At 46.1% G+C, this 121,896-nt stretch overlaps 1 protein-coding gene across 2 annotated transcripts; it reads right to left on the bottom strand.

Moving 5' to 3' along the window:
* Window positions 1-847: 847 nt before the first annotated feature.
* LOC142578016 (excitatory amino acid transporter-like) lies at window positions 848-71,148 on the bottom strand. Of its 2 annotated transcripts, XM_075687442.1 has the most exons (11): window positions 71,075-71,148; window positions 67,829-68,024; window positions 65,411-65,572; window positions 63,762-64,044; window positions 52,874-52,916; window positions 43,331-43,382; window positions 39,290-39,525; window positions 34,169-34,338; window positions 30,857-31,051; window positions 13,114-13,242; window positions 848-1,044 (listed from the first exon to the last, which is right to left on the bottom strand). In XM_075687442.1, exons 2-11 carry the CDS (start codon window positions 68,022-68,024, stop codon window positions 891-893), a joined length of 1,620 nt encoding a protein of 539 aa, XP_075543557.1. In that variant the 5' UTR covers window positions 71,075-71,148; the 3' UTR covers window positions 848-890. The 2 variants fall into 2 exon arrangements, with proteins under 2 accessions (XP_075543557.1, XP_075543558.1); XM_075687443.1 differs by lacking the exon at window positions 30,857-31,051.
* Window positions 71,149-121,896: the final 50,748 nt, after the last annotated feature.

Here is a 121,896-nt window from a genome sequence, read left to right as displayed (position 1 = left end):
CCTATTCAAACACCTGTAAAACCCTCAAAAACTTTTCTGTAGTAACCACTGTGCCGACTTTACCGACATTTGTTGCACTTGAGAAAAAAAGAAGTTAAATTTTAGTGATTGGTGGGAACGTAAGGTTAATTTATTACTTGAATACTCTAACACAAATTTTCAAAAGTGAAAAGTCTAAGAAAATGAATCACGATGTTCAAAGATTTGTAGTTCTGCACCAAGAACAGAGATCGCAGCTCTGTAAATTGCACCCATTAGAATGCCCAAGTGGAGAAATTTGATATGTATATAGGAATTAATTTATTACGTAACATTCTTACACCGTTTACAAGAGTTTTGCTAAATTCCTACTATCATATTACTGGCGTATTTTATAGCTATGTATAAGCCATCTTGTTGTCCGCCCTAAATGTGCTATGAGGTGCCCTTCACAAAATTGTGATATACTTTTTATTACCGAGTTACAAGGTTAAATTTGCTCGCTTTGTTTTCTGAAAATAAGCGATTCTCCCCATTTATTTTCTTACAGAATTGACAGACTAAAGCTAAAATTTGCTACTAAAATTCACTAGATTTCATGTTTTTCTTTTAAACGGAGGAATCCTCATCACAGATGGCGAAATGTTTGCTGAAAGAAAAAAAAACTTGCTCATTTCCCGATAATTTTGATAGGATCGAGACCCACATATATAGCTTCCCCTTAACGTGGTCTCGTATATAAAGCAGTTATCTGATTGTACATTGGCGCGCCTCTTACACAGATGAAGCACAAACAAATAAGAAATGCGAAATGCTGTTTCTTGCTAAAGTGCATTGTGTAAAACAAATTATGAATTTCGGTCATACAAACCATCTTTATTTAGAAAAAAAACTGCAAACAACAATGGCGATTACTGGGGTTGACCATCAGCGTCATCGGGCCCTGCAATCTCTGAGACCACGTCCGGAGTTTTCACTGCATTGAGCGCAGCCCGGCACAGCGACTGAGTACCACTTGCGACAACAGTATCGGTTATAACGTTCAAAGCAAAGGACATCCGTCTCCTGCGTTAATCGAAGTAAATGACGTATCAGGGCACATCTGGTCTGAACGAAAGCATAAATAAGCACTCTTTAGAGAAACACTAAGGGCTCTAGCAGCCCCCTTATTCGGGAAATAGTCGATGCCACAGAGAAAACGCGCGAATAAATTTAAATGTATTACGATGTGTTTCCTTCGATAAAAATATGTGCCAGAGACTCAATGCACCTATTTTAGCACAGTGTTCCCTTGCTGTGTTTTTCTCAAATATTCCGCCTGACTTGCCAACGGGCTCTGCCACTCCTTGTTTTGGCCATTTGCTGAGACTGCAGTCGCTTCAATACCAGCCATCACTGGTATCGGGAAATTCTATGTGTCACTTTATTTTACAAACTCTATTAGTGGAGCGCTCCAGCTGGGACAATCAATTATGGTGGATTTGTCAACATCGTGCTTCTACTTAAATTTCGCCACGCAACAAACACGGTAAGCGGTAGGCATGTGCGCAAGGACACAGTGATACGACAGATACAAACGCAAGAGCCATTGCGTTGCGTTTGTTTGGTTCTCATCAACCCCCAGCTTCTGCTCAAAATGCTACGGTCATGAAATACCACCAAGTGGCCCAAACTATTGCTCCATTGTTTCAAGGAACGTACACTTGCTGGCTGAGAATATATAGAAGAAAGAGTATCTCATTTCTTGCAGTCTGTCTAACAGAAAACATCGCCAAAACACGGACCTCTTTCATATGAGGTGTATTATTTAGGAAGAGGAAGCGCTCGTACTGAGCGCACTGATTGCTTAACACGCCAATACACATAAAGCCACTTTCGTCGAAATAAAAGTGTACAATAATTTGAATCTACGGGGCAGCGTATGGTTATAAACTTCGATATTGGCAAAGAACCTGGACAACAAGTTACGGACCGCATGAAGAGTGACGGAACCAGAACTGTTATGCTCAACGTTAAAAGACAAGACCATGGCGGTGTCGATCAGAGAGCAAACGGGATAATCCATATTGTAGTTGACATTAAGAGGAAAAAATGTAGCTCGCTAGGCCATGTATGTGTAGTGCAGAAAACTGGCGTATACCATTAGAGTTGCAGAATGGGTGCGAAGGGAAGCAAAGTGCAGCCGAAGATCAGAGAAAACTAGATGGGGTGTTCAAATTAAGAAATGTGCAAGCAAAAGCTGGAATCAACTGGCGCAAAACAGGGCTGATTAGATACTGTTTTCGTCCTGCAATGGACACAATATGCTGATCACGATTATGACGATGAATGACGATGAAGCCTGCTGAGCTGGAATGAGAATACCTAAGAACTCAACAAGAACAAAATGCCAGAGACGCAGGAATGCTTGGGAGCCACTGCGAAGCACGAGAACGGAGCAAGGCTTCAGTAAGCACTTCAGTTCGCGTTTCAGCAGCGGTAGAACGGCCTGTCACTACATTGCTTCAATGCTATTCAAAATACCGCCAACATTCATCCGGCTTCTTTTGACAGAGCATCGCACATCAGAAGCAGCCGTGAATATTTGAACGACTGACTCATGCCATTCCGAACACATCCTTTCTTGAAAAGTGTTAGCTCATGCCAACATTTCGCCCTTTTCCGTCCCGCGCTTAATCCAAACTTGTGCTTAGTTTCTAGATTTCAAAAGTCCTCCGGAGAGAGGGGAGCAATAAGACTTAAATCTGATAGCTCCCAAGATGGACTACTTATGTACCGTACGTTGAACCGCTTGCCGTTCGCAAGACGACGGAACAGTCTCTGACCACTCCATTTCGACTATGGAGCAGCGAAGTCACCTGTCCAAGTTTAGTTTCAAGAACGTAGATAAAATTTTCCCACACTGCACGATCACATCGTCGCTGACGTGAATCTGTGGTGTAGATCAATTCAAGTGGTAGAGCGCTCCTCTGAGCATGTACGGGTATGCGCGTTTCCATCTCTGCCAAAGTTCCATGGTGAGAAGTTGCCTGCACTGAGCAAGGGCGATATAACGTAAAACTATTCCAAACTTTTCTATTCCAATTCTGCTATCAGCCCTGCACCATTGGTAAAAAAAATTTTTCTACCAACCCCACTTTGCCTGTCTGTTCCGTGACGTCACAAAAACCGCCATACGTCCCTATCTGATATTGTCACGTGGTGGTGAAGTGGCAGAACACAGTAGCAAATACTGTGAAAGACACAACTAACTTTTATAGGGTGAACCTGTGCCCACAAGAACAGGCTACACTTATAGCACAACGATAGCGGCGAACACGGTCGGCGATCGTCGAAAATCTGATCAGCGGGTCAAGCGCGTCCGCTTTTATACAGCAGTCGTCGAATGTTCCAGACTAATCGTTTGGACCCGCGTGCCTTCCACAAAGTTCTACACCATTCGCATCACGCGATGAAATTAGATAACAGAACGTTCGGCGACAACAGACAGCCGGATAGAAGCATCGATAACTTTCCAGAAACTTCGGATACATGCAGGCACGTCCCGCACTGTGCGATTACATTTGTTAAGCGGCGGAACGTGGTCGCCCGATAAAGTACACGTGTCAATACCCCCCTCTTAAATAGCATCGTCCCTATGCTAACAATATAGGAGAGCGAAACACAAAAGGACACTTATTAAACGTAAGTAACATAACAAAAAAGAAACAAAGTCCAAAAATCAGTTACGCGAAGTCCCAAAGTTCATCAACGCTGATAGTACGGTTTGAGTCGCACAACGTGGACAATTTGAGATCGTGAGCGGCGTCGCTGTGACAGCGACATGCCCTCTGCACGACCTCATAGTCCAGTGCGCCAATACGTGGGATGATCTTGTACGCTCCGAAATAGTGACGCAAAAGCTTGTCGCTCAGCCCTCTACGGCGTATAGGGGTCCAAACCCAAACACGGTCACCGGGCTGATACTCGACGAAGCGTCCTCGGAGGTTGTAGTGACGGCTGTCGGTACGCTGCTGGTTCTTGATCCGTAGGCGGGCGAGTTGTTGGGCTTCTTCGGCGTGCTGGAGAAAGGTCGCGACGTCAAGATTATCTTCGTCGGTGACGTGTGGCAGCATGGCGTCGAGCGTCGTCGTCGGGTTCGGGCCGTAAACCAGCTTAAACGGCGTGATCTGTGTTGTTTCTTGCACCGCCCTGTTGTAAGCAAAGGTTACGTACGGCTGGACCGCCTCCCATGTCTTGTGTTCGACGTCGACGTACATTGCAAGCATATCGGCGAGGGTCTTGTTCAGGCGCTCTGTGAGACCATTCGCCTGCGGGTGATAGGCAGTTGTCCTCCAGTGGCGTGTATGGCTGTACTGCAGGATGGCTTGGGTGAGCTCTGCTGTAAACGCTGTTCCTCTGTCGGTGATGAGGAATTCTGGGGCACCATGTCGCAGCAAAATGTTCTCGATGAAAAATTTCGCCACTTCGGCTGCACTGCTTTTCGGTAGAGCTTTAGTTTCAGCAAAGCGGGTGAGATAGTCCGTCGCCACGACGATCCACATATTTCCGGATGTTGACGCCGGAAACGGTCCCAACAAATCCATCCCGATCTGCTGAAATGCTCGGCAAGAAGGTTTGATCGACTGTAGTAATCCTGCTAGCCTTGTCGGTGGTGTCTTGCGTCGCTGACAGTCTCAGCATGTATTGACGTAACGAGCGACGTCGGCGGTCAGACGCGGCCAGCAATACCTCTCCTGTATCCTCGACAGCGTTCGGGAGAATCCGAGGTGCCCAGCGGTTGGATCGTCATGTAGGGCGTACAGTATTTCTGGACGCAGCGCTGACGGAACAGCAAGACGGTAGCTGGCGCGGACTGGTGAGAAGTTCTTCTTTACGAGCAGGTTGTTTTGTAATGTGAACGAAGACAATCCGCGCTTAAATGCCCCAGGTACTACGTCGTTAAGGTGGCTTCTCGATTCTCGAACCACGTCCTGGCCGCGTCTTCCAATGCGAAGAAGATATGTCGCAGTTTGTCGTCGCTGGTCCAGCTATTAAATGCAGCGACCCTCTCATGCGTCTCGTGCCAAGTTTCCGGGTCCTCGAATATTGATCCGCGGAACGTTGGAGGTTCCCTGGGCTGCTGCAGCACCATGGGGGACGCTGGGGCCGCCATTGGGTTTGCCTTGGCCACAAACTTCTTGGTCTTCTCAGGTAGAAGTCCGTGCTCCGGGGGCAGCTGTTGAAGACGGCGGCTTGCTCGAAGGTCCGAGAATACGTCGGTGTTCTCTTTGCGGTCCGGGCTTCGATAACGGCTTGTCGGGGGCGTCCAGTACCTGAACGAAAAGCACCTCCACCAGATGTCACGTGGCGGTGACGTTGAAGAACACAGTAGCAAATACTGTGAAAGACACAACTAACTTTTATTGGGCGAACCTGTGCCCATAAAAACAGGCTACACTTATAGCACAACGATAGCGGCGAACACGGTCGGCGATCGTTGAAAATCTGATCAGCGGGTCAAGCGCGTCCGCTTTGATACATCAGTCGTCGAATGTTCCAGACTAATCGTTCGGACCCGCGTGCCTTCCACAAAGTTCTACACCATTCGCGTCACGCGATGGAATTAGATAACACAACGTTCGGCGACAACAGACAGCCGGATATAAGCATCGATAACCTTCCAGAAATTTTGGATATATGCAGGCACTTCCCGCACTGTGCGATTACATTTGTTAAGCGGCGGAACGTGGTCGCCCGATAAAGTGCACATGTCAGTATGACTCCCTCGTCATTACGCGTGGGCAGGACATGTAATGAGGAAGGAAGATAACCGATGGTCATTAAGAGTTACCGAATGGATTCCAAGGGAAGGGAAGTGTAGCAGAGGGCGGCGGAAAGTGAGGTGGGCGGATGAGATTAAGAAGTTTGCAGGGACAACATGGCGACGATTAGTACATGACCGGGGTAGTTGGAGAAGTATGGGAGAGGCCTTTGCCCTGCAGTGTGCGTAACCAGGCTGATGATGATGATGATGATGATGATGTCATTATGATGTGTACACACTGATTATGCATGATTTGACGAAGAAAAGACAAACAGTTATTTCTGATTCGACGCCTTTTCGCCATTAGCCTCCGGCTATTGGTAAAAAGTTTTCGGGCTGCACCCACTTCACCTGCCTATCACGCGAGTCACAAAACCGCGAAAACTCACCGCGTCAAATTGACGTGTACGCATTAAAGATGCATTAATATGCCGAACAAAACAGAATTTTCTTCTGAATAGCCGCAGGCTACCCCGTTCTGAAACGAATAAAATACGGCTGCCACCGATCGCTCAGGAGTTGGCTACTCGCACCTGCCGGAGAGCATGGGTGTATTTGCGCATAATAAAACTTCTTGCGTGGCTGTGTAACGTTTTGGAGCGCTTTCGGCACGTTTACCACCTCATTCTGCAAACTCTTCTTTGCTGAGTGTCCCTTTTAGCGTCATTCTTAAGCTTCCGTTGCATGCCGTCGCAATTTTCTACCAGCCACCGCAAGGTAAGTAAGGGAAAACCGACCAACTGCAGACAGTGGCACCACCCTCTTCATCCGGTTATCGATTTTCAGTTCCTGGCTCTGCCCCATCGAATCCCTCTCCACTTGAGCGTTCTACTCGCCTCTTATCAGCCAATTACATACGACAAGCCACTCAGTGTGGGCAATGTTATTCGTTTTTCAGGGAAACAAGAGGGACGTCCTATCAACGAGGAAAGCGTTTTATTGGTGTGTTCATACAACCCTGCGGGTGACCGCCCGGAGCTTGCGTTGGTGGTGACGCAAATATGAAGTCAGGAGACTGGAATTGACACATATTGGAATAGTTTTTCGTTACAGGGCCCCAGCACTTCGTCATAGCATAGAACGGGTCGATGTTTCTGTTGCAGTATTTCTAGCCGGCATGGTAACTGATGTATTTTCCAGCAGAACCTGGAAAATAGAGCAATCACTGCAACCCGTTCAGGTGATCATAATTCGTGAGGAGTCTGCAATGGCTGACGGCTTCAACCTCCCATAATATCGCCACTGTGCTTTCTGTGTCGAAGGCTGATGCGCCCAAGGAATAATTTCAAATCGTCTTTGGTGGATCTAAAAGGCGCTGCCACAATGCGCCCTAGGAGGAAGCTCATTTTCCTACGAACTTTCACTGTATGCGCATTGTGGTGGCATAATCTCGTAGCGTTGAACCTCGGCGCCAAACAGCACTATGCATGGTAGTCCTAATACAACGTTGCCCGAGCACTTCAAGCGACCAACCCAAGACAGGCAAGAAATCTGATCATCACACTAAAATGTGATATCAGCTCGAGGTGGGTAGAGTGAGCCAGAGAGTATCAAGACATACAGGCTTTGTACGAGTAGCCAGCTAAACGAAAATAAAGGGGCCCACAGTAGTCGATGCGTACAACTGAAAATGCGGTCACCTCCTTTACCCGCTCCGGCGGTAATGGAGCCACGAGGCCATATTCAGCCGCTGTCTTCTGTAGAGGAAAGGTTGCGATAACGCGCTCCTTCGACTCTCCTTCCCATCTTGCTCGGATCTTAGTCAGCGTCAGCTTGTCGCCACCATGAAGAGTGCTAAAAGTGCGGGGAACTTATGGTAAGAAGACAAGGCAGCATGATACCCAATGTCAGGCTTTGAGTAGGTAATGCCACTCGCCGACACAAGCTAGCCAGTCTGCATTCATAAAAGGAGACAAGTGAAGGAAGGACAAGTGACGTCGACGGTAGCGGAAGTCTTTCCTTGAATGCTCGGACCTTTGCGTATCCCGTAACGTTCAGCCTCCTGCAACTGCCAAGTCATAGGCGCTCCTTTTTTTTGCAAGAGTGACTTCCCGACGCACTGTGAAAAAGCAGGTGTACCAGTGATATCAATCATAATAGCCGAACAGGCGAGCTGTATTCTTGCGCTCACGTAATGCTGTTCCACGAATACATGCTCAAGGAAATGCCGTATCACTGTTTCTGAATGAGCGGTTTTGATTTCCTTTAGCAGCTGAACGTTCTCAGAGCTGGAAATGCACCGTGCTATTAAAAAAATAGGAGAGCTGTGTCAACAGATGTCTTAAGCAAATAATACTAACAGAAAAGTCACATTATTTATCAATTCTCCACCCCTTCGCCTACTAAGTATCCATGCCTATTCCGCATCATTTCTCAAAGAACGGGCCACAAGCCTACGTGCCGGGCCTTTTCGAGTAAACGATAGAGAACGTGATCTTTTGTACATCCAGAGCACGACGAGTTATTTGCATTCGGAGAAGGTGAGCACTGGTAAGGCCGAAACCAAGGTGGCGACATACCCAGGCTTCGCGAACCTGGGCGCGTCTGCGGCTGTTGTTTTGTGCGTTGATAAATTACTTGCCAGTGAAAGTGACCGCTGGCAGAGTCTGAACCAGGATGGAAGCACGCCCAGCCTACTTGAAGCGGTCTTCATCCGCAGCTATTATTTTGCGTGTGATTAAATTGACTGCCGGTGAAAGTGACCGCCAGTGGAGTCTCAACTACGGCGAAAACCAGTGTGCGCGTGTATGATCTATGCTTGCGTCTAGACGGCAAGAAGTGAACGCCGACGGCTCGAGAGGCTTATAAAAAAGACCCCATCCGACACTTCACGAGTCTGCTTAGGGGACGATAAAGGAACGCTGAGCAACTACCGGGCCGACATCACCTTTCCACACGGAACACCGCAAGCCACCGTGGTGAGTCAACCGCTGCCGTCGAGGCGCTGACATCGAAAGGAAATTACGGGCCGCATCGGTGGGGACGGACTGCCGACGCGCCCGGTTTGCTGTATGTCACTTTTGATTCTTTGGACTGTGGACTCTAATACATATGCTTTCTCGATTGCTATTTAGAAATTTAGTTTGTACCGATAGACATATATAGTTCATTCTTGATATTGCGATTGCACATCGTAATTATCCTACATTGTTACACTGGTTCTTTGAAATCGTCACTTTCGTGCTTTTTCTGTATAACATATTCACATCCCCAACTTAATAGGGCCAGTTTGTTTTGTTGTTTAGAGATCGAATAAAATTACAGCAGTTTGCTGGATTTCATCAGGCGTTTGTCTCGTTCACGACCCGAAAGCCAAGCGCCAGACTCCATCGCTTTATCTCATACTCAGGGGGAGTTACGGCACCGACTCTGAGTCGGGATATTATCTGGGGCTCGCGACGGGACATCTGACGCAAGGTAGCTGCTTTCAATGGCTGGATAATCTTGGTGATTAATCTCCTTTATTCAGAGAAAAATTTCTTGGTGACCAAAAAATTCAACAAGAAATTTTTAACGTTTTTTTGCGCACATAATTTTTTTTTAACATGGAGTTAGGAATGTTATCTATCGGCACTCAGTTGAGTCTGCCAGGAGCGCAGCTGAAGAACTGAATAGAGGAGCGCCAGGTGAGACAACCGCAGGAAAGGGCATTGGCTTGAGAGGCAGCAGAAAGGGAACGAGAAGCTGCGGAGAGAGAACACGCCGCAGCGCTTGAGGCAAGTGTGCGTGAGGTGGAAGCGTTGCGTCTGAGACTGGAGCCTCAAATTCTGCAGAGGTAGAATCGGAGTAACGTTAGCAGCACTCAAGAGAGGGATGCCGACATCGGGTTGAGAGTAAATGTGAGCAAGCTTCTCATCCCAATCAACGAAAGAAAAGATGAATTTGATTTATAGATACGCCGTTTTGAGGCTATCGCCAGGAGCCAGAGGTGGCCTGAGGAGCAATGGTCTACAGTTTTGAGCACACGTCTGAGTGAGCAAGCGCTCAGCGTTTTTGTGAGATTGTCACCGGAAGACATGTCAAGCTATCTCAATGTCAAGGTCGCTCCCTTGAGGCGTTTTCGATTCGCCATTGAGGGCTTCAGAGAAAAATTTAGGAGCGCAAGATCAAAGGACGGCGAGACCGCTGCGCAATTTTCGGCAAGGCTGAGTCATTATTATTACCGATGGGTAGAGGTGGCCGACATAAAGGAGGTCTACACTTCCCCTTCACGAGATTTTGCTTAAAGAAAAAAAAATTTAGCAGCTGCCACCCAAACCTCTCACTTTACATTAAGGAGAAGAAAACTGAATCATTTGCTGAGTTGTTGGGACTGGCCGGTCAATTTCTCGAAGCACAATGATGCACTAACATCGGAAAGGTTAAAAAAGAAAACGGAGGAGAAGACGTGTTTAAACTGACGAAAGCAGAGTCAGTCAAATAGTACTAGCGAAATGTTATCTTTGTGGCAGGACATGGTCACCGTGCAGCACAGTGCGTGATCAACTATGGGCCGGTGTGGCCCCGTTTACGGTAAGTATGGTAGGAAAGGGCACAGGCAAGATACTTGTCAGGAGAGATGGAAGGAATGGACTCAGGTTTCATGTGTTTATGCATCTGGCAAGGCTGAGAAGGAGGAATCGATCCGCGACGGATACGTTGAGCAGAAGAGTGGCAGCAAAGTTCCCTTATTAAACGCTGTTATGATGACACGGTCACACTCCTTAGTTGAGGGAATGCCTGTTGTTACTGGCACTATGGCTCGGAAATATATCACTGTAATACGCGTTACGGGAAGCAACGCGGTAATAGTCAGAAGAAGGTGAGTCAACGACGACCAACTCACAGGCGAAAGCGGTCCAGTCTATTTAGTAGATGGCACCGTGAAGATGCTGCCTTAAGCTCGAATGCACGTCACGATATTCTATTTTTGTTGCCACACCACGGCTCTTTTTATGCAGGACTCTCTGTACGATATAATACTAGGAAGCATAAAGGCTGTAGGAGCACCGGAAGACCCGTCGAGCGAGGTGCAAAACAGACCGATGATTTACTGGCAGGGGACGACGTGACCGCTGCCGCAATAACTAGAGCCGAGGCGGAGGGCGCCGCAAAGAAACTTCAGAGGCTGAAAACGCTGGACAAAATTCATGACACCTTTGGAAGTACTCTTAGAAATATTGGAACATCGCATTAGGCCTATGCACGGAAACTTCAAATTAAAGGCGATGGGACACTTGAAGTTTAATCATTTTCTTTACACGCACTGTGTAATTTTTTACACGCAAGTGCACGAATAACATTGTTAATATTGCGAAAACGGCTAAATTGAAGCGATTCCAAACCCTATGGTTCATGATGTGTAACACATGCTCAATTGGATCCGATTTCAATAGGTGCGAAATGTATGCTTTGCTGTACCAGAACGTATTTGTTTCCAATACATTTGCGCTACTTGGCGCCCATAATTGGCAAAGAAATGTTCGTGCCTACCTCGCTTCACCTCTCTCTCCCGCGAGGTAAGGAAAACCGCAAGAACCCGCATGTGATGTGACGTGGGCACGTAAGCTTGATTTTACCGAACAAAATAAAAAATAATTATTTCTGATTTCGCACCTTTTTTCGTCATCACACATCCGCAATTTGTTAAAAGGTTTCAGGTTGTGACCACTTGAGCTTTCGGTTATGAGACATCACAAGGCCTGGCAAAACACACATTACACTGATATCTCTGCGTTCAACATGAATTAGTATGCCGAGCAAAACGACATTTTTTTTGGCGGGGGGGGGATGGGACTGCTGGAAGCTGCCCTGTTACGAAAGGAATAAAACATGGCAGCCCACTGATCACCCTGGCAGTGGCAGCTAGGCGCTGCGGAGAATAATGCATTTCTTTGCATAATATAAACATTTTTTGGAGGACAGTATACCTTGAAGTACCAGTGGCACCCACGACGATAATGGAAGAGAGAATAGCCGAGAGGAACTTGAAATACCGCAAGTAATGCTGGAAGAAGTAAAGAAAGTCTTGGAAGCTATGCAAAGGGGAGAAGGCAGCAGGGGAGAATCAGGAAACAGCAGATTTGCTGAATGATGGTGGGCAGATTGTTCTAGAAAAACTGGCCACCCTGTATACGGATTGCCTCATGACCTCGAGCGTACCAGAATCTTAGAAGAACGATAACATAATCCTAACCCATAAGAAAGGGGACGCTAAAGACTTGAAAAATTATAGACCGATCAGATTATTGTGCGTTGCGTACAAACTATTTACTAAGGTAATCGCAAATAGAATCAGCAACACCTTAGACTTCCGTCAAGCGAAGGACCAGGAAGGATACCGTAAAGGCTCTTCAACAATAGATCATATTAACGCTATCAATCAGGTGACAGAGAAATGTGTGGAATATTACAAACCCTTATATATAGCTTTCATTGATTACGAGGAAGCGTTTGATTCTGTCGAAACCTCAGCAGTCATAGAGGCATTACGGAATGAGGGTGTAGACGAACCGTATGTAAAAATACTGAAAGATATCTATAGCGGCTTCACAGCCACCGTAGTCCTCCAAAACGAGAGCAACAAAATCCCAATAAAGTAACGCGTGAGGCACGGAGATACGATCTCTCCAATGCTATTCACAGCGTATTTACAGGAGGTATTCAGAGACCTGGATTGCGAAGAATTGGGGATAAGGGTCAATGAAGAATACCTTAGTAACTGATGATGATGATCATCATGATAATGATGGTGATGACCTTGACGAGTCTCGTTTGGCCGACATACGACATCACTATGCCTACTGTTAGTAACTAAGGATGCGTTTTCGCGGTAGATTTAACCTTCAGAAGAGATGGGGGGGGGGGCGCTGTTGCAAGTGTGCGCAATTTCAGACCAGCCACTACAAGCTAAGCAAGAAGAGGCGGACAAATCGCGTACGCGTTTGATTGAGCTTCAAGCAATGCTTCTCATCACCGCATGATCCTTCCGTTGGCTGCTACTTAAAAGTGACGTCAGAAAAGTGCCCCTATATCGGAGTGCAATAGTTTCACTTTATATTGGCCGTGCACTCTGAAATATGGAAAGCTAAGGGTGAAACTCTGGCTAGACAATGTCTTCAGTAAGAAAAAAAATGCGAGATCGCATAAGCGATAGAGGAAAAAGGGGAAAACAACTTTGCTTGCGAGAAAATCGGCATGCTCAAAAAAAAAAGAACTTAGAGAAAAACCATGGCGGCATTTCTACTAGAAAAACTTCTACTTTTGTGAAATTGTGACTATTTTTAAACCTGTGTCGATTCGCGCACTTGTGAAAAATAATTTTCTGGTGAGAATTTAGAAGGACGCACGTGAACCAGTCGGTGTAGACGAGTATTTTAGTATTCTGAAATGGGACGTCGAAGGCCTGCAAAAGGTACAGCATGACCCCCTTCAAAGGTGAATAACCGATGCTTAAACTGGCCAGTCCGCTCGTTAGCCTGCAACAAACACGAAAATTGAAGTAATGAGTAAAGGTTAGCAGGTGTGCAAAAAAAAGGAAAGAAAAAGAGAAGTTAATACTAATTACATTCTTTTTAAATATGACACAAAAGCTGGCTTTCTTTCCGAAATGACATTTGCAGATTTCATTCTGATTGAATTATTGCACTACGAAACATCCCTTAGGTAAAGCCATAGATTGGTTATCGTGATCATCTGAGCTCCCTTCTTTCATGCCAGCTTCGGGTATAGCCAGCTTAGTTTGTAATTCTAGCCAATCAATCAATGAACCAAACAAGCAAAGAAGCAAGCAATCAATCATTTTAGTATTAAACGTTGACACATTTACAAAGTAAATGTAATACACAAGCGTCTATTAATCAAGCAATCAATCATTTTAGAATTAGACGTTACCACACTCACAAAGTATAATACACAAGAACGTCCAAAATTAAAACTGTCAGCGTTACCTCCTCTTAGAACATATATACATAAAGGTTGGACGCACGACTAGCAGCTAAAGCGATAAACCCGGCACAACACAATTGAATATCAGAGCGGTATATAAGCAAGACATCCTATCCCCTCAGGTTAACAATTGGGGAAATATAGAAAGCATATTAGAAGATATTATATATTCGCGATGTTAAATACTACGCAGAAATGAGCAAGAATTATCTTTCACAAATACACTTCTAAATATAAAAAGAAGAATATTTGTATAAGAGGAAATTGAATTTATCAGCGAATAATTATCTAGGAACACAAATTACGAAGAACAATGTAAGTTAGTTAAACAGTATAAACATGCACACACACACACACTCACACTATATATATATACAACTTTTTGGCAGAAAATTGAAAAATGAAATTGCTAAAAAAAGGCTGTCATTTTACTGTAGCTAGAGTTTACATTAGGAAACCAGAGGTTTTTATTTTCCGATAACCGCGCGTTATTAGTATCCTAATGTTGTATTTTGGAAAGTAGCTGACAGAGTGTCACTGTTTAAACTTTTATATAGTATAAGACCTAGCGTAAGTTGAAATGTGCAAGGTAATGCTAGAATTTCGATAGTGCGGAATATTCGGGCTGTTGATGCGGTGTGCGAACTACGAATAATCATTCGGACCACTCACGTCTGAACGTGAATGAGCGATGTAAGGTGCGGGGCGCATGTGTTGCCTCACAATGAAAACTAGTAAGTAACGTGACTGTTAGTGAAAGCCCAGGGAAGTGATTTTCGAACATTTTTAATGAAAACACTGCCTTTTGAGAACGAGTACACGGAAGCAAAAAGCAGTCTCTTTAAAGACCTAATTTACGTGAATGTTATTTTCAAAATGAGGGCGCACTGCGACAACTGGAAAAGTAATAAGATTGTATGGTATATTGACGCAGTTATCGATTAGTAGTTTAGCGTTAATATGGGCGTTTGTTGGGACGAGTGAAATAGCATAAAGCTTGTGTTAACAGTGTTGGATGTTAGCAAATAATGTTACACCAAAGAACATGATTAGTGAAATCGACGTTTTACTTTGTTAGTAGACCGTTAATGACTTGATCATTCTCGAATGTCGTTGTGTATTCGGCATAGAGGATGCAGTCAGAATCATTAACTGATGATGAAGTGTCATTAATGTAAAGAAATAACGGAGGGCCCACAATTGAACCTTGTGGAACGCCCTTGTTAATTTAGGATAAAGCACTTATGTAGCCAGCAACCTCAGTTCGTTTAGTTAGGTAAGGTTCCAAAGAGATAAAGCAGGTCCAGAAATTCTAAAGGACTCAAATTTAGCCTACAAAATAGAGTGATAATAGCGTCAAAAGCTTTTGTTAAATCACTAAATACCGCTATGAACATACCCCATTATCGATAAACGTTTATGATGTCATTAAGTTTGTCAGTGCTAATACGGTTGATTTAGCGGGTGTCACCAAGCTGCACTTTAATAACCACGAAGCCAACCTCCAGATGTGGGCTAGCTTCAAAATCAGTATCACCGAAGTTTTCCACCGCCCTGGCGTGCGCAAGCTTCGCGCGGAGCAACACCTACTAAGCCGATCCCAGCGAACTGGTGAAGCATTCACCAGATAAATAGAGGACGTGGTCAACCTTTGCCGGCGTGTCAACCCAACGATAGCGAAGGCGGACAAGGTGCGTCACGTCATGAAGGGTATTTCGGACGATGTCTTTCATACTCCGCTGCCAAAAAACCCTGGCACTCTTTCTCAAGTATTTGAGCTTGCACGAGTTTCGACGAGTTCCACCGAGCTCCGCAGACAGCATCTCCTGAGGCAGTGACCTCCTGTGTCCGATGAAACCCTGTCGAGCATGGCCACCGCTCCTGATATTGACTCACTGCTTTGCCAGGTAAAATAGTTTGCCCGTGCAGAGGTCACTCGCCAGCTTTCGCTGCTGTCCCGCTGCTGGGCAATCACCCGCTCCTTCGCCTGCCAACCTTCGCCAGGTCATACAGGAACAAGTTTGCGCAGCTCTAGCGAAGTGAACACCGCAGTCAACTATGCCGAGGCTCTGACGCGGTCACCACCTCAGACCATTGCGTTTATGCCATCAGCCGTGCCGCTGTATCGAACTCCTCGCTTCGTTCAGACGAGGTACCCACATAGAAGTAGACAAAGGTGTAATCCCGACAGCCGGCCAATCTGCTTTACGGGCTGCCTACCTGGCTGCGTCGCACGATATAGCCGTCGCCGCTCAACACTTCACCGCCGCCGTAGCTTCGATCCTGAACCCATAATACTTCCACTTACACTGTGTGCGTATGCGTGTGCGTGTAGAGAGAGAGAGAGAGAGAAAACAATAAATTTGACAGCAACAGATTTTAAGGCGGTATGGTAGGAGCCCCTCAGTGCAGGACCCGCTAGCCTTTCCTGCTTGCATGATCTGGCTATTTGAGGACTTTAACGCAATACCGTTAAGGACCCCGTGTGGAAAAAGATCCGATGCCGGCGTCGGACGCCACTTTGCGAAAAAATATTCCGACCCACAACCGCGCAGGCGCTCCGCGGGGCGCAGATACGTTGCTGATTTATTTATACTCCTCAAATAAAATACGTCAGAAAAGTCGTACAGTGCCACAGAAACGCAACCTACAGACTTTATTGCGTCGGAGTTTAATTTGATTATGCCAGAAAACATAATTCTGCTAGGCAGAAACTCAAACCTAAACCCCTTTTCCGAGCGGCGCGGCCATCTCAGTTCATTACAACACCATCGCACTCGCCTCGGTGCAACCACAAGGAAACTGCGCTCGTCCGGGAAGCGTGACAAGCAGTCAGCGATCTTTGAAATCGGTCGCGTTCCACTCCAATGGCGAAGCTTAAGCGTCCTCCAAATTTTCTTGAAGCAAGTCGGAACAGGAGAGCTGTGCCTCCAACTGCTCCACTCTGTACTTATTATTTGACCTATGACTTCGCCTAGTGCACTCGGTTAGGTAGGTTTTGCGTGAGGCGATTGGAATAAAGACATATTGGAAGAGCTTTACCATTAAAAGGCCCCCAGAAAAATTACCTATCTAATTATTCTTCTCAAAATAAATTGTTCTTTCTTCACCAAGAAATACGCGTATCCTCATCCCTTGTAAATTCATAACATTTTAATCGAACACTTCTGACGATTCTTACAAAAGTGGCATGCGCATTCTTTTAAGTTTTCGGGCGCAGGTATTAGGCGCCCGTTATTGCGGTGAGCTTCGACGTCAAGCTGACATCTGTCGGAGGTGCTGCTGTCTTAATTTTGCTAACATCTATGGTCATGAGCTAGCCTAAAGCATGAACGCAACGCTAGCGTCTATTCGTACCATCAAGCTATCGTCAGACTAGCAGCAATGCTACAATGATTTTCTCCGAAGCAGGAACCTGAACCTCAGAAGATCAATACGACCGAGACTACAGCTACAATCACAGAGCCAGGGTCTCCTGCATCCATCACATAAATCAGTCTAGAAAGGCACCTATTTTTCATGGGTCGTGATCGGGCGACCCCGAGATCTGTTTGGAGGCATTTGAAAGAGTCACCATTTTAACATGCCTGGTGAAATCCGGGGTCCGAGCACCCACGAAGATTTCATGCATAGTGCTGTGTGAGGTGATGGGAGAAAGAAAGGTCTTGAGCGAGGTTCAAGAAATGCAAAAGGGCACATATACAAATTTAAACGATCTTGATTTACAGGACTGGCTCCATGACCCAGGAAGGAAACTACGTGCTAAACTAGACTGCTAAACCACAGCAGTCGAGCTCCGCTTTTTATCTGGTTCCGTGCCAACTTTCACACGTGGAAGGAATTCCTTGTTCTTCTTTTCGGTTCATCCTAATCGTTGACCCGTGTGCAAAATCACTCTCATGACGTCACGCCATTACGCAGGATTCTGTCTCCAACCGCCGCCTCATACGATGTAACCCCGTGGCAAACTGACACTGATGTCGACGCTGTTCCCACGGGAGTCTTCAACAACAGACCCTTTCATCAATTAGAGCATCTCTGTGATGGTTCACTTGTCAGGAATAGAAGACTGGCCTTCGCGGTAGTTGGAGGGCGGTGGTTGCTGTGGTCTCGCAGTAAGCTGCCATTGTTTTCACGTCACAGGGGCGCTTGCGCGTCCAGTCATAAGCCGGGCGACCACTCGTCTCACCCGTCAGGTCTGACCAGTGAAAAAGCCGGAGATACGTAATGGAATTTGACCCTCTCAAACCTTTATTTGCCGAATTCTGTCGAGTGAGGCAAGCTTAGCAGGACTCTTTGAGGAACTATCAGACATTGTTTGGGATATCATCGGCCGTAGTGAGATTAGAAGAGCTGGTGAGGCTTATACATTGCTGAATAACAGACATGTCATCTGCTATTCTCCCAAATAAGAAGCAATGCGGGCTAGGATTCTTAATCATAAGGACATAGCGGGCAACATTGACGAATTCTACAGCAATAATGAGAGGGTAGCTGTAGTCGTAATTAAACTTAGTAGGAGGTATAGATTAAAGGCAGTGCAAGCCTACACCCCAACATCTAGTCACAATGATGACGAAGTAGATCAGTTTTATGAAGATATTGAATTAGCGATGAGCAAAGTGCAAACTCAGTATACTGTAGTAATGGGCGACCTCAATACAAAAAAAAGGGGGGGGGGGTAAGCAGGCTGCTAAACAAGCAATTGACAGCGGCATTCCAGGAATGCTAGAGGAGAGATGCTGGTATAAATCGCAGAAATGAATCAGCTTCGCATATTGAACACCTTTTCCAAGAAGCATAGCTACAGAAAGTGAACCTGCAAAAGTCCTAATGGTGAAACAAGAAATGAAAGTGAATTCATACTTTCTGCTCATCCCAGCAAAGTGCAGGATGTAGAACTGTTAGGTAGGGTAAAGTGCAGTGAACATAAGTTAGTGAGGGCTAGCATTCACCTCTATTTGAAGAGAGAAAGAGTAAAATTGGTCAAGAAGCAACAGGTCAACCTTGAGGCAGTAAGGGTAAAAACAGACAGACTGAGTCTGGTACTTGCAAACAAATATGCAGCCTAAGAAAAGAGGGGACGATGACATAGAGGTAAGGAATGAAACCGTAACTAGGCTGGCTTAAGAGGCAGGAATTGAAGTGGCAGGCAAGGCCCCAAGGCAACCAGAAGGCAAGCTCTCCCAAGTAACTAAGGATCTAATAAGGAAACGTCAATGATTGAAAGTGTCGAACTCAAGGGATAAGATAGAATTCGGGGAACTGTCAAAACTGAACAAGGCGAAAATAAGGAATATTCGCAACTACAACATGCGAAAGACTGCAGAAGCTGTAAAAATGAATGCAGCCTGAAATCAGTGAGAAGGGGACTTGGCAAAGAACAAACCAAGCTGTATGCACTGAAAGGTAAGCAGGGTAATATCGCCAGCAATCTCGAAGCTATAGTAAAAGCAGCGAAAAAATTCTATACTGACCGCTGCAGTACCCAGAGGAGTCAGGATACCTCATTTAGAAACAGTAATAAACAGTTTATAGAAACTCCTCTTATAACCAGCGATGAGGTCGGAAGGGCCTTGCAAGACATGAAACGAGAAAGAGCAACAGGAGAACATGGAATAACAGTTGATTTAACCCAATATAGAGAAGACCTAATGCTTGGAGAACTGGCGGCTCTTTATACGAAGTGTCTATTGCCTGCAAAGGTCCCAATAAACTGGAAGAACGCAAACATTATACTAATTCACAAAAAGGGAGACGTTAAAGATTTGAAAAATAATAGGCCCATTAGCTTACTCCCAGAATTATATTAAATATTTAGCAAAGTAATCTCCACTAGAATAAGGGCAAGACTGGACTTTAGTCACCCAAGGGAACATGCTGGCTTCAGGGAGGGATACCCTACATTGGATCACATCCATGTCATTAATCAGGTAATCGAGATATCCGCAGAGCACAATCAGCCACTCTATATGGCTTTCACAGATTACGAAAAGGCATTCGATTCAGTAGAGATACTAGCAGTCACAGAGCCATCATGTTATCAGGGAGTACAAAGCGCTTACGTAAATACCTTGGAAAATATCTACAGAGCTTTCATGCCTATCTTAACTCTACACAAGAAAAGTACTTTCAAGCATTGCGTGCTTCGAAGAATAATTGAAGCAATTGAATTGGGAAGGCTTAGGAGTAAGGATCGACGGCGAATACATCCGTGACCTTCAGTTTGCCGATGACATTGTTCTATTCAAGAACAATTGCAGAAGAATTACAAGAAATGGCTTAGGACCTGAACTGGGAGAGTGTGAGACTGGGGTTGAAGATTATATCCAGAAGACAAACATAATGATGAATAGCCGCGCAAGGGAACAGGAGCTTAAGATCGCCGGTCAGCCTCTAAAGTCTTTGAAGGAGTACGTTTAACTAGGTCAACTAATCACATGGAACCCTGATCACGAGAGTGAAATTCATAGAAGAATAAAAATGAGCTAGATAGCATACGGCACACATTGAAAGCTCCTGACTGGAAGGTTACTATTATCATTGCAAAGGAAAGTGCACAATCAGTGCATTTTACCAGTGTTGAAATATGGGGCAGAGACTTGCAGGCTGACAAAGACGGTTGAGAACAAGTTAAGGACCGCGCAAAGAGCGATGGAACGCAGATTGCTAGGCACAACCTTCAGGGACAGAAAAAGAGTGGTTTGGATCTGAGAGCAAACGGGTATAACCGATATTCTAATTGACATCAAGAGAAAAAAATCAAGCTGGGCTGGTCTGTAAGTCGCCGGTTAGATAACTGTTGGACCATTAGGGTTACATTAGGGTTACAGTCGAGGACGGTAGAAGACAAGGTGGAGCGATCAAATTAGGAAATTCGCGGGCACTAGTTGGAATCGGTTGGCACAGTACAGGGGTAATTGGCGATCGCAGAGAGAGGCCTTCATCCTGCGGTGTATATAAAACGGGCTGCTGCTACCGCTGCTGCTGCTGATGATGATGACGAGTTAATATGAATGCTTGTCGGTTAGTTTCAGGTAACACTGATCTGGTCTCCAGCTCACTGGCCTAGAAATAAAGACGAAGCGTGAATAGCACTCCATAGCTGCACGCCTTCCGGTTAAGGATACATTATTCCGAGGGATTGCCCGGCACAAAAAAAAGAGCGCAACTGGGCCACTTATACAACTCCTGGAAAGACGCCACTAGGACATGGTTGTAGAATCGGGAATCAACTCTAACAACTTGGCACATATTTCGCTTAAGCGTTCTAACAACGCTCACAAAAGTCATCCGAAAAGTAAGTCAAATTTCACTGAGTGCGGCTGCCTAACGCGGGTATCGCCATATCGGCGGAAGAGATGCCCCGTTTTTAACGCGACAGGGTTAAGGAGCTCGTGTCGCAGAAAAGCCGGTGTTGTCGGTGGCGTTGGACGTGAGCGATAAATACTGGGAGGCACTTCATAAATAAAAAAGCAACTTGCAAGATGTGCTGGCTCGGAATCGATACAGATTCTGCGGAGTGGGAGGCGGAGACGCTGCGACTCAGCCATGAGTTAGATGCTTCAAAGCGGTACAAAAGCGCCTCTAGTGAACGCGGTGTGGCCTTAGAAACGCGACGTAGTATGTTATACTGCGGTGTATATCGGAAATTATGAGCATGTAACTTACAAAAGTCGCATTTACACGAGTAGCGAAGTACGTTTCCGCTACATTTCTTCTGCGCTCTGCGCACACGCAGAGCCATCTTGCGGCAAACACAGAAGACCCTTTTCTCGTAATGTGCGGTACTGCCCCGACACGTGCCACGCCACTCGTCCGCTTCTCCCCTTCGGGCTGTGCGGGGACCGGTGCGAGGATGCCCCACTACCCTTGCTTTAATAAGTTTTCTCGCTCTCTCCCCTTCCAACTTTCAGCGTGCGTCACTCAAACCCTCATGTTTAGGCGACGCGACTCCTCTTTCCGCTCACAGCGTCCGATGCGGGGCGCCTCTGACGTGTTCGCTGCGCCATAGCGCACGTGGTGGGAAAGCGTCCCCGGCGATGTGTGCCGAGCTGCTTCCGAGGAGCCATGCGTCTGCGTGGTGCTCCCAAGCGAGATAGAGGAGAATCCCATAGAGGCATCAGCCCCATGATCGCGTCAGCCTTCATGGCGCGTCGCGGCCCGGCTGTCCTTGCCAATCACCACGTTTGGCTCGCGTAGATAGTGTCTCCCTCCGAGACACCGAGTTCTTTGGTTAGTTTCTCTTGCTTAGGCGCAAGTTCCGTTGTCGCGCCGAACGCTGCGTTGCTCGGCGCTCCCCCCGTGATTGGTGGGGGCAAAGTCCGATGCGGTGCGCCTCACAGGTGATTGCTGCGCCGTAGCGCATTGTCTTACACCCCTTGGCGGGTCGACGGGCACACTATCGTGCTCCACTCTTGAAGGCGAAGCTTAAGCGTCCTCCAATTTTTCTCCTCCACTCCTACCACTATATATCTTACTAGAAGAAAGTTTGGTTTTCCTGTGCAGCGGTGTAAAATAAGAACTCTTCGCCGGACTGATGCGCTTCACGCTATAGAGCATAGCAGAATTACTGTCGGAGGCCACGTCAAGTAGTAAGACCAAACAATAGCACTAGACGCAATAGAACGCCAAGTGCCGGGATTTGACCAACTTCGCGAGAGCATCAATATAACGTTGTGAGCAAACTGTGTAAAATGTTACATAGCTCAAGGGGCCTATACCTAAGATATAAGCGTCAAGTGGCGTAGATCTCTGACATCATCCGCCAAGGTATCCTGCAGTGAACTGAAAACAGTGAACAGCTGCATCCATAGACTCCTGCAGGAAGCGACACCTATGCTGCTGCCGCCAGCCAATCCTTGCTCATCCGCCCTTGCGTCAGGGAAACGTGTTACCCTCCATTTCCGTCTCCAGCCACCGCTACCACCTGGCCGCATGCCGGTATATGTGGTGTGCCTGACCACCACACGCACTGCTGTAACGGCGGGGAAGCAGCCCACCTTGCACCACTAGTGCAAGACTACGGCAGAGGAATAGGACGTAGCGAAATCATGCGGTTATCAACACGATGCTCTGAACGAAATATGACGCCACATAAATAATACCTGGTAAAGCGACGTGATAACAGCGGGACAATGCAATGTAGCCGTGATAATACGTTGCGACTTAAGTATAATCCTAGACCGAGAACCTCTGAGTTCGAAGCGATTCTCGACGAATACACAGTGACCGCTCTAACCAACACAAAAGCCGACTAATTTGTAACCAGTGAATCCTTGGTAAAGACTGCATGGGATGGCCGTCATATCCGGACAGTTGAATGACACCTAAAAACGGCAAAAAAGAGCTGCAGTTCATGACAGGAATTACCCTTCGACATTCGTTATCCTGCAACAATGCTGACACGACGTAATTTTTGGTATGAACTCGCAGTCAACACAGCGCTTTCGGGGGATAAATTCCAAGTCAATAACGTTGTTCACATATATTGTGATAAGCGTAGAAAGCGACCAACCCCTGCTGTTCGAACCTGCAATAGCCGTCGTAGGGAATTGCTCAGTTCCACAAAATGTGTTGATAACATCCACAAACTTCAGCCGATAACCTGAGTTAACAAATAACCAAGCGCATGAAGGTCGCATACATGAAGGAAGTTCAGGCATTGAACAATGCCTTTGTCATCTTGAATTCTTCCGAACCCAACCCGGCGGTGTGATTTCCTGAAGCTGTTTTTGATATTCAATTGCAAGTCTTACCGGGCCTCAACAGAAAGTGTTCGAAAGCTTCCTCACATGATGCAAGGAGCTGCTCTTCGTCATCATCAGAAATTCGACAAACAACAGTTTCCGAGCATTCCATATTAACCGAAAAATACAAGCGACGGCACCGTTAGAGTCGATGCCGATTTGCTACAAGAGGAAACAAAGACAAAGATGCAACTTGTGAATTCCTGCGCGACCAAACTCTCCATGTATCTAAGAGCTTGTGGGCCTCTCCTATACCCTTTGTCAAGAAGGAGCACTGAACTCGTTTTTGCAGAACGCTCTACCAGGTGCACTCCCTCCCACGGATAGGTGCTTCGTTGGACTGGCTGAGTATTGCAGAGTATTTTTCGTCGATATGTCTCAAGACACGCGACTGGCGAATTGAAGTCAGTGCGAGGCATCGGAAGAAGACAGGTTTTGTCACACCCGCCGGCTTTTTGGGTGCAATGCAATTTCATTCCTACTTGGCAGTTGAGGGTGATCTAGAAAATGCTTCACGGTACATTGTGTATGGATAAGATGTGGGGATGCGCGACTCACGCGCGTGCCCAGATATCTTGTTCTCCCCCCATCTCCTCCAATCCCGCTTCGCCGCGTGGCCTGCGTGACGCCCGCGGCGGTCGATGTGGTTGAAGCGCAACGCGAGAGATGGCGCGAGTGTTGCACTGCTACCGGCGGGGTTACTTGGGTGCGGAAGCGGAAGCCGCTGACTCCTGGATTCGGGACAAACGGGACGGACGTGCCGTGCCGCGTGTGCGCCGATCCATGCTTCTGCGAGACCGTCTCGCGTGGCCGCCTTGGAACGCGCCACCATTCGCGTGACCGTACACGCGAATGACCAGGCGTTGGGATCCAGCATGGGGCGAACATATTCGCTCGCTATCCGGTCGCGGTGAGTCGGACGTCTAGATTTGCCGCGCGCCCATCGGCATGTTTTGTGCATAGCAACTCGGCTAGCAGGCATTGATCTATGAAAGGTGCAATAAATGCCCTTGTGATTGTTTGCACGAATTCCACATCTGATCCCTACAAAGAAGACTGCAAGAATTTGACATCGCTGTGGTCTATAAGCCCTTGGTGGAAGCATTCTGATATTGACTATCGGTTCCACGCTCTATGATCAAACCACGGCAATATACAGGTAATCAAGACCACGACACCTTAGGGCAAACGATAAGCTCAAACAACTTCGCCGAGCAGCGACGAGAAGACCAGGAAGAAGCATTGTCGAGTACCTTGCAGACATGACCGACCTGATTCATAAGGTATTTAAATGCAAATTGTTTTAGCCTGTGCTATACAGCCCCTCGTAAACAAATTGTTCTAACCAGTCCATGCCAGGTCAAAGCTAGTTTTACTTTAAGCATGGTATCGACAGGTTCTACACGCACTACATTGGGAACACAGAACTACGCACTTCGGTGCAACTCGTACATGCGCGAGGATACAAGAAAAATGTTACTGGCAGATAAGGACCGCCGACGTCGCCTATTAGGCCAAGGCATGTTGAGACTGTCAGCAACGCAAGACACCACCAACAAGGCCATCGCAATTGCTACAGCTTATTCAATGCCATAGTCGACCGTTCCAGCAGAAGACAATGGGTCTACATGGACCTCTCCCGATGTGAATTCCTGGGAATCGGTGAGTCGTCGGGGCCACATACTAGTTTACCTGCTACGCCGACGCGAAAGCCCTGACCAAAGCTAGGGCCGCCGAGGTGACGAAACATTTAGCCGAGAACAAGCTGGTACGTGATGGTGGCACAGTAACCCGTATCACCAACATTGAAATGGCTTGCAATGCTAAGGCATTCATGCACCATGAAACGGGGAATCCGGCGTCCATTTTCGTCATCCGATGGTACCAAAACCCACGTGACCAAGTGATGACGTCAAGTTCCCGGCGCTGGACCTGCTGTCGTTTGCACTGCAAAATGACACAGTGTGCAGCCACGAAATTGCACCTGATCCCAAAATTGCTTTAAGGTGGATAAAAGTGAATTAAGGTGGATTTGGTTGCATTAAGTAAATAAGAGGGATTTAGGTTAGCACAAATCACAGAAAGGTGGAACAAGGGGAATTATAGTGCCTTAAAGTGGATTAGTAGGATTAAGGTGGACTAAAAGGGCATAAGGGTGGGACAAATTAGAGCAATGTTCACTAAGTTGGAAAAGGTCGCTTCAGGTGAAATAAAGTGGATTAAGGTGGGTTAGGGCTGGTACAAATTAGAACAAGGCGGATTAAGATTGATTTGTGAAGGACACGCTACAATGTATGACGTCACGAGAAGTCGTAATGCTTTCGCATCCAAATAACCTAACGATTCGCAAGTGATTGTCAATTTTTACAGTGGAGAATAGCGGAGCGATCCTTGAATACATCAGGGCAAGTTGACACAGGGCAATCTCCTACCACCCATAGATGAATGGCCTTGCAAATCAACTAAATGAAAAAACTGAGAGCCACATAAGCATGCAATAAAGAGGATGAGGGCCAAAGCCTGCGCGCTCACGAGAAATTCGTTATTTAACGTAATATTCTCATTCGAACGCGTCGTTACTTAGTATTACTTGTTTTCTCTGACCCAAGGCCGTAGGTTCGAGTGCTTCAATTAACTAGATTTTAATAACTCCGTTAATAAACTTCGCCTTAATTAACAGCAAAAGTAGTACGTTCGACTGCCTCAAATGGTCGTGGAGGAGGAGGAGGGCGGAGCTTTAGTATAGCAGAAACCGTGGTTTCACCATCAGTGGTGTGACCATCAATTTTCGTACCATTGGATTTTGGACCTACAAAGAGTCGAGAGTTCGACTCCCACCAAAGTGCATGTGTTCGAGTACCTTATTTAACTTTGCCTTAAACTCCAAAGGTCGCGGAATCGACTCTCACCAATGGACGGAGGTTACACCATCAGTGGTGGCACCATCGATTGTGGTGTCGTTTAATTTGTGTCAAACCAAAGGTCGAGATTTCGACTCCCACAAAATGTCAACGGTACTGCGCCTACCAAACCTCGTAGGTTCGAACGCCCTAATTACCTTTATTTAACTATAGCTTAACTAACTTCGCTTTAACACCACAGGTCGTGAGTTCGGCTCCCACCAAAGTTTGTGGGTTAGAGTACCCAAGATATCTCTATCTTAACTCTGCTTCACCTAACTTCGACTTAGCACCAGAGGCCGTGGGTTAAGGTCCCACCAAAGGTTGGGGGTTCAAGCGCCCTATCTAGCCTTGCCTTATTTACCACCAAAGGTTGTGGATTCGACTCCCACCAAACGTGATGGGCTTGAGTGCTCAAATTAACTCTGTCTTAAATAACGCTGTCTTAACTAACTTCGCCTTAACACCACAGGTTGTGGGTTCGAGTCCCACCAAAGCTCGTGGATTCGAGTGCCCTAACGAACCTTGCGTAATGTACCATCGAAAATCGCAGGTTTGACTCCCACCAAACGTCGACGGTTCTACTCCCACCAAACGTCGCGAGTTCAGTGCCCAAATTACCTTAATCTTAATTACCTCTTCATTAATTATCGGACATCTAGCATAAGATCTGTGATGGCTACTTTAAACCTCCCTCTTCTTTCATCGCGTATAAGGTTACCACGCTTATGACTGCGGCACTAAATTTATTACTACAATGCGAAATTAAAAAGTGCACTTTTCTCCGAACCTCCATACATACCATCTCGTACTGACCATCACCATAAAATGAGAGTTCCACATTGTCGCATGAACCTATCTTTTTATTCATTTATTCCTAAAACTACCAACGAATGGAATCATTTGCCGGCCTCAATTGTTAACATAACCGATACGTCGGCTTTTAGAACTACTATTAAGAAATGCTTTTGTTAATTTGCATTTTTTTATTTTTTAAATATTATAACCTGTCTTCTGTAAATGTTCTGTATTTCATTCCACTCCCTTCAGTAACCACTTCGGGCACTAAAGGTACAATAAATAAATAAATAAATAAATAAATAAATAAATAAATAAATAAATAAATAAATTCTGTCCTAAGTAACTACGCCTTAACACAAAATGCCACGGGTGGGGCTCGCACCACAGGTCATGAGTAGAGATCCTTAATTAGCTATATCCGATTCACATCATAGTTGGACTGCCCGATTTCCAATAAAGATCGTGCGTTCGAGTGCCATAACTAACTTTGCCTTATTTACTACAAAAGAACGTGGGTTTGGCTCCTTCGAAAGCTCGACCGTTCTACTCCTACCAAAAGTCGTGGGTTCGAGTGCCCAATTTAACTCTATTTTAGTTACCTGTAACTTAACCAACTTACCCTTAATACCAAAGGTTGTGGGTTCGGCTCCACGAAAAGTCGTGGGTTATTGCTCCTTAATTAACTCAATCTTAATTAACGGTGCCTTAATTACCGCCATTTCATTTAGACCAAAATTAGAGGGTTCGACTCTCAACAGAGGTTGTGGGTTCGAGTACCACCAATGGTCGTGGGTGGCACCATCAATTTTGCTGATAAAATGCCGGATGGTCAAAACTTTGATAACGCAGGACAATAAATTTTCTGACCCATGAGCAACTTAAGGTGTTCGCCCTAATAATCGCCGAGATGTGAGCAGTGTGTTGACACCAAACTCAATAGCTCTCATGCCGTTTTTCGTTACGAAACCTTTGCTTACGACCCGGTAGTTAAGGAAAAACCGCAGATGACGCCATTCATGTTGGTTCATAGGATTAATCCAGTAATGACGCATGATACCACGCTACTGAACGTCCGGGGCTAGGAGAATCTCGTTTTCGCCGCCTATCTTAAGGGCGTGGACGAAGAACATGTCGCCCGCCTGCGCATCAAGAACCTGCTAAGGTCCTATACCCTACACTAATATTCCTGATGACGGCACGTGAAATGGCGGGACGGCGACCATGCTCTGGTTTCGAAATGATACGCAGAAATGTATTTACTAAAAATCTAACGCGCTGTTACTTTGCATCATACTAGACGACTAGACCTGGGGTTCCGCACGAGACATTCCGCCTTTTTCTTAGAAGCGTGACTTAGGCGCGACGCTAACAAAATGGCACCTATGGCCTCGATTTGCTTTCGCAGCGTGACGCAATCTTTACGTTTTCCCTCAGGAACTGAAATGAAGGCACTGAACCTAAGGTTCTTGTTAAGCAGAACTGTTTTATTCACAGTAAAATAAAGCAGCTGGCTGAACGCGTTCTGTCGAAAACGCTTGTCGCTTCCGTCGTTTGCTGCGCACAAGCCATCGTCTCCATCAGTAGATAGGACGCTAGGTTGCGTGACCCCGAAAAATGGAATGAGCCATCGTATATTGGTGCCAACGCGCTTGTGTTCTACCTTGAGGCAACATACGCGACCATCAGGTGGTGATCAGGGGCCGAATCGTCTAACTCTTTGGAAGGGAACCCGTTCACTTGGCCTCATCTAACTGGTCAAAATTTTGCTTGCGTCACAAGCTGTCAGTGACAGTGGGGTGGTACCGCTAATTGCAGTCACGTCACGCATCTGTCGATCAATTCCAAAGCGAAACCGTCTTTGGCTAAGAGCGGAACCGGCGAAGGGGTAGGTCGCTTTGGATTCCGTTGCTGTGGCTTGGCTGTTGGCTCGCGATCCTGGCCACGCGCGCCGGTCGCGCAACCCCGGACACACGCGTGAGCCGCGCGCGCGTGCGACGCTTGCTTCGGAGGCTATTACTTGCCTTTGTCGTCTGCTTGGCGTTGCTCTTTCGGTGTCGACCACGGCTGAAAGTGCGATACGCGTTCGAAGAAATGACGGATAATGAGTTGCACCTCCCCTGCCGGCTTTCTAAGTAGACGCCATATGCAGTCTACGCTATCAATTGGAGGAGACTCGGGTGCAAGCGTACCAGTGGCCATTCCACGCAGAGGAAGGAATTGCACACTGCGGTTGATCGCCACCGGCCTGCAGCTCCTAGAGGTCGGTCGGAAGTGAAGCTTTCATCGGAATGGCCTAGCTCTCTGCTGCCGACACCGTCCACGAAGTTGCTCTCGCATTTACTGTGTTGCCCGGTAGAAGGGCTCGGTCAGCTTCCCGTGGCCTCCTCGTGAAAACCAATGCCAAGGAGATAATTGTATGGTGAGATCGAATTCCCAGTGCTATCGCCAGTGTGAATAGCTTGAAAATCGCCATTCAGTAATCAGAAGGGTTCAACCCAGGCTGGTACCGCGCTTCCTTCATTAGGCTGATAAATCTATACGGTCAGGACGGTAGTATATTGTGCATATCTCTTATTTGGCTGTCCTTTATTCCCTAGTCCGAGAGTGCCGCTGGAGTGCCGTCCTAAACGCAAATTACAGCACCAGCCGAGACCTTTGCAAATACCATGAGCACGCGCTAGGAACAAAACATTCTCATGGCCTCAAACGACGGGGAAAATGAGGCGATACGCTTGCTTCTCGGCCGCCATTGCATATGGCTGCTCATTAGCATGACTCGAACGGCTCCTCGCACCACAACTTATAGCGGAGAATCTCTGCAATGGCGGCCCTGCACAATGTCACGCAACATGAAACTGACGTTTACGAAACGGTCCTTCCCGTGACGCAGTATTACAGGGTATTCCTCCAGCTTATCAGCAAGCTGACATGGCGGCTATCATGCACCGCCACTACATGTTCGCGAAATTTCAGATGCATTTCACGGGCTTCTGCGCCGTACCGCCCACTTTTTTTGAAGCGCTAACGTTACAATATAGCTACCAACGACCAGAAAAATGTATTAGTCTGCCAAATTTGCAGCACCACGTCAAGTTTCATCATCTCGATGAAAATGCAAAATGGAATTTTGCGAAACATCCGTTTCCCGGCACACATTATAAGGCACGTGAGCTCTCGGCAGCCAATCAGAGAGTCAACATGGCGGATAATGGCGACCGTACAGCCGCCATGCGTGTCGACAATAGAGCCCCATCTGGCGACCTGGACTATGAGGATTGTGCTGGACAGCGCTAATCTATCGGAGCTACACATGGCGCAACCATTACGTCAGTGTAGTGTGCCTTAAGCCATTCCACTAGGGCGAACTAATTGTTGATTTTTTTCCTTAGAATACTTCATTCCACATGCATGGTTTGTGGAGACCCGGAGAGCAAATATTTTCGCACATTTATGGACACCTGTTTCTGAACAAATATCTAGGTGTCATAAAGTTAGGCAGTTCAACTCTCTGTAGTAACAAATCTATACTTTGACGATATACATCTTCCTAAAGTAACCTCGTAAATGCATGGAGCATATTTAAATTCAAGTTGGATGTAATAATGCACGAATGATGCTATCATCGGTTTTTCATACATTCATCAACAAAAAATCTTAGATATATAAGTGTATTTGCGTGAGACCAATAAACATACCCGATTAAGGTATACTGCAGAGGGCTCAGCGTCATACCTTCCTTCTGAGCAAAGAAAATGAGCGTAACGGTGAAGTAAATTGCCATCCCGTCCATGTTAACAGTAGAGCCGACAGGCACAAGGCATCTTGCCAGTCGGGGATCCATCTGCAGCCCTTCTTCTAGCGCAACGATCAGAGTGGGCACCGTCGCTGAGCTGCGAATGCCACAAAAACAGCACAGCCTCTGAGCTAAACGATTGAGATGGGTTGCCTTTATTTTAGGTTTGTCGTTCTTATCCTCATAAAACTACGCCCAAATCTTTATACTGTTGACACATATATTAAAGCGCAGCTCTTTCACGCGCGTCCCTGTGGCGAGCGTCGGCGTTGGCGTCCTATTTCGTAACCTTACGCCCGAGCAGAGCGAAGAATGAGAGCGAAGGCGGAGCACAAAAGGGAAAAAAAGCGGCGAGAGCGAATACAGCGCCAGGAGGAAAGCGGAGGAGGAGGGTGTGCGAAGGCGTGATAAGAATACCACTGTGCCGCGCACGAGGGGGCTTTCTGGCGACGACGGCTACGAGATGGCGCCAGAGTAGGGCACGTCGTCTGAATTAAATCACAGCGCTGCATGAGCGGATGTTCTCTTCGGCGGCGGCGGGTAATCGCGCTCATATGTCGCCCACGCGCTTCCTGTCGTGAACTCCTGATTTGCAAGGCAGCTGCGGCACACATAGCCCTCTTTGTAACGCGCCGCACGAGGCAGATTACCCGCGCCATCCAATGTATCCCGAAGTGAAAACAGGTATACAGCTGCGCTCAACTTTCGCATTAGGGAGTATAGTGCTCGTCGGTGATTTTTTTTTGCGCGTCTTTATGAACACCACACTTATTCTCATCCTACGGGTACTTGATGACAATATCTTCAGTAGGATGCGGCTTCAGATACTGACTACTGATTGCTTCCGAACGCAAATAACCAAGCACAGTCAAAAAACAAATGTAAGTTTGTCATAAAATAATAACTGTCTACAAAGGCCCACATGTGTCGCATGTGCAATTTTCCATAAGGTGAAAGCATGAAACGACTCATCTGTTTTACATACAGCGAGATGGTTAATATGCTGCGTCCTTGGATATGTGCACTTGGCAGGACAAACTTTTCGTAATCATATTTCGTTCGAAAAGGCGATAACCGCGTGAATATTGAACAAAGAACCTTAAAGGGTGATAAGTCATGTGGCTTTAGCGGTTGTTTATTGGGGAACAGAAAAATCCAAGCCACATTTTCTAGGTTGTCGAGCGTGAGTTCGGGCAAAATAAATCTTTGATAATGCTAGACAAGGTATGTGTCATTGTCAGTTAAAATGAACATATTACAGCACATATACCTCCTATTTATTGGGTTAGGAGATACGTATTAATATTATCCGCTATCTCTTATAGGTTAGTGCTCTATTAGACGTTTAATGAGGTTCCTTTTGATAATTTGGATGTATGAAAGTTTAGCTAACGTAATTATTGCATACAGTTAGAATATACATACTTTCGGGACCGAACAAATTTCTTCAACAGTCCCTACCGATTGGTAATGCGGAAAGACACTTCTATGGCAGCTGCTTTCTTATACGGTGAAATCGCAAAGTACTGAAGAAAGTAAAACAAGCAATAGCTGAAACAAGTAAAACAAACAAATACAGTAATAGGGAAAATTGCACACAAATGTTATAATTTTTCTAACAATTTTCTTTTTCAAATCATTGAAAACATCTGCACAGGCAAAAATTGAGAATGCACCGTGCTACGCATTGTCAAGTGATTGCTCTAACTTTTTTAGAGACGTGTGCAATGTTGTCAGAGTGGTTAGGTTACTATCAAGCCTATTCCAAACTGGGGTACCTGTGAACTACCATATAGGACGACCATAATTAGTATTTAACTTAGGAAATAAAAGCGACAGAGAGATGCGTTCCCAAGAGTGAGAAGTGAGGGGCTGAGCGAGACTGTTGTAAAGGTTAGTTTTTCATTAACTATTCGATGCATGATGGAGACCATGTTGCATGTAGTCAACTTACAAATCTTGAGGATATTCGGGGTTTTCATTACATATTCACCCCTAATACTCACATTGTGGCGTACAATAATGCCAAAATCTTTTGTGTGTGTTTGTGTGACACATGAGTTTTGTATGTGCAACGCCAGATCGCGACGCAGTAATCAACGGGAGAGTGAACGAATGTGTGATAAAAATTCATAAGTATGTCTGGAGGGAAATAGTTTCGACATTTCGACACCACATGAAAGCTTTACGAAGCCTTATGAACTACTGAGCGCACATAAAGGCGGAGTTCATAACATGACTGGTATTTGGAGAAACTTATGTGCTTCAATGTTTTGGTTCTACATGTTCATTTCAAAAGGCTTACGACACATTGGTAAAATGTGGTAAACAGTCCCTCAACAATTCTATCTCACCACTACTAATATTTGGTATTTTTGCATATGATCAGTGAGATCAATCATTCATGAAAGGAATCCACATAATTTAGGCTCGTGCGCTATACGTAATGGCAAATGGTAGCTGTGCAAACCGTGGTATATCAGATGGTGTGTGATACTAGATGTATGGGACTCTAGACGCTGCATTTATAAAGGTTATTGTATTCTATCACGAGTTCCACTTTCTTGCCAACTCCACCGTGCACTCATCTCGCCAGTAGGATTATAGAAGCAAATCACGAGAACCGCATTGGTATCAGTCTTGCTGATGTAAGAGGCATAAAGGGGCTAATTGAATTCACTTTTTTGCACAATAGGCTTATCTGAACAATAGCTACTATACAAGCCTAGCTTGTATAGAGGGAGCCATATAGGCATTGTAGGCTTCCAGTAATGCTAGCAAAAAAATGACCATTTCACAAAAGTACAAAATTTCTCGCGGCACTATGAGTCTACGCAGGCCGACTGTCTAAAATGCTCGGTTTTTGGTCTTCATGGTGGAAATTGAACAATAATGTACAGTTATGCAATCAGTACGTGACAATATGCAACTAGGCACAGCTGCGTTCTGTGCTTATGCGATAGCAGGACTGTACGTTTTGCGCCTTCTGAGGAAGATATTCCTAAACTTCAATCACTTCTCATTAGCGACAGTACCCTGGTATTGGCGACAATACCCACAGCTTAAACTGTAAGTGATGGAGTGTATGCTTATTGATAGTAAGTGAATAATGTAGAGTACGAAATGCTGTTAGGCCAAACGCACTGACTTCTGCTTTTTTTTCCTATTCAGAAATGAATCCGTGTACTTGTTTAAGAACCTCCAAAACACTTACCTGGATGACAGACCATACGCCACAGAGATGGGTTGGACCATGTTTCGAAATAACAGACCCAGTCGTCCCCTCGTAAGCATCAAGTAGAGTGCCGGTAGCACGAGAAGACCGTGCAGAGCGATCGCCGCCACGAATGTCAGTAGATACATGTATAGGTCGCCCACGAGGACCTGAGTCCAAATATAAGTGATATACAGTCAGAAATGCGGAGAGCGCGGCGAGCAAATGAATTACCGGAGAAATCGCTGTTCGTGCTGAGAAAAAAAATGCACGTCCTAAAAACGATGCATCACAATCGGCAAAAGCATTGTCGCTAGAACTAAACTCGCTGAAGCCCTATACCGCGTGTCGCAGCTAACGTAAGTTAATCTGTTAAAAACAAGATAATGAAACACGGCGCAAGATGCAATTATGAGAACTACAGTTTTCGGTTGCAGTAACTTGAACGACCGAATAGCGTAGGTTCTAAAGTCATATCTTGCAACGTGTTTTGCTTGAATGTTCTTTTCTTTAGCAGCCTGGTTAACCTTACTTGGGACACCCTGTGTTCTCAGATATTGTTGTTGTCACAAATCCTATCTGAAATGCATAATGAATTCAGTGTACACCTATCTACGCAACTAAAAGAGACATAGTCGTACCAGCAATGGTGGTACCGTGATATAGTTGTCCTTTTTTACCTTTGATAACAGGTGTTCCCAAAATGTTATCAAGAGTATTTGCGACCGCTGTTTATTACAAAATAAGAGAATACGTAATTACGCCAAACCCGATGTCTCGGGAACTAATAAAAAAGTCAAATTTCCTTTCTTGACTTCAGCAGAAAAGTTTAAAAAAAGCTGAGTTACCGACTGCTCGTTCCCGTACCGCCATAGGTTACGTTAATTAAGAGACACATGCATCCTTTGCAGGAATATTGAAACAATTTCACGTGTACCGGGGTTTCATCACTCTCATAAGCTCCTTCAAAAAAATATCGCCTCCATTTAACCAAACTGATCCTGCACACACTTCTGGTGTTGTGCGTGCTGAAAGCTATCGATAGCGTATATAATGAGGCGCTCAAGCAGTCGTAACAATTATACTTCAATGTTACAGTCGCCTCCATGCTTAAGAATTACCCAAGCATGTTCTGCACTATACTTAAACGCGTCAGATAAAACCTGTTTCGTGTTTATTGCGAATGAAATGCAGGACACCATCGTTAGTGCGCTGACACGCTGAACGAAATATTTAGCACTTTAACATTGGGGGCGACTAACATATTGGTTAGATGTCATAGCACTTCCCCTAATCTAATAACGTGTGTGCTTGCTGATAATTTTAAAATTGCCTTATTCTCATGGCCTGTATGAGAGCAGCAAAATACAAAATTATACGCAAGCTTTACTGCTACGATTATGGGGAAAATATTTGGACAATAGGACTACACTGGCGACCTTTCCAATGACTGGTGGTAAGTTTGCGTGCTTTACCTCGACAAGTTCGGTGAGTTTTTTCCAGGCTAACTATAATCATATATTAATAATATGAATTTAAAGTGAAATGGTCTAGCATGTCACCTTGCCCAATGCACTAAGCTATCGCAGATTCATTTCATTTTTCAGGAATGCCTACATGGCTTTACAATGCGATTTTCTTTTGAGACGCAAACCGTAAGCTTCACAAATGGCACTGACTGCTTTATTGCTAATCGCCTAAGCGCAGACTGTAATATGGCAAAGCTTCTCTTAAAGCTGCACTAGGCTTGTTTGTGATAAGTAAGATAAACTTCACGCTGAAAACTAAGTTTTGTAGAATCAAAGCATTTGTCCAACCGTTCGGAGGACGTGCGTCGAAATAGCCATGACTCTTCGTTTGATATTACAGTAATATGTGGGTGTATTGGTTTGTTGAAGTATGCAAAGTGATTTTACTATATCGGTGATATGGAGGTGATTCACGCTCCCTACATGGCTATTCGGAATGCTTAAATGTATATCATGGGGAGATAGCAAACCGCGTAGCAAAGGTGATGCCAGAGTAGTAGATTGAGCAAGTAGTATAATTACACGTTTTCTTCTTGGAGGGCATAAAACCTAAACAGGAAATACCAGATACCCCTAAGCACACCATTACCCATATAGCTCTAAGGAATTGTTAAGCGAAACTAAAGAGGTCTGATAGTATCTTGTAACATACGCCTTTGGACAAGCTCCTCTTTCCTCGTTCCTAATATTGAAAAACATTGGGATGTAAAGATGCAATTCCCTCCTTTAATAGCCTCAGCATGCGTTATATGACGAGTAATTAGATAAATTAATTTATAGATAAAAAATGAAAATTCAAAATTGCCAAGACTGCACCTGCTACACGTGCCAACTTCGAGGAGAAAGCAGCGACCATTCCATAAAAATATCGCTCATTAGATAATTCGAAAAGATGGCTCTGCGAGAAAATTTTGGTATAAATTTCTCCCAGCCCAATAAGCTAGGTGGCCTCTGTTGGTGGGGTACTTCTGTTTCCGTCAACAAAAGGACACGTGAGAAAAGACAAAAGTATAATTCAGGAAACGCCGATTTTATAAATCGTATTTTTACGCTCAAATGCCATGTCTTGGTGACACATGGCGATGCGCTATTGATCGATTGCCCAAACACATTAATGCTGTATGCAAAGTAGTTTTCGATCGGTGGTGGTCGATGCACCGCAAGATGTATACTTGATGTCCTTCGCATGAAGAAGGTAAGTAATTTAGGCAAGCGCACTTCATCGCAAAACTAAGCGTGGCTGAACAAGTCGTGCGGGAAGATCAAGAACCAGCGCCTCAGAGGAACACAAGGAAAAAGGATGGAAAAAGGATGGCGTGCAGGCTCCCAAATAAAGCTTTTTTAGAGCGCACCTCTTTATGGCCCGTGCCTGCAGCCAGTGTTCGCGCTGGTGGCGTCAGTGTAACCAAGCAAACGAGCAGAACAGCAATAGATGAAAAAGCAGAACACAGAGCGGCAGATGAAAGACGCGAGCCGCGAACGGCGGACGCCAATGAGAGCAGCCCCTCAGTGACGTACTAGATGTAGATCCGTACTCGAATCTAGTCTCACCCGGACCGCTGGTTTCGTACTTTCGCCTGATCGTTGCAGTCCTCTCTCGCGCTTGTTTGGTTTACTTGGTCTCGTTCGCGCTTGTTTCGATTGTCGTGGTCTGCGAATATGTTGCAAGGTGATTGTAGGCGCGAGGCGAGTTGTGAAGTAATTTCGGGATATCAAGCGGCTCCAGCGATTACACTGGAATTTTCGACGAGTCATGTAATAAAATCGACGCGCTCGATCTACAGATCAGATTTTTGACGGTTGCCGACTCTGCTTCACGTCGCTTTCCAATTCTTTGCCTTAATACACCGAGAAATTAAAGCAGGTATAGAGCTACGCTCATGTTGGGCTTTAGGGAGTATCGCAATCTTTGGCGATTTTTTTAGAAAAAAAAACGTACGCCGGTAAAACTTTTATCCGGCCATGTGGTGATAACAAACCGATTCGCAAAAAGCTAAGGTATTTAGCAAATGTAGGGAATAAAAACAACCTGCTTTCTCAGCGTCTATAACCATCAAGATCGAGAGCCACGCAACTCTTCATTTTGTAGTGAAATATACGGTTTTGACTTCCACATTTGTTTTCAATGAAATAACTGTTAGACACGTAATAATCTCAGGAATGACAATCTTAGGATTCAATCCTATGAAGGTAGTGGGATAGAAAAAAAAGAAAACCAATTTCTCGCAACTTCATTGGTGTTTTTCTTGATTAAACTTTAGTTGAAGGTTTGTGCAGCGACATATCGTTTCCTTGTGTTCGTCTTTAGCGCAGTTTTGTGTTAATTGGGGGTAACTCCCGGTTAACTATTCAGACGGCACACATGTCTACATATGGAGTTTCATGCATGACGAAACCATGAGTGTCCTCATTTCTTAAAGAACAGGAATATCTGCTCATGCCATATCTTGTATGGCATGTTATAGTTCTCTCTCAATCTGTGTGCGTCGTTCTTGCTTTGCCGCAAGACATGTGAGCTCATAAACATAGCATAAATATGGCAATCCTAAACAATACAAAAGCGTTACTCAATGGAACCCTGTTTGTTGTTTAGGGACTCATATATCCGAGTGCACGCGTAAAGCGTGCATATAGCGCATCACGAACTACCAACAAATCCTTATCACTTTCCTGGTTGAATAATAATAGCATCAGTTAATATGCTGAGAAGGCCGCACTTGACATTATAATCAAACCAGCGAACATACACGTAGCGAAAAAAGCGTAATTTTAAACAGAATAAATAGGCTCTGTTTTTTTTTCTAGTCACCATTGAAGCATTCAGGACTTTTCGAGATCTTATTGTTGTCATGACTGAACTAAAATATGTAACAAATCAATTAACCGGATGCTTAGAACTTTGACAGGTTTTATCAACTTGCAATAAATGCCTCAAAATTATTAGTTTTGATTTGCTTTAGTGCACAAGTCCTTTGGCAAGTATGCTGTTTTTAAAGACTTCTTGTATTCAACTTTACGAACAAAGCACCACACTGAAGTTAGTGTTCGACGCCCTTAATATATTCAATGGAGCCCTAAATCATTGTTACTTACGTCCAGACGCCAAGTTTGAAATATTAAAATTTTAGTTATTATTTTTACTTTCATTAGGCTGCAAAAAATACCAGAGACAGCCTAACGTGAACGCTCAAAATGCCGTTTTTTTTATTTCATATGCAAGATTAACTTTCTTTATCTTTTGTTTCTTTTTTAGCATAACACAACCAATTCATGTAATGATTGCGGAGGCATAGTTCGTTATTTCTGCTTGAGCACTGCGAGACAATGTGTAATTTATTCGAAAACAAATGCTACGGAAAACTGGCCCAGCTCGTTGTTCTTTCGGTAGACAAAGCTCATAATTAATTTTCATTGTTCGAATTCAGCTGAGCACAGTCTTTATAATACTCTAAACTATTAGCACTTATGGCGATCAGTTAAAATTTCCAAGTAGGCCTTGATTACCTTACGTAAAATGAGAGAATTGTTTATATAAATTTGACAAGGTAAGCAGACAAACAAAACTGAAGAACACCAAAACATAGGCACTTACCTGCAGATCTTTAGCTCGGAGCACAAGTCCCATAGTTATCGAACAGAGTCCTACGGGCGCGAGCCACATGAGCATGTGCGTCGCGGTAACCAGGGCGTTGCTCAAGCTGACGAATACGTTTAGCACCACGTTCTGTTCTTGGCGAAACGCTGAGAGCATCAGGCCCAGAAGGATGCTGAAGCTCAGCAAGCCTAGCTGGTTGGTCACAGCGGTATCAATGGTCTTGATATTCGGCTCTGCGGTTACGCATCAGGGAAAACAGCTTTATCTGGAAAGCAACCTTGATTAGATTTTTTTTCGCCTCATAGTAGTACCAACAGTCCCAAAATAATTTATAGGAGATGCATCTATTAGTATATGCAATTGAAAGGCTCAAGAAGCTTTACGTGTGAAGAACACAAATATTACGGAAAATTACCTGCGCTATCAGTTCTCCATTTTAAAGAGCCAATACACATGCAGTCGGACAACGTGAGTCATTCAGCAGAGCAGAAGTGTCAACGTATACTAAGTATGAGCCGTAACGAGTGTTGATGCATTAGCATCAATATTTGTCCACATTGTCTTATTCTATGCGACACTAAGTAGCGACATCCTTCATCTTCAGCGTATTTCAGCGAATACTCGCATGGTTAACAAAACACTCGCCTCACCGCCTTACAGTCTATACTTTGCGTTTTTCTTCTTTGAGAGGCCCGGTAAAATTACTCTGTTCTCGCTTATTGAGTACTCAGGGATTTGAAGGGCACAGGGAAGTCTAGTTTTGTTTTCGAAATTCTTGTTAGCTGCGACTGATAGACGGAAATGATTGTTTTAATTTCGCGCAAATGACAGATTTGCGTTTGCAGTTGTACAGTTTGGCACCAGCGAACAATTGCAGTTCGCTCATAGGAAGAAAGTGGTCTAGCTCAATTTGTTTGTTTGTTTTATTCCTCTACTTTGTCTTCTTTTCGTACCCTCAGTTACAGCAAGAGCAGGTGGCATGAAAGTTGCTTTAATAGCTCAGGTAAATCTGCATAATAAGAGCAATTTCATCTTCTTGGGCACTACCATGCACGTATTCACATCTCCAACTGCTTTTCTAGTGAGATTTTGTTTCTGGCGCCAGCCACGGCACTACCTGCGAGATCAAAACGCGACTGACAGTACATAAGTTGAAATGAATGCGGACTGCCTGGCTCTCTGCTTCCTGTGCAGAGTCCAAGTATCCAGGCACACTTATGCGACTGCCAGCGAACGAGAAGCAACAAAAATAAAGTGCAAAGTGGATGAGAACAGTTGAATAACCAGGTAGCTTTCTAATTCCAGAAGTAAATGCTGCTGAGCTAGTGGGCTCATTGCTCAGTAGACCATAAATATGATCACTTAGCGCAAACAAGGAAGGACGGAAAGGAACAAAGGCGGCACCACGTCACTCCCCTTGTTCTCTTCCTTCCATGTATGCCCTAAAGGATTTTATTTATGGTCTCCTGATCAGACTGCGTTGCGCATGGTTGCCAAACAAACTTGTAATGCTTCGGAGGGCATCGATACGCATATTATCGTGTGACAAATGGAACTAACACACAATTTGAAGTTTATTTATACTATAAATACAATCATGGTGCTATGTTTGTCAAATATAAACAAGGTTGTCTTTTTTTTTTCACGGAAGACAACGGCCATAGCAATGCGATAACCATGAATCCGTTTCCTTAGATATATACTTCGGAAGTCTGCAGCTTCGTCTTTTTTATTGTGCACATGCGCCGCTTGTCTAATCGGATTGAGCGACAAATTTTATTAGCATATGCTGAAGAGGATGAAGGCGAAAGCTTGCGCGCTCATCATATATGCGATAAATTGCGCCTACCTGACATTCTCATTCGAATGCTTGCCACTTCCTACTAATCCTTTTTTCCCATCAAAGTTCGTGGTTTCCTTAACACCAAAAGCTGTGGGTCCTATTCCCGCCAATATGTGTGGTTTCGACCGTCCGTGGTGGCACCAATAATTTTGGTGCCATTTCGGACCCACGAAAGGTCGTGGGTTCAAGTGCCGTAATTAAGCTGACCTTAATTAACAACAAAGGTTGCGGGTTTGACTCCCATCAGTTCTTGGAGCCGTTTAAATTTGGTGTCATAACGCCGGACGGTCAATTATTCTATAGCGCATGACACCAGATTTTCCACCCTTGAGCCACTTAAAGCTTTCACATTAATAATTGACAGGCCTGATCGGCTCATTCCTACCGGGGCACAGATGTCCTTGTTTTCCTTGCTTGCTGTATTGTTAGCGCTTCGATGTGTGATCACATAACACACCTAGGTTAATTGGCCATTTACCAACTGTGAAGCTCGTATGCCACGTGAAGCCCGCCATTAAATGGATGATCCACAGCCGCTCGCAGGTAAAAAGTGGCGCTGGTAAAAGCTTCCAAGGCTAATTTTTGGCGAGCACATAATTGGCTATTAAAGTGGACGGGGAGATCGGCGCACAATATCGTAGTAGGTAAATCAACGGACGCGTTACGGAGAAGGTGCGGATTTCGCTCGCACATGTGACAGTTTGCCTTTTTGTCAACTTTCGTTTCTAATTACCATCAATTTAGACATTTCATAGAGAAGAAATTGGTTTCTTCTTTCCTTTTGTTCGCCTAATTATCGTGTTGTTAACTTACTACTGAGTGCGTGAGCTAGCAATACGCAAGGGCTAAATCATCACACATATTTCATCTTATAATCGAATTCACATATGTTACTCTGCAATAAGGGGGCAGAGGGAATTTGTAGCTGATTCTATTGCATCACATAAAGTCTACTGTTATAGGACATTTTTGAGAGGATGGTAGACAGTTTATGCTAACTTTGCAAGACTGTGAATTTTCGTAGCACATACAATAATTGGCTGAGAGTGATTGCTATCCGGTAGATGTTTAGACGTCGTGGTTTTTCTTTTGCTGACACTTTGTCTAACAATTTTAATGAATTATTGCAAGGCATGACTGGTGGGAAGGTATAAAGACGCATTTGCTTATAGTTAGAAAAGTGCCTGTTCGTATAAAATTTAGACATTAAAAAATAGATAAGGGCACTGTGGTGGAAGCCAGAAATTGCTAGAACTCTTTAAACATCAATTAATTACCAATATGCGCTTCATTATGTGCGTATCACTGAATATTTCCATGAAGAGAGAACCAGCACTTCATATCTAAACATCTGTAACAACAGCTTTGGTAAGCTGGTTAATGTCAGGCGAAGTAATTTATCTACCTGCAAGCTCATTTGAAGTTCTGACTTTATTACATTTAAAGTTTCAAAACTGAGTTCTCTTGCAATACCGAGACGCGTTTTTTAGAGTGTTATGTCCACAGGCTTAAAACATTCGTAAAACTGGAAGGAAAGAGAGAGACTGTACCATGCTTAGTACGAGTTCCCCACATAGCACAAACGAGATGAAAGGGGGTTAATCGAGGGGCCCGATTTTTATCAGTCGTATCATGAGAAGCCTACAAACACTGACACCAAGGACAACATAAGGGAAATTACTTGTGCTTAATAAATGAAATAAAGAAACGATTAATTAATGGAATATAAAGTGGATGAAAAAACAACTTGCCGAAGGTGGGAGCCGAACCCACAACCTTCGCATTTCGCGTGCGATGCTCTACCAATTGAGCTACCGCGGCGTCGTTTTCCCATCCACTTTCTTGCGTATTTATGTGTTCTGGTAGAACACTGGGAGTGTTAGCCAGCGCCACCACTCACAGACCTTGGCGGCGGACGTGGAAGGTCCTTCTTGCCGCAGGCGTCACGAGAACGTGATCTTTTTGAGATCACGTTCTCGTGATCGAAGGGCTCGGCTCCCACCTGCGGCAAGTTGTTTTTTCATCCACTTTAATTTCCATTAATTTATCGTTTCTTTATTTCATTTATTATGCACAAGTAATTTCCCCTATGTTGTCCTTGGTGTCAGTGTTTGTTGGCTTCTCATGATACCTAATAGCACAAAGTAACACATAATAACCAGCACAATTTGCCCCTGCATATTATATTCACTCACCAAGTCTTTTCCCATCTGAACCTCTGATGGCCGAGTCATCGAATGTAAAAATCTGAAAACGTACCAAAGGAACCCATTAGCATTTACCATCACGGCTAGGCATTTGAATTGGCGATATTCTGTTCTGGTTTTATGTTTAACATATCGCCATTGTTCTATCGCACTTTCTTTCGTCGTTGTTTTCAGACATGTTGCCTGTTTTATAACTAGAAATAACTAACTGTCGGGCTAGTTAGCCTGTTGAGGGGAATAAACAAAAATAATTCAGTGGATATATTGCGGTAAGTGTGAGATACATACATGAGCACCATGTCACATCGCATTGAATTGTCATATCCATGAATGAAACCCGATTCGCCGCATTAGCATTTGTTACCGATGAATGTATATACATATGCATATATATATATATAGATATATATATATATATATATATATATATATATATATATACCGCACCGGCCTTCTGAAAAAGGCCAGACCCCGGCCGAAACATCAATAAACCGCTTCATACTCGCGTCTACTTCACTGTACATATACATATATATATATATATATATATATATATATATATATATATATATATATATATATATATATATATATATATATATATATATATATATATGTCTAACAGGCTCGGGAGTGAACCTCAGTTTACGACAGGTAGCGAGGCACTGGCAGTGGTTAAGAAATACACCTACTTAGGACAGGTAGTGGCTGCGGACATGGATCATGAGACTGCAATAATCAGAAAAATAAGAATGGGCTGGGTTGCGTTTGGCAGGCATTCTCAGACCATGAGCAGCAGGTTACCATTATCCCTAAAGAGAAAAGTGTATAACAGCTGTGTCTTACCAGTATTCACGTACGGGGCAGAAACCTGGAGGCTTACGAAAAGGGTTCTACTTAAATTGAGGACGACGAAAGGAGCTAAGGAAAGAAGAGTGATAGGTGGAACGTTAAAGGATAAGGAAAGATCAGATTGGGTGAGGGAACAAACGTGAGTTAATGACATCTTAGTTGAAATCAAGAAAAAGAAAGGGGGGCATGGGCAGTACATATAATAATCAGGGAAGATAACCGATGCTCATTAAGGGTTACGGACTGGATTCCAAGGGAACGTTAAGGGATAAGAAAAGAGCAGATTGGGTGAGGGAGCAAACGCGAGTTAATGACATCTTAGTTGAAATCAAGAAAAAGAAATGGGGGCATGGGCAGGACATTTATTAAGGAGGGAAGATAACCGATGGTCATTAAGGGTTACGGACTGGATTCCAGGGGAAAGGAAGCCTAGCAGGGGGCGGCGGAAAGTTAGGTAGGCGGATGAGATGAAGTCTGAAGGGACAACATAGCCACAATTAGTAGGTGACCGGGGTTGTTGGAGAAGTATGAGAGAGGCCTTTGCCCTGCAGTGGGCGTAACCAGGCTGATGATTATATATAAATATATATATTTATATATATATATATATATATTGTTACGGACGAAGGGGACCGTTTACTTTAGGTCGCGAAGGTGAGCGCTAGAGCGGCCAGCTGGTTAACCAACTGAGCGTCGTCCTCTTCTTCCTTCCTCCACTCGGTACCGCAAGCACGTTCACTGGTCTTCGTTTTCTTCATGCGTAACATTCCTCTCGTCGCAGACGAAGCCCGCCGGGCGAGTCACTTCATGTGTCTTGACGTGAACAATTTCAAGCGGGGGACTTGGACCACTTGTGTCTTGGCAGCTCTTCTACCACTCGCCGTGAGGCGAGCTATGTTATACGTGACTTCCGTGAGTCTGTTAATAATAACAAACAGTCCTTCGTAGGGGGCCAAAAGCTTTTGGCATAACCGGCGTTTCCGTACTGGAGTCCACAGCCAGACTAAACCACCAGGGCGATAGGTTACCGGACGGTGGCGAATGTCGTAGCGTGCTTTTGATCGGTCCTGCGATGCCAAAGTGCGCAAACGAGCAATACGACGAGCTTCTTCGGCGAGGCAGAGAGTCTCGGCGACAGTGGGATTTTCATGACTGCATAAGAGTAAAACTGTCCATTGTGTAGCGGTGTAGCCGTGTGTACAGCAGGAAAAAAGGGCTATAACCGGTGGTCTCGTGCTTGGCGGTGTTGAACGCGTACGTGATAAAAGGCAGTACGTCATCCCAGTTATTGTGGTCGGATGAAACAGACATAGATACAATGTTTAAAATTGCTCGGTTGGTGCGCTCCGTAAGCTCATTCGTTTGTGGATGGTATGGTGTCGAATGACGCAGGTTGGATTCACACAAACGAAGCAGCTCCTCGACAACGTCCGCTTTGAATTGTCGTCCTGTGAACTGGAGAACGGCGCGGCGGAACACGTCAAGAATCGCTGAAAGACCGACTAGATGCGTGTCGAATGTGGGCCAATAAGCGGTGACGTCGTCCAGATAGCACAAACAAGCGCACCACTTGAACCGCTGAAGCATGGAGTCTATCATTCGCTCCAAAGTGGTGGGCGCGTTACAGAGACCGAAAGGCTTCACCTTGAACTGATAAATAGCATCAGGGGTAACAATGCAGTCTTCTCTCGGTCCATGTCGTCGACGGATATCTGCCAGTAGCCGGACGGAAAGTGGACAGAAGAAAAATACGTGGCAGAGTACGGGCAGCCTAGAGCGTCATCACTACTTGGCATACGGTAAACGTCCTTTTTTGCGATTTTGTTCAGGCGGCAATAATCTACGCAACAGCGCCCCGTTCCACCCTTCTTTCTGACAACTACGACGGGAGAAGCCCAGGGGCTACAGGAAGGCTCGGTTATGTCCTTTTCAAGCATGTTTTTTTACTTCCTGTTGGATAACAGCTCATTCGACGCAGAAACATGATATCGACGTCGGTGAATAGGGTTCGCATAGCCAGTATTTATCGGTGGATGACAACGGACGTTTGACTTAAGGGTTAATCGTCAAAGTGAAAAATGACGCAATAGCCCTCAAGAACGTGGCAATGGGTCGCCAAAATGGTGACGTTATATCAAACGGGCACACATCGCCATCTTCCCCTCAGTACAGCCACACCGTGGCGGCTTTTCCGTATCAATATATACATATATATTTGTACCTATGTACGTTTTTATGTAATCGCTTCCTGCCAACATGTACCACTCTGTAGTCCATGTTCGAATGGTTAGAGCATTATTCTAGTCAGCTAATGGAACAGGGTATGAAACCAGCAGTTACAGCAACTTGAGCCATCGTGTATGTGGTACATATTGGCCCGTATTCAACGAACGTCTTCGCACCGAAGTGGCTCACTGTAGATGTGCGACTGAGCAGGTACGTTGTTGGACAAATACTGATGGGTGCAGGCACGTACCCAGTGGGGAGGGGGGTGCCCGGGGCGGCCCGGGCCCCTCCCCCCGAAATCATGTGGCATACCCCCCCCCCTCCCACGCCACCACTCCTCACACATTCCTAAAGCGCCGCCAGATCAATGTTGAGACTTGGCAGCTGTTCATCGGTCAGCATTATGCTGCCTTGTTCACTCCTTTTAGATGGCGGTAGTTATCGGCCTCTCTTGTAATGTGAAGGACAGTTTTCTCATAGATTCCGCACCCGCTCAATTAACTCGAGATGCGTTCAGTTGTCACCATCTGTTCAACCGTCACGCCCATAGCTGTTGCTTTTGTTAGTTCAACCTTCTTTGTTTAGGCTGATCCTGGGACCAGGAGGGGGATGCGGCTGTTACTCAGCTGGTCTGTACTCTCATGGAACGAGTTGCGGCCAGAGAAAACGCCAATTGCGGTTAACTTTTCCCTTTGCTTCATTATTTCGTTGAGTTACGGCTCGCCGCGACGCTGGCAGATGCCCGGGACCATCTACACGTGATATGGGTTGGATAAGGTGGGAAATAAAATAATGTGAAAGAGACTCCATCATGAAACCCTGCAATAACCCTTAACCTATAAGCAAGATGACTGTCACCCGTTACCTCGTCTGTTTTTCCCGGATTGTATAGCACTTTTCGTGCAAAATTGGCAACTGGAAACAAAAATCGCAAGGAGTTGAGAAATGAAGCGATCGACTAAGGGAGAGAACCAAGGCAACAACCAAACTGCAAGCAAAAGCGAATAATAAAAAAGTTAACCGTTGTTTATGAGAATACTTATGGATCAACATCTTTTTATTTAAAAAAGGAAGTAGAGAAAACGCCGCCGGAAGTGGAGAACAATTACTTGTTTTGAATGACGCTTCTACAGTTATCGGTCGAACCGCCTCACCTAGCCACTTCTCTGCTGTGCTTATGTGGGTGTTTTTCTAACCTTTCGCGTTGAGCGCAGTACGTCTAGAATCGCAGAGTCCTGCGCTCTACGCGGTTGTATGGGACTGGCGGCCGCATAGCGTTACGCAATGCGCGGAACTGTCAAAACTGATCAACAAGGCATAAATAACTGATATTCGAAACTATAACATGAGAAAGACTGAAGAAGCCGTAAAAATGAACGCAGCCTGAAATCAGTAAAAAAGAAACCTGGCATAGGACAAACCATGATGTATGCACTAAAAGATAAGAAGGATAATATCATCAGCAATCTCGAAGATATAGTAAAAGCAGCGGAAAAATTTTAAGCTGACCTGTATACAGTACCCAGAGGAGTCACGATACCTCACTTAGAAACAGTAATGAACATGATACAGAAACTCTTCTATAACTAGCGATGAGGTCAGAAGGACCCTGCAAGACATGAAATGATGAAGATCGGGAGGAGAAGGTGGAATAACAGTCGACTTAATCAAAGATGGAGGAGACATAATGCTTGGAAAACTGGCGGCTCTTTGTACGAAGTGTCTATCGACTGCAAGGGTCCCAGAAAACTGGAAGAATGCAGACATTATACTAATCCACAAAAAAGGAGACGCTAAAGAATTGAAAAATTATAGCTCTATTAGCTTGCTCCCAGTATTATAAAAAATATTTACCAAAATAATCTCCAATAGAATAAGGGCAACACTGGATTTTGTCAACCAAGGGAACAGGCTGGCTTCAGGAAGAGATACATTACAATGGATCACATCCATGTGATCAATCAGGTTATCGCGAATTCTGCAGAGTAAATAAGCCTCTCTATGTGGCTTATACAGATTACGCAAATGCATCTGATTCAGTAGAGATACCAGCAGTCATAGAGGGACTACGTAATCAAGGAGTACAGAACGCTTACGTAAAAAGCATGGAAAATATTGCTACATGCGTGTGGTATTTGTTTGCTTGAACGAGGCGCGTGGGCGCCACCACTCCAGAAAAGAGGAGGAAGAACGAACTGGGCTCGCGCTGTGAATCTAACCGGTCAGCGCTGCAACCGTTGTTGTAAATATAATCTGTAAATAGCTTCTCGTCTTACTGACTCGTCCTTCCCGTAAGAATATCTACAGAGGTTCTACAGCTACCTTAATTCTACACAAGAAAAGCAGGGAGATACCTATAGAGAAAGGGGTCAGACAGGGAGACACAATTTCTACAAAGCTATTCACTGCGTGCTTAGAAGAATTCAAGCTATTAAACTGGCAAGGACTAGGAGTAAAGGTCGACGGCAAATATCACAGCAACCTTCGGTTTGCCGATGATATTGTTCTATTCAACAACAATGCAGACGAGTTACAACAAATGATTGGATACCTTAACAGAGAGAGTCTAAGAGTGGGGTAGAATATTAATACGCAGAAGATGAAGATAATGATAAATAGCCGGGCAAAGGAACAAGAGATCAAGATCGCCAGTCGGCCACTAAAGACTGTGAAGGGCAACACTAGATCACATCCACGTCGTCAATCAGGTTATCGCGAAATCTGCAGAGTACTACTGCAATGTGTACGTGTACCTTGGTCAATTAATCACAGGGATCCCTGATCATGAGAAGGAAATTCACAGAAGAATAAAAATAGGTTGGATCGCAAACGGCAGAAATTGCCAGCTCCTGACTGGAAGCTTACCATTATTACTGAAAAGTAAGGTGTGCAATCAGTGCATTTTGCCAGTGCTGACATATGGGGCAGAGTCTTGAGAGCCAGTTAAGGACGGCGCAAAGAGCGACCGAACGAAGATTGCTAGGCGTAACAATAAGAGAGAGAAAGAGAGCGGTTTGGGGATCAGAAAGCGAACGCGTATAGACGATATTCTGAGATCGAGGGTTCGACGGAAGCCCGTCTGGTCGGGATGAAGCATTGAAGAAATAAAACGAAGGACACCGACCAACAGAAGTGCTAAAGATGAATGAATCTAAAAGACGTTTCGGCTTCACTACGGAAGCCTTGTTCACAATGGGATGACGGAAGGTTCATGGAAGTTTGTGTATGCTACAGAACGTGACGTAAGCAGCGCGTGTATGACGGGGGGAGGGTTCCCTCATTTCGATTGAGCGTGTGACGTGTTTTTTTTTTGTATCTCCAGTGATTCCAGATACAGCCGCGATTTTAGGTTTCTTTCTTTGCCGATAATTTTCGAGCGAACCCAGTCCATCTTACGGCCCGTTGTATCCGTGTGCTCGGCAAGGGCATTCGACACTGTACGCTTCTTTTCGACATCTTTCTGATGCTGCCTCAGTCTCTGTTTGAAGTTTCCCGACTCACCGATGTATGCGTAGTTGCAATCTGTGCAGGGTATCTTATAGACCACGCCGGGAAACGATTCTCTCGGAAGCCTGTCCTTACCGCCGACGAGCGCTTGCCTCAGCTTACACACGGGCACGTGCGCCACCTACGTCATAACTGCGTAGAACGCGAGGCGACGAGGTGATGGTTTCGTTCGACGTGGTGTCGCTGTTTACCTCAATTCCGACTGACTTGGCTGTGGAAGCATGGACTTCTGCTCTGGAATCTGACAGGACCTTGCCAGACAGGTCGCCCATTGACGTTCCCGACCTCAAGAGTCTACTCTGTTTTTGCCTTGGAAACACGTACTTCTGTTTCGACAAGGTCTTCTACAGGCAAGTGCACGGTACGGCAATGGGTGCATCCGTCTCTGTTACTGCTGCCAATCTTACGATGGAGTGTTTGGAAAGGCGTGCTCTCGCGTCCTTCACGCCTAGGCCAAACGTTTTTCTGCGCTATGTGGACGACTGTTTCTGTCTGATTCGGCGCAGCGCTTTGGTTTCATTCACTTCGCACCTAAACAGTCAAGAAAAGGCCATCCAGTTCACAGTTGAGACAGAGGTCGACAGCAGACTACCTTTTTTAGATGTGCTTGTCACCAGACGCGATGAATGGCTCTCGTTCAGCGTATACCGTAAGGACACACACACTGGCCGCTACCTGAACTTTCAATCCGTTCATCCAGACGCTCACAAAAGGTCGGTTGCTGCCTCACTGCTCAACCGTACGAACCGCATTTGCACCATAGCACAAAGTCGTTCCACTGACTTGGACCACGTACGAGGTGATCTCTCGGCAAGCGGCTATCCCACATCCTTTTTCTGTGCTGTGGAACGCCGTCTCTCCAATCCAGCTCGTCCGGCCAATCCCCGACCAAGAAAGCATGCTGCCATACCTTACGTTCCAGGGATAAGCGAAACCTTGTCTCGCGTTCTACGCAGTTATGACGTAGGTGGCGCACGTGCCCGTGTGTAAGCTGAGGCAAGCGCTCGTCGGCGGTAAGGACAGGCTTCCGAGAGAATCGTTTCCCGGCGTGGTCTATAAGATACCCCGCGCAGATTGCGACAACGCATAGATTGGTGAGTCGGGAAACTTCAAACAGAGGCTGAGGCCGCATCAGAAAGATGTCGAAAAGAAGCGTACAGTGTCGAATGCCCTTGCCGAGCACACGGATGCAACGGGCCGCAAGATCGACTGGGATCGCTCGAAAATTATCGGCCACGAATGGAACCTAAAATCGCGGCTGTATCTGGAATCACTGGAGATACAAAAAACACGTCACACGCTCAATCTAAATGAGGGAACCCTCCCCCCGTCATACACGCGCTGCTTACGTCACGTTCTGTAGCATACATAAGCTTCCACGAACCTTCCGTCATCCCATTGTGAACAAGGCTTCCGTAGCGAAGCCGAAACGTCCTTTAGATTCATTCATTCTTTAGCACTTCTGTTGGTCGGTGTCCTTCGTTTTATTGCTTCAAGACGATATTCTAATTGACATCAAGAGGAAAAAAATGTACCTGGGCAGGTCATGTAATGCGCCGGTTAGATAACCGTTGGACCATTAGGGTTACAGAATGGGTACCAAGAGAAGGAAAACGTAATCGAGGACGACAAAAGACTAGGTGGAGCGATGAAATTAGGAAATTCGCGGGTGCTTGTTGGAATGCGTTGGCGCAGGACAGGGGTAGTTGGCGATCGCAGCGAGAGGCCTTCGTCCTGCAGTGGACATAAAACAGGCTGATGATGATGATAATGATGATGATGATGGAGTTGTTGGGCCCCCCCCCCCCGAAAAAAAATCCTGGGTACGTGCCTGGTTGGGTGCCTACATGTAGATTTGGGTATGTGCCACACAGACTGTGCTGCAATTAAAGAAAAACCTTTTTATGCCAACTTAGGTCACAGGGCATATGCTATTAGGTCTGTTTAATCTTCCATGTGTGCCTTTACGCTGACCTGGGTAACTGGCTACGTGCTACAGGGAATGTACCGCTCCATATTCTCGAGTACGGCCACTCGAGCCTCTACGATACTGGGCGGCGAAACCCATGTCACACGCTTTCCTCAAGGGCAGAAGCCTAACGCTTAAGCTCGCTGCTCCACAAATGCACTGGGTATGTGCCGGCTTTCAGTGAATTTTGTTAAAACTGAAACTTTAGCGAGCAGCGTCCTGAATGCACAGGGTATGTGCCCATTTTAAAAGAACCAGCCGCCAACTTGGGCACTGGATGTGCAGTTGTGTCTTTGGCAAGCGAGCGAAAATTTCTCAGCGTTGGTACGCACCAGGGCGCCACGCCTGTCGTCTCAGATAATATGCGCGTACTTCTTGATAAAGTCACTAGATGGCGCGGCATGTCCAGAACTAAGCGCGAGAGTAGAGCCAGGCTGACGCATGCCGCGTTCCTCAGCGTTAGCTAGCACCATGCATTTCAAAAAAAGATGCATAGCCTTGGCGGCGGTGTGAAGTCTGCGCGTATTATCTCAAGTACGACCACCTGGTTGTGCGTTATAACGCTATTGCAGTATTAAAAGAAATTGTATTTCCTAAACATGACATAGCACATTACAATTTAAAGGGTGACGACATATTTCAATATAGGAAGAAAGAGCGTGCATCCCGAGCACGCGTTCGTAATAATGAATAATATACTAGCTTCTCCTGCAAAGGAAAATGTAATATCATCGCTATACCTAGCACAATGACCTTGCATTCTCTCGAAAGAGAGCTAAGAAAAATGAACTCTGTGGGATAATCCCAGCAGGCATCTTCACATGCACTAAGATGAAACGCTGCCACACCAAATGGGTATCATTGACGGTGCGTTTTGAATTACAGTGGCCCCAACCTAATGTACGACATACGCATAATGAAATATATATTCAACCATAAGCCTACGACATTTTCTACTGAAACGATGAATAACTTACTGCTTTCATATGGGCACTGATTATGTTCGATGGGAACAGGTTCCTGCAAGAGAAACAAAATTATATATAAATCGGCGCAGCGCAAGCGCCCTATAAATATGTTTAGGAAATCATTTGATTTTTGTTTGTAATACACGCTGCTCTTATTAAGCAACCATATGCAAGTAAAAGCCACACGAACCAGTTGGACACCTTTTCGGTGGGAATCATAATAACGAAAATTAATTTCTTCACTCAACCAAGCAGATGCCAGTTATGAAAAAAGAATTACGCAGATCCCATGCAATGTGGGAATCGATGTAAGCGAAGCTTTCTGCGCCGGTTGCAGGTCACGCTGAACTGCAGCACCTTCCCGCGTAAGACCGTTTCTCGACAGGTCCTACACAGCCACCTCTCGTCGCGGTCGCTGGCCTCCAGGAAGTTGTCTCGCGCCACACACATGCATTGTGCACGCTTCTCGACAGACCGAACCGCCTGGAGCGTCGATAGGTTCGAGTCAAACTGCAGTCGATCGCACACTAGGCAGGAATGTCCAAACTCTAACGAGAGGAACTGGCGTTGAAACCGAGCGTTAGCACGCCCGGTTGAAGCGCGGGCTTGGCGTCGCTCGTACTCGGCCTCCCACACTGCCGGTTCATGGCGTAATCGTCGATGCTTCGCAGCAATCCTGGCTCTGTCTCCACTGATGTATCCTGGGTCATCGCGTAGTCGCCACCTCTTGGCTTCGGCCTCTGTGGCCAAGTAGGTCGGATCGGCCCTTCGTTGCAGCTGTGTCACCCGCATAGCAGCAAGTCTAGCTTCGCGATGCGCAGCCTCTACTTCGGCAGTATGCACTTTCATGTGCCGCCCCATGGCGTTAACTGACAGAGCGCCGCCGAGCACAGGATTTAATATCCATTTTCAGGTCACAAGGATGCGCATTACTAACCGTTATCACGGCACGGAGGCGAAACCGGCTGCGCGCAGTGCCTCCGTCGGTGGGCGCCGGTGGATTTTTGTGATACGCAGTCCATTTTACGCCAAGCAAGAACATCTTCGCTGTCAAAATGAACTTAATGGAAAGACCATGGCGGCCTAAAGAAAGCTGTATAACAACCACGCAACCACAACGATGACGTAACCCAGTTGAAAAAGACAACAGGAATTCTTGTCACAACTACAGAAATTTCTGTCGCGACTACAGGAATTTCTGTTGTACGACAGAAGTTCCTGATGTTTCTGTAGTTGCGACAGACATTTCTGACGTTACGACACAAATTTGGATGTCGCAACAGAAACATTCTGTCGCGAAGACCAAGAGTTCTGAAGTCGCAACAGAAATGTTCTGTCGCGTCAACAAAAGTTCTGAAGTCGTTCTATTGTGACAGCGATTCTGACGTTACGATAGAAATTCTGTCGTCGCAATAGAAAGATTCTGTCGCGACGACGAAGAGTTCTGAAGTCACAACAGAAACTTTCGGTCACGACAACAAGAGTTCTGTAGTCACAACATCTTTCTATCGTGACAGCGATTCTGACGTTATGACAGAAATTCTGTCTTCGCAACAGAAAGATTCTGTCGCGACGACGAAGAGTTCTGAAGTTGCAACAGAAACGTTCCGTCGTGACAAGAATTCTGTAGTCACAACAGCTTTCTATCGTGACAGCGACTTTGACGTTACGACAGCAATTCCGACGTCGCAACAGAAACACTCGGTCGCGACGGCCAAGAGTTCTGTAGTCGCAACGGAAACGTTCTGTCGCGACCACAAGGGTGTATGAAGTCGCAACAACAACTTCTTATCGCAACAGCGATTCTGATGTCGCACCAGGAACACTCTGTCGGGACTACACAGAAATGTGCTACTTTCTGTCGCAGCGACATAAGTTCTGACGCTTCGACAGAAGCGCTTTCCGTCGCGACGCTTTAAAACTGTATGTCAGTTCCGCATTGGTGTTGTACGCTGTACTTTTCTCTTGCACGGTATTCAATCGTGCTTCTCTGAACCCGGCAATGCTGATAGCACCGACCCCGGTATTAAAGTCGACGTGGCCAATCGTTATAATTGTGCCTTACGACGACGTACTAGAAACGTCATACCGGCCTCATCAAAACCATACCATCAGCGGGAATGGCTGCGTATCCGTTTTACATCATTTGGTAAGATGTGGCACAGAGGCCTGTAGACTTACATGTTCCGTTACACTGACACATTAGTTAATTTCCCCGAAATATTGCATAAGCTTTTGCGAAGCGAAAATGAAGTATTGGGTTGGTTCTTAAAGTTGCGCGAAAAGCTGTCTCGCTATGGTCTCATTATTCTGGTACAGCGCTGCCGTGAGAAGCCAGTATGCTGTCAGAAAGAACACTCATTCACGAATAATTGTGTAGCTATTTTGCATTGAACACACGAATTATATGCGCGCTCAAAGTGTAAAGAACGAGAGACAACTGCCGAAATCAGGTGTGACAATCCTAACAGTCACCATTGTCTATTTCTGAATTTCTTATTTAATATGGATATCGTACATCAAAATTGATGTTCTAGCACTCCACGATGTACCTGTCGATGGCAACAACATTTTTGCTCTTCTAGAGATGCGGCAGTTGACGCGGTGGAGTGATAGCGGATCTTGGCTCTTAAAATGCAACTGTAAACATCAGCGCATCGTACTATTGACATGGTCAAAATGTACACCCCTAAGACATTTTAGGAGTAGTGCAGTGGTAAGAATAACAACTTGCTTGTACGCGATCAAAGTGCAGGTTTCTTGCTCACAGCAACCCGAGAGCGTGAATTAGAAGATGTTGGTACGGTGTTTTGCAGTGGAAAGCAGACTGTGTTCACGCATTTCCAACGGGGCAGTCACGTGAGATTAGATCGAGCTTATATATCAGCGAGACTGGTTCCGTTGTGTAGAAGCTATGACGTGAGGCACGTATCCTTCAGCGACCACAGTCTTGTAATGTTCTCGCTCGGCAAGAGAAAATAAAACCGCCCTTTTATTGGTGCTTATGGAAATTCAACGTCAAACTTCTGGACGACGCAACCTTTCTCGCGTTTATAAAAGAACGTATACGAGAGATGCTTGCTAGTGAATCCGCGGGGTTTATAGCGAAGTGGGAAGAGTTTAAACAGGAATTTAAAATACCAGCCATTGAAAGAGCCTCTGTGTTACGCTACAATGAAAAAAGAAAAGAAAATGAATTGCGAAATAAGCTTAACGTATTGTTGTCGATAAAATTCCCACAGCCAGAAGAGTTGTCAACAGAGATAAGGAATATAAAAAATGAGCTTGAAATCATTGATGTCAAGAGATATAGGGGGTCAGTGATACGTGCGCGCTCAGAGCATTTGTGGCTCGGGGAAACGCCCACAAGGCGCGCTTTGGGCGAAGAGAAAAGATACGCATCGCAAAATGAAATAAAAGAAATTGAATACGGCAACGTGCGTAGTAGCGATAGTAATACAATACAGCGTGCCTTCTTCGAACACTACAGAGAGTTGTTAAGCTGTCAAGGAGCGGTAGAGGCTGGCTTTGATAGCGAATACTTGCCTTTAATGCCGAGGCTAGATGATGACGTCAAGACAGTCCTCGAGGAACCGATTACGTTGAATGAGTTCGAAACCGCAATTGATGAACTCAAACCTGGAAAGGCGCCCGGACCTGATGGCCTAGGCGCAGCTTTCTACAAGGCATTTAAGCATGAACTAGCAGTCATTTTACACCGTATTCTAGCCGAAGCTTATAAAGTAAAATACATGCCGCCTTCTTTCCGAAAAACTCATACAGTGTTGATCCCGAAATGCGATGGCCCTGTAAAGCTGCTCTCAGTGCGGTCGTATCGCGTCATAACTTTATCCAATGTAGATTATAAGATATTCATGAAGGTGTTAGCAAGAAGGTTGCGATCAGTGATGACATCAATAGTAGGCCCACAGCAAACTTGTGGCATAAGAGGCCGCTCGATACTTAATAACATACATGTGGCAAGAAGTATTCTGGAGTGTTGCGATGCCTGGGAAGGAAGAGGTGCTATGATGCAACTAGACATGGAGAAGGCCTTCGACCGTGTTGTGCATTGTGTGCTCTTTTCTATCCTAGAGCACGTGAATGTTGGAAACATTATATTAGAAGGCTTAAAACTGTCTTACGAAGGGTGTAGCACTAACTTATTAGTGAATAAACAACTCTCTGGTAATATTAACTTATGTAGAAGCATAAAACAAGGATGCCCAGCTTCGTCACTTCTCTTCGCAATTTACTTGGAGCCTTTTTGCTTAAAAGTTATACACAATGAGAAAATACGCGGTTTCCGTTTAATGGGCAGTGAAGTCAAAGTTCTCTCGTATGCGGATGATGTAGCCGTCTTTTGTGGGGATAAAGGAAGTGTCCGTGAAACTGTTAAACAAGCTCGAACGTATTGCAAGATGTCTGGAAGCGCTGTTAACTGGGAGAAGTGCGCCGGTTTTTGGCATGGCAGCTGGGATGAGAAGCCCAATGTCGTTGAAAATTTACAGTGGACAGTCTCTCCTACAAAATATCTAGGAGCACCTTTAAACTGGTATGATGAGCCTACAGAATACTGGAGAGAAGAAGCTGAGAGAATGCGCCAGAAAACTACGAAATGCTGCGGGAAAAATTTATCCATATTTACCAGGTCAACTATTTGCAATACGTTCCTTGTTGAGCGAATTTGGTATGTGTTGCAGGTGCTCGCTATGTCACGAACTAGTGCGCAGAAATTGCGTGGAATTCTTGCATCGTTTGTATGGAATTCAACATGGGAACGCACAAGTCGTCTCAACTTACTTCACTCACTGAAAGCAGGAGGGCTTGGCTTAGCTCATCTTATCTGAGGCAGATCGTCTCAAGGTTTATTTTCTTGCGGGACCAGCATGACCCATTTTTGCGAGCAGTGCTTCAAGTGAGACTGCAGAATGCTCTCCCCGAGTTTATTGTGTCATCGTGTGGCGTTACTGGAAGCGGCTTGTGCGGGTATCTACGCGAAGTTGTAAGTGCCTTCAAGATTCCTCGAGTGCGTTTCTCTTTTGATTATCTCATTATAGTATCAAAGAAACAATTGTACAAAGATCTCCGTGACGTGATGCTTCCAGTACCTTTATATCGAGCCATTTTTTCTGTCGGTCCGGGTAAGGATGTTTTAAAGAGAGTTAAAAAAATGCCGGTTCGGGCGTCTGTGAAAACTTTCTTTTTCAACTCCATAGTGGCACGCTCCCAGTCAAACCCCTGCTGCAGGAAAAGGGCTTTTTTCTTCCCGGGTCAGTTGATTCATTTTATGCCGCAAGCCAGAAACAGTAACACATATATTCCTAGACTGTTTAGATTCAATTTTTCATTGGGACGTCCTTCAGAGAACGCTGAAAAGAGATTTGCCCCTCACACCATATGGAATTAACTTTCTTGCGGTTAACAATGACCGGGGTGTGCCCTATGACATATTCATGGTATTAAGCATGCATAGCATGTGGAAAACAAGAAGGGCTGTCAGACATGCACATCCTATTGTAAGATCGGTAAGAGAAAACTTCACTGAAAGCATTGCCTATATCCGAGATGTGTACCAGTCCCAGGACGAACAGCCAACATGGTATCCTGTACTTAATGACCTAGTGTCATTAAAACGTTTTTAGCAATGTCGCGTCAACAAGCTACTGGTTGGCGCTTTTAACATTTTTGTGTTGGTTTCTCTGTTTTGTGTTGTCACATTGGAAATAAAGAAAAAAAAAGTAAGATGCCGGGCTCGGGATCGTGAGGTTGCAAGTTCGAATCTTCAGCGGGGCTGTGTTTCTTGAATTTTTTTTTACTTTTATGTTTTCCTTTTTCGTATTAACAAATTTACATAGCCTTAAGGAGGTCTATGTCAATTTATAATTAAATATTGATCAAGAGCTACACAACTCTACTACAGGATGTCACACTACAGACAACAGTACTACAGACAACAGAACTACAGAAACAACGTCCCAAAATACAACAGACTGAAATTTCCTGTTGTGTTTTTCAACTGGGAAGGACAACGGCATGATGACACTGGAATCATTACGACAGAGCGACCTACAACGCCATGAAGATATTGCATGACGACCTTGGCGCGGTAGCCATGACATGACAAGGCTAGTATGAAGAAGGTGGTCCGACTGCAACGCTCTCCCAGCAATGGGGTGACTATGCTGGAATGGCAATGATGCTTTCACAACATGGTGCGAGGATAATGACGCGATGATCATTGGATGACAACGCTGAAGTCGCGACGAAATATAACGACTATGGTGTGATAACGACTACAACGCGGCCATAGGATGTACACTGTGCACCGACAACAATGGCATGACAACATTCATGTTATGGTATGATCATGGCGATGATAGGTGACGGAATGACGGAACTAGTGTGACGATGACGTCTTCATGACGACAGGGGCTAGCTAATACGAGAAGTGGGCTAGTACGAGAAGTGAATGATGATAACGTGATGCCGATGTTATGACGATGACGGAGCAGTGAAGATGGAGTGACCACGAAAGTTACTAAGCTGTAATTACGACCACAGCATGGCGCCACGATGCTAAAATAATTATCTCTTCCCGACGACGGCATGATGACCATAGTATGATGAAGATGGCGCCACTAAAGACACACTACTCCTGGAATGGCAACTATGCAAGAACTGCGACAAAATACCGACGATAGAATGAAGAAGGCACCATGACGGCGACCCTGTGATAATAGACAGCTTTAGTTGGGCGTGCGCAGCAGCTCTGCATAAGCAGAAATCCTGCGGAGGCGTTAGTGCGCATGCGCAGTATGCAAGAACACACACGGCATCTTGCGTGCGCCCGCAGCTTTTCAAAAGCTGCGTAGCCTCCGCTGCGGGCTCAGCGGCCTTTTCGGGACGTTCTCACGTGTTCTTGCGTCTCCACGAGAGGGCATTTTTCAATGTCGCTCTTGCCCAAGATATGACTCCGCCTTGTGGTTTGACTTCGTGGCGGCCTATATTAGCTACACAGTTACAGAAGGTGGCATATGGCGGCGCTGAGTAGCTCACTGCTAGTTCCTACGCGTGCAAGTCAGCAATTCCCTTCTCAACTTTTGCGTCCGGCCAACTAGTGCCGTTTCGTTGCGTGCGATTCGATACGCACGCACAACCTCGAGCACTGCGCACGTGGGTGGTTACGGACGCCCAACTATAAAACTGCCTAATTAGCGGCGACTACAACGTTATGTCAACAATGAAAAGATACTGACGGATCGATCACGACGGAATGATAATGATGGTATGTCGACGATAACTCGAAGGTATTGGTGTCATGATGACGATATCACAATGCAGTGGCAAGGACAGATTGAAAGCGGCGGAAAAACGGCAATGACATGACTGCGAAGAAGTGATCAAAATCGTATAAAGGCGATGAAACGACGACGACGGCACGACAACAGCCGTTTAGTGCTAGAGCTCACATTCGCGCTCACGCGCATTACATGCCGTTGTGTGCTGCACTAACTGGCACTAATTCTGGCATTTCTTTGCACCATATCAGGCACCGACCAATTGGGAAACAATAATTCGCACTATATCCGAAGTAAGCCTGCACTATGTTCTATACGGTCAGTCGCTAAAGGATTAGCCAGCAGACATGGCAACAATACGACACAGAATGCGTGACGATGACGCAACCTTCGCTAGAATACACGCATTCGTTTAGGGAAAACACGGTGAAGGTGGCAGATGGAAATTCGAGACGATGAGCAAGGAGACGTAATTCGCGTGGGCGAGGCATTATCCAGATTCGTTTTGGGCAAAACGCATTCGTCGAGCGATTCGGCAAGACAGCTGTCAGGACTAGCAGGAGCAGCGGGAAAATTGAAGTAAGAGGTAAAGAAAATTTTGCTTTAAAAGTTCATTGCACTAGTTATAAAATAGACGTTTACCCACTACAGTCCTGGTCGACGACATGGGGATCTCACCGCTGCCACTAAGAATTAGAGTTTATGAACGCTTGTCCTAAACTTATAAGCGCGTGTCCTTATGCAATCCAACCACAGAAGGTTCGCCAACAACCTATACCACCAGAGCAAATTATCGAAAATAAACGATAACATTCAATTGCGCAAGAGCGCCTTGCGTATAGCGAAAAGTTTGACGACTGTTAGCGGGGGAGAAGCAGTTGCCAGAATAAGGGTGAACCATTTACGCGTGCGAATCCCCCCCCAAGTTCTCGTCCCACCTTCTTAAAATTGTCATGATGCTACGTACATTACACCATAGCAAAAAATAGCTCATTTGAGTGTAAAAAAATACAACATAGAACGAAGAATAGTTATTCCCAGTGGCCGGTACGCCGGTAGAACGGCTTGAGGCTCACAACATAGACAAGTTCAAGTGGTGAGCAGAGCCGTTGTTAGTGCGTAATGTCATCCGGCATGAACTCATAGTACAGTGGGCGAATACGTCAGAGAATCTTGTATGGTTTAAGATAGCGTTCCAATTTTTTTTGTTCACTATACCCTTAACAACATATTGAGGTTCAAATCCAACCACAGTGGCTATCTGGTATTCGACGTTACGCAATAGAAGTTTGCTGCATCGTGTGTGCATCGTTTGCTGGTTTTTGATGTTCAGGCGGGCGTGTTGTGCTTATTCGGCGCAATGTAGGCAGACGGCAATGTCCACATTTTGTTCGCAGGTTGCATGCGTAAGCATTGCGTCGAGAGCTATCGTTTGGAAACCTGCTTTAAAGAGGTGATCTGCATTGTTTCTTGAAATGCCGTGCTGTAAACGAAGGTTACGTACGAAAGGGCGGCATCCCAGTTATAGTGTTCGATATCGAGGTGTATAGGTAACATGTCGGAGAGTTTCATTCAGCCACCTTGTAAGGCCATTCGTCTGCGGGTAGTAAGTGGCCGTCTTGTGGTGAATCATCTCGCTGTATTGCAGAATAACTTGAGTCACCTTCGTTGTGAAAGCCGTACGCTGTCGGTGATAGAGACTTCTGGGGTGCTGGGTTTTGGATGACGATGAAGGCTGTTTCTTGACCTCAACCTCACTAACTTTGGGTAGGGCATTCGTTTCTGCGTTTCTGCGTGTAAAGTAATCAGTAGCCACGACAGTTCACTTATTCCCGTGTGCTGACGTCAGAAAGGACGCAATAAGTATATCCCATTTTTTTGGAGCGGACGGCAATGAAGGTTGATCTGTTGTAGGGATCTTGCTGGACTGTGCGGTGCCTAGTGTCGCTTACAGTTTCGGCCTGAATAGACGTAATGGGTGACGTTGTTCGTTAGACACGTCAAGCAATGCTTATCCTGGATCCTAGAAAACGTGCGGTAGAAACTATGGTACCTAGTAGTTGGATCGTCATGTATGGCGCACCTCAAAGCCAAAGGCACAACGATTTGCACGTAGCGGTGAGAATAGGCGGGCCTCGTTTCGCAGTGACAACAAACACAGCGACGTTTAAATACCCTAGGTGTCATATCGGTTTTCCCCTCTAAGTATTTCACAAAGCTGTTGATCCCCGGATCAGCTCGTTGCTGTCTCGTGATGCCCTTGTCACTTATCCTTCAGAGGCAGGTACCATCGTCATGTTCCTCTTGCGACGGCAGATATATAGTTGCTCTATACAAGCAGCGGCATCACACTTTCTACCCGGGCCTATAGAAAACGGTGATGCAGAATTCTTAGAGTCTGAGGGTCCATCGTGCCAGCCGTTTTCAAGGGTCCTTTAAGTTGGCAAGCCGACACAGGACATGGTGGTCGTTTATGACTTTAAGGTGTCAACCGTATGGGTAAGGCCGAAATTTCACTCTAACCATAATTATCACAAGGGGAATATTTTTCACTCGCGGAATAGTTTGCTTCAGCTTTTCAGTGACCGAGTAGTGTAAACTAGCACCTTTTCAACTCCGTCTCTTTTCAAGTTCGTCGATGGGATACGCCGTCCGACGGGTATTTCCCCTGGAAGTCAACACCGGGTTTCGAGAGATGGAACAATGGCTGCCTAATGCGTGAAAATTTTGCACTGGCCATGGAATCTGAGCATTTCCTTCTTGCCGATAGTTTGGAGTAACTGAGCGATGGTAATTGTCTTCTGTGGGTTGGGACGCACTCAAGACTTGCTTGTGACGTCAAGCAGGAAAAGGAGCTCTTTGTACACAAAGCAGCACTCCTCCGGCTTCACAGTGAGACCAGATAGGTTCGTCGTCTTTGATACTGTTCGAAACCACTTAACATGATCGTCTGAATATGTGGCAAATACTACCACGTCATCAAAGTAGACAACACATGTCTGCCACTTCAAATCTACGAAGACCGCGTGCATAAGGCGCTGGAACATCACAGGCGCAAAGCAGTCTGAATGGAATGTCTACTCGTATGAACTTCAACCGGCCGTCTGGGGCAATAAATTTGGTCTGCTCTCAGACCCTCTGATAGACGGCAGTTTGCGAGGAGCCAGTTCTCATGTCTATCGGCGAACGATTATTAGCATTACAGAGCCAATACAATGCGTTGTCTATACGTAGAAGATCGCACGCGTCCTTTGTGATTTTCTTCAGTCGATGAAAATAAAAGCTGCAACATTGGGTTCTTTCTTTCCCACAAAAATACAATAGACGTTCAAAGACCCACGGAAGACAGAAAAATTTAGTCAAGTAACATCTGGTGACCTTGTTGCTTTATAGCTTCTCGTGTGATGTAGAGCCTTGGTATGGGCTCTGACCATGTGACCGAAGACACTGAACAGGTTCAGTTCATTTTAACTTTAACATAATTTAGTTTACCTGTACATAGGGAGAAGACATTATTCGTCACAGCAGTGCTCGCAGAACGTAAATATCTTCCTCGCACGATGATCAAAATGGGATATCTTTCTGGAGCGTCTTACCTAATCAGGTCCAGTAATCGGTCTGTGGCGACCGCAGAGAGCCGCATGTCAGGAGTGACATAGGGAAGATCCGTCTCCAGACGCACTGCGTGCCCCGGGGTTAGAAACGCAGCAATGCCTATGGCTCCCGCCACAGCCAAGCACTTGCAGAGGAGCGACAGAAAGAGTGCACAGAGGCCCACCCTTCCCATGACCGATAGCCGGCTGCTTGCCAGCGCGGCCACAACGCTCGAGCTCATCAGAGGCGTAGACACTCCTGTCATCATGCGCTGGAACAGTTCACCTGCGCAAAAAAAAAAAAACATGGACTTATTCGCGAATTCTTTCGCATCAATGCATGCACGTGACTGCGGTGCAGACACAAGCAACTTAGAAAATGCATTGAGCACTGCAGTGCCGCACTTAAGCAACATAAAAGAGGGTACCTACATTATTCTGCAATTACACGGGATATATTCAGAACGTCGATATACCACACGCTTATATAAATGGGGGACGGAGAATATATCGTAATTTCGAGCCAGCACTTTCCTCATAGAATCCGTCAGAAATGGAGCTTGGCTTCCTGGTGCAGGATTCTGATGATCCTAAAAACGGACCTTAATTCTCGTAGCACATATGTAGTCGAGGATAGCTCTTCGGACATTTTACTAAAGATACTGCGTCGTCCGACCCCTGATGCCACAAGCGATCACCGCGGAAGAGGAGATTGCTAGCAAAATTACGAGAAGCATGATAGGTGTTGCGAATATTATAAGCTTACCATGACCAGAGCTCGCATTCTCAAAACATTAGTTAGGGTACTAACATCGTGAAACAACCATCGGTTTGATCGGAGTGCTGACGACTGCTTCGCTGGCCTAATTCTCCAGACTTATGCTGCTGACAAATAGGATGACGTTAATACTCTGTCGCGTTCAATTACAGCAGGCGAACTCCATCGGTCAGCACAATAATTCACGAAGGTATAGTAAGACTCGACTAAAGATCGACTGCCTCCACAAATAACCGCTACTACTAAAATAATTCTGATTTAATCAAAAGGAAGAGCAAAATACTACAAATATGCTATGTATCTATTTTTCGTACAAGTGGCCCTTCTTGAATACAGTCTTTTTTAGATTGAACAGTGCGAACAGTGACAATGCGAACTTTTCAGTTGCCTAAGGTTGTAATATTGGACAGTACATACACTACAACCTGCAGTGTCAGCACAGCTTAATTCAAAAAGGTGTAAATAATTTGATATATGTTTACCTCCGGACACGTTCTAAATGCGATGTCAAGCACAGTAACAGTGAAGTCATGTGGATTCCCAGAAGCGAAGCACCAGCTTAAGCATATTCGCTCTTAATGTGGGCTGCCAAATGAATTGGTGCTGCAGATAACCGTGCTTGCAAGCTTCCTGGTCCTTCAGTGCACTTCAGCAGCTGCCGGCCTTAGGCTAGAATATTCCCACTTTGAGAATTTCAATATACGCTCTAATCAAAACGACTAAAGTATAAACCAGCCATGAAATTTGGTTATCTTCCTGCGCAATGCGATTTGGCAAGCAATGAATTTAATTTTTTTTTCAAACATTCACATAAAACGCGGTGCACTGATGCTTTCACAGGCATTTTTATTAAGTAAAAATAATGTATATTCACCTGGGAAACTGACGTACATAATCTGCCGCCTGCTCCAGGGCCTGTCTGTCACTCGAATAATGCAACCCAGCAAAGCACCCACGGAAATACCGGCCACCATAAGGAGAGGCAAGACTCGGCTTGACATGCCCTCCTGCGCCTGCTGTTGGGGTTCCCGTTCATCTGGTGGCCGCAACGAGCATGCGAACAGCGAATTATATTAACAAACACCGGTAAACAAGCTTCTTGAAATATATAGTTTTAGCGAGTGTGGTATTCCAATAAACGGTGGCAGATCGGGCAGTATGCGGACGAGCAAAGGCGCGAACGTGACTGGCTTGCACGGTGCATCCACCAGATGGCTGCAGTGTGCAGACCTCCAACGTTTTGCGGCCCATCTCATTCGCTATTACGCCAAATCTACCAGCGCTTAGGAGAATACCCGACACGCTAGAATTGAAGTAGTAAACGCGAGGCGCAGAAGACCAGGACTCAGGAAGAAGAACACAAACGACAGGACCGGCGCCACTCACAACTAAGTTTGCTTTCGCAACAAGCCCGCCTTATGTAGGTTATTATCGCCGAGTCACGCACAAAACTTTAGAGGTAAAAAACAGCAATCTATCGACCATTCAGGAATGTTATCTGTCACATATTATCGAATGAGCAAACAAGAACCACACGTGGATCAGCACAGGAGGCAATTGATCTAGTATAGTGTTTTTCCAAACTAACGGGGACAAAAAACCAGACATAAGAAGTACCGTCTACACTTGACTACCAACCAATCTATCCACAACATAACACACTTCATACGCCTAAGGCCCAGTCAGTGATAAACCCGCACGACTATGGCAATAATGACCAACGAATAACACGGAAAAAACATGAAAAATGCATCTAAGTACGCCTTTCAAAAAATGCGCCTTTACTACTTTAAGCATAAACCAACTAGCCCAAGCAAGAGTTTTACTTTGCGCTCGAATTCTCGGTTAACTTTGTCTCCGTGGATTCGAAATCGTTGTGAGAGACTAATTTAAGAAATGATTTTGGAATGAGCGCAGAAAGCACTAAATAGTCGCCGACCACACCCCGTTTTTAATAATCAACGCAACAATGAGCGACGTATGTGTCCAATATTTCTTGCCTCTATCGTGAAATGCATTACACTATTCCCAAGGAAGGAAGGAAGGAAAAAGTGAAGGAGGAAAGGCGGGAAGGTTAACCAGTTTAGCTTAACCGGTTTGCTACCCTACACATGAGAGCGGGATGGGGGGATGAAAGATGGGGAGGAGGGAGAGAGAGAGCACATAACAGCACTCACAGTTGTATGTGCTGCACACACACACACACACACACACACACAAGTTGTGACACATTGATGAGCGAAATTAGGCAACTTATCTAGGCTCTTGGTTTAGCGAGCTGACTTTTCAGTTATTCATGAACAAATCGCGCGTGAATGATCAAGGAGGTCGCAGTCTGCTAACAATTATCTTACTTTTGGCGTATGCTTAAGTGGGATGATTTATTATTATTGGTAGTGAAGAAACTGCAGCATATCTTCTCAAATCGTCATCTTTTTAGGGTAGACGAAAGTGGAGAATCGCAAATTACACAGAAAATTTACTGCGACATTCGCCTGGTGGTACTTTAGGCGCATGAACTTGACCGTGCTCGAACGCCTTCGTCTGAAGAGCCGGAAGACGCAATTGCGTTGGCATAGCTACTAGCGCGTGTAGAGCTAACGGGAAAAAAGTTGGGACATGACATAGCACTAGCACTCTGTCGTTTCCCAACTTTTTCCCGTTAGCTTTGTACACGACAGTAACTATGTCACAGCAATTACATGAACACCGACTACACAAACCCCCTTCGTTAATTACTCAAACATGGGAACACACAGCATTGAAACCAGAATGTATCTCTGGGAGTTGCATTGGCGAATTGCTTTGATTCCACGTTCGTAGTTTTTTATCAGAACAAGAAGCGTGGCTCTCGAAAAAAAAAGCCTTCTGAATGTTCAATAAAACGCGGTGTTAGTCTGTAATATTACGTTGGTGTTCGTCATTCGTAACAGCTCTCTTGTTATTCTTAAAGCAAAATAGTGGTGTGGTGCCCACATTCCCACCCTCTTCAAATCTGACAGGATACGTGAGAGAAACTGAGGAGTAAAATTTCAGCAATGAACTCATATACTTCTAACTACTGTATGGTATTTGGCCAGAGATTTAGCAACTGCGAATGAATAAATCTTGGTAATAATTGAAACTTAAATTAATTATTGTCGTTTACAAAGTAATAATGGCTACCAGACAGCTGCAAAACACGCGCGGATAAAGATGGACGGGACCACTCCCACTTTACGTCGATGACGTGGTCCTTGCACAAAGATTTGCACACATAAACTCGTTTTTTTAGATTACGCTGATGGCTTACCAACAGCGTTCATCTGGCCAGCAGGCACTCCCTGCGGTTGTTTCTGTCCGTCGCCGTATCGTCGAAGCTGTTGCGGCTGAAGGTCTTTTACGGCTGGCGAGCCTTTCAGGATAGAGCTGCGACGGGAGGTCTTGCCGCACGAAACACTATCACGGCGGGTTTCGCCAGGTTTGCTGCGCACGTTGTTTTGTAGCATCTGCACATTCAACAGAGATCGTGGTTAGTAACCGAAATTTCTACAACGAATGAAAGGAAGCGAGCTTAGGTCACAAGCTCGCGAGAAACAAGCAATGCTCAGCAACAACACACGTTACCGCTATGAGCCTCGTACAAGTGAGGGTACTTCAAAGAAACGTCGCTTTAAGCGATTCATACGACTATGGGATTATACAGAAATTGTAATACATATCTGGTTTAACCATATATGTCGTTAGTTCAAAACTGGTGATGCGCGCCTGGTTTATGTCTAGCAGGCACTAGACAATAACCGGCACTGCATACCTGACCTAATGAACTAGCAGACGGGGAACACAGGCACCCATTTACCGTTTGAAACATGCATAATAAGCCAACCGACCATCAAACCAAAGAAAGCATCAGCTTTTAACTCAAGTGATAAAGTGATAAGATCAAGGGATATTGTCACCAGTGGAAGCCAAATGTGCAACTTCCGTATTACACGTACATTGCACTACCAGTTGTGCTGGTGCAGCGGCCGTGTCTATGCCCGAATTTTTTTGTTATCCATGCACGAGTACAAGATCTAACCATTAGAGTGTTTGCCAGACCCACTAATGGCAACACGGCGACGGATCTAGAATATCGTTTTGAGGGAAGGCAATGGCGAAAAGCGGAGCAGCACTACTTGTTTGGTTTATTCCCAGAATTAGTCGGGCGCAAACGGGTTCTACATGTTTGGCTTAATTATAAAAGGAAGCATGCATCTTGCCGAATCATACAAGCATCGGCACAAGCCTGGCACATGGCGAAACCGGTTCTGTACTCGCCTAGCAGTATAACAGAAGTCGTCATAAAAAAACACACATCTTTAGTTTCAGCATAATTATGTCATGCAGAAACTGCTGGTACAAGCAAGAGCACTGAACGGGCTGATTTCTCAACCATAGCCCAGCAGGCCGACCTCGTTTGAAGGCCGAGACAAGCTCGAGCCCGGCTCGTCTAAGCTAGACCGGGCGTGCCGCAGGAATTTTGTGTGGAGATGCCTTAAAAATGCTAATGCTTAGGTGGCATACCAAAGAATTAAATAAAATTGTAGTGAGAATGAAACATTCTGCAGTACACCTAATCCGCAGCTAACATGAAAAACGACGACAGTAGAAAGGCAAGAGTAAAGATGTCTGTCATCTCGTTTCATTGAAAGTGTTTCTTTACACTTTATTTTGAAAACAAAGTAAACATTATATATATTTGTAAAAACGAGGCGTGTTAATTTAGCCTTTCTTGAGGCAACAAACTCTCAAAACACATTTGATGAAGAACAGGCAATATAAGTTATTCATTGAAAAGGAAATTCAACTTTGGCACGACAATAACAAGGTGGATAACAGGCTACGACACAAAATAGCAACGAGCATAGCTTGTGTGGTTTATATGGAAGATATCAATGCACACTGCAGTGGCCATAAAATATTTGTCAATGTGGCGCAATGAACGAATAAATTCGTAATTGCATTGAAAAGACAAAGTTTTCACAGCAATGCGGTGGTGGATGTAGAATATCCTGCAGACCAATAGCGTACCGTCGTTACTGCAGTGACCCTAAAGCAATAGTCAATGCGGCAAAACAATTAAATAGTGTTATAGTTGAGCCAGAATGGCGAAGCTCTGATAGCAATAGCAAATAAGGGCTATGGTATTCGGCTCATAAGCAGAAGGTCGCGTGATCGAATGCCTGCCATGGCGGACGCGTTTAGATAGGGGCGAAATGCGAAAACACCAGTGTACTTCAATTTAGCACTAAACCTCAGGTGCTCCGAACTGCCGGAGCCCGCCACTATGGCGAGCCTCATATTCAAATTGTGATTTTGGCACATAAAACCCAGTAACTTTATTTTAATTAGTTTTAGCAATATCAAAGTGTAAGACAAAGACACGAAGGAAAGTGCGCCGTTGTATACGCTAAATAAATTGAACTACACATTCGCTTACCAATCAAGTGGGTCACACCTTTATCTGCTTAATTAACACTAAATCATTAAATCAGAACAGTTCAAAGATTTTGCCAGCAAATCGTGTTTTACAATATATGGTTAACTGTATGTAGTGCAACCCGCCGTGGTTGCTCAGTGGCTATAGTGTTAGGCTGCTGAGCACGAGGTCGCGGGATCGAATCCCGGCCACGGCGGCCGCATTTCGATGGGGGCGAAATGCGAAAACACCCGTGTACTTAGATTTAGGTGCACGTTAAAGAACCCCAGGTGGTCAAAATTTCCGGAGTCCCGTACTACGGCGTGCCTCATAATCAGAAAGTGGTTTTGGCACGTAAAACCCCATATATTATTATTATTATTATTATTATGTAGTGCAGCTGACCGTGGTCTGCTTCGAAACACGGTCAGTTGCACTTCGCTCCTCGACGGGGTTCGACATGTGCCGAGCCACCTTCTTAACACTACTTTGCTATGCGGTGAACGTGGTTTGAATCATTGACCTGGGATCTCAAAGTGGTGCGACGCAATGCCTGACAAATTTATCTCGCATTTACCACTATATCACCCCAGGTTCTTTTTTTCAAGCCCTATTGCACGCGAGATAACCAGTTTAAAAAGTTCCGAACCGATTGGAATCGTTATAATTTATACTCCCGAGCTGAACCTGAACCGAATCCAAGAAAGGCTATGCCAAACCAGAAGTGAACCCGAAAAATGTTCGGTTCGAAACCCTGCATTCAAAAGAAATAGGTGTAGTTAGGCTCACATTTTAACAGAGTATAGATAGACGCGACAAACACCATACGGTAGCTGTAGCGCACAGTACAGGAAGGAAACTTTTATAAGCTGACAATTAAAAATTTTGCCCGCCTGTTCAGAGCTAATCAGAAATATTTGATTTGAAATATAAAGATTCACCACGAGGAAAAGCGCGCTGTCTCTTTGAGCACCATGCTCACTATCAGGAAGACCACTTCTGGATTTTGAAGCGCATCCGCACAAACATATCTCGCCTGTGAAATTAAGCTACGCAACTGAACTGGGGGAAACCGAAGATATATTAAGAGAGGCTTACGATATTCGATGCTTTTTTTGATCACTCGGTGCAGAGAGCGGACCGACGTACGAGAGAGATATCTTCTTCTTTGTCGTTCTCGCCTTTCTGAACGTGCAAAGACAAGCAGCATTTTATAATGCCTAATAAGCCAACTGAAAAAAACTCGTATCTTTGTGCAGAATGAATATGACAGTTAGAGCCAAATTTTTAATGATGGACTCGCGCTCAATAAAATATGCTTTCCAAGGCGAGGAACTGTCAGCTTTACAAGTCACACGCAAAAAAGGAAAGGTAAACCTACTGTAATCCTGGTAACCTTGCTTTATCTTCTTCAATTCTGGGCATATTATTTGCTCATTTTTATTTCATACACAAGCGGTAATTACTATCTAACAAAATATTAACGAAGCTGGAATATCATTTCTTAGGCGCCTATGTCGAAGAGAATTATGAATTCCGTTCAAATCGTGAGCTAGAAGGACGACTATCTCGGAGTAACGGGAGCGGATCTCGAGGCCCATGCTTTTGCGGGCTGCAGGTCCTGGAGATTAACAATATAGAACGGTAGTCAAGGCGCGAGCAGAAAACAGTTGTACAAGTCTGGAGGCACTGGCACTCGCAATGTAATGTTGTGTGGGCAAGAAGTTTTAAAAGGGCTTTTGTTTTCAAGGACTTGAACTTCACATATTTAAGATAAGGATAATGTCTAGAACAATTCCTAGATATTTATGTTCGCTACTCACATATATCTGATTTCTATTCATACGCAACGCCTTGGACTTGCACTACACCTTTCATGTTTCAGAAGAGTACACAATTACGCTTCAGGGCATTTACTAAAAAAAATGTTCATCAACCCATGTGGAGAACTTCCTTCGTTCAAGCGGCCCCCGTCTTTGGCAGATGACAATATTGCATGATTTGAAGCCTGTCCTCAAATTATCGATGTATGCATAACATAACAATGTGCCTGAAATGGTTGTAGGCATTTCGTTCATTTCTACAACAAACAGTGTGTAACTGAGTACGCCCCCTTGTGGTACACTGGTCTCTTGGGTGAATGGAGTATATAATGCATTGTCCCCGCTTACGCGAAATGTGTGGTTAGCCAGGTAAATTTCAGTAATGTTCAATATATTGCTGCGACGCTATCTGTGACCGACCACGCTGACGACGAAGACGACGACCTCGTGTATGCAAGCGAGGTGCTAGAGAAGAAGAAGGCTCAACTGAGCGCTTCTCCTAATTCTCTCGATTAAATACCGATCTCCACTCTTTTCTCCAGTGAGCAGTGACACTGGTGGAGGTGCTGCGTATCGCATCCTCGCCTAATGATAGGGACGACTCCTGCGAGTAGCCCTGCATCCAGCGCTTCAAGACATCATCCACACGTCGAGGCACCTGTGCACCGCGCAAGCCGCCACCTGCATACAAAGTCTGTGCCCGGAATTTGGCCTCTTGTATAGAACTTTGTCAGCGACCTCACCGGCTCAGGAAATGGCGCTTGCAAGTCCAACACAGGTGACTGTTGAAAACAATCTAGTCCCCACAAACTTCCACTTGACACCTATGAAGGCACCGAAGCCTGGCTGGACCAGTACGAACGCGTAGCTAATGTCAATCAGTGGCGTCCGGACCAGAAGCTTTTTCAATGTGTACTGCGCTCTGGAAGGTATTGCAAAGACGTGGGTCCAAAACGATGAGTCAAATTTGACAACGTTGGACGAATTTTGCCGTCGGCTACTTGATACCTACGGAAGCACTGATCGCCGAGATAATGCACAACGCCTTCTCGAGTTGCGCATACAGAAGCCCAACGAAAGTGTTTCAATGTTTGCCGAGGACATGTCTCGTTTGTTTTGCCGCGCGGATCCTAACATGCCTGATTCGAAGAAGCTGAGGCCTCTCATGCGCGGCGTCAAAGAACAGCTATTCGCTGGTCTCGTGCGTAACCCGCTACAACAGTGGAAGAATTCAGTAAGGAAGCCACAGCAATCGAGCGGGCTCTGCAGCAGTGTTGCCGGCAATACGAACGCCGGACTAACGATGCGCCTGCCGCAGCCGCAGTAGTGACAGTGACAGACGAGACCTCGCTGTATCAACTAATAAGAGACATCGTGCTTGAGGAGACTGCGAAGCAAACTGTCACACCGAAGGAGTTTACTGTAGCTTCGGTCGCTGAAGTTGTCCGCCAAGAAATCCGGCAAGCATTTGCATCCCCTCAGCCGCTCCCTGAACCATGTCCCGAGCCGCGCTATGAGTTGCGCGAATACAGCTACGCAGACGGTGTTCGTCACCCGCTTTCTACCGCGCAAGTACAGCAGTACCACCAGCGGCCCTCTATTGCTACCTGGATACAGATGGAACATTTCAGGTGACCTCAGCTTCGCAGGACCAACGTATGGCGCACTGCTGATCGCCGACCATTGTGTTTTCACTGTGACGAACCAGGGCATACTTATCGTGTTTGCCCTCATCGCTAGGATGGCATTCAGGAAATGTCACCTGCCACTCCGCGACAATTCCCAGAGAGGCATCCACGCTTCGACGACATTGTCACTCGGGAAAAAGGCAGCTCAGCTAATCTCCGGTCGCGCTCGCCGTCTGCGTTAGGTTATTATTCGCCGAACCGTTGCAGTTTCGCCAACGTGATAAGAGGCCGCTTTCCTAGCCCACGGCGGGGAAACTGAAATCAGCGACCTCCGGGGGGAAGGTTGCAAGTCATCGAACCGCCTAATGTCCCCCATTCTTACTGATAAACGGGCAGAGGAATCCCGAGAAACGGAATGCCGCCGAATTTGTGAGTGCCGACGTACTCATAGCAATTGATTGGCGTGACGTGATAGCTTTAGTTTATAGTGGCGCAGACTTTTCCATAATGAGTGAGCAGTTGGCAGACCGGCTTAAGGAAGTCAAAATGCAATGGACGGGCCTTTATATTCGAAATGTCGGGGGCGAAATATTTACATTTACAGGAAAATGTACTGTACGACTCCAGATAGTAAATACAGCTCTTGTCGCCACTCTTATGATTATAAAAGAGTGCTGCAGACCACTCATCCTAGGAATGGACATCTTGCTGGAGTACGGCACCGTGGTTAACATACGGGGCGTCCAGATAACCTTGTCAACTAGTACAGAAACGAGCCACGACGAAGAGCGTCAACGTACATCGTTACGTGTCGCCGACGACGAGGTCTGCATACCACCACTATCATGCAGTCTTGTCTAAGATGTTGCGGCGAACAGCTTAACAAGGACGGCGTAGCCGAACAATTAACTGCACTTCTTCTCCATCCGGGTGTTGCCATGGCTAGGGGTGTTGTCAGCCTAATCGGTTCTCACACAGAGGTACTTCTGACAAATTTCACCAACGAGCGCCGACACATCAGTAAAGGCACAGCTGTGGCGTTCTTTGACCAAATCGACCACGATCAGCACTGCTTTGCTGTAAAAGAGGAATCGACCACCGACACGATGCCGCATGCGCCCGTTCTCGACGTTGACCCAAGTTTAGCACCGCAACAGAAAAAAAGTCTCAGGGAACTGCTTGAAGATTTTAAGGACTGCTTCTCTACAACGTCCTGAGTGAATCAAACACCACTGACGAAACACCGCATCATCACGCAGGAAACAGCAATACCCATCCCACAGCATCCGTATCGCGTAGCTGAGAAAGAGCGTGAAGTAATACAGCAGCAAGTCAGCGAAATGCTGGAAGAAGATGTCATCCATCCGTCAAAATGCCCTTGGGCATCGCCCGTTGTACGCGTTAAGAAGGATGGTAGCCTGCAGTTTTCTATCGATTATCGCAAGCTCAATCGTGTTACCAAAAACAAGATGTGTATCCCTTGTCGCGCATCGACGATTCGCTCTACAGGCTATGGCATGCACGTTACTTCTCATCGATGGACTTTAAAATTGGCTACTGGCAAATAGAGGTCGATGAGCGGGATCACGTAAAGGCTGCTTTTGTAACTCCTGATGGGCTCCACGAGTTTAAAGTTCTCTCTTTTGGTTTGTGCTCCGCCCCAGCCACGTTCCAAAGGCTAATGGATACTGTTCTCTCAGACCTTAAGTGGAAGACTTGCTCAGTCTACATGACGAAGTCACTGTTTATTCCGCCACTTTTGATGAACGTCTCAGACGTCTAAGATCGGTTCTTCAACCCACGCGGTCCGCTGGGCTTACCTTAAAACTTGAAAAGTTCCACTTTGGCTATGGAGAACTGCAGTTTTGGAGCCACGTTGTAAGCCACACAGATGTCAGACCTGATCCTAAGAAAATCGCAGCCGTCACACAGTTTTCCAGGCCTACAGACAAGAAGGCCATCAGACGCTTCCTGGGTCTATGCGCATATTACCGGCGATTTATTGCGGGTTTTGCACGCACCGCATCACCGCTCACCTGCTTAACCAGAGAAGATGTCAGGTTTGTGTGGGGCGAAGAGCAGGAGACGGCATTTAACGAGTTGCAGCACCGTCTACAAACTCCGTCTGTTGTTGCCCACTTTGACTTGTATGCGCCGACAATGATTCACACCAATACCAGTAACGTGGGTCTGGGCGCCATCCTTGTTCAGCGGCAAGACGGCGCTGAGCGACTCATCGCTTACGCGAGAACACTGTCACCTGCCGAATTGAACTATTCCACCACATAGAAGGAATGCTCGGCTGTAGTATGGGCAGTTACCAAGTTCCGCCCGTACATATACGGCCGCCCAATTAAAGTCATAAGTGACCAGCATTCTCCTTGTTGTTTGATCAACACGAAAGATCCATCTGCACGTTTGGCACGATGGAGCCTACCGCGTCAAGAGTACGACATGACAGTGGTCTATAAATCGGGAAGGCAGCACTTATATGCTGACTGCCTTTCCATATCGCCGATCGAGTCAGGCGAAGATGATGACGAACCCGCGGGCTTTTTAGGAGTTGTTCATGCGGCCACCATCTTTCTACAACATCAAGAGGACAAGGAGCTCGCTTCACCAATGGATTTCTTAGAAGGCCACACCACAATCAAGCCCAGATTGTTCTCTAGGCACCTGCCATATTCTTCATACGCAACAGTGTTCTTTTTAGTAGGAACTTCTCTTCAACCGGGAAGAGATATCTACTAGTCATCCCTAAAACTCTCCGCAATGAAATATTGCAGGCCTGTCACGATGAAGCCACCTCAGGTCACCTAGGCTACACAAGAGCATTAGCGCGAATCAAGGAGAAGTACTGCTGGCCACGGCTCGCAGCACAAGTGAAGCACTACGTCTGAACGTGCCTTGACTTTCAGCGATGAAAGGTGCCACCTGCGAAGCCTGCCGGGATATTACATCCCGTTCCAGTGCCGTAAACGCCGCTTGCACAAAATTGGAATGGACGCCTTGGTTTGCACAAATTGGAATGGACCCAATATCTGCGGCCGGATATAAGTGGATCATAGTTGCGCCAGATTACCTCGCGCGATATGCTGAAACCAAGGCACTTCCGAGCAGCACAGCAGCCGAGGCGGCACAGTTCTTCATCAAAAACGTCATCCAGATTGACGGTGCTCCAGCGGCCATCGTAACAGACAGGGGAACCTGTCGGTTACGATGGGCGCTGACCACTGTCGGTTACGATGTTCACGGCTGAACTTCTGCGAACTGTACTCACCCTCAGTGGCACGGCACACAGAAGGACGACGGCCTATGACCCGCAAAGCAATGGACTTACGAAGCGCCTATACAAGACTGTCGCAGACATGCTGTGCATGTATGTCGATATGGAACACCAGAACTGGGACCAAATATTACCCTACGTAACGTTTGCTTATAATACGGCTCGGCAAGAAACAACAATAATGACGCCATTCAGTCTCCTCCACGGTCGAGAAGTGACTAAAATGCTGGATGTTATGCTTTCTCATGATTCCAGCGATTCCGAGACTGACGCCGCAGATTTTACAGAGCGCACCGAAGAAGCAAGTCAGCTCGAGCGCGTTCGCATAACTTGCCAGCAAGAGCGTGATATCCGGCGTTACAATCAACACCATCGGCGGTCTACCAGCACAGTCAAAGATTCTGAGTTAGGGCTCCAGCACGCCACCGAGACCTCGCGGAGAAACTTCTGCGCCGATGCTTCGCACCGTACAAGATTCTACGACGCCTTAGCTATGCCAAATATGAAGTCGTTCCTGACAGCCCATCCTGCTCGAGGCGCCGTCAGGACCCGCCTGAAGGTGTGCACGTGCTGCGCAAGAAACCTTATTTTTCTTAATGACAAGTGCTCTCTGGTTCGCTGGACACCGGATGCTACCTGCAGAGCATAGGGACGATGCTCCTTCTGGAGGCGGTCAAATGCCACGACGCCATCTGTGCCCGACCACGCTGACGACCACGACGACGACCTCGTATGTGCTAGAGAAGAAGGCTGAACTTAGCGCTTGTCCTAATTCTCTCGATTAAATACCGCTCTCCGTTCTTGTCTCCAGTGAGTCGTGGCAATATAATCGCGGACACCTCTTTCATGTTGTAATGAAAACAATGACAAAAATAGAAGTCCGGGCTTTCCCGCACCACTGAGGCAACACATGGTGCAGAGATCTCGTAAAATTCCGAAGCACCATGTGATATCATAGACGTTCCCAAAGTCCCACAATGCCGATAAGTACTGCTTAAGTAAGATAGCATCCATACTATATTATCCTCAGTGCGAAGCAGATTGTAAAAAAAATGTCTTCTCTGAAACCACATGATTATTGTTCAAGCACTTTATTGCTTTCCAGAAAGTACAGCGGGCGACAATTTATCATATTCTGCAACAGCTTGTAAAGGCAGTTGGTGAACTCTAAGACTTGTAACTGCTGGTCAAAGACAAGTATTTGCCCTCAATAAGAATTATGGTTAGTATAGCCCCATTCGCAGGCGCCGATTACGGGTGGGGGCTCCTATTTCGGGAGGGCAGCGCCATCCCCCCCCCCCCCCCCCTGCGGTGATACCGTAGCCTTCCCCTTGCCGCCTAAAGGGTCTCTACCAAAGTTATATTGCACTTATCATTTGAGGTTTCATTTAAAATGCCTGTACTTATTCATGGAATACTTTATTGTGTCTAAAAGCTTACTGCGGCATTGTTGGTGCGTATGTGCACGGCCTCTAATTCTTAGTCTCGCTTTATCTGTATAAAGCCTTGCAATAGGAGCACAAGGGCATTAGAACCACCAGAGGTGGCTACCTCGTCTGTACTATTTCTCTTCAACAATTTTTCCCATTTACACTGTGAACACCATCGACAGGCACAATATATTTAAATGTATACACAGGACATTCTATAGTATATTCTTTAAAAAGAAGTAGGCATGTAAGTAAAAATGCTTACTAATGGTATGTATAGCTTATGCGTAGAGAATAAATATGTTACTGTTTATTCAACTTACTTCAAATTGCTTTGGGCGCTTTCTTAACCAGAGGAGAACCTGCAGACTTCAGTTATCCCTCCGGCAGTCTATTATCAATGGCGTATGAAATGCACGTGAATGATATTTGTCTCAGTATTGCTTTTTTTCCAGTAGGCAATGCTAAGGACTCATGAAAAAACCTCTGCTAACAATTTGCAACATTTATTAGGGTTGAAAACATCACCACTTGCTTGCAGAGGTCATAAATATTTATATTTCCCTCAGTAACTGAAATGCGCTCAAGCCAGATCCACTCGAAATCAGAATCAATAGCAGTAATGTGCAGCAGCGCTTATGCCCGGATTCATAGTAAAAAAGTAAGGGGGGGGGGGAGGGAGGCAGGACGCTGCAGTGTCGCCGGAAAGAGTAAGCAGTATTAGTGATAGTGAAGTATAAGACAATTACACAAATGAGGATTCCTAACAATGGGGTATCCGAAGACGTTTGGTTGCGATATTTCTAAGATCCCTAGTCTATGCTGTGCAGTTTACTCATTAATTTTTATTCGTCATATGTTGGTATTGGGTGCTGAATAACGCAGTGCTCACTGTTCCTACTTGTTCTAGTGTCCTTCCGTGCTTTTGAGGTATCGCTGTGTCTTAATCATCTCTTGATAAATTTGTTGATGTGGTTGTTTGGTGGTGCGCCCGATCCCTAATTAGTATATAATCATTTATTCAGCTACCGAGAAATAAATGAAACCATTGCCATAAGGCATGCTTTCACAACTAATTAAAGTATTGCGTTATGGAGTCACATTCCTTTATGCTAATGCTTATGATCCTAGGTTGTATTAAGGAATTATATGTTGTGAAATGTTTATGCATGTTATGTCTTATCTGGTCAACTCACCTATGTTCAGAAAAAGATTGGTTGAGTGTGTTCTTGTGCATAATATTTCCCAAGGTGTGACATAGCTTTTTTATTGGTCTGTATTTATGCGTCTTAATAAGCGGAAATTGCAGGTATTTCTCTGTAGTCTTTGAGTGAATCCGCTTGTCGCGTGGCTCATCCGAGAAGCACCAGGAGAAGCACAGGTCTGTGATGCCCTGTTAATCCTCATATAGGGCTGTGACCTCCATGAACAATCCTTCTAGGCCACAGGAGGTTTCTTCAAGGGCAAATGTTAAACAATATATATATATATATATATATATATATATATATATATATATATATATATATATATATATATATGGGTAGGGTTTCGAAGCATTCCAGCCTCTCCCCTCGGAACATGAAAGCTGTCAGCCTATGGTCCCTAACCCAGCAGACATAATATACCTCGAAAACCATATGGCGCAAGAGAGACGTTAAGCGTGTATGCGTCTGTTAAGCATGTATTACTCATTTCACAAATAATAATATCATATCCTGGAGCAGATCTTTTGCAGCAGTTCAGTCATGTCTGGAGCTATGTAAAGGTAAATGGGTAACTGTACGCCTGCGCTTGAACACATTTCCGTTCCAAAGACAATCATCATACTTCTCCTTATATGTATCTAGTGTATAATTCAAGAAAGCACGATGAACTGGTTATATGATGAAAATGTGCCCTCGGAAAAGATTCCTGGACTTCGACGCTGTCTCTCTTTGTATTTAGCAAAGGTAGTGTGTTTGACAGCCGACCTTCGCTTCTGTTTACTAAATTCACCACTTTTAGCTCATCTGTATAAAAGTTTTTTTATTGCAAGTACAGTTTGACATTTTTATCTCGTAGCCTATCGGCACGTCATTTGTTATTGCAATTTTATGTGCTTGAAATTGCTACGCCTTACGTAGTTGGAGAGTCGCGAAAGAGTCCCGACGCTTTATTTTGCTTCTTCTGTGCTTTCCTACAGTTCTTATTTGAACAGTGGGACGCGACATGCTAGGCTTGTCTATCTGATCCAAGGATGCATTAGACGTACAGTAAATAAGGAAAGTAGGTATGCAACAGCATCAGCTATGCTTATACCGCAGATGTTATCGCGCGACAAATGATGGAATGCTAGAAACAGTTTCCAATTATTTGTTCACTGGTGGGTTCCCACCCCACCGGCAGCCAGTTGTTCCTACATCCACTTTCATTTTATTTTCCTAGAAATCCTGCATTACAAATAAATAAAGAATTCCCCATGTGGTTTCATTGTTATGTTTGCCTGTTGGGGTTATGCAATGTTGATTTACGAGAAACAAGCCCCTCGGTTCCCCTTCTTCTCGTTCATTACATAGCTAAGGTGCTGTCTCTGGCAGCTTTGGTGTTTGCAAGTATCATAAGAGGATCTATTGGTCAGTGTCCCTCTCCTAAGTTCACGTGCCAGATGCGGCCTTCAAGCTGTAAGGGTGTTCTACATTCGCCGCCAGTGTCGTGAGTGCTGCCTCGGCTAACAGTGCGAATGTTCACTTTAGTACTCATACATTAATGCTCACGCAATTGAACGGATAACATGGCGCCGCTATAGCGTATTGTGTAAGTGCACCGCACACCTAATGCGAAGTGGGTTCGTATCTCACCGGCGCATTCCATGCATTTCGCATTTCGCATGCTTTCGCATTTCATGCCAAAGCATGAAATGGCTCATTGTGCAATAAAGCCGTCGTCTGTAGCAGCGAAACGACACCTAAATTCCCATTGGCTGAGAAGCCCCGTCACGTCTGCTCCTCCATGGAGCAGAGCGGGCGATATGGAACACTTACTGCACGCTGACGCACCAGGGGATGTATATTGTAAGAGTCCACCAAGCGGACAGGTCCATTTGGTCTGCTGATGAAGCGCTGATTGGCTATGGTGCCTTGTGCTGGAAACGCACAGCACAGCCTGGCCAATCAGAACTTCAACACCAGGCAAAATGTACGGATCCACTACGAGGACTATTACGGAATACCTCCCCTGATGTTTAGTGAGGGGAGAGGGCATCCTGCCGCTGCACGTTCCCTCGCTCTCGGAAGTCTGTTATGCGCTCGCTCCTCTGCAGCCCAAGCTCTCGCCGGCGTGCTAACTTCGCCTCAGTAGTCCCTATGAAAAAATTAAAAACATAATCAACTAGAAAGGAAAAACATTGGCCCGAGGAGGTGTCGAACCTACACTCAGAAACTGAGTGTCTCATACACTACCCTAAACCAGCGACTTGTAGATAGCGTGCCTGTACACTCTGCTTTATGACGAGATGCTGCTGGGACCGAAATTTTCATTGCCCTACATGGGGCGAAGAAAGCGGTGACGTCAAAATCCCTGCGGCTTACTTGGGAACGTCTCCATTAAATTCTATGGCAGTCGGACTAGATAGCATGACGTCACGGATCTAAGTGCATTGCCTTGTGCTATTTGGGAAGTGTTGACCAAGGGTCTCAACCGGCTCGCTTGCCAATGTCCAACAATTCTGGACAATATCCTTCCGAACTTCACGGCGATGAATGAGGGTAACTGTACGGGACTTTTCTTTTTCAAAATTATATTTCAGTATATTGGCCGAGTTTCAAAAAGTTTCAACTAAATAGTACAAGTGGGTAGATCCTTCTTGCAACATATGAATTTTGGCACTTAGTTGGAATGTTGGTGGTGCGCTAGAGCAGTTAAACCCCGTCAGAGAGGAACGGTGAAGTCACACGACAGGAGGAAATCGTTTTGCACCCTCCCGACAGAGGGCACATTGACTTGAAGACCCGTCGAATTTAAACAATAAAGAGATTAATTGCAGTTGGAATTGAAACGGTAGTAGTAAAGGGAGTGTTAAGCAGTCTGTTTGCACGGGCAGGTTTTTGACAGGCAGCCGAAACGGCAGAGAGTGATTAGGCGTGTGCATGTCTTGAGGGTGACTGTGTATGGTTGTATGCACGCGTGCGTTTTGTGTATGTGCGTCCATGCGTGTACCTCCATATTTGTGATTACATGCGTGCGAGTGCGCGTGTGCGCGCGCTTGCGGCGCACGTGTGGGTGCATGTGAACGTGTACGGGTTTCAGCATGCACGCTTGCGAACAAATGTGAGCGCGATTGTGTATGCATGGATGTCTGCGTGTGCATATTGTGTTTGTGCGTGTGAGGGAGGCAGATAGTGTGCGTGTGTGAGGGAGAGAGTGCGTGTGCGTGTGTGAGGGAGAGATAGTGTGTGCATGCGCGAGGGAGACAGGGTGTGGTGTGTGTGTGCGAGCGAGGGAGCGAGAGTGCGTGTGCGTGCAAGTGTGCGTGCCTCCGTATTTACATTTACATGTGCGCAAGTGCGGTTACGCGTGTGTTCGCATTCGCGTTGTTTGTGCATGACTGCATTTGCGCGTGCGCGCGTATGCGTGTTGTTGCATGTTTGTGTGTGTGCTTGCGTAATTGCTGTACATACTTGGGCGCATGTGAATGTGTACGTGAGCGACCGTTCGTGTTTCAGCATGTATGCGTGTGGACAAATGCTTGCATGTGTGCGTGCGCATGAATGCCTGTGAGTGTGTATTATGTCTGTGCTCGTGCGAAGGAGAGATGCTCTGTGTGTGCAAGGGAGAGAGAGAGTGCCTGTATGTGCGAGTGTGTGTGTGTGTGTGTGTGTGTGTGTGTGTGTGTGTGTGTGAGCGAACATTTTCCCGCTTACACCTACTCCAGGAAACAGTTGCAATGAGGAGATCATTAAAACCCACATTTAAATCTACGAGAGAAGAACGAATGGCATCACATTTGTAGCATTATCTTTCTGAAAGCGCAACTGAAAAAAGAGAAAAAAAAAGCGCATGTGACGTCAGTATTGCCGCCCTTTATCGGCGCGGCCCTTAAGAAGCAGCTATGCTGTTCAACTTCGTTATCTTGCTTTCGTCAGTGGTATCGCAATGTATTCAAGGCCATGACGCGCTAAATCTAGGTCATAATTCACTCGCCTGTTGTTCTGTGATCACGCAAGCTGGTTGTCGCCACTATGCGGTCATTTCACTCAGCCTATGTATTTAGCCTGAAGGACACCATCCTCATGTAACTAAAATGTGCACATTAAAACGTCTTACGTCGTCAAGTTTGTTAAAGCCAAGTATCCATGCCTCAGGTATTGTGTTTTGGTTTGTGAGGTAAAATACCAAAATTTATTTTGAACACTTCACAGTTTATTCTAATTCAATTACACTGGAGCGTTAGCTACAAGTTTAGAGCGGTCCATATAATAGCATCGGATCGAGCCAACAGCCCACCCCCCACCCATTCCTAGAGTATTGCCATTACGGCTGGTAATAGGCGATGTCACTACTACAACAAAACCCAAGCTGGTACCCCCAATAAAAATAATGACAAAATAAGTTTGCAATATAGCCACCAGATGCTCGCTTCATAAATTATGGACTGTCATCACTTAAAATTTCAACAACTGATGTCAATGCACAAGCTTTCATCCTACGCGATGTATTGTACATGTTGCCCTTTACCATGTATACTGCATCATTGCACGCATATATCGCCATGGCATTGGAGAAAGTCACGACCGTGACTCATGGTGATAATGTCATATACCACGAAGCAGATCTTCTTTTGAGAAATCTGTTATTTGGGAAACCCAAGAGTAAAATATATGTCAAATACTCACTGCTCGATGATTCTTTTCATCCTGAAGTAAACGCCAACCATAAAGGCAGCATATAGAAAATTTTTGGCAAGTCGCGTCCACATTTAAATAATCTAATGGCATCAACCTTTATTTGAACTGTGTCACTAAACTATTTGATATGTATTGCCTAAAATTTAAATAACTAAAATCAGCCCAAAATATATTCGGCGAATCACATACTTCCCTGTTGTCCTCGCGCATTCCGATGCCCCACACAGACAACATAATCTGAGGAGCTTGCATACGTTTATAACGACAGAAAGCTCTGCTAGTTGGTAAATATTCATTATGCAAAAACAAGGTGAGGCGTGCAGAAAGGATACAAGAGTAGAGAAGTGGACAACACGGCTTTCGTGTTGTCCACTTCTCTACTTCTGTGTCCTGTCTGCATGCCTCATTTCGTTTTTGCATGACGAATCCTTGCATTCCTTTGATAAAGAACAATTGATTGAGCCGAAAAGGGGGGGGGAGAGTTGAGGGGTGGCGTTATTAAACTATTCGGCAAGTACGCCAAGTAAGCTATATATTTTCTCAGCGTGCAAATTACAAGAAACATTCGTCTCCCATTAGAACACTTTCAGATCATGAGGCTGTGATCACTTACCAGCAATATGGAAACAGAAGAGGGAAGGAAATAAAGTGGTCCTAAATGCTCTTGGGCTATATCATGCATCATTGCGCTAAAAAGGCATAAATATTCTAGCCTGAAATGGTTCAATTTTAACTGACTAACCCAGCAACACGTACTACTCACTAACTATAGCGGTCCGGTTGGAATCAATAACTGCAAGACGAAAGTGCCGTGAGATGGGTGCTAACTGCCATTTAGTCCTTTCCTCCACGAAGCCTTCTTCTTTTTGTCACCGCTTCTGTGCTTCCGTATATTTTCAGATTCATTTTCTCGTCAACTTTCCGACAAAGCCAAAGACATTCTGAATATAGGACTCGGTAAAAGTCTGAACTCGGCACGCAGGGTCTTTCAGTGCGGCACGCCGGCAGCCACCAGTCATGCCAAACAGATCGGTGAGCTATTGTTTGCACAAGCCCCAGCTGCTGAGTTCCCATTAGTAAGACTCAAACTAGGCAGTTGCCGTTCCCGCAAAGTAAAATATCAGATCATCAATCATGGTGGTTTGGTCCCAGTGGTTGCTTGCGCTGGACCGTACATATAGTTGAAAGAATTCCTCAACGCCAGTGTTTTCCGCGCCAGAAAAAGGTTTCCGAGTCACGAGGTTGTGCCAGCATGACGGTGAGTGTGGAAAATATGTGCCACAAGCATTCCCGCATGGAGATGGCTTGACAGAAGCAGCCAAGCCGCTCTTGCTGCGAAAATCCGGCATACGTCCTGGAGAGCCCGCTACCTCCACCAAAATGTTACGGGCCAAAGAGGGGCTTAAATTTTATTTACAGGGCGCTTACAATACGTTCTACGACATACAAGATAGAAGACAGTCCTTGCGACGTCAGCGAGCGTCCGCGCCTTCTGTAATATACTCATCTTCTTATCTGGAAGTGTTTTTCTCTGGCAACGCCAGCCTGTTGTCTTGACTGATTGAAGTGATGTGCGGCCCTGGTTGTACCAGAAGTGCTCTCGGTGAAAATTTTATACGATACTGAAAGTAAGCTAGTGCCCCTCTAATTCATTCATACTTTAACAATTTCTATTTTAAAGATTACAATTATGTTTGTATTCCTTCCAACTCTCTGGTACAGTTTAAGTTCTGTAGCATTGCGTGTAAATGGCCGCTACATTTGAAGGGCCGCATTGTATGTAAAGCGCCGCTACATCCTCTCCTCTCAACTTTTTGCCGGGTCTTGTCTTGCAAGTACCATTTAACTGCATCGCAGGTTATCGAACGAGCGTCCGTATCTTGTTCATCATCACTTCCAGTGAAGGTGGAGTGGCTGCTTTGGGTAGCGTACTGGTTAATATAAAGTTGTTCTGTTCCTTTTACTATATCACAAAAATTGGTTACGACATTACTCTGCTTATGTTTCAATGTAGATATCTAGCCCTTTCCTATGCCATATTTCCTTCTCACTGATTTCATGGTGCAGTCATTTTTTATTTGAATATACTGCAGGCCCTTCACGGCCCGTGCAGGAGTGGAACAGAAATGCTATGATGAAAAATCATGGTCCCTCATGCATACTCCATCTTTCTCGCTTTATCATTTTGAGTATCCCTTACTTCTTGTTTTTCAGCTTTGACAGGTCAGCGAATTCTATCGGATCTCTTGAGTTTGACTTTTTTATGCTTTCTCATTACTTCATTTGGTCGTTTGTTACTTGGGACGGATTAAGTACTTTTTGTATTGGTACCTTATCTCCCACTTCAATTGCTGCATCCGAAATCAGCGTAGCTTAGGCTTCATTCCTTACTTCTATTGCTTAGCAACGCATATTTCTTAGTGAGCGCCAGTCCGAATTCGCCTGCGTTTATTCTTATTGCGTCTAAGATTGCTTGCGTCTTCTTGGCCAACTTGGTCTTTCTGTTGAACTTCAGAGCAGTCCTAGCCCTAACTAACGCATGTTCACTGTCCTTTAACCTGCCTAACACTTGTATGTGCTAATTAGGTTACATATTACAAAATTACATATATTGCATAATTTCTGCTGATCACGACACTATGCTGGGATTAGCAGCAAGAACGAAATATATGTTACATCTTGGTTGGCATCTTCGTTCCTTATTAGCGGTCCCGACAGAGCATCTGCCTCTGGCAATTTTTCTCCTGGCCTATAAGCGACATCGAAGGCACACTGTTATATTTCGCCCACCCGCCCAGCCAGTCTTCCTTTAGGCTGCGAGAGATTAAGATTATATGTCAGTGCTTGGTTTTCGATGAATGAGCTGAAGGGCTTGCCTTCCAGGTACGTCCTGGAATAACGAAAGGCTACTACGACTGCTAATGCTTCTTTTAGCTTCCTTGGATAGTTAACGTCTTTCTTGGTGAATGTGCATGAGTAATAACCGATCGCCTCGAGCTGTCTCTTCGGACGCTCACTCTCGTCCCGCTATATTCCACGTCAGTACCATAACGGGAAGTGTAAGTGTTTAACTAGAAGGGCTTCGACAAATCCGGTATATTCTGCACCATGATACAGGACTTAATACGTACGAGCTTGTTATAGGTCTGTTCGCATTCGTTAGTCCGCACAAATGGAGTACCTGTTTGTGCCATCAATCTTAGGCATTAGGACTTTGAACTAATGGACGCAGGAACAGGAATGAACGGACGTTTATTGAGTTAGTCGTTTAAGTATTCAACTCTGGCGGGACGTTATGTCCCTCAGGCATTGACGCATGCGCCCGTAGCATCCATGAATTGCTGACATCAAGAGGAGCCCTCAAGAGGAGCTCAAGAAACTGTCTGGCGCCTTGCGATGCCGGTTTTGTCTGCGAATTGGAACTGCTAGACGTCCAGCCTTGGCCGTACCCTTGTTGTGCTCTTCCGGGAGTCCAGTGTTGGCAGCTCCCGTTTCGAGCTTTTCGCCAGCCGAGGAATTGGGGTTAGTACCCGAAAAGCTCGCCGGAGGGTCTGCATCTTCGTTTGCTTGGGCTAACACTCCTTTTCTTTCAGCGCCTTCCTCGTCCAACGATGTTGGTTGCTGAGCCTCCGCGCGGTGTCATAGCTCATCTTCATGACGCTCACATAGTTCCCCATCCTCCGTCTTGACCGTGCTCAGGCGGGCGCCCCTGGTATTCTGTATGACCGCGGGTGTCCAGCTGGCACTTGACCTATAGTCCTTGCACCAGACCAGTTGTCGGGCGAATGTCTGCGGGGAAGCGCACCTGCAGCAGAAAAAGGTCGTGACACCACATTATCCAACAGAGTACGTTGTTTGAAATCAAGAAGCAAGAAGCCAGGTGTCGTTCTGCTTTGGAGTTGGGGGCGCAGATAACGCAGTAGCCATCGGGCCTCGCGCCTTTCAAGGGTACCAAGCACGTTTTTCCGCTGACCTTCTTTGCAAACTGCCCTTGCGAACAGTGCGAACTGCCCTTTCTGCCAGCCCGTTGGATTTCGGATGATTGGGAGGAGATCGTAGGTTTACCATGCCATTACCTTCCATGAATTGGCGGAACTGTCTACTTGTAAACTGGGCCACTCTGTCGGAGACAACTGCTCGTGGGAACACAAATATGCTGAAAATGTCCCCCAACGCTTGAACAGTGCTATCTGCGCTGGTTACTTTAGGCGGAACAATCTCGATCCATTTGGTATGCGAATCCTCTACGATCATCAACATTTGCCCTTCGACTGGTCCTGCGAAATCAACGTGGTTTCTAGACCATCGCTCAAATGTGTCCGGCCACGGAACCGGCTCTTGCGTGCGTGGCATGCTGCAGTTTTGCTGGCACACTGCACATGCGTGTAGGATATTCTGGACATCCTTGATAAGTCCGGGATACCAGAGAAGTGCCCGCGCCAGATTTTTCATCGGTGACATGCCTTGATGGGTATCGTGCAGCAGCTACAGCATTGATTCCCGAGCAGCTGTAGGTATCACTGCTCGATGACCCAATGAACAATACCGTGGCTACATGTCAGCTCGTCTTTCTTTTGGAACATAGGTTGTAATGCTTCTTGTGTTGCCGACAATTTCCCAGGCCAGCCTTCCCGTACATAAGGCATAACCGCCATGAGCGTGCCATAACGTGCCGTCATGTCGGCTAAATTGTGCTACGACACCAGCCCTGCGTTCATATGGTCTGTTAGCAGCACGTACTCCTGTTAATCTTTCAACGTTGACTTCACTGTCTCGTCATCATGCGGCGCTTGCGCGGGAAGACGGCTCCAAGCGTCAGCCACAATTATGTCCTTTCCCGGTTTGTACTGAATGGAATACTTGTAACCACCGAGTAAAAGGGCCCAACGCTGTATCCTTGCTGCTGCCAAGGGGGGTATTGGGTTATCGGGACTGAAAAGACGCATGAGCGGCTTATGATCTGTGGCCAAGGTAAATTGGTTTCCCAGCAAATATTCGCGAAACTTCGTCATGCCGAACACCACCGCTAAGGCTTCGAGCTCAAGCTGGGCATAATTTCACTCGGCTGAAGAGAGGGTGTGAGATCGAAACCCAATTGGTTGGTTTACGCCGTCCACCCTGTGGTACAATACGGCCCCGATACCGCATGAGGATGCGTCCATTTCCAAGATGAGTGGTTTTGTTGGGTCATAGTGGGTCAACATCTGCGCCTTCTTTATCAACCGCTTCAGTGCCTCGTATGCACTTTTTTGCTTAGCTTCCCATTGCAAAAGGTATGTGCTTTCTTAATAACTCACATAACAGCGCAAGCACTGTAGCGAAATTCCCCAAGAATGCGTTGTAATACGTTACTAGACCTAGTAGCACGCGAAGTTCAGTGACACACGTAGGATAAGGCATTCTAAGATCACGTCGATGTCTTCCGTCTTTGGACTCAGGCCTTTTGCGCTAATGCGGTGACAAATGAATTCCACCTCCGGCTGACGGAATCTGCATTTGGGCGGGTGAAGTTTAACACCGGCTTCCCTGAAACACTGGAACAGCTTGCGCAATGCGTCACAATTTCCTCTTTTCTCGACAACCACCACATCGTCTAAGTACACCTGTACACCCAGTAGACCTTGCAACAGCGCTTTCAATTACTTCTGAAAAACTGCCAGTGCTGACGCCACCCCAAAAGGTAGCCGGTTGAAGCGATGGAACACTTTTGGCGTGTTTACCATCAGCAGCTTCTTTGTCGCGTCATCTCTTGGTAGCTGGTTTTATGGATCCTTCATATCTATTGTACTGACTACTTCTCCTTCGCTGATTTTCGCAAATATATCCCTTATATTTTGCAGCGGATATTGTTCTGTGTGGCATGCTGTGTTGGTTGTCGTTCTAAAATCACGACACAAACGGTTGGAACCGTCCTTCCTGATGACAGGAACGAGCGGCGCCGCCCACTCGGCGCTGGCGACCTGCGTCAGTATGCCCATGTCAGCGAACCTTTCGATTTCTGCATTTACAGGCTCTGGTAGCGAGTACGGTATAGAACGGGGCTTACAGAATCGCAGTACGGTTTCTTCGCGTTACTGTAAATGAACCGGATACCCCTTGATTATTCCTAGCCCTGGCGAAAACAGATCGCCATATTCTGCACTTAGCGCAGCAGCAATGGCAATTTCGTCAACAGCTGCCGGCTTACCGTCGTTGACGTCGAGTCAGCTGGAATGCTTGAATTATGTCTCGCCCACACAGGTTTAGGCCTGAGCAGCTGAGATCCCCTAGCCTCGCGTTGGCGGTTTACCCATCGTAGGTGACAGGAACTTTGAGCTGTCCTTTCACCGGTAGTCTCCCTAGGTAGCAAGTGAGTTGAAACGACGACTCGTCAAGCCTGGGCCAGCAGTGGTGATGGTGGGCATACGTTGGCCATATAACTATTGACAATGGTGACCCTGTGTCCACTTGCACCTTCACAGGCACTCCTTTCCACTGTAACGTTCGCCATATATCGGCCGAACCAGTCCTGTCAACGACTCACGGAGCTGTAACAGGAACTGTCCGTAGTCCACGCTGTCCGAGGATAGTTCCTCACAGTGAGCTACGTTTTCATGGCGTGGCTTGGAATTCTACATTGAAGCCAGGTGTCCCCTATTCCGGTAAGCGAAAAACTCAACGTGGCGGAAGCTGCATTTGGCGGCCTTGTGGGTGTCACTTCCGCTGCAAAGGCAGCTGGTCTGGACTTCATTGTTCGATTTTGCCATGCTGTCGGGCTGTTGTCTTCTGCAGGGCTGCTCCCGGTCTTGCTTCGTTCGTACTGCATGGACTCTGATTGGTCCATCTCCCATCTATTGTACGTTGCGCGCCGCATCCTCTGCTTCCTGCAGCGCCAGCGTGTGCCTTGCTAGTAGATGACGACGCACTCTAGCATCCCGTAGACCGCAGAGAAGCCTGCCACGGACCATTCTCTCTAGCTCCTGGCAAAATTGCACCAATTAGCCATCTTCGTAGCTCCACAATGAAGTCACTTGTCGACGTGTCAGCTGGCTGATTCCTTGTGAAAAACTAATAAGACTCCGCTATCTCGTTGCCTTTCGGTGCAAACTACTCAGCCAGTTCTTGAACTGCTTCTTCGTACGTCAGATCCTGAATCTTGTCAGGCGCACAAAGGCCTGCCAGGAGATCTGCCGTCTTCGTACTAAGGGCGCCAACGAGTAAGGCCCGACGTTTCTTCGGATCGACAATCTCGCGGGCTTCGAAAAAAGCTTTTAATTGCAGCAAATATGTGTCCCTCTTGTCGTCCCCTTCATCAAAACTAGAGGGCCCGGCTTGCGTCGCTATGCTTTACCCTGGCCGAGGGAGTTAATCCTCGTCACCACTGAAGTAATGATGCAGGAACCGGAACGAACGCACGTTGAGTTACTCAGTTAAGTTGTCAACTCTAACGTGGCGTCATGTCACTCAGGTGTTGACGCATGCGCCCGTGGCGTGCGCGCATTGCTGACATAACGTCAGCCTTTAGGGCGTAGTCTTCTATAAAAGGCCTAAAATGACCAGCGAGACCCAGGAACACTCGAAGAAAATGCACATCATAGGGTTTAATCAGCTGGAGATGCGCTTTGCGGTCTCTTATTCAGTGCTTTTTGTTTGTCCGTCAAATACCCTGCCTAGGAAGACAACGATGTTCTTGCAGAATTCGCTATTCTTCACGTTAATCTTTAGCCCAGCTTTGCTAAGTGCCTCTTGTACACGGGGCAGATGCTGACAGTGGTCATCACACATTTTTGAATAAATGACGAATAAATGATGATGTAATTACATACACGTTGCAAAAGACCGTGTGATGATTTATTTTCGGATTTGAATGTAACGTGCTCGCGTCTTGTTTTGTTTGTTGCTGATCGGCTTCAGAGTAACTGTACAGTTTGCCTATGTGGTTCTCTGTTGTAGTTGGTACTGCCGTTGTTTTCTTGATGGACCATTAAGACGTAAACGTTATGTACCCACTCCTGCTTTAGCTACCAAAAGGCGGTCGGTAGTATTGAATAAAATGAACAAATAAATTGCGAAATAAATAAATAAGAGTTCCCGGTAAATTCTATATGCAAGCTCTTTATGATCTTCTGAACCCATGCACCGGAATATTTGCTACCAAAAGGGAATCGGTTGCATTCGAATATATCAAAAGGAGTAACAAATACCGTGAATTTCTTGTAGCCTTCTTGCCACGAAACGTGCCAATACACTTTGCGAAGGTCGATGCACGGAAAGCATGTATACCCGCCTGTTTCGTCAATGATATCCGTGCACATCCTAAAAGTACCATAATCTTTCGGCACAATTATATTCGGAGATGTAAAGGCGGATCTTCATGATCGAATAATGTTAGGATCTAACAAGCCTTGTAACTCTTCTTTTGACCATTTCTTTCTTTTTCAAGGAACATACCATAGGGCTTTCTTTTAACAGGTGACATGTAGCTGAGCTTGAATCGAACTTCACTTGCTTTCGCTGCAGGTGGGTAAACTCCAATGCGTATCAGCCCTGGGAACTGTATAGGTACAACTGCACTCTCTGTGACCGACCCCACATATGTTGGAGAGTCTGCACACCGATAAAAGTGAGATGTCTCGACCGGTATGTCTACAAAGACATCATCGCGCCACGAGATATCTACCTCTGATTTAGTCATGTCTGTGTGTGCCAGTATAAGATTGTTGTTGTTTAAGTTGTTTAAGTTGTTTAAATTACTCACACACGCGCACCGACTTGTCTGGTACTCGATAAATGTTGTCGTAACAGTGTAGTTTGATAACTTTGCCACTTAATATTTGATCTTGCGGAATGAGTACATAATAAACTGTGCTAACTAATGCTCCTGTGTCCAGTAACGTTCAATAACGTTTCCAGTGACGCTCATCTGTGCGTGCAGTAGGCCTGCTTCAGACTTCGCCAAGCAAACGCTTTCTTTTTTTATTCTCCATAGGGAATGAAAATTCGGACTTATCAGCGCATTTGCTTGCCCTGGCTATCAATTTGTCTGTTAGGTTCAGTGAATTTAGTATAATTTACAGTACTGCTGCGGCCATAGGACACCTGGTCTTCCGGAGATCCAGTCGCGTAGCTTCCGCTACTGGTGTTTCTCTCTTGGTCATTGGCTAGTAAGAAGTCAGGAACGTCTTTCAGTAACTGTAGGAGTTCATCCAATGTCGAAGATTGTCTTATCATTATCAGACGCGGATAAGGCTTTGTCGTTCTAAGAAGAAGCAGTTGAACAATTGATGGTTCCCGCAAGTCGGGGTCGGCGCGTTGTAATAGCAAACGTTTCGCATAGAAGTAGTTGATGAGAAATCCTTCTTGGTTCTTGAATGCAATGGTCTTCACCCAGTATTCAATGAGATTCAAAGCAAAGGCTCGCAGCAAGCTAGCTCCGCATTCAACCCATGTTAATCTGTGTTGATCGGCATGCAGAACTCGGACCACTTCGCATTTCTCCAAGGAAATGGCGCATATTATACAAGTGGCCACATTCCATGGTCCAATTGTTCGGCGAACACGTATTTCATAAAAGTGAAGCCACGTTGACTGGCTGGAAGATGTATTATGGAATGGTTCTGGCTTTATAAGTTATTGCACCGTCTGCTATATTGATGGGAGTGTTGATGACAACATAGTCAGAAGCTCTTGCTGTCGCATTTGCTATTGCTGATTTGTCAAAAGATTTTATAAGCTGCCTGGTTGTTTGAGTTTCGCTCATAACTACCATTCGGCTACTCGAACTGTCAATCCAGCGTTGGAAGTCAGTCCCACGCATATTCACTCTGTCTGAGACAACAGATGCGAGATTCTTAACTGTTGAAATTGGTTCTAGCGGCTAAGAAAGACAAGATGGTGTACTAACCACTTGCGGTAACTCTACGGCATTATCTCCATCGTCCTTCTAGTTCCTCACGAGTAGCTGATCACCCTAATGTTGGACGAAGGTCGACGAACCTCACGTGGTTGACAACTGCGACTGTGCCAAAATGTAAGCATCCGTTTAATAAAACACAATTGATCTGGGTCCCTCTTATTCCTATTCTTTTGGCCTCTCCTGTGTGCTTCTTTGTTCTCTTTCACGAGCGTTACATCGCAATGGCGGTCGTGTGCACGAAAGGAAAGACCGTGACGGCGGGCTTCGTAAGGACCAGATCGTCGGTGGCAGCGGAAGGAACGGCAATCGCATTGGCTGTAATTAACGGTTGGCAACAATACAGAATAATAATCAGCGACTCCAAGACGGCTATTAGGAATTTCACAAAGGGCTGGGTCTCCACCGAGGCGGCCAAAATCCTGAACCGCAGCGCAGAAGACCTTAAGAACGGCAAAATTACACCGAAATTCCTCAAGTGGCTCCCGGTACATATGGGAGAAGTTACCATGAATGCCCCTCCCAACCTCAACGAGAGCGCCCACCGAGTCGCGAGAAAACTAACCCGCCCAAGAGTAACGACCCAACACCCCGCAACCCCCGGGGAAGGGGGAAGGACTGCGGCGGAGGCGATGGAGAAGACGGAGCAGCCGAGGACGACGAAGAAGCGATAAAAGAAGACAGGGACAGATTGGTCACGTACAACGACATACTGACACACTACACTAAACAAGGACAAGCATACCCACAAACCCACAAACAACTCGACAGGTCTCAAGAAACTGATTGGAGAAGATTGCAGACCAGAACGTCCCGAAAGCCAGTACACGTAAACTGAATAAATTCAGCACAATATCCAGACGCGAGCTGCAAGCTTTGCAAATGCGAACATGCAGACACGGCACACACCTTATGGAAGTGCACACAGATCAGAACAGTAAATGTAGAGTACAAGATAGAACCGGACCTTCTCGAGGAGCGAAGGCTAAGGGCTCTGATAAGCTCCGAACTACACGACCAATTATGGGCTATCCAGCGGGCCCGGGCAGCGGTGGAAAGGCTATGCCTCACCGCACATAATGCCCGGGTGGCCTAGCCCGGGCTGGCAACCTCACAGGTTCATTTACCATTAAAATTTCTGCCGATTAAATGTCCATCCGCCCGTCCGTCCGTCCGACCATTATTGAAGCGAAAGCTTTACTGGCCGGGAACTTGCGATTTCGCCGTGGCGGTGCTCCGAGGAGGCACATGACGCGTGCCTCGCCGCGCATATTTCGGTCGCTCTCTCGCTCCCTAGCCACTACTGCGCATGCGCCACTTGTAGCACCGAGCCACAGATTTTCCGTCACTGCGCAGAGCCGTGCCTTTCCTCCGCCGCCGTTTGGTATGACGTCACACAGCGTTCCTCGTCATTGCGCTCGCCTCCGCTTGGTTTGCCAGCTGCTTCGCATGCTTGATAACATGTCGGACGATTGAAAAGGCAAGCTCGCGTGCGCTGCAACCACAGTTGAGGCGGCAGTACGAACGGCGACAATTCGGATAAGCATGAGGAGACCTGGAATCGACGTCGGAACGAGATGAAGAGGAAATGCATCGCCCAGGAAGCAGACGAACAGCGCGCTGAACGCTGCAACATAGCTAAACAACCAGACTAAGCTGGACTTGCAATCGAGATTAACCAAGGCTAACCATGCTATGCTTTAGCTTTCGATACGTATATCCTGGCTTAGCCGAGCTAAGCCACTTGCAATTTCTTATTTTAAATTCGCTATTAAACAATTTATCCATCTAAGTTAAACCATTAACAGCCGTTATGAGTCCCATATAACCACTCAGCACTCCTTATCATGTGATTGACTGACTATCTGTTAAAACGGGAAAATCAGACATTTACCCGTTCAGCAATTACTATAAAGCAAACCCGTGCGTGTTCCTTGAAAGAAAAGCCTCGCAGTTGAAGGTCTGATTTTCCCTTTATTAATAACTTCTCTCTACCTTACGGGTTTTCATTTACCTATTCCGTCAAACTGCCTATCTGTGTGTTTTTCCCGACGTCAACGGCATGATTGCTCAGAGAGAGAGAGAGAGCGAACGTTTATTTCTAATGAGCTGGGGTGATTTCCTTGTAGGCTGGAGCCCTCACGTCGGGGTTCATTGGCTCGCTCCACTCCGCGTGCCCGCCAGATCAGCCGCCGCTGCTCTTGCAAGTCTAAGCGGGTCAACGCAGTCTCTCAGGAGTAAGGTTAAGGTGAAGGAAGAGGGGAGTAACCCGGAGGGTGTTGGCACACCCAGGCGCAATGATATACTTTGGACTTTGCTCCACAGTAGGGACAGTACGAGGGACATTGTTGGGGGGCGAGGTGAAGATAAAAGAGAAAAGGAAATGATTAGTTGGAAGCTGTCGCCATGTGACGGCATCTTGTTCCTTAAGGGAATTATGTGGCGGGGGGAAGTTCCTTCAGCGAATAATGTAACGTTGTGCAGTTTCAGTGCAGTTCAGTGGTTCTGTCGGTGCGTCGTCTCGGATACACAGCTCTTCCAATTGCGCCAGGTTAGCGAGCTCACGGGCTACCGTTTAGCGCATTCACTACCACGCAGAAAGGCATGTCCAGGTGTCCAGACGATACGCACCCTGTGTAATGCTGTGGGGTGTAGTGATGTAAGGATGCGGTGTGTGTAGGGTGTCACCATCCCTTGTTCCAAAATACTGCAGGCAGTCTGTGAATCCGTCACCACTGTGATGGGTCTATCCGGTACCGTTATTTTTGAAGTGCGTAGGATGGCTTGGGCGATAGCAGCCTTTTCCGCCGTGCCACTGTACACAGTGATGAGGGTGGCCGATGCCCTCAGAATGTCTCTAGACTGGTGTACGACCAGACATAGGGCACGTCTAAGGAGGTAAAGGGCCACGTCAGTGTACAGGACCACTGTGTCCGATGTGTCATCGCCAGAGAGCCGAGCCAAGGCATGTGCTCTTGCCTTTCTTCGGCCTTTATGATGGTCAGGGTGCATCTTCCGTAGAATTGAACCACGTGAATTTTGCTGCGAATGCTAAGCGCGAGTGCGCGGTCTTCCTGTTGATGTTTTCTTGGTGCTTTGTATCCTAGCTGGGATAGAATGAGGAACCCCTGCATTGTTGGTTGGAGATGTTGCAATTGGCTGTTAGATGACCTCTTACTAGTTCTAGGATGGGGTTGTGCCCCCCTAGTTGTTGTACGAGCTGTGTGGATGCATGTTGGTGTAGTCGCACCGCTTCGTTAGTGCCTTACGGAGGAGGGCGTCCATCTGGTGCTTCTCGATATCAGTCAGGTTATCAGAGGGCAGGTTGTAGGTTAAGCTGCTAATTATGAGAGTTTGCACAATTCGGAGTACATCTTTCTCTTTCATCCCTTTTCGGCGGTTTGTGCTGCGCTTTATCATGTGCGTTACTTGTGCGCGGAGTATGTATAGGGTATGTGTGGCCTTCCCGTTGTGTTGTACGTAGAGGCCTACTAAACGTAGTCCGTCTATCCTTGGAATAAGGTTGCCATTGAGAGGTAATGAGAAGGTTGGGGGAATGTCGGCCTTATGGCGTTTTTTAATACAAGCAGGCGCTCAGATTTCTACGCTGCGCAGGTGAGTCCACCGGTTGTAGCATGCTCTTGCACCATATTTACTGCTTACTGTAGTGCATCTACATCTTGTATGACGCCAGGGTGAGCGCAGAGTATAATGTGTATTTCATGTCTAGCTGCAAAACAAGTATTAAGCTTTAACTAAGGAAGAGGACATTGGCGTGGAAAGAATGAACGAAAACCTTATGGGCATCACTAAGGAGTGTGCAATAGAAGTCGGCGGTAACTCCATTAGACAGGATACCAGTAAACTATCGCAGGAGACGAAACATCTGATCAAGAAACGCCAATGCGTGAAAGCCTCTAACCGTACAGCTAGAATAGAACTGGCAGAACTTTCGACGTTAATCAACAAGCGTAAGACAGCTGACATAAGGAAGTATTATCAGGATGGAAGTCAACAGGCTCTCAGGAACGGAGGAAGCTTAAGAGCAATGAAGAATTACGAATGCGCAAGAATCAAATGTCTGCGTTAAGAGGCAAAGCCGGCAATATCATTACAAATATGGATGAGATAGTTCAAGTGGCAGAGGAGTTCTATAGTGATTCATACAGTACCAGTGGCACCCACGACGATAATGGAAGAGAGAATAGTCTAGGAGAATTTGAAATCCAACAAGTAACGCCGCAAGAAGTAAAGGAACCTTGGAAGCTATGCAAAGGGGGAAGGCAGCTGGGGAAGATCAGGTAACAACAGATTTGTTGAAGGATGGTGGGCAGATTGTTCTGGTAAAACTGCCCACCCTGTATACGCAATGTCTCATGACATTGAGCGTACCGGAATCTTGGAAGAACGCTAACATAATCCTAATCCATAAGAAAGGGGACGCCAAAGGCTTGAAAAATTATAGACCGATCAGCTTGCTGTCCGTTCCCTACAAGATATTTACTAAGGTAATCTCAAATAGAATCAGGAACACCTTAGACTTCTGTCAACCAAAGGACCAGGCAGGATTCCGTAAAGGCTACTCAACAATAGACCATACTTACACTATCAATCAGGTGATACAGAAATGTGTTGAATATAACCAACCGGTATATATAGCTTTCATTGACTACAAGAAAGCGTTTGATTCAGTCGAAACCTCAGCAGTCATCGAGGCATTGCAGAATCGGGGTGTAGAGGAGCCGTATGTAAAAATACTGAAATATATCTATAGCGGCTCCTAAGCCACCGTAGCCCTCCATAAAAAAGCAGGAAAGCAAAAAAATCCCAATCAAGAAAGGAGTCCAGAAGGGAGATACGATCTCTCCTATGCTATTCATAGAATGTTTACAGGAGGTATTCAGAGACCTGGATTGGGAAGAATTAGGGATAAGAGGAAGGGAGATTACCTTAGTAACTTGTGATTCGCTGATGATATTGCCTTGCTAAGTAACTACGGGGGCCAACTGCAATGCATGCTCACTGATCTGGAGAGAAAAGCAGAAGAGTGGGTCTAAAAATTAATCGGCAGAAAACTAAAGTAATGTTTAACAGTCTCAGAAGCAAACAGCAGTTTACGATAGGTAACGAGGCACTGGAAGGGGTAAAGGAATACATCTACTTAGGGCAGGTAGTGGCCACGCATCCGGATCATGAGACTGAAATAATCAGAAGAATAAGAATGGGTTGGGGTGCGTTTAGCAGACAATCTCATATCATGAACAGCAGCTCGCTATTATCCCTCAAGAGAAAAGTATATAACCAGCTGTGTCTTACCAGTACTCACGTAAGGGGCAGAAACCTGGATGCTTACGAAAAGGGTTCTACTCAAATTGAGGACGACGCAAAGAGCACTGGAAATAAAGTGATGGTGGAACGTTAAGGGATAAGAAAAGAGCAGATTGGTGAGGAACAAACGCGAGCTAATGACATCTTAGTTGAAATCAAGAAAACGAAATGGGAGGGGGGCATAGGCAGGACATGTAATCAGAAGGGATGATAACCGAAGGTCATTAAGGGTTACGGATTGGATTCCAAGGGAAGGGAAGCGTAGCAGGGGGCGGCAGAAAATTAGGTGGGCGGATGAGATTAAGAAGTTTGCAGGGACGACATGGCCACAAATAGTACATGATCAGGGTAGTTGGAGAACTATAGGAGAGGCCTTTGCCCTGCAGTGGGCGTGCCCAGGTTGCTGCTGCTGCTGCTGATGATGATGATGATGTAGTGCGTCTTGAATTGCGCCGCCCGATCCTGTGGTCACGCAGAATGTTACATGATTGGCGTGCACGACGTGCTGCACGATCGGAAGTTTATCCAGGAGTGGTGGTAACTTTGCCGTTGCCACATTTATCACGGTGGGTGAAAGAAACTAACCGTGTGGGGTGCCTCTGCGAGAAAGTTTTATGATACTTGACTGAATTTCAACTCGGCGGATGGTGGCCGAGCGCTTAGATAGGAAGGCCCGGACATCGTCATAAGTGCGTTTTCCGCATCGGTAGAATGCAAGATTGTTTAAAATGAGACGTTGTCGAAGGCCTCCTTGAGGTCCAATGCCAGAATGGTTCTGTTTTAGCTTTACTCGAGCCGTACAGGACATGCTCCTAGGAGTATGTCCTGCGCAGACAGACCTCGTCGATAACCGAATAAGGCACAGGAGAAGAATTGGTTCGCTTCGAGGTAAGGCTGGCTTCGCCTTAGAACTAGGTGCTCGAAGAGTTTGCCGACATAGGAAGTCAGGGGAATGGCTCTGAGATTTCAGAGGGACATTCGTTTCTGGGGTTTCTGAATTAGGGTAATATCGGCGTGTCACCTTTCCTGGGGAGGCGTTCTGTTTTTTTCAAATGTCATGGGAGAATGAAGTGAGTTAACCATGTGGCGTGATCGTCGAGGTTGCGTAGTAGTGCATAGTGAATGCACCACTACGGTCCGGGCGCCGTGTTACGTCTTATGCCGTATAGGGCTGTCCTCCCTTCTGGGTCTGTAATATCGCCGTGGAATTGGCTTTCTGCTTCGTGTGGATAGTCTTTGTACTACGGCTGTTGAGCTGCAGCAATGTATGTGTGTTGCAGTATTCGGCGGAGGGCGTCATCATCCATTTGTTCTTTGTGGCTGATAGTGTGGACCGTGTTGGTTGCGTGCGTTTTTGTGTGCGTTGGGTAGAGTAGTGCTCTGAGAAGGTACAACAATTTGGAAGTATTTAGTGGGCCATTAAAGCGCTCGCAGAGGTTGTGGCAATTGTTACTAGTGAGGTTGGTGGCATATTTTTCAGCTTGTGCTTTGGTCCGGGCAATTCTTTGTTTCCGCCTATGATTCTGCCACTGCCTTTTCATCGTTTAGTCCAGCCTCTTCGACCATCCCACAGATGGAACAGATGTCTGTCCACATCCGGTGTTTCTGTTGTTGCAGTAAATTGCTTATTGGCAGCTTTAAAATCTGCGTGTTGCTGTTGTATTCATTGGTGTAGAGGTGGCGTCCCGTGTTGTTTAGACTTTGTTCTGCTGTGCCGGAAAGTTCGCTATTTTATTCGTACGTGCTGGGTTGCTGGGCAATATATGGCCACCAGTATGACATCTGTGGCTAGAATGATGTGGTTACCGCCCCGATTCTCCATTAGGTTGTTCCAGGAGCATTGAGTCAACCCCTTGATCATTGTAAGGGCCGGGCAGGTATCCCTGCTTACGCTGTTACCCATTCTTATTGGTGTGTCAGGCTCTGCCACGAGTGTGAATCGATGAAGGTTGATGGCGTGGGCTAGGCGGCGGCTTTTAGGATTTTATCTTCGGTACCCCAAGGCTGGGTGTGACGTATTGGAATCTCCCAGAATAACAAAATTTTTGTTTGTTTGCTGGTGGACGATCAAAGTTGTCCGACGTCGTCTCGTGGCGATTTAAGTGCATTGTGGATAATAAGTAAAAACAAGCTGGTTTGATATCAATTCCTGGGTACAGTTTCTAAGAGCACATGCGGAATATAGGAGCTGTCAGGCGTGTGCTCGATCGCTTTGACTTGTTTGGACACAGCAATGGCAGCTAGTGGCGGTATGGTGGTGCCATGCTTGTCTGTCTACGCAATCTATGAAGTGAGTGTGCGAGTTCAATGTATTTCTGTAAATGCTGTAACTTCTGGTGAGTGAGTCTGTATGGCTAGGAACTGTGTGAGGAAGCCCCTCTTCCTTCAGTACCCTCTACAATTCCGTTGCGAGGCTTGGAAGGGGTTGGTAGCACGCCTCAGGTTTGCTGACCATGATTAGCTCATACGGCCTCGCTAGTGAGAGCAGGTGTTGTACTAGCCGGATGGGTCTTCGTCGGTCTTGAGCGGCGTTAGTAGCAAGTGGGAGGGAGTATTTTTGATGTCTGAATGCTGAAAGTTGCGCTGATAAATTGTTTCATCTCAGTCATGGCTTATGACCTGCTGTAGCATGTGCTTTGACATCGGCCATAATTGCTTCCTTCATTTCTTGCATCTCAACTCTCAAAACAGTCGCCATTTCCTATATCATTTCGCACGCTTCTTGCTTGGTGCAGGAATTCTGAGGGAGTTTCTGAAGTGCGCATGTGGATGCCTGGGGGAGTGGAATCGTCTGGGCGGTATATACTTTGTTTTGTTTGTTTGTTTGCGGTGCGGACGGAGGTCAAGGAAGGGAGGAGAGAAAGAGGGGGTAACTACTGTTACGTTTCGCCTATGACACGCGGTATAGCCGGCGCGGATGCAACCGACACCGGGGCTTCATTCAAAGCGGCGGACATTTTGGCCCGTTCAGCGCTGCCGTAACGCTTCCTGCCAAGCGCGTAAAGGCATGTTTCAATGCCACGTGTGTTCGTGTGTGTGTGTGCATGTTGGTGCCCACGCTTGTCAAAGCGCGGCAGCCGGGGAGAGGAGCTCCCCTACTGTGACGCGAGGAGGTCTGACCGGCGCCGGCCTGGCGGATGCGTCACTTCTTGTCTCAACGTGTCTCTCAGCGTGTCCATGCCCCGCCGTCACGGGCGCCTCTCGCGAGCCGTTCCTTCTTGCCCTCGACTCCGAGAGTATAAAAGCAGCTCCCCCGGACGCCAAGAGAGAGGCTCCAATTTCTTCCGTCAAGTAACGTGGTCTCCCGTCTCTTCAATTTGGTCGACCTGACCGGGCGCGCTTTTGCGATGCTAGAATAAACAAGTTGTTCTGTTAGCAGTCGACTCATGCTTTACCAGGACCTGCGGATGCTTCCAGTTGTGCCCCAGGCCGCCAGGCCAACACTACCCTTGGGGCTTGCGACCCAGATGCAACAACTGTTTGCCAGCCGTGAGATCGCTACAACGGAGGCCAGCAGCGAAGATATGCGGTCGACTGTATGCTGAGCAGCACAACGACCATCCGGGAGCAGTGCAACGAGCCCTGTGTGATGACTGGTTGCCTGCAGCGGAACGACTGCGCTGAATTTTTGGCTGCGAGGTTTGGTGAGTGCGGGACTTCCTTCTTCTGAGTTTTGCCAGGCTTTTGTTAGTGTCAGAAACATATTGTGGTTGTCGTTGCTGCCGTGTTAGTTTGCGGCAAGACAATAGTAGGCAGTAGAGGAAGCAGCATTCAGAGCAGCCATGGATTGGAAGTCGTTGCGCAAACCGAAATTGCTGGAGCTTGCAAGAGAGTTGGGTCTGGATGTCTCAGACAAACTCAGAAAACCAGAACTGCTAAAGGCTATTCTTGAGTTAGAAGCTGAGGATGACGAGCTGTCGGAAGGCCTTGAGACCATGGAGGAGAGGGAGACGGCAAGAAGACAGGAACGCGAACGTAAAGAACAGAAAGAGAAAGATGAGCGCGAACGTAAAGAACAAAATGAGAGACAGGAGCGCGAACGTAAAGAGCAGAAAGAGAAAGAAAAAGAGGAGCGCGACCGTCAACACGCTTTGGAAGTGAAGCGTCTGGAGGTAGAGATGGAACGCGCTCGTAATGGAAGTCAGGCACACGGTGCAGGAGAACGAGTATCGTTCAAAATGACTGACCTGATGCGGCCGTTTAAGCTTGGAGAGGACATTGGTTTGTTCCTGGTTAACTTTGAGCGAACGTGCGAGAAGGGGGGGTTCTCTCGGGAAACATGGCCACAGCGCTTGCTGACTTTGTTACCCGGCGAGGCGGCCGACGTAGTCGCTCGCTTGAAGAGAGAAGAGGCAGAGGATTTCGACCAAGTGAAATCGAGTCTGCTAAAAACGTACAGGCTGTCAGCGGAGGCGTTCCGTCGAAATTTTCGGAAAAGTGAGAAAGGCAGAAGTGAGTCATATACAGAGTTTGCCTACAGACTTATGTCAAACATGCAGGAGTGGCTCAAAGAAGAGAAAGTGTTTGGTGACCACGAGAAAGTTCTGCAGGGTTTCGGGTTCGAACAGTTTTATAGTCGGTTACCTTAGAACGTGCGGTACTGGGTCTTGGATAGGCCACACGTTAGTACGGTGGTTAAAGCCGCTGAGCTAGCCGAGGAGTTTGTGACGTGTCGTGCTCGCGGAGCTAAGGACGGTCAAAAGGGTGAATTTGGCTCCAAGTTTGAGAGGCCGAAGTTCACGCCCATGAGAGCAAGGGGGGACACACGTAGTGCGGATGCGAGTGAAAGCAGTCCGACCGAACGTAAGGAGACGGCGACAGCCGAAGCTGAACGCAGAACGCGGTTCGAGACGAGGCAAGCGCGCGTGTGTTATACGTGCCAGAAGCCGGGTCACTTTTCGGCGCAGTGTCCAGAAACAAAAATAAAAGTCGTGTTTTTTCATTATGCAGCACTGACGAGAACATGAAGCTTCTCGAGCCTTACATGCGAGACCTCCTCGTGAACGGGAAAGAGTGCCGAGTGCTTCGTGATTCCGCAGCTACAATAGAGTAGTTCACCCCTCTTACGTAGAACCCGATATGTTCACGGGCGAGTGCGCATGGATCAAGCAAGCCGTGGAAGCTCATAGTGTGTGTCTGCCCGTAGCAAAACTGCTTATTGAAGGACATTTCGGAGCACTTGAAACGGCGGCCGAAGTTTCATCTATGCTGCCCCCCCAGTGCCCGTACCTATTTTCGAACAGGTCCGATAACCTGCTGCGCGAGAAGGGGCTTTAGTTTGGTGAGGCTAGCGTTCAGGCCTTAACCAGATCGAAAGTTCGGGAGCTCGCTGCAAAGGCGGTAGTTGCGGGGTCGACGTTGTCGAAAAGTGAGAAAAGGTCGGAGGCGCAGGAAGCTGATATTCAGAGCACGTCCGAACTGAATAAAATTGAGCCTGTAGCGTTGAAGCCACCAGATACTGGAGAGGGAATGCCGACACGGGAAAGTTAGAAGTGCTATCTGCAGATTTGCTCATCGCGCCTACGTCAGACGGACTTAATAGGTTGCTAAAAGTCAGCCGGTCGGCTTTGATAGCCGAGAAAAAAAAGGATGGCAGCCTAGAAAACATGCGCTGCAATGTCAAGGAAGGTATCGCCAAGAAAAATGCTCGTTTTGTGGAAAGAGGTGGAGTCCGGTACCAGAAGTATCTAGACCACAGGGGAGTGGAGTTCGATCAGCTGATCGTGCCTCAGTGCTACCGTCAGGATCTGTTGCGCTTGTCGCATGGATGTTCGTGGTCCGGTCACCTAGGAGTTAAGAAGACTAAGGACCGTCTCTTGCAAGAGTACTATTGGCAGGGTGTTTTCGTGACGCAGAACACTTTGCGAGGACATGTGACACGTGTGAGCGGTTGGGCAAACCAGGGTACAAATCGAGGGCGCCGTTGAAGTTGGTACCTATCATTACGGAGCCTTTTAGACGGCTCGTTACTGATACAGTGGGACCTCTGCCAGTAACAACCACGGGGTACAGACACATTTTGACTGTGATCTGCCCAGCGACAAAGTTTCCTGAAGCAGTGCCGCTTAAAGAACTCAGCTCAGTTGAGATAGTCACTGCACTACTGTCCATATTTGCGCGAGTTGGTTTTCCTGCGGAAATCCAGTCAGATCAGGGCACAGTGTGTACTAGCGCTTTGACGACAGCCTTTCTCGAAAGGTGTGGCGTAAAGCTGTTACACAGCTCAGTGTACCACCCACAGTCGAATTCCGTTGAGAAGCTCCACTCCGTCATGAAGCGCGTGTTGAGAGCATTGTGGGTTCAACAACAAACTGACTGGGAGCTGTGTCTGCCTGGGGTGATGTTCGCATTAAGGACCGCGCCGCATGCGGCTACGGGGTTTTCACCAGCTGAGCTGGTGTACGGTCGCTCGCTTCGGTCTCCGTTTCGCATGCTTCGAGACGCATCACTGCCCTCTCCAATGGCTGCAGACCATCTCTTCCAAAAATGACCGCCTCCTGCGCTGGAGCCTCGCTTTGCAACAATATTCCTTTGAGGTGCGTTGCAAAAAGGGGAGTCTCAACGGTAACGCCGATGGCTTAAATCAAGGCCCCTAACGTAGGAATCAGCCTCAAAGTTGTTTGTTACTCATGTTTTTCTTCCTGAGGCAGGATATTTAACATATTGCTTTTGTTTAGTGTTTCAAAATGATGACGTGCTTTCTAGTGCAATTTTACAATTCGTGGACGCGTTCAGAGTGCTGCTAGACTGTAAGGAACTAGGCAGTAGTATAAAAGGGGAAGGAGCCTGGCAGGGCTTAGTGAGGGTTGTGTCGTGCTTGCTGACTGAGCGGTTGAGTTTCGGCGTAGTTCTAACGCTTGCTGGGAACGAGAACAAAACTGGCAACTCTCCCGAAGTCACTTTGCAGTGTCGTGTGTGAACCTAAACGTGAGAACGAGGCCTTCTCTGTGCACTGTGCTCAAGAAACGCCGATGGACGACTGACTTCGGTTATGAGCATCATCGAGCGACATCCCTCCGGACAGCGGATGCAGTCCCCTGACCATCGCGATCTCCTTCACCCGGCGGGGGGGTCTGTTACGTTCCGCCTACGACGCGCGGTATAGCCGGCGCGGATGCAACGGACGCCGGGGCTTCATTCAAATCGGCGGACATTTTGGCCCGTTCAGCGCTGCTGTAACGCTTCCTGCCAAGCGCGTCGACGCATGTTTCAATGCCACGTGTCTTCGTGTGTGTGTGTGCATGTTGGTGCCCATGCTTGTCAAAGCGCGGCAGCCGGGGAGAGGAGCTCCCCAACTGTGAAGCGAGGAGGTCTGACCGGCGCCGGCCCGGTGGATGCGTCACTTCTTGTCTCAACGTGTCTCTCAGCGTGTCCGTGCCCCGCCGTCACGGGAGCCTCTCGCAAGCCGTTCCTTCTTGCCCTCAACTCCGAGAGTATTAAAGCAGCTCCCCCGAACGCCAAGAGAGAGGCTCCGATTTCTTCCGTCGAGTAACGTGGTCTCCCGTCTCTCCACTTCGGTCGACCTGACCGGCCGCTTTTTTGCGATGCTAGAATAAACAAGCTGTTCTGTTAACAGTCGACTCATGCTTTGCCAAGACCTTCGGATGCTTCCAGTTGTGCCCCAGGCCGCCAGGCCAACGCTACCCTTGGGGCTTGCAACCCATTTGCAACATTACCTTGACCAACTCACCTTTGTCACCTTCCTGGTGGGATGGTCGGGCGTTTTCGTCCAGGCGACCTGATGTTCTTTCGGTAGCTGTTTCTACTGCGCCTGGCTGCGGCTCCCAGATGGGCTTCTACCACGTGGTTCCTTCTGGTACTTAGACGGCCTGCGGCCCCTGGACCTACTGCGACATTGGGACTCGCTGTGTCCCTGCGATGGATTGCGGGGACGACCAGCTGTTGCACCAGTATTCATAGGTGTCGCAACACTGCATGTGGTCACCGTGCTGGACTTCTTGTCATGCTGGAGTTGTTGCTCCGCCATTTTCTGCCTCTCTCCGAAGACGTGGATATTGTTAAAGGGTTTTAGTTGCCTTCCTGGACATCTTTGTCAGAAGCGTGGTATTCTCCACCCCAATAAAATCTTTTCAGTGTGAAATGATGTCCATCGGAGGGGTTGGAAGTTCCACATGCAGTACACCGGGGTTTATGCGGGGTCGGGCAAACATCCGCTCGATGAGCAGTGAAGAGGCACACGCAGCACAGCTGCTGTCGGGGTTGATGAATGCAGCACCAGTATTCTGCTCCATAATAGTAGATGTGCCGGGAAACCCGAATGCAAGAGATCATGATGATGGCCGTGGCGGAATTTCGCATCATTATTGCATGCAAGACGTGAGCCATCGGTATTCGGGCGTTCGCCATTGACGGTGTCGGCGCGGTATTCTTTACTGTGCGTGAGATGACTCCTTTGCAGGAGGTATCCGGAGCAGCCACATAGGCCTGAACCTCGTACGGCTTGTTTTCCAGGCATATAGGCTTGGTGAGCTGTTGTCTTGGCGCTAGTTCTTCGTGCAGTGTGCTGACTACTGCGATGTTCTGCTGTCAGCGTATGTGAATGGTTAGCTGGTGGAGCGTGCTCTCGTTTGATTCAGTTGCCGTGCCTATGCCTCCGGCTATAGAGTCCTGTGGCCACTCACCGAGACTCAGTCCACCTCTCGGTCGGAAGACCACTTTCAAGTCGTCGATCGGTAGCGGGGGCTGCTGCGAGCGCTTATTCAAAAATTTTCAGATGTAGGTGGCCTTGCTCTGTAGGTTCAGTGTTGGGTGGTATGCTCCAAATAGCTTGGCCCGGTTTCTTGCGCTTTCGCGCCACAAAAAGCCAAGTCCCGTCTTCGTTGTCTTGGCTCGGTTCATGAACCTTAGCGGCTGCTATTGTGGTTTCGTCCACTGCTGTGGCAGTTATGTGTTCTCAAGCAACCATCTTCACTGAAGAAGTACAGTGGGCATGAGCGGCAAGCGATGCTGTGACGCCGTAATCACGGCGCTTAAGTTAGGCTTAAAGCTGTGTCCTGCTCGCCTGAAAATTTCCAGAAGCTGAGGTCTCACCGGATCTGGGAGATCTTGGTCTCTACACATTCCAACGTTTAGATCTATGGATTGGGGGTGGTAAGCACGTTGTAGAAACATAAGATCAGCTGTTAAGTGCTCCAAGAGCCGGAACCTATTCGGAGTGCGTCCTTCACGCGCTGTCTTCTTCTCCTCAGAGACAACATCCTCTCAATATGGAGAGGGTGTTGCCTCTGAGGAGATCCGTGGCCTTTCGGTCGATGAAGGAACACCCTAGCGGAAGGCGCGTCCCGCGAACATCGCAATGCATTGGAAATGTGGAGTTTCTGGCATTCAGTTTTGGCAAAATTGCAAATTTCTCTAGGTCTACAAAGCGCCGATTCGGATCTACATGTGCTCAAAGAGATGACTTTTATTTCGTTACCACCAAATCTTTGAATACTCTTCATAGAAACCGTTAGTTAATATTTGCGTTGTGTGCCGGTGCAACAGATTTGTATGATTCAGATATATTCATATTATGCAATTGTGGGTGTTTAGTCAAGTGATTAAGACACCCGGCATCTGAGCGTGGCTCGGAACTCACCACCACGAACGGTTTTCTTTTCGAATTTATTTTGTTCAACGCAATCATTTCCTTAGAGCGATTCGTTTTACGGGATATAGGTACGGTCGCGTTTCCTTTTTACATAGGCAAAGAATTGCTTACGCATTAAAATACAAACAAGTACGTCGAGCCTTTGCCTAATGTTTCATAAGGTCCAGTCTAGACAAAATGGATACCAAGAAAAACACATAAGCAACCTTATTAAGGAATTGCGCTGATATGGAGTCCTCGCTGAGGGAAAATTTCATGGTAAATGCTTATAAAACTTAATTTTAAAAGTGCTAACAATCATTTGGCCGCAATGCATGTTGTCACAACCAGTCTAGAGCTGGCCGTACGCCTGTCTCTCTTCCGGCCGCCTAACAGCAGGCTTATTCACGCAACGAGAGATCTTCTCAACCTAGGCCGTTTTAAAAATTAAGACGCTTAATTAAAAGAGATTGCATTGCCTGAAAAAATATTATGCACACGCACATGTAAGAATCTCTGTACGGCAGAAAATCGGGCCCTTAAATGCAAAAATGTATTCTCGAGCCGCGACATGACGGGCCCTGTTTACACGGGATAGCATACTTGTGGTCGGAATCTCCCTCGGTACCTAACAGAACATCGAAAATGCCCGCATTCCCGACCATGAAACTTGAATGTCATAGAGGGTGCAATAAGTGTTTAGCGTAGCATTTTTGGTCTAGGAGAACTAGAAGTCAAATACAAAATTCCGAAATCACTGGTTTGAGTCTGAGGCTAAGGATGATGACACAGTCAGGAGTTCAAAAGAGCACACAATTGGCTGCTCTTACCTATTTTAGGTCACCCTCGGAAAATATTCGTATTTTTATGCCAATATCAGAAACTGATGAATGATGATGCAACTGATGCACACTTATGTTGTTTCGGAACTCGCTTTGCCGGTGAATCCGGTGAAGTATGCCGGTGAATCATCCAATCTATGAAGATTTATCCTCATCATTCTCACAGTGCGAGGGGCACCAATCAGTGATGCTGATGCCAAGGAATACTAATAAGGAGATACAGCTGAAGAACATGAAGTTAAGAGCTGAGAACAGGTACATGTAGTGCAATGCGGTGCCAGATTATCGTCGCCAGGTGTTCGCTTGATAAAGTATGAACTGTCATAATTTAAGATTTCAACAAATGACGTCAGTTAAGAAAGTTTCAGCGTAAGCGATGTATTGTACATATTACCTCTTTGTCATGGGGCGTCATTCTATGCATATACCGTCACGGCGCCAGAGAAAGACGTGACCATGGCTTATGGGGATGATGTGAACTACAACGAGACAGATATTATTTCGAGAAAAGCAATACCTGGAGAAGCCCATCAATAAAATAATTTAAATATTCACTGTTCGTTCTTTTTTCACCCTGAAGTAAACACCAAAGGTTAAGGTACTTTCTATAAAACTTCTTGTAGGTCACGTGCCCATTTCTAAATATTGTAATAGTATATCTCCATATTTTAACTGTATCACTAAAATAATATATATGTATGACTCAAAATTCAGGTCGCTAAAATCAGTTTAAAATATGTTTGACGATTCCTATGCTAACGATAACGTATCTTTGCTATCCTATGCTAACAGATAACGTAATCGCAGCTGCTTGCAGTCGTCTGTTTAGAAAAGCAGTGGTTTGGCGCGAAACAGGGGTCGAGGGGTAGCGAAATAAAAGTATTCGACAACTACTACAAATAAGCTTTGCATTTTCTCAGCCGTGTAAAATACAGTAAACGTTCGTCCACCAATTGAACAAATTCAGACCAAGAGATTATATCACTTACGGCAAAATGGAAACAGGTAGGTGAGGGGATAAGGTGACCCTGGACGCTCTTGGACTAAGTAATGCATCGTCGCACTTAGTGGACAGAAATCTTTGGCCTGAAATGGTTCAGTATGATTCCTCATACTGATCTTTCTCAAAGTTTGGGCGGTGTCCATCAGAGAAACTGACGCGAAAAAATGCTAATCAGTACATACAGGGGAAGAACATGAAGTCCATTGCGTGCCTACACTAGGTACATGTAGTGAATGAGCTTGGAGCGAAACATGAATCATAGAAAAAAGTTATACATCTCACACATATATGAGAGCAGTTGCTAAGCTTAGCATTCATCGTTCTTTCCGCTAACATTATACAAACCTAATACTACTTGTACTAATCTGCACAAAACATGCACAAGTCGCGAGGGTCAAGACCCACAATTTATGCTATGAGATTACAGATTACAGATTTACAGATTACAGCTCTGAACTCCATACATGTTTGCCTGGAACACCATCATGTACGTGCGAATAAATGACACAGCTTTACTTGTGTACAGTCTTGAGGCTCCAATGCGAAGAACATTACCTATTTGACCCATAATCTATTACAGACGATGCACACTGAACTAACCTTGTCCAGCTCATAGGAGCTGTCCAAGTAGTTGTTGCCTGCTGCGAATACGTCTGAAGTTCGCTGCTAGATCCTGGTTAGGCTCACGCTGCTCATAGCTGAATTTAATCAGTGTTTCATTTCACGTTTTTGGCGTCAATACTCCCCGTCATGTAACCCACTCCCCATAACTTCCATGCGTCGTCATTCCGCTCCCTGCTTCTGGACTTATTATTCTGAACGCCCGCCAGCGCTATGTGACTGATTTGTTTTCTACTTTTGTGGGCTTCTTCACCTTTCCGTGTCACTGACGTACCGGTAGGTTACGGTGCTTCTGTCTCACCAGGACAATGGCCTATCCGTGCGTTCTTTATTCTCTACTTGAAACCATACTGAGAGTGCATTTGCCATTATGCGCGCCATTTGTTCCCTTCTGAATAACAAGAGTGAACCACTGTGTTTGTTTTATAATAACTGAAAAAAAAAATAACCGACAATAGAGACGTGTCGCCTCTGCAAAACTCGATAGTGATGGGTTGATGCTATGAGTGTCCCCTTTGTAACGGGGCAGTAGGTTACGCCACGAAACTCTGCCTATATACCTGTGCCCTAGCTATGTTGAAATAGAGGAAGAAAGGCGAAGTGTTCCCATCACCAAGCTGACTGAACCCTTATTGCGAACTTTGTTTTTGCATGCCTCCGTTGTTTGTCGTTTTTCTACTTTTGGTCGATTAACCTAATGTTCTGGGTCTTCTGCAACCATATTTATCATCCCATCGAACGCAAAAAAATTGGCGCTGACACCTTTTCTTCCATTGCACTAAGAAATCGTGAGTGCCGCAGGGCATTTCCTTGGCCTTTTGCTGCATAAATTTTATACGAACATAGTAAATGTCATCAAAGATCTTCGCTCCAATACTTATTCTGTTGATACCAGCCAGTGTTTAGCCGCAAAGATCATCTGTTTGACCGGGAAAGTGACATCCTGCAGCACCTTATCCATCATACAAATATGAGAGTATTTTCCATCATGTCTTTATGTCAAAGGAAAGCTGTGCGTTATGCCATAGCATAGAGCGTCACATTTGACCTATAATCATCATATTTATACCACACCGAGCAAGCCCCTCACTAACTTGATTTCATTAGACGCAATTTGCATCTACTAAGCTATTATCCTACCAAATACTTGTATGATCAAAAATGGAATATGCATCACTTACCTGGAACCTACTCCAGTGCTGTCTCGTAAATAAGCTTTAATCATCTCCAGCTAAAGCTGCCCGATTTATTAACAGGAACTACTCCATAAACACCGAGCATAACATAAATAAACTAATGCCTGAACTTATCGTGTTTAGAAAAACATTGCTTACTTCGTATTGTACATTTTTTTTGGTAAGCTGTATCACAGGTAATCCTGCTTTACTATCTTGCACATAAAACACGCGCATCGCGTTTCCTTCACCTGCATCATGGGGTCAATGTTCAGGCGATATTTTACCGTAATGTCCTATATCTATTTTCCCCACTCTTCGCTTACAATAGACTTTCGAATCAGGCCCTAGAAAACATCGTGTACGGCATCGAACAGGGCGCATTCATTGAGAAGCTCAAGTTAGGTCAAGGTGTTTTTGATGCGTTTCAAGTCCCCCATTTATTTTTCTCTTTCTTTCTTCTGTCTTGTCCTTTCTTTTTAATTTTTATTTTGGTTTTTCGTGGTAATCGTGCATAAAACATATGTAATAATGTCATAATGCCTGTGTTGCTACTTCAGAATTATAATGCTTTTTGTAATATTCTAACTCCTTCCCCAGTATATATATATATATATATATATATATATATATATATATATATATATATATATATATATGTATATATATATTTATATCTTCGAATTAGTGTAAACCCAGCCACTTCTGAACTATCGACCGTAAACAAGCATAAGTGGCAAGATGTACTGACTAATGCTTCACTCCAGCTAGGCCGTATTACTTTAAATCACTATGAATCATCGGCAAGTTCACTATTAAATGTAGAAAAAACCTTAGTTGGCCAGCTTGCCTCGCATGAAGTACATTTGCTGCATGTTTACGAAGAAAGAAAGGTGAACGCGTTAACCAAAATAAAAAGTCGAAAACTGTTACGGGACAATGTCCCGGCGATAACATACTCTACCAAACAAACCTGTTCGGCAACTTCTGTAATCCCAGTTGCTAAAGCATTGCCGGAGACAACCAACCCGGGCACTACCATAGTTAACCTTTCCTATGTTGCGCTTCTGCCTACGGAAGAAAGGGTTCTTTCAAAAGGCCTCAATTTCTGTCCAGCCACCGGGGGGCTTCGACGAATTCCAGTTAATGAAAGACATTGAAAACTTCTCCCGAAACTTAAGACTCAAAGAATATTTTCATGGCCGCGCTAGCAGCAAACAGGACCACCCAGCTATACCGTCCGCGACACACTGGACGCCTGCCTCGCAACGGGACAAATTACTATACCTATATATCAAAGCTGTTTCTCGCGACGTGCTCGACACCTACAAGACACGCGCCCCATTCCAGAGAAATCTTTCCACTAGCGAATCCGATGCTCTTAGAAGCCTAAGCACGCGCGATGATATTGTTATTAAACCGGTGGACAAGGGTGGCTCGGTCGTGATAATGACAAAAGAAAATTACAAAAAAGAAGTCGTAAGACAGTTATCTGACGGTACATTTTATAAACAACTTCCCTGTGATCCTACCGACGAATTCCTTTCCATCATTAAGGGGACCATAAAAGCATTGGTGAAGAAGCAGAAGATCGACGATAAAACAGCACGCTCCTTGATCCCACTTAGTCCAATAGCTGGGCGCTTTTACCTGCTGCCCAAGATACACAAACCAGGTAATCCAAGTCGTCCCATTGTATCCGGCATCAGAACAGCCACAGAATACATCTCTCGTTACGTCGACAGTCTAATCAAATTTATTCCAGCCACATTTTCTTCTTTCATTAAGGATACTAATGCTTTTCTTAATGACATAATAGATCTAGCCGTTGCCGAAGGCTCACTTCTGGTAACGATGGATGTCACTTCCCTCTACACGAATATTCCCCACAGGGATGGCATTCAAGCTGTCTTGAAATCCTATGAACACCTCCAACGTAATAGCCCGATTGATAGCTCAACCCTGGAGGTTCTGCTGAAGTTAGTTCTCGAATTTAACAACTTCGAATTTAATAATTCTCATTGTGTACATATTAGTGGGACATCGATGGTAACTAAAATAGGCCCCAACTATGCGAACGTTATTATGGGAGTGCTCGAAGACGTGTCTCTAATAGTGTACGACTAAAACCGATCTACTTTAAGCGCTACATCGACGATATATTTTGTATTTGGACGCATAGCGAAACGGAACTCCTAAACTTCATTGCGGCATTCAACCAGGCACACCCCGCTATCAAATTCACACATCATTACTCACCGTCATCTGTAGACTTCCTTGACGTGACGATTACCATTGCCGATGGACGCCTAATCACAAAACTCTACAAAAAGCCAACTGATAATCATCCATTTGTTCATTTTGAAAGCAGCCACGTGCGTCATAGTAAGACTGCGATTCCATATAGCCAGGCACAGCGCTTTAAGCGCATATGTTCCGAAGAAGGCGATTTTAATTCTTGTTGCCAGGAACTCAAAAAGAAACTTCTCAACCGTAAATATCCAGAGAGGATGATCGATGACGCGATACACCGAGCGGCAGGATATGACCGGATGGACTTTCTTAAAGGCAAGAACAAGCCCAGTGGCTCCCAGTCGACTAATTTGATACTCACACATTCCGCATCTAACCCTAAGGTCTCAGTCATACTCCGCAAACACAATAACATTCTTACCCAAAGCGACAGGTTAAAAGCCATTTTTCCTGAGCCACCTCGTGTCGTGTATAGACGTTCGAAAAACATAGGTGACATACTAACGTCTTCGAAAATCGCCACTTCTAACCCGACCGGTTGCAGCCGCTGCAATAAACCACGTTGCAAAGTCTGCGCTCATATAACGCCTAAATTAACTGCCACCAGCACAGCCAGCCAATTCATGTTCACTATTAAAGGCGGTTTCAACTGTGATTCATATAACGTAGTGTACTTGCTCGAGTGCGGCACTTGCCACATGCAATACATAGGCCATACTGAAACACCTTTCAGGATCCGTTTTAACAACCACAGGTCACATGCCAAATCCCAACCAAATCTACCACTCTCGAAACATGTTAACATGCCGGGCCACTCATTTAAAAATCTCAAAGTAACAATACTCGAATCTGGATTCCGCACCAACCATGACCGCGAGCTTCGCGAATCTTACCTGATTCACAAATTTAACACTGCCTCGTCTGGAATAAATGAAAACAAAGGAAGACTAACCTGTCTAACTTTAGATTGAGCACAAATATTCACGTCCCACACAGCGTAGACACGTGATTTCAGCGCTTTTTTCTGTCTCTTATTTTACATGAGGCTTTTTTGACGTATGTCGCTGTGGCTCGAAGTTGTACGCTTAACATATTAATTTTAGATAATTCGAGGTTGCACTTAGAGGTACCATGTGCCAAGCATCACGCCTTTGTATCTGCATGTGTAAGTCATTTTGTTTTCACTACACATAACCATTGTAACCGCTGGCACTTACTTGAGAGTCATGTTTGTATGTATTGTATCGTGAACACATCTGCATTTCATTTTTTGTATATTCCAAAATGCGTGTCATGGACAATCATTTATAATGCGCAATGATAATGATTTATGATGCGCAGTGTATGGTCTAGTCAGTGTAGATAGCGCGCCCTCTGCTCGTGCTACGGTGCCTTTAAAGCTGTGTATGTGTTGTACATGCGTTACTGTACTCTGACGAAGGCTGGTCCATGAGCCGAATACGTTAAGTAAAAGAAGTCTTCCAAAAAGTTCATCGTCGCTTTCCTGCGTACACACATATATATATATATATATATATATATATATATATATATATATATATATATATATATATATATATATATATATATATATATATACATACAGGGTAATTCAGCTAGATTTAGCTAGAGTTTACCTACGTGTCCTATGTATGCCAATGTTCCCCTGTGTGTGCCAATGCACTGTGACACGACACGACCAAATGCATGTTGCTCACTTTTGCGTATTGTGTGTCACGATATTTATTGTATTTTCCCTAATTAGATAATTAGTAAATATTTAGTAATCATCTTCGGAAGCAACGAAACTAGGAAAAGAAATTCGAATTCGAAAGCTGCGGAGCAGATATAAAAACGTCCGAATGAACAGTTCCTCTCTTTCTATCTATTAAATAGTAGTAATTTTCAACTTAGTGTGGATGTCTGCGAAATACAAAAAAAAAGCACATGGCATGCCCGCGTGCGCGTCGTGATTGCACTGCTCTCAAGCGTTCCTCGCACAAACGCACATATAATTTACCTGGCTCTGCTGCTACTGTGTCTGCTTACCGCTACGGCGAACCGCTGCGAGGGAAGCACATCCTGGCGTAAGTCGCACAGCCAAGGCCTTTGTCACTATCCTGTCGCCTTTTAAGCGCCAGCACTGGCAGCACATCTTGCTAGGTATTCGTTTGTACGTGGACAGTTGTTTGGGAGCGCTGCAATCACGGCGCGTGAGCGGGTTTGTCACGTGGTATTTTTCGTGTTTCGCGGGAACCGCAGTAAGCTGAAAAACACCAATACTTAATCGATAGAAAGTTAGGAACTGCCTAATCGGACGTTCTTCAAAGAGCTCTACAACTTCCTCATTGAAATTTTTTTACTAACTTCGTTGCTGACAAAATGGTTAAGTAATCTTTAGTAATTACCTAATAGAGTAAAATAGAAAGAATAGCGTGACACACTACATAGAAAAGTGAGCAACATGCATTTCGTTGCGTCCTTATAGACTGCCATCGGCGTATATTTTGAGCTCCAGCTAATGCTAGCTGAAACACCAAGTGTATATATATATATACAGGACAACATAGGCGAAATTGCTTGTACTTAATGAACGGATTAAAGATATTACAAATTCGTGCAAATGAATGTGGGTGAAAAAACTACTTGGCAGCTGATATGGAACACCCTTTCTGCCACAGGAATCACGAGTACGATATCTTTCTTGGCTGAAGGCAACTGGTCCGTAAACTTACACACGCTACCTGAAGGCGTCAATGTTGCCGGATTCAGAACCCTCTTTATTTAATAAACGAGAAGAAAGGGTGTTAACCGAGGGTCTCGATGTATATTAAGCATATCATAAGAAGCCAACAAACACTGCGGCAAAGGACAAAATAGCGGAAATTACTTGTACTTGATAAATTATTTAAAGAAGTGACAAATTTATGGAAATCAAAGTGGATGAAAAAACAACTTGCTGCAGGTGGGGAACGATCCTACGTCTTTCGCATTACGCGTGCGATGCTCTACCAATTGAGCTACCGCGGCGCCATCTTCCCATCCACTATCTTGGGTATTAGATTTCGCCGTTTTACGAGCTAGAAATGTTACGCGTAGTAGAGCAGCCCATGGGCTTTTGACAAAAGCTTAACTTGTGCGACTGATTTCTAAACAATGGATGTGCTTTTTGAAAACATGGAGGACGCTTAAGCTTCTCCTTCAAGAGCGGCATGCGAGAGCGTTCCCGTCGACCCGCCAAGGGGTGTAAGACAATGCGATACGACGCAGCGATCACTTGCGAGGCGCCCCGCATCGGACTTTGCACCCAACAATGACGTCGTGAGCGCCGAACGACACAGCGTTCAGCGCGGCAACGAAACGTACGCCTGAGCAAGCAGAACGAACCAAAGAACTCGGTGTCTCGGAGGGAGAAACGATCTACGCAAGCGGCACGGACCGTGATCGGCACGGACTGCCTGGACGCGATGAGCCATGAAGGCAGACGCGATCATGGGGCTGACGCCTGGGTTGGATCGTGATAGTTACAGTGATCAAAATAAAGGAAGGACGCTTGATTCTGCAACCAGTGAGGCAGCACGGAGGGATCGTCCTCTATCTCGCTTGGGAGCACCACGCAGACGCATGGCTCCTTGCCAGCAGCACGGCACGCATCGCAGGGGACGCTTTCCCACCAGACGCGCTACGGCGTAGCGATCACGTCAGAGGCGTCCTGGATCGGACGCTGCACCTAGGAATCGCGCTCTGAGCGCAAACAGGAGCCGCGTCGCCTAAAAACGAGGGTTCGAGTGAGGCAGGCTGGAAGTTGCAAGGGGAGAAATTGACAAAACTTATTAAACGAAAGGGTATTGGCGCATCCTCGCACCGGTCCCCGAACTGCCTCAATGCACTCCAACGTGACGAACGGCGGAAGAAGCGGGCGATTGGCGGGCCATCTGTCGGGGCAGCGCCGTACAATGCGAGGTGGGTGTCTTCTGTGTTTGCCGCAAGATGGCTCTCCGTGTGCGCCAAGCGCAGAAGAAACGTAGCGGAAACCTACTTCGCTGCTCGTTTAACTGCGACTTCTGCAATTTACATGATGCTAATTGCCGACATACACCACAGTATAAATTTCTACGGCACGTTTCTAAGGCAACACCGCATTCACTAGAGGCGCTTTTGTCTCACTTTGAACCATCGAACTGAAGGCTGAGTGGTAGCGTCTCCGTCTCACACTCCGGAGACCCTGGTTCGGTTCCCACCCAGCTCATTTTGTAAGTTGTTTTTATTTATGAATTTGCTTCCGCCATTTTTCGCTCACGGCCAACGCCGGCGACGCCGACTACATCGGCTTTTCTGCGACACGAGCTCCTTAACGCTGTCGCATAAAAATTTATTGGACCAATCTCTACTAATAGGAGGGGTGCAAGCGAAGCTGCGGATGCGTTGCTCTTGGTTGTCGTAACGCCTTGGCTTTGCGCTCCCTCGCGTCACGGTCGGCATAACGAGCCCTCTCTTTACGAGTTCTCTGCGGCGTTCATAAAAGGCCGCGTGTTCTACGCCCGAGCGCACGACGCCTGGCCCGCACCCGCTGCCGTTCCTTCAACGCAGCCTAATCTACAGCAAAATGAATCAAACGCGGCCTCCCCGTCTGACTGCCGCGCCTAAACTGGTGGGAAACTGCGAACGCCGAAGAAAATGAGCACACGATCACACCCTTCTTCTCCTCCGGAGGGAGGGGGTCTGTGATTTACTCGAACCTTGCGCTGCGTCTACTTCTTGATGCATATAAAAGCCCCGACAAGCAATTTCTATATTCGCGCGGCTTGAGTTTTTCACGCACGACGACAGCCACACCGAGAGCGCGAATCAGGTAATACAAGCTGCGCTTGAAAAAAATTGGAGGACGCTTAAGCTTCGCCTTCAAGAGTGGAACGCGACAGCGTTCCCGTCGACCCGCCAAGGGGTGTAAGACAATGGGCTACGGCGCAGCGACTACGCGCCCCGCCTCGGACGCGGTAAGCGTCGAGCAACGCAGCGTTCGGCGCGACAACGAAATGTGCGCCTGAGCAAGCGACGCACGCCTGAGCCTTAGAAACAGCTCGTTTCTAAGGCAACACCACGTTCACTAGAGGCGCTTTTGTACCGCTTTGAAGCATCGAACTCGTAGCTTAGTGGTAACGTCTCCGTCTCACTTCCGGAGACCGTGGTTCGATTCCCACCCAGCCCATCTTGGAAGTTGCTTTTTATTTATGAAGTGCCTGCCGTGAATTATCGCTCACGGCCAACGCCGCGGACGCCGACGCCGACGACACCGGCTTTTCTGCGACACGAGCTCCTTAACACTATCGCGTTAAAAGACGAATACTGACCTGCAGCCACATGAGTGAAAAATCGCATGCACTATACCAGTGACTCCGGATAACGAAATTGAGAGGCCTTTAGAAGTGCTCAATGTATTATATCACATCTCACCAATATTGCTACATTATTATAACATGTAGTGCGAAGCTTCTTGAAGCCTTGACATTTAGGGTTATTCAACCTGGTATTCCGCTACAATGAAATGTTTCGTATGAATTGGAGGGGGAAAACTTGATCTTGAAGGTAGGCAACAATAAACAAGCCTCAAAAACTTTTGTGTCGCCAGAGTGGTAATCATAGCTGCACTGAAATGCAGAGAGTTTGTAGAATTTCGTTAGGTTGTACTGAAGTTCTACAGCCTGGTTCCGATAAGCTTTCTAGAACGCTAATTATACTCCAGACATTACGGCACCGCCCCAACGTGATTATTCGTCTGGAAAATTTGGCAGTACCGTTTATTAGATTCCCCACTACGGCCGTCCTTTCTCCTAAGGTTACGCCTGTCATTGATTGTTGCATCGCTTGTTCAGTGCATTTGTACATGCAGTGCTTCATTAAGGCATGTCAACGTATGTCAACTGTTTGTCAAACAAGGTGCACGGTAAAATGGCACCAAACTGAAATGCATGCAATCGCAGACGCCAAACAACACTTTTTTGTAGTTTTTGTGACGCGCCAACGGAAGCTTTTGGCCTAATTACCAGAATCCTATGAACAATAATCATACCGAAATTACCTGCCCCGCTACCTTACCCCATCCCTCATCCACCCTTGCCGAGCGATGGGAGACCTTGCTAACCAGCACCGCCCTGGAAGACCAGCTCGGCCTGATCTCCAGGGGCCAGGCGGATAGGGAAGCATATAGGTCCCGTGAAGAGGGAACCACTTCCATCGACAGCGTCTAAGAAGATGAAGAGCTCGGCTCAATACAGTTGTTTCTCTCTCTCTCTCACAGATAGAAGGAAGCAACGATATTTTGAGAATTCCCCGTTTTGATGTCAAAATTGCGACACTAATGTTCGGAGCAATTTAACACATAATATTACCCAATTTGTTTTGTTTTTCGCTTAGAATAGTGGACACCTCCACCCCTTCCTCCCCTAAAAACATGTAAAGCTCACTGAACTTGACTGGTTTGGTGTTGACATTCTGTGTTGTCCACTCACTTCTCTTGTGTCCGCGCGCGCACGCCTTAACCCCTTTTTTGCATTATGAAATCTAATAGACGCTGGCGCTGTGTTTACCGATGTAAGAGTGTTCCTTCGAATGCTGCAGAGGTCAAACCATTCGCAGACACACTGGGCGAAGTTGTGGACACTTACTGGTCTTTGAATGACAGAATTCAGTGGCAATTTAGCGGTAAATGCGATAGAATTGTGTTAACATTACGTCGCAACTTTTTTGAGCTGCTGTATCTGTGACTTAAACTATGCCCGCCACATTGAAACAGACGGTGTTCTGTAACCGACGGCGGTCACTTGCACCGATGTGTCTATATGTATACATATACGTCCATGCACTCATACACATGAACACATACATCCTCTATTAAGCTCTTCGATCCACTCTCTAACTCTACTATATGTTCGCATTCCCACACTTCACAGATATAAACATTTAAATATGAAGCATTCCTTTGTCTAGTCAAAGCCAAGATAAACGTGCAGGCGTTCAACGTCTCAGAGTTTGTCGCCGAGGCGCGTGCACCCAATCCGCTCGCCTGCTGGCCGCTGTTATCTCAGCCCTTCTTTGCTCCACGCGCATGCGCGCGCACTGCTGCGCATCCCGTCGCGTGCGGCCTCATTCTCCCCTCGCCGGTACT

Source organism: Dermacentor variabilis, chromosome 4 (assembly GCF_050947875.1).
Source record: "Dermacentor variabilis isolate Ectoservices chromosome 4, ASM5094787v1, whole genome shotgun sequence".
NCBI lineage: Eukaryota > Metazoa > Arthropoda > Arachnida > Ixodida > Ixodidae > Dermacentor > Dermacentor variabilis.
The sequence above is the reverse complement of the archived record's forward strand: the minus strand, read 5'-3'. Positions and strand labels throughout refer to the sequence as shown.

What these genes read in the sequence shown, in the direction of transcription:
- LOC142578016 (XM_075687442.1), bottom strand. Translation starts at nt 68,024, where the DNA reads ATGCTACAAAACAACGTGCGCAGCAAACCTGGCGAAACCCGCCGTGAT. An exon ending in TCAGTGCCCATATGAAAGCA is followed by an intron (nt 43,383 to 52,873) that starts GTAAGTTATTCA and finishes GTACGTTTTCAG; the next exon opens with ATTTTTACATTCGATGACTC. An exon ending in GCGTATGGTCTGTCATCCAG is followed by an intron (nt 31,052 to 34,168) that starts GTAAGTGTTTTG and finishes TGGCATTCGCAG; the next exon opens with CTCAGCGACGGTGCCCACTC.